Source organism: Anoplophora glabripennis, unplaced genomic scaffold (assembly GCF_000390285.2).
Source record: "Anoplophora glabripennis isolate ALB-LARVAE unplaced genomic scaffold, Agla_2.0 scaffold6, whole genome shotgun sequence".
Taxonomy (NCBI): Eukaryota; Metazoa; Arthropoda; class Insecta; order Coleoptera; family Cerambycidae; genus Anoplophora; species Anoplophora glabripennis.
This window is the reverse complement of record NW_019416749.1, coordinates 3,117,295-3,261,473: the sequence shown is the minus strand read 5'-3', so window position 1 is coordinate 3,261,473 and position 144,179 is coordinate 3,117,295. Positions and strand designations below refer to the sequence as shown.

At 34.2% G+C, this 144,179-nt stretch overlaps 11 protein-coding genes across 11 annotated transcripts; 6 read left to right on the top strand and 5 right to left on the bottom strand.

The window, feature by feature from the left end:
* The first annotated feature begins 30,841 nt into the window (after positions 1-30,841).
* On the top strand, positions 30,842-50,551 carry LOC108911070 (E3 ubiquitin-protein ligase TRIM9). Its single transcript, XM_018715907.1, has 7 exons — positions 30,842-31,012; positions 32,380-32,613; positions 33,451-33,604; positions 39,043-39,182; positions 47,188-47,326; positions 49,547-49,771; positions 49,849-50,551. Exons 1-7 carry the CDS (start codon positions 30,842-30,844, stop codon positions 50,139-50,141), a joined length of 1,356 nt encoding a protein of 451 aa, XP_018571423.1. The 3' UTR covers positions 50,142-50,551.
* A 1,787-nt stretch (positions 50,552-52,338) lies between these two features.
* On the bottom strand, positions 52,339-54,549 carry LOC108912114 (something about silencing protein 10). The gene is made up of 9 exons (XM_018717282.1): positions 54,447-54,549; positions 54,276-54,396; positions 53,920-54,216; positions 53,726-53,858; positions 53,558-53,675; positions 53,334-53,502; positions 53,024-53,273; positions 52,831-52,967; positions 52,339-52,778 (listed from the first exon to the last, which is right to left on the bottom strand). Exons 1-9 carry the CDS (start codon positions 54,461-54,463, stop codon positions 52,686-52,688), a joined length of 1,335 nt encoding a protein of 444 aa, XP_018572798.1. The 5' UTR covers positions 54,464-54,549; the 3' UTR covers positions 52,339-52,685.
* A 2,291-nt stretch (positions 54,550-56,840) lies between these two features.
* On the top strand, positions 56,841-60,877 carry LOC108911268 (CLK4-associating serine/arginine rich protein). Its single transcript, XM_018716164.1, has 10 exons — positions 56,841-57,009; positions 57,066-57,456; positions 57,515-57,788; positions 58,254-58,423; positions 58,480-58,783; positions 59,140-59,454; positions 59,511-59,565; positions 59,726-59,798; positions 60,233-60,338; positions 60,392-60,877. The coding sequence occupies exons 1-10, from the start codon at positions 56,911-56,913 to the stop codon at positions 60,774-60,776; spliced, it is 2,172 nt and encodes a 723-aa protein (XP_018571680.1). The 5' UTR covers positions 56,841-56,910; the 3' UTR covers positions 60,777-60,877.
* Positions 60,878-63,248: 2,371 nt separating this feature from the next.
* LOC108911657 (triosephosphate isomerase) lies at positions 63,249-66,232 on the bottom strand. Its single transcript, XM_018716646.1, has 4 exons — positions 66,107-66,232; positions 64,905-65,199; positions 63,780-64,023; positions 63,249-63,715 (listed from the first exon to the last, which is right to left on the bottom strand). The coding sequence occupies exons 2-4, from the start codon at positions 65,125-65,127 to the stop codon at positions 63,439-63,441; spliced, it is 744 nt and encodes a 247-aa protein (XP_018572162.1). The 5' UTR covers positions 65,128-65,199; positions 66,107-66,232; the 3' UTR covers positions 63,249-63,438.
* Positions 66,233-68,429: 2,197 nt separating this feature from the next.
* On the bottom strand, positions 68,430-83,043 carry LOC108912055 (striatin-3). Its single transcript, XM_018717218.1, has 8 exons — positions 82,602-83,043; positions 79,863-80,289; positions 74,418-74,621; positions 73,681-73,821; positions 72,808-73,149; positions 72,118-72,371; positions 71,697-72,057; positions 68,430-70,388 (listed from the first exon to the last, which is right to left on the bottom strand). The coding sequence occupies exons 1-8, from the start codon at positions 82,830-82,832 to the stop codon at positions 70,216-70,218; spliced, it is 2,133 nt and encodes a 710-aa protein (XP_018572734.1). The 5' UTR covers positions 82,833-83,043; the 3' UTR covers positions 68,430-70,215.
* A 761-nt stretch (positions 83,044-83,804) lies between these two features.
* LOC108911614 (barrier-to-autointegration factor) lies at positions 83,805-84,600 on the bottom strand. The gene is made up of 2 exons (XM_018716594.1): positions 84,342-84,600; positions 83,805-84,163 (listed from the first exon to the last, which is right to left on the bottom strand). The coding sequence occupies exons 1-2, from the start codon at positions 84,465-84,467 to the stop codon at positions 84,017-84,019; spliced, it is 273 nt and encodes a 90-aa protein (XP_018572110.1). The 5' UTR covers positions 84,468-84,600; the 3' UTR covers positions 83,805-84,016.
* A 378-nt stretch (positions 84,601-84,978) lies between these two features.
* Positions 84,979-87,148, top strand: LOC108911293 (KIF1-binding protein homolog). The gene is made up of 2 exons (XM_018716200.2): positions 84,979-85,400; positions 85,498-87,148. The coding sequence occupies exons 1-2, from the start codon at positions 85,190-85,192 to the stop codon at positions 87,072-87,074; spliced, it is 1,788 nt and encodes a 595-aa protein (XP_018571716.1). The 5' UTR covers positions 84,979-85,189; the 3' UTR covers positions 87,075-87,148.
* Positions 87,149-87,625: 477 nt separating this feature from the next.
* On the top strand, positions 87,626-93,723 carry LOC108911994 (putative ATP-dependent RNA helicase me31b). Its single transcript, XM_018717093.1, has 7 exons — positions 87,626-87,790; positions 88,085-88,270; positions 88,350-88,431; positions 90,463-90,631; positions 91,726-92,282; positions 92,941-93,136; positions 93,393-93,723. Exons 2-7 carry the CDS (start codon positions 88,215-88,217, stop codon positions 93,656-93,658), a joined length of 1,326 nt encoding a protein of 441 aa, XP_018572609.1. The 5' UTR covers positions 87,626-87,790; positions 88,085-88,214; the 3' UTR covers positions 93,659-93,723.
* A 20,183-nt stretch (positions 93,724-113,906) lies between these two features.
* Positions 113,907-116,225, bottom strand: LOC108912106 (maltase 2). Its single transcript, XM_018717273.1, has 7 exons — positions 116,016-116,225; positions 115,614-115,954; positions 115,426-115,551; positions 115,131-115,372; positions 114,865-115,069; positions 114,225-114,811; positions 113,907-114,156 (listed from the first exon to the last, which is right to left on the bottom strand). Exons 1-7 carry the CDS (start codon positions 116,206-116,208, stop codon positions 114,009-114,011), a joined length of 1,842 nt encoding a protein of 613 aa, XP_018572789.1. The 5' UTR covers positions 116,209-116,225; the 3' UTR covers positions 113,907-114,008.
* Positions 116,226-123,842: 7,617 nt separating this feature from the next.
* Positions 123,843-128,072, top strand: LOC111691276 (maltase A1-like). The gene is made up of 7 exons (XM_023455407.1): positions 123,843-124,077; positions 124,760-125,094; positions 125,402-125,527; positions 125,605-125,843; positions 126,786-126,990; positions 127,115-127,698; positions 127,866-128,072. The coding sequence occupies exons 1-7, from the start codon at positions 123,882-123,884 to the stop codon at positions 127,924-127,926; spliced, it is 1,746 nt and encodes a 581-aa protein (XP_023311175.1). The 5' UTR covers positions 123,843-123,881; the 3' UTR covers positions 127,927-128,072.
* Positions 128,073-130,212: 2,140 nt separating this feature from the next.
* Positions 130,213-132,650, top strand: LOC108911778 (maltase 2). Its single transcript, XM_018716802.1, has 7 exons — positions 130,213-130,431; positions 130,501-130,835; positions 130,914-131,039; positions 131,092-131,330; positions 131,477-131,681; positions 131,742-132,325; positions 132,472-132,650. The coding sequence occupies exons 1-7, from the start codon at positions 130,236-130,238 to the stop codon at positions 132,530-132,532; spliced, it is 1,746 nt and encodes a 581-aa protein (XP_018572318.1). The 5' UTR covers positions 130,213-130,235; the 3' UTR covers positions 132,533-132,650.
* Positions 132,651-144,179: the final 11,529 nt, after the last annotated feature.

Sequence of the window (144,179 nt, the reverse complement as noted above, 5' to 3'; positions counted from 1 at the left end):
GATCAGTATAATTGTATATGGGTTTCAAGTGGTTGTTTCAAAGGATTGATTGAAAGTCAAAATAATTATTATATCCACAAAAAACTGTAATTTTTTTCGCTAAATTCTCAATTTTGGGAAAAAAATAAAATAGGTTGTCGAGTTAAAATGACTAACAGACAAAGAAGTTATAAGTTTAAAGTGGTTGTTTTATTTCTTGTCAATTTAAAGTAAGTTTTGTATATAAATCTCAGTTTCAAATTGTTATTTTTTAAAACTGTTGGTTTGAAATGACGATCTTAGATAAATACCGGTTTGAAAAATCAAGTTCAAATGACTATTATGAACACAAAATTGTCACTCTAAAGTACTTATTTTACTAGCTCGTCAATTTGAGATCAATTCTAAATAAAATTGTGAGCTTGAAAAGATTATTTTGCAGAATATCAGTTTAAATCGACTGTGAAAAAATTTATCATTAATAATACTTTTTGCTTGTTTATAAGCTATCATTCATTACGAGTACAGTTACTGGGATTATACAGGGTGTTCCTAAATAAGTGTCGCAACGGAAAACTGTAAATTCCTCTTGAAAAAAGAAACATTATTTTCCTCTTCCATTTTTCTTTCCGAGCTTTCGTTTTCGAGATACACGGTGTCGAAACTTTAATTTTTTTTTTAGTTTTTCGCCAATATCTTAGGAATCGTTTGAACTACAGGACTGAGCTTTTGTACACACATTACCACTATTAACAGCTACTTTTTCGCACCCTTCTCGAATTCATTGGACGTGCCAATGGTGAGATTTTAAGGTGGTATCGTAAGGGTTTTCCCCCCTCTAAATTTTACGCCACTGGAAAAATTGACTTTTGACAGCAAATTCTAAAGCGCCAATGAATTTTACACAATAAGAGTTCTCTTGGTTCATTGCTCTAAAGTCAACCGTTTTCAAGAAAAATGACTTTTTATGAACAAAAGCAAACATTTTGCTAACGTTTCGAAAATCTTTTGTAATTCAAAAAATAGGTAGTAATAATTAACAATTTTAACGAAATTTAACAACAGATAGGATTTTAACTTTTTTTTATCAATTTGGCGAGTAAAATTTACAGAAACTGTTCAAAATTACGTCCGTTGGCTTGAATGCACGCATTACATCTTCTAATCATGTTTCTTTCTGCCGCTGCGGCTTCACCTCTATCGGTCAACTTTTCGATAGTATTGACATGGAACGTTAGCAAAAATGTTTGCTTTTGTTCATAAAAAGTCATTTTTCTTGAAAACGGTTGACTTTAGAGCAATGAACCAAGAGAACTCTTATTGTGTAAAATTCATTGGCGCTTTAGAATTTGCTGTCAAAAGTCAATTTTTCCAGTGGCGTAAAATTTAGGGGGGGAAAAACCCTTACGATACCTTAAAATCTCCACCACTGGCACGTCCAATGAATTCGAGAAGGGTGCGAAAAAGTAGCTATTAATAGTGGTAATGTGTGTACAAAAGCTCAGTCCTGTAGTTCAAACGATTCCTAAGATATTGGCGAAAAACTAAAAAAAAATTAAAGTTTTGACACCGTGTATCTCGAAAACGAAAGCCCGGAGAGAAAAATGGAAGAGGAAAAAAATGTTTCTATTTTCAAGAGGAATTTACAGTTTTCCGTTGCGACACTTATTTAGGAACACCCTGCATAATGTTTAGCTTCTATATTATCTTATTTAGTTATCCTTTTCTTATTTCCTTTTTAAATTGGGTTGGTTTCGATGTGATCGATAAATCTCTCCAAGTGATCTACTTCATGAAGGTCTTTCTTAGTCGGTGTTTTTGTTTCCGCGATAAACCGTATCTCCGAAATACTTGAAGCTTCACTTGGAAAGTTTTCTAAACTTAAATTGCTCGTTTTCTTTAAAACAAGTAAATTGGAAGGCGAGTTACTAAGGATGGTCAGCATCCTCCACTAATTTTGAGAAATATGTAGAGCGAAAACTGAAATTTGTATTATCATCCAGTCTACATTACAAAATCACTTCAAATACTTCCCTTTAGTCTCTCCTTCAATGCCTAAGGCAGAGAATCTTTTATCATTTAACTGTCATTCAGCGCCGTTCCTAGTCAAGATGATTGATAGCAGGCCGGCGTCTTTCCTGACTTCCTAGAGCCTTATGCCGATGGAAGCGCAAATACTTTGGAAGATTTCCAAATTCTATGGAATCTGGCAGTCGTGTTTAGCTTTCTGTAAAATCTTGCGTACTAGGTAATTAAATTATGGATTTGTAAGGTACCTTGCTCAAATATAGGCACTTTCCTATACTGGGTGTAATTAAATGCTGCTGGATAATCTTTGAGCCAAAATATGATTGGGTCAGATACATCCTAATTCAAATTTGCTTCATTTATAAGTTACATTGCGTATAAGTTCTTAAAACCATCACTAATACTTACAAATTTATTCAAAATAGACCCTCTGATTCCTCGTAGTGACATCTGGACTTTTTCCAAACGTTCTGAACAGTTTAATTCTGAAATCAGTCTGAAAAATGAAATATACGAGCGTGCGAGAAATAACTCTGCTTTCTAACAATGTATTTGATCGTTTCTAACCGATAGCGAAGGCTTTGGGCACTAGATTAACCTACATAGAACTAATTACTCGGCAGGGTGTGCACACGTGTATTGTTCAATGGTGGTGTTTGACGATTGCCAATTGTTCGATAACGGAGAACAATAAAATCGACCTCGTTGTGTCATCTGGCTGGGGTTCGGCTTGTCCGAGATTACGAGGCTATAACCCTGTGGCGCACGAGGGGATAACTCTACTAAATATGAGATAATTGGTTTATACAAACATACAAAATAGTATTTTTTAAAAAGAATACGAAAGCTATACGCAACCTAGAATTAAAGTAACTATTTTAATATCAATTTTAAAACGCTTTGGATGAATTGACAAATTTAAAATGTCTACTTTTTCTATTTCATTTAAAAATAGCTTGTTAAGAGCACAAATTTACTGGTACGACGCGATTATAATTGATTACAAGCCACCCAACCACGTGAGATTTCGTTCATGTTGACAAAAAAATATTGTAATACCTTGTTAGACAAAATGGAGTTTCAATTCCAAACCTTAAAGATATCTGTTTCAGTTTCATATACCTGACGATAAAGCATGGCCTGTCTGTGAAAAACTACACTCCTCACACTCCACATATTTGTTTTATTTTTGTAGAAGCTTAGTGAATTACGTAAACTTTCAGCGCCGCCTTGCTGCGATAATTTTGAACCTGTCCGGGGTAATTGATTATGACGGATGGGGGCTCAAACCCTAGCAGAATTTCCTTGATAAAAATTGCGATCAGTTGATTAAAATGGACTTTTGAAACATTAGACTCTTCATTAAAACGTCACGAATTATGAAACGCTTCATCCGGATATAACGAAATTAGTTAATTGAGTCACAGCCATTAATGTAATTCTTTTAAATGCAGTTATTTCGCTTACTAAATAGACAATAGCCATCAAATGTGAGTAGCGCACACTATTTTGTCTACCACCAGTCATAACAATGAAAATTCACACATTCAACACATAATGAAATCAATAGTTAAAAAAATATTAAAGGAAACTTTATCGCAAACATGATATGGGAATGTCAGAAAATCATACAAAATCTAACAGAAAAAGGAAATTTTAGAATTACTCTTAGCGATATTTGTTAAATTCTGTGTGATACAGTTATTAAAATGGAACTGATGTTACCATCTGTATCAACGAATATTATAGTAGATCCACAGCATATGTATATAACCGTTGTTGGCACTTTGATCTCATTTAGAATTTTTCGGTGTCCTTGGATTGAGAAACGCTGATCAAGGTCGTAATAAAAACTTAGCTACAATCTCCTTATAATCGGACTTTTATCCACACATGTGAACCGTCTAAAGTGATTCTTTATCCACTAGTGGAATAACTTGTAACATTGTTGCCATCATTTGCGGAACGCGTAACATCTGCCGAAGTTTGTGAAGAATTTCCATAAGTTACTGATGGTTTTCCTTCCAAGTAACAGCTATATTTTCCTTGGATTTTCCTTGCAATATCAAGTTTGTTATATAGAGACTCCTCAACGTAACTTTCTGCTATTGGATAATAAAGTTATTGAAGTGCGCCTCATACAATGGCCAGAATATGCTTCTGGATTTGCGATATTCAGGAATGAAGCAACTATTACCTTCGCCAATTTGTTGATTCCAACAGGCTGGAGAAGTACATTTTTGATTGATGTATCTTAAAAAGAATATGTCTTGTGTTAGGCGAATTGGGCGCAGAGAAATATATTTTCTGCATATTTCAACAGCATTCACGCAAAATCATTCTTCTATAATTGTATAATTTTCTTGAAATGCCCGTCTTGGTGTCAGGTATTAAAACAAGTAGGTAACTGCTAACGTCCTGTACGTCACTAATTTTCAAGTTTGTCATTTCGCAGCATCAACAGGCACAGAACCCCCCATTATTAGTGCAACCTAAAATAATTCAAAGTTCACTATATACCTATCAGCATGTAAAAGGTAAAGAGATACTACTTTAATCATTAAATATTCTTTATCGGAAGCTCCAGTCAAAAATTCTTCAATATCTGCTCTTTACAATACTGCAGCTTTTTTTGCTTTGTATCGTCTCGTTATATTTTCCAAAATCTATATTTTTGTAGACCTTTATAGTAGCCTTCAACATCGAATACTTCGACCACATAGATGAAATTGCATATTTTATCTTCAAATTTAAAAAATACGATAGCATGACTTCTTCAATTAGGTATTGTCATTACTCTCCGTTTTTTCCTCCATTCGTTAAATTCGGCTAACACTTTTTCGTAATGTTTTCTGGATTTCGCTGGCAATAAATGGAAAATTACTTATTGAGCTTCTTCATAAACAGCCACAGGAACACGATTACTATCTTGCATTTTTATCAATTTCAGATAGAACTGTTTATTAAATAATTGATAATAAACAACATACCATAGCAACCAGTGGTTTTACCAACTTCCCGGTTTTCTTTGGTTTTTGTTAGGAATTTTCAGTTGTTCGGATTTTTTTTTTTTTTCCTTTCCGTTATTTTTGCTTCCCCAATTTTGTTGTGATGTGATTGTGGATAGAACGTTATATTGCATTCGTGTTTTAATTGCCTTTTTTCCACAAGAATATTAAAGGCTCGAACTACGTTCTCGCGTTTAAATATTCTTGAGTGGATAAATTGTTACTTAAAGCATTTATACAATTAGTAACTATTTCCTTGTGTACATTAAAATACATAATAATCCTGATAAACACATAATTTAAAACTATGAATTTGAAGAACTGATTATAGTTTCATTATTACGTTTTCTTAGTACAAGTAAGGTTGCAAATTGTCTAATAATAAATAAATGAATTATGGAAATAGAAAAAAGTTTTTTCAAGGCTTTTTTTGAAAAATTATTTATTGTTATACCTGCAAATGCCAGTTAAAAAAATCTCTCTTTCAGTGGTACCTACCTTGTATCCATTTTTAAATAAGTTTCTGGTTTTTTTTTTCACCTTTAAAATCTGAGTTTCATGCCCAACACGGCAAAATGACAGCAACACAATACACATCTGCGTCTTCGATGATTAACAGTACAAAGATTTCATTGTCACATTTCGACAATAAGCCCTTCTTTCGCGACTAACCTTACATTGTATCTTAAATACTGCAACTTCCTTAGATTGTACAGATTGCCTTTTATTTCTCAATTTACCGTAATTGGGTAACAATAGCAATTAAGAAACAGGGATCCAGACAGTGGAATGAAAAGACTAATTAATCTTGTTCTCTGGAACAAGCCAGCATCTCGTAGGAGGCAGGATTTCCAAGTAAAACACAAACATGATTCAATTAAGACATGTACCGGCGAGGTTGCCAGGTGTACAGACACGTGAAGACATAGGAGAAGTGCAACTGAAAGCAGTCTGATATATAAAATTATTTTTTTGAGGCAGGAAGGCATTAAAAAAAAGCTTCTCAGGAATGTCTCTCTAAGATGACTTGTTTCAACAGTACGTCTACTGCCCGCTTTAAAGTTAGTTGTTTCTTAACTGTCACTGATGTGCTTACTTTCTTCTCTTTTTCTTTTATTTATGTACCTGCTTATACAGAGCGTCAGAAAATAGTGTTGTTGCTTTCGAGAGTTGAAATAAAAAGTTATAAAGACATTCCTTAAAATTGTTTCTTAAGGATCTTTTCAAAGAGAGGAAAAAAGAATAGCTTTTATTTATTTTTAGGAATATTGATAGATGATCTTATCTGATGCCGATGGTGGCATTAGATAAAATTGTATCCGATCAGAAGGGAGAGTTTTTGTAAAAGTAAGGAGCTGTGTTTCAGAATATGTTTTTATTTAAGTGGGGACGGCATTTTTAATATCAAATATGAATAAGTTTGGCATTTTTACGTAAGTAAATAACAATTTCAATACTATTATTTTATTCAAAATGCTATGCTATTACGTTATCATTCTACAGTCTACAAATTTGGCTTGAAATATTTTTGTCGGGTTATTGAGAGAGAAAGACGGTGTTCAATTTAATATTTTCAAATTGACCTTGGTTTGTCCTTGAAACTTAATGTCAAGGTCAACCGGAGGTCACCAGTTATTGGTTTCTTGATGTCCCCAATCCTGAATAGCTATCGGAGAGTTCAAATCTTTTTAGGACACGATGTATGCCACGTGCAAGTATGCCTTTTGAAGTAAACGAACAAAATTGTTTTGGAGGGATGTAAACGTGAGACGAACAACTGAACAAGCAAAGGTAACCTCACTCCTACCACACAGGGTATTATTTACTTGCCAACCACAGAATCGGTTCTATATCGTTATTCCTGGAGTAAATCTTTGCCAGGATTAATAATAATAATCCACCTTAGGCTCACGCGTCAACGGATATCCTTTGATGTTCCTAACACAAGCTATTTTATTCTCTTTGTACTCTGCAGTTGCCAGAGCTGTTCATTTGAGAATATTTGTCAAGGATAAATTGCCAAAACCGGGTTTGAAAGGAGACAAGGTATGAGGTACGCACACTGGTGCAGAGAAATCTGATTTGAAACTGCCTGCGTTTAAAATATACACCGTGTCCACCTAGTGCGCGTAAGTCCAATATCTAGGTTAATAAAAGATATAACTTATTTTTTTTTCTACAGAGTTGCCTACTTTCCCGAGCTGCACAAAATGAAAACATATTTGCATATACAGGGTGTTCAGTTTTTCCTGGGCAGGTAACTTAATTTTTTTAAATGAAAACCTATATTTTTATGACATTATCGAATTCTAAGTGAAAAATTAACGGGACTTTATGTTATGATCCCTATTAAAATATTGATAGTTTTCGAGATAATCGACTTTTCATTTTTTTTTTCTTATGTTTCGTCACTTCTAGTAGTTGACATAATTATGATTGTATGACAGCTAGAAATTATTTTTGTTTCAGGAACTGTAGAGTGAAGATGGCTCTTTCAAAAAACGTATCAAAAGTTGACCTGCGATATACAGGGGGCAAAACAAATCGTGCCAAACCTGATAATTTAAAATTTGAAAAATCTCGACCTTTTCAAATACACCCTGTGTTTTATGATTTCATTAGATGTCTTTCTGTAGACCCTACAATTTTTTAATAGCTTTCCCTATACCTAAGTTGCGTAGTTTTTGCAAAACAAAACATTTTTACGTAAAATACCGGATTTGTGCCCGTTCCTTTGTCGGGAAAAATATTGTAAGGGTATTTATTTTAAGTTAACTTGCGACTATGAGTATTCGTTTTTCAAAATTCTAACTTTCCTAACTACAGTAACAGTGCTTGATTTTCAATATGATATGGATGAAACTTCTTCAATATTTTATTTGTCAAGCTTTTGAAAACTCCAAGGTTACTACTAATTTCCTGGCACTAATATTTGGATTTTCAACAGCAGACGCCATAACTTTAAACTAAATATTATCGTTGTTACTTTCATGTGCCCTGATAGTTTTCTCATAATTCGCATTTGCTATTCATTCAAACCTTTCCTTCACATTTTCAAAACAGTGGGAATCTCTGTAAATTTGGATTATTTGCTTTGTAAATATGTGCTGCTAGCAAACATTTCCCATATTTTGCTAATATTTAATCACTTGTAGCGATTTTAGGGTTTTTTTATTGTATTTACAAATAAATGGTAACTTTCCATAAAGACTTATTTATTAAACTCAAATATCTAAATTTTTCAGTTATTAATTTTTATTTTAAATAGTGTAGCTAAACAATTAATAAATTTAATAAAAATAAATACCCNATTTTTTATGGCATTATCGAATTCTACGTGAAAAATTAACGGGACTTTGTGTTATGATCCCTATTAAAATATTGATAGTTTTCGAGATAATCGACTTTTCATTTTTTTTTTCTTATGTTTCGTCACTTCTAGTAGTTGACATAATTATGATTGTATGAGTTGGAGTTTTCAAAAGCTTGACAAATAAAATATTGAAGAAGTTTCATCCATATCATATTGAAAATCAAGCACTGTTACCGTAGTTAGGAAAGTTAGAATTTTGAAAAAAGAATACTCATAGTCGCAAGTTAACTTAAAATAAATACCCTTACAATATTTTTCCCGACAAAGGAACAGGCACAAATCCGGTATTTTACGTAAAAATGTTTTATTTTGCAAAAACTACGCAACTTAGGTATAAGGAAAGCTATTAAAAAATTGTAGGGTCTACAGAAAGGCATCTAATGAAATCATAAAACACGGGGTGTCCTATTTGAAAAAGTCGAGATTTTTAAAATTTTAAATTATCAGGTTTGGCGCGATTTTTTTTGCCCCCTGTATATCGCAGGTGAACTTTTGACACGTTTTTTGAAAGAGCCATCTTCACTCTACAGTTTCTGAAAAAAAATAAATTATATCAACTACTAGAAGTGACGAAACAAGAAAAAAAAATGAAAAGTCGATTATCTCGAAAACTATCAATACTAGGTGGATACATACACCGTATGTACTTCAAGATGGAAAAATGAATGAAAGTATAAAAACGATAAATGAATCGATTTACAGGATTTACATACATATGTATAAATTATTGGCTCGTTAAAGATGTAGCTACTACATTTTATTTTTACTTTTTTACCTTTGTCTTTTGTTCAATATTGTGTAAATATTAGTACTTTTTTCCACTGTTTCCGTACTTCTATAATAGAATCTGTACTAAATAAATCAAATGAAAAGATTTAAAGCCCCAATCACAGTTAACAATTTCTCCAACAACTCCTTTAGATCTCTTAAGCTGGGGGGATTTTAAAATATTTCTAGAGTCCCTCGGATTAATCAAATAAATTCGAAGCGACCGATTACGATTCAGTTACAAATTTGGGATATACAATGAAATCGGAAACAAAGGGTAGTTAAAGGAAAGAATGTTTCCAAAAGGCTTATTCGGAACTGGGGGACCCAATTACTTTATAAAACTAATTTAGGTAATAGAATTTGACTATAAATCAAACTTAATTCCGCTGTGACGAATACATTTATATTATAGTCGGGGGGCATTTTAAGTGAAGAATTTGTCATACTTAAAGTATTCTAACTGTATACACTTTTTATAAATACAGCACCCTTAGAATATTGTGATATTAACACAGGATGATTTTACGAAATAGAAATTATATTTAAAACAATTTATTTGATATCCACGACTTACGTTTTTGTTAATTTACATAGCATATCATTAGAGATCGAAAATATATTGGTATAATACGTAATAATAACTACCTACCAGCAAAAGTTAACAAATTACTTTCTTAGTCATAAGGAAAGCGACTATAGAAAATCATTAACAGTTGTCCTAAGTATTCCGCGGTTAATCGTCTCCGGCGATCGATAAATACTCTATTCAAAAACGAAAATGACTGTTCAATATTCAATGGTCGAAGTTTTTAATAGATGTTATTTTTACTAACGGTGACGAGGTGGCAAACCATCAACTACTTCACATTTTAGTAATCCCACTATCCGTCATTGTACAGTAACAAGTAACAGCTTCGCATCGATCAGTTTATTCGATACGTATCTAGCGGCGCCCTAATGCCTGTCCTGTCGGCCTGACGTGGGTGAACAACTGTTTGTTTATTTGATTGTTGCCACAAAGTTTCCGATGTCTACATATCATCGTCGTTAAGAAGAAAAGACGTATCCCATTTTTTTTAACTTTACCTTTTACCTGTACCTTTGAAGTACAGCAGTTTTAAAAAACGGTTAACGTTCCTCTGCCAACAAAGTTAACAACGGGTAGAATGTAAGAACCTTAGTATTTCTTCCAAATTTTAGGTAGGTACTATTTTTTTTTATTCTGAGATATGTCCTTTTGTTGTTACATCAATAATAAAATGCTGTTATGTTCCATTAGCNATGTAAGAACCTTAGTATTTCTTCCAAATTTTAGGTAGGTACTATTTTTTTATTCTGAGATACGTCCTTTTGTTGTTACATCAATAATAAAATGCTGTTATGTTCCATTAGCCTCTGAATTTTTTCAAAATACTCTGTATGATAAAAAATTTTAAAACAAAACATATTGTAATCATTTTGATTGTTCCGTCAAAACCATCAAATAGTTTTATTTAGAAAAGTTACACCCAATATTGAGTGAAAAGGTACTCAATAATTTCACTCAATGGATTTTATTGCTTTCACTCATACCGATTTTTTACAGTGTACATATTTTTGTTGTCAATTTAAAAATTTGGTCTATAACACCGGTGTTAACTTCTATATTATGTTAACTCTGAAAGATCTACATTGAACATTTTTTAACCATGTTTAGGCATTCTTAAAAGGGTAATATTGGTTGCCTACAATTAAAAGAAATTAAATATACATATCTCTATACCGATATCAGTAAATAGGTAAAAAAGGCAGTCTCGAATCGAAACGCACACGCGATACCTAGATTGTCTAGTTTGAAGTAATTTAGTTTATTGTTATCGTTTATTATTAAGAACTCATCCCATTTTCCCTCCCCTATCCTATTGAGTTCCACAGTGATAGACCAAAAACTAGTTTTGCTCAAAGTTGAGTCCATTAATAATAATTTTTGTTTGTTAGTTCATTTTTTTATACAGTCCGCTATTCGCCGAAACAAACCGTATTTACTGAAACCTCAAGGTTTTTTTTATTTGAACAATTTTTTCTGCTGGTCCACAAAGTTCTATATTTTTAAAATTGGCATTGTATCGAGACCTCGCCATATGCTCCCGGACTACACCATGATTAGCCCCTTTTCCTTCTTGTATGACAGCACAGGCCGATGCATTCCCCCAACCCTTATTCGGTAGCATAAAAGGGCCATTTACTTTATAGAATTTGATAATGTAATAATAAAGCTCGTGCCCCGGCACAGAACTATGCCACTTATGCAGCAACGCATTCATTTCATAACTCTATTACGTAGCAAAATAAATTTTAATAAAAGAAGGCCCCGCGTGGCATCCCTTTCCAGATATTCCGGAGCCTGAGGTTTTGGATTCGCAGTAGCTGTATGAGATTCCGGAATGTCAGCCTTCAAATAACACGCGGAAAACAAAGAAATAACTCCTCGATATCGAAAGATATTTCAATAAAATTTTAAGCCTCCTGCTATACAGGATGTTTTATGTTTAGGGAACTGACACTGAGTGAGGGAATGTGGACAACACAATAATAATAATAATTGAAATAGTTATTTTTTATTATAGTTCTGTATGAAACTATTCAGTTTCATAAATTTGTCAACCACGAACGCCATTAGACGTAATCGCCCAATAGATCCGATTTTATCGAGTTTTCATTCCCTGAAATGGCGGTGACAGAATTTTTGGTATAGTCTGTTTGGAAATGAAAGAGAGTAATAAAACCCCGAGATAAGAACCGACCATGGGCGTGGTAATATTTCGTTTCAGGTAATTATCGGGTAACACTAATGCTAACAAAAATGACAGGGATTGGAAAATCGACTNGCATTGTATCGAGGCCTCGCCATATGCTCCCGGACTACACCATGATTAGCCCCTTTTCCTTCTTGTATGACAGCACAGGCCGATGCATTCCCCCAACCCTTATTCGGTAGCATAAAAGGGCCATTTACTTTATAGAATTTGATAATGTAATAATAAAGCTCGTGCCCCGGCACAGAAATATGCCACTTATGCAGCAACGCATTCATTTCATAACTCTATTACGTAGCAAAATAAATTTTAATAAAAGAAGGCCCCGCGTGGCATCCCTTTCCAGATATTCCGGAGCCTGAGGTTTTGGATTCGCAGTAGCTGTATGAGATTCCGGAATGTCAGCCTTCAAATAACACGCGGAAAACAAAGAAATAACTCCTCGATATCGAAAGATATTTCAATAAAATTTTAAGCCTCCTGCTATACAGGATGTTTTATGTTTAGGGAACTGACACTGAGTGAGGGAATGTGGACAACACAATAATAATAATAATTGAAATAGTTATTTTTTATTATAGTTCTGTATGAAACTATTCAGTTTCATAAATTTGTCAACCACGAACGCCATTAGACGTAATCGCCCAATAGATCCGATTTTATCGAGTTTTCATTCCCTGAAATGGCGGTGACAGAATTTTTGGTATAGTCTGTTTGGAAATGAAAGAGAGTAATAAAACCCCGAGATAAGAACCGACCATGGGCGTGGTAATATTTCGTTTCAGGTAATTATCGGGTAACACTAATGCTAACAAAAATGACAGGGATTGGAAAATCGACTATCTACAGACTTTTAAAGGAAACTAAAAATGAACAAGATACTGTAAATCCCCCAAAATCATCTACAGGGAGGTCAAAAGTCGTTATAGATGATTTCTTCAAAAATGTCATTCGCAGAAAAGTACACTCATTTTATTTTAAAAAAGAAATACCAACGCTAAACAAAATTTTAAGTGAACTTTCAGAGGACAACGATTTGCCAAAAATCAGTAGAAGCAAATTATGGGCCGTCTTACGAGAGTTGAATTTTTGCTGGGAAAAGCAGAACAGGAAGTCAGTTCTTATCGATAAAGATGAAATTATTTGTTGGCGAAGATCCTACTTAAGATCAATTAGAAAATTCCGTGACGAAGGGAGGAATATTTATTATCTAGACGAAACTTGGGTCAACGAGGGATATACTGTAACAAAAGTATGGCAAGATAAAAATGTAAAAAGTTTTCGACAAGCATTTTTGGATGGACTTTCAACAGGGTTCAAGGCACCTTCAGGTAAAGGGCGAAGATTAATAGTGACACATATAGGTAGTGCCAGTGGTTTTGTAGATGGCGGTTTACTTTTATTTGAATCTAAAAATACAGGTGACTATCACGAAGACATGAACGCAGATGTTTTCGAAGAGTATTTTACACAGATGTTGGATCTTATTCCTCCGGGGTCTGTAATTGTCATGGATAATGCCAGTTACCATTCACGGCAGACCGAGCGGACGCCTACGACTGCTTGGAGGAAAGCCGATATAATTCAATGGTTATCCGGAAAAAACATTTCTTTTGAAACAAATATGGTGAAAAAGGAACTTTTGACACTTGTCAATCTTAATAAAGATCAGAAAAAATATGTTATCGATGAAATGGCAACAAATCGCCAAATAACGGTACTACGGTTACCACCTTATCACTGTGAACTTAACCCAATCGAATTAGTCTGGGCGCAGGTAAAAGGAGATGTAGCGCGAAATAATACGACGTTTAAATTAAGTGACGTGAAAATTTTGTTAAAAAATTCCTTGGAACGAGTAACTGCAGATAACTGGCAAAGATGTATACATCATGTACAAAAAGAAGAGGAGAAAATGTGGGAACTCGATAATTTAATTGACGTTACTGTGGAACCTATCGTTATCAATCTAGGAGACGAAGATAATTCATCAGAATATTCAGAGGATGAATTTTAATATACCTACTTTTTTATTTTCTTTATTGTACATTTATACAACACTACATTTACTCACCATAATTTGAATTTTCAAAATACATATATTTTTGTGTGGAATAAAAGTCTATTCATTAAATTTAAATAAATATTTTGATAATAATATTGAATAATTTTATTTGAATTACTAAAAACCCTCTTAACCCGGTTATGATGCTTAAAGTAGCCTCATGTTTTGAAATGCTGTTTTTATATTGTTTACTTATAAGAGAAATGGACCGAGAAATTGAAGCGGTATAGACAAAGACGGATTGTCGGGGATTAAATTTTAGCTACCTGCTACAATTTAGTACAACCCGGTCACACAAAGTTTTTTTAAAAGTACACCTCATCTATAATACGGATAATACATAATATAAAAATATTGAATATAAGCACCAGTACTACATTTATTTACGATTTTCATACATAATAAGCTTTTATTACTCTCTATCATTTCTAAACAGACTATAATAATGTTGTTTTAAATTGCCCTGTCAAATTATGGTTGATGCATCTACATTGTAAAAAATCGCTGTGAGTGAAAGTAGTGAATCCATTGAGTGAAATGGTTGAGTACATTTTCCCTCAATATTGATCAATTTGATAATTTTACTCATTTGTGATAATATTTGAACTGAAACTCAGTACTTTCACTCAAATATATACGGTGTCCTGTTCATGTTTCAAAAAAACTTGTGAACTTGTGTGCAAGTTCCTCATGGAAAAATAATAGGGGTAGTTTATGTAAAATTTTTTTCTTAGACGCCCTGTTTTCGAGATACAGTGTGTTGAAGTTATACCTTTCCTTTGGTTTTCCTTAATTATCTTTAAATCGGCTAAAGATAAAAATGTCAAAATTTGTACATGAGTAAACATATGCGTTAAGAATAATGTGCAAATGGTTTCTTTCTGAAAAGCAGTGTCGCCGATACAGGTAATTGGAGGGGTACAATCGAAAAAAAATGCGTTAAAAGAAAGAAACCATTTGCACATTATTCTTAACGCACAGTTGATGTTAACTTCATGTACAAATTTTGACATCTTTATCTTTAGCCGATTTAAAGATAATTAAGCAAAATTATTTAGAAAGTAACAACTTCAATATACTCTATCTCGAAAGAAAAGATCTCATCTAAGAAAAAAATGTCATATGAACTACCCCTGTTATTTTTCCATGAGGAACATGCACACAAGTTTTTTTGAAACAAGAACGGGACACCCTGTAGATACCTGTTAAATAAATTCTGCAGGTAAGGTCGTATTTTGTTCATTTGTAGCTAAATCGGAGTAACTAAACGTACTCATTATTGACCCCACCCCATTCTATGGTTGTCGTGCCTTGTCTTTGTCTATTCCCATCGTCCCCATTAGGTCATCTCATGGTGTGTTGTGCTGGACAAGTGTCCGTCCATCCCGTTATTTTGGTGAAAGTTATGCTTAAACAATAATATATTAAGTGTCGATTAACATTTGGTTAAATAAACGGATAGTTAAATTGTTACCTTTACTTACTTACGTATCTGTAACGTACAATATAGATTATGGCAATCTATTCGCCCGATCAGTTATTCCTTGAATCGAGACCTAAAATACTGTCTCTAAAACAGATCTGAGTAGGAACCACTGTGGCAGCTTAGTAGTTTATGACTTTAATAATATAATATTTAAGTTAAAATTTAAAGAGAATATAAAGTGATGCAAAACTACTCCAGATATTAATGAAATGGAAGCGGTGGCGGCTGGTACGAGGGGCTCTGGGGCGTCGCGTCGCCCTCCTTGTAAATTTTCATAGTACAAAATTACTCAATAATAATTAAATTTAAATCATATTATAGTCAACTCTTAATTGGTTTTACATACTCAGAATAGAGTCAAGTCACTCACTTGATAGTTAGCAGAAACTCAGATTTGAGTAAAATTCACTCACTTCTGTAGCAATAGTATCACTCATAAAATTTTAGTTATACCTACTTATATTAGTAGAATGAAAATTTCACTCAATCAGGTGTGGACTGAAATTGATACATTATTGAGCAAATTGAGTGAATTTAAGTGAAACTTTTTTGCAGTGTATCTTAATTACGAAGTTTCATGAGGTATATCAGTCAACCACGAACCCCATTAAATACATTTTTATTGAGTTTGCGCCCCCTGAAATGGCGGTTGTGGTCCATAAAAAGAGTTGTCTTATTTTTTGATATTTCATCGGTTTCTACATTTTACTACATTAGTCTGAAACACTTTGTATCACTCTGACAGATTCTGAAGATTCAATCGCGCCTGATTAATATTTAAAAGAGGAGGATCCCTCACGCCCTTGACCGTCAAAGGTTTTAGCAATCTCGAACTCCAGCACGCGTTATCCTCAGTCTAGTCAAACTTTAATATCCCCTAGGTGCGTGGGTGTCCCGAGCCGATCCTCCCCCTCCTCTGTGGCGCCAACAAAGCCTGATTTCCATGCAGACGAGGTCCTGTCAGGTGCACATCACAAGAATCTACGTTAGCCAAGGGGAGGGCCACCGGGTACCCCCAAGTGGCACGGTGCTTGCATGCCGAACGCAATTACAGTCGATTCCGTGTGTTGTAGAATGGGGGGTCACGGCAAACGGGATACAGGGTGAATAAAATACAGTGTCTATTAAATATGTCCACAAGTACCACTTTTCTTTGTTTTGTCGCAGCATATGTAAACCAGCAGTTTAAAGGTTTGTAGGTATACAGTGTGACCCATTTGTTTTTAAGCCACCCTATAAGTAAAATCTTTATTTATTGTGCGATTTTAACCGGAAGGTGTAGAGCTTGATGAAGCATGTTTTGTGAAGGAAAATGAGCGTGATCCTACAAAATCCAAGGCATACTACGTCCGTTTTTAGGAATAAAATTCTAATATATGAAATATTAGGGATTTTTTGAGAAAAAATATATTTACGCCACTGGATTCACGACACCCCAAAACGGCCTAAAACCAAATTTTTTCAAAAAATTTTTAATAACAGCGATTTTGGAGACAAATGAAAAATTCATAAATTAATTTATTGTTGATATCAAGTTGTCCATGAAACAAAAGAAAAGCAAAAAAATTAAATTAATTGAATATAATAATTATTATTAATAGTCTTAGTTTTGATAAATATAAAAATGATATGATGAAACTGAAACCAACAAAACTTAATAAATTAAATAATTATATTCATGTCACTTCTATCAAACCACCATTTACTTCTATGCATGCACTTCTCAATTCTTTTACGTACGTTCGTAATTACTTTTTTTATTTGATTTGGAGTAATTTCTGCACAGGCTTGCAATATCCTAGCACGTAGTTCGTGTACAGTTTGTGGCCTTGATTTATAAACTTTTTGTTTCAATAAACCCCAAAGAAAAAAATCTAATGGCGTCAAGTCCGGAGATCTCACAGGCTACTCAATTAAAGGACTATTCCGTCCTATCCAACAATTCTCAAAATGTTCGTTTAATCATTCTCTCATCGCAGCAGCGTTATGAATAGAGCTACCATCTAAGCGTTTCGAAATTCATTATTAAGAACATTTTAAAAATATATTCGCATTCAAATTCCAATCAAAAAAAAAATTATTCTGTTATTTAGTATTCCACACCAAACGTTAACTTTGTGCGAATACTGCCTCTTTACGTTTATAATTTCTGGATTCTCAGCTGACCAATGACGACAATTTTGTGACGAAACTACCCCATTTGTAATAAATGTGCCTCATCACTAAATAAAATTTCCCTTAAAAATTTAGGATTATTTAAATATTCTCGTTGTAGCCAAGAACAAAACTCCAAACGTCTTTGTTCATCTCCTAATTCCAAAGTATGACAAACTTTGGTTTAAAAGCTTTTATTTTGTGCCAGGCACCTTTTGATACTTTCTCTAGGGATATTAGATTTAACTAGCCACTCTAGCCACTAGCCCGGGGATTATTATTAAAATATTGGTAAAATTTGGTTATTATTTCTCAAAATTCTACGACATCCATTATGTCTAGTTTTAAGTAAATTTTTTTAAACACAGCCTGTTTTATTGAAGACATAGTACATATTAAATTCTATTTAAGTATTTCTTGCCGAACCTATATTATCGCCAACAAGTCGTACAATTTCTATTTATTCTCTTAATGGTTATTAACACGAGATAAACTTTTGCTACACACTAATTTGTCATTTTTGAACAAGTTCATGAACAACTTGATGTCAAAAATAAATTAATGAAAAAAAAAGTAGAGACTTTTTGAATTTTTGATTTGGCCACAAAATCGTTATTATTTAAAATTTTTTGGTAAAATTTGGTATTGAGCCGTTTTCGGGGGTCACAAATCCAGTGGCGTAAATATATTATATTTCAAAAAATCCCTAATATGAAATATTAGAATTTTACTCCTAAAAATGGACGTAGTACGCCTTGGATTTTGTGGAAACACGCTCATTTTCCTTCACAAAGTACAGTTCATCAAGCTCTAGTGATTTTGCAAGGTCTTCTTGACGCTGTTACATAGCTACATTTTCGAACTTTATAGAAAATAACCTGATTTTTCTGGAAAACTATTAAAGATAAGTGTCGACAACCTTATATCAGTCAATAGGGCATTCAATTTTGCATTCACCCATGACAATTAATATGGGTCATTCCATCTGAAAGAAAAAGTTTTTCAACTCGTAAGATTATTAATTGTAGATCTCAGTATTTTCGAGTCTGAATACCTAACTTACACGTTTTGAGATGAGAAGATAGAGTAATTTATGCCAAAACGAACTGTGAAAACTGCAGGTTTCTAGCTCTTAGCTTCTAGATCTGAAATTGTAATTTTTTTCAAAAAAAAAACTGATTATCTCGAAAACGGTAAGTTTTAAACACCATGTACATTTAATAAACTCTACCTAATATTAACCAAAGAATTAAAACACGCAATAATATACAGGGTGTTTCATTTGAAATAACAAAGTGTGTAGCGCCCACCCGAAATGGAACACCCTGTACAGCTAAAAATATTTTCATTACATGGCCTACATAATTCCCGACAACTTTTATTAAAACCATTTTTTTTTATAAATTTTACAGCTGTAGAGTTACAGAAGAATCCCTCTTAGATGGAACACCCTGTATATGTATTCCTTGCAAGTTTTTTTTTTAATACCTTGGTACCTAAATCACGATGGCACTAACTTCGTTCAATATTTTCTCCTTTAGGTCTACCTCCTTTCTGTCTTAGCATAGTTACTGACAAATAAACGTTTAATTTTTAAAAAATTGTTAAAATTAGATAAATCGTCTGAAATTTGTGGTAATTTTTTAATCAAATATGCCATTTACACTGATAAGCACTATACCACTTAAAATAATTAGCAGGATAATCTTTCAAAACATTTACTATCCCCTCTGGATCAGCCTCTGATGTGACTAAAATGCCAAAACACCTCGAATTAAGAACTTGCCAAACTCCAACGCGCATTAATGAAGAATCCTTCTCTATCTACCTGAGCCAGTCACTCCACTATTCCTCTAACCGGAGGGTGAGTTGATTTGACAGATAATTATCCCTCTCTCCCCTTATAGGAGCCGTTATTTCGGATAAGAGGATTACAAATGCGAAATATTAATACTGCCGCACAGCCCTTCGTCCTGTTCTACGGGCCCACCGGTAATTACGGCCCTTTTGTCTCGATGCAACCGAGCCGAATGGTCGCCATTTGGCAGCGGGTGGACCAGTCTGCTTGGACTGGTGCCTAATTCCATAAATCCGCAAATTAAATTCATTCTGTAATTAGTAATAATAGAGGAGATCGAGGAGTGAAAAGGTCTACACTGTAAGAAAATCGGTGTGAGTGAAAGCAACAAAAGTTCGGAGTGAAATTGTTGGGTACATTTTCACTCAATATTGGGCATTTTGATCATTTTACTCATTATGTTTAAACTAAAACTGAGTACTTTCTCTCAAATAATAATAATAATAACGTCTTTATTGCAATTTCCAAGTGAAATTTTATTTAAGTCTAGCTAACTTAACCCTTCCTAAAACTTAAAACTAACCTTATATCTAATAATTATAATCCTAAAATAAAACAAACATTACATTATAATACATAATCATAAAATATAATTAACAAACTAACAAATATTGACTTTTTTAAAACTAACAAATATTATATATTTGTTTTTTGCAAATGTAGCAAATATCGTTTTAAATGTATTTTGAACGATCCCTCAGACATGATGCCCTTGATGGTGTACTATCCAAAGAATTGTATAGTTTAACTGAGTTATAAGCAAATGAACGCTGAAACATGGCAGTCTTATGATGAGGCATAGTTAATGATGTTTGGTTCCATAAATTTAATGTGAACTGCGTTGCGACATGTTAATTTATTTTTTAAATACTCATGAGATGAAGAGTTTAGTATACGATACACAAACGAAAGGAAATTGTATTTGAATGTGTTATTAATTTTCAACCAATTTAAGTTTAAAAAAGCAGCAGATATATGGTCATACTTTCTCAGGTTATTAATTAATTTACAGCAAGTGTTTTGAATTTTTTGTAATCTATTACTTGTTACTTTGTCTAAACATGGATAAAAAACTATATTACAGTAACATATTTTAGACAATACTAAACTCTCACACAGTCATTTTTTCATCTTATACGTCAACAAATATAGGTACTTTTTAAATAAATTCACTTAAACTCGTAGTAACCGTGGCGTAGTGGATGGCAGTATGTCGTATGGTGTGCTTTGGAGTTGGACAAGTATCGGTTTATCTGGTTATTCTAGTGAAAATTGTATTTAAATGCAGTGATTTGACTTTGGTTAAATAAAGGTATAGTTAAATTGTTATCTATAATTATGTATTTGTAAAGTACAATATAGGTTATGGCAATTTATTTATTCGATCACTACTGTAATTTTAATTTTTTTTTCTCTTAGATGTGCTCAATTTTGTTATTAAATATTGTGTATCCTGGGTGAGACCCGCCAGCTGAGACACGCCGCCACCGGCTAATGCCTGTTCTCCTGGCGATCATGCATCTAACGGGCCCCTATTAGCTGTGGTTGGGATTACAGAAGCAATATATAAGTGGTGCCATCTTCACGGCGCCATTCAAATTTCTCGAAATTAATATACATTTAAACTCACTCATTAATGAGAACATTTCCTCATAATTAGGTACAACTGCACCAAATACCAGTTTACGTGAAAAATTTAATTAAGGAGTACCTATACAGGGTGATTCACAACTTATCCAAAAACATTTGGGAATAGATGCTGCATGAGAAATGGAGTCAATATTGTAAAAAAAATTTTTGTAAAATCCTTATAGTTTCTGAGAAAAAAATTATTGAAGTTATAGTACATTCAACCACTACATACCTGAACAACTGTAGTCTCTAGCGTTATTCGCAATACGCCTGGAGAACCACGTGGCCTCAGCGACTCCGAATACCGAAATCCGATTTTGCAATCGTGTTTACCTGATATCTGTAGTGTTTATAATAGTTTTTTAGGAGTTACTGTCAAAAATGGTTTGCGTGTATAGCAAATCGGAGTTGATGGATATCGTTTTAATTTATTGTGAAGCAAGACAACATTTGTATTATGGAATAATTTTCATTTTCTCATTTTACATTTTAATTGCAAGTAACTTTTTACATATATCTCAGACCGAAACAACTCCCGCAATGGAGCTTCAGCCGTAACGTCTGGAAAGAATTTATACACGCGCAAATCCACCCCGGATTGGTTCCCTTCGGGTGCAACGGCTCTGCGGTTAAACTGACAATAGGAAATGCAAGAACGACCAGAAACGTGAAGTCACCTCGCGTCGCCTTCGAGTGTTTTGTCGTCATAGAAACCCCCCTCAGGGCACCTTCCGGAAGTAGACAAATTTATGGGCCGGCAAAAAGTTTCATTTAAAATTTGCTGCATCATTTGTAGGGGCACCGCGGCCTGTATTTGCTGGCCTCGATTTAAAGGTAGTCGGAGACGTTTTACCTGGTGGATAAGAGCTTTAGGGGCGATTTAAATAATGAATTCCTGGTTTCGAGAATAACTTTGGAAGAATGTAAGTACGTTGCCAGTTTGGGATAAAATATGGTAATCAAGCAATACTTCTAACAGTTTATATCCTATAGGATAGGTTGCCCAAATATTTTTTGTACAATCTCACAAAAAAGTACTGACATTGTTACTGTTTCGCTAGCGCCAGTATCAGTAGTTCCACTTGTGCCACTACCAGTACTGAAATTATTTCTATATTTCTGTAAAAAATCCCTTTTTTCAACGTGTTCTTGTATTGTGAGACTGTGAGCCACAAACACTCATATTGAAATGACTTTAGTTTCATAAAAGTTCTAAAATCCATACTTAACTTTGAGTGCTATGTTTTAGACCTTAAATAGTATGTTAGTGAGATGTTTCAGAAACTAATTAATGAACAATTCTCTGTGGGAACATTCAAATAAATCACATTGTATAAAAAAGTGTCCTAAGATATCGTTCAATATTAGACATATTTTAGTTGTTGTAAAGTAATTTTTAAAAGGTTTATAATGTTTTTGATTTATATAACACGTAATTAAAATACGCAAAATAAAACTTCTTTTCGGTTCATTAATGCCATTTTCAATTTTTGTTTGGGAGATGTTAAGAATTAGATTGGCAGTGAAAAATATACCAAGCTTGTATTTTTTTTTCTATACGACCTGTAAACCGCTTGACCTTACCATCAATTCTCTAGCTCTAAAAAATTGGAAAACTTTCCTCGAAGTCCATCACTCTGAAAGGTATTCGATATTTTCCCCTGTCTGCTATGACTGACGTTACCTTTTTCATTTTTCTTTAACACTGCCACACATCATAAATTTACTCGTTAAAAAAATCTAACGTGAACTGAACTGAATTGAGAACATTCTTACAGACGTGCTTTGTCTGAAAGCAACTGAAATCTGAAAGGTTTCGATGATTTATAGGGCTCAGTGGACTAAAATACAAACTAGTTTAATCCTTACAAATTTTCACCCACCTTGGTACAGTATCCAGTTGGTTATGTGAAAAAAATAACACGTCTTTCCTACTTGTACGCTTATGACACAAACTGATCCGCCTAAACTGGAAACTGAAACAGGATGGGATTAAATTGTGGTTTGATTTGTTTATGACTCTACTGCCTAATAAAGATAATATTATTTCAGATAATCGATTCTACATCTTAACTTTTTTATCACGAACGATAATTATAAAAATCTGTCAAAAATTCTAGTAATCTAACGTCGGCCAGTACTCACAAATGAAATCAAGTCAAAGCTTGACAAATCGCGTTACCGGATCCATCCGATCCTCTCCCGAAAATTATTTGACGCGATTCTTCCGTCTCACTAAGCCCGTCTCCAGCGAGGCCCAATTTCCATTTCGACGACGGTTCCGGAATAAATACCGCACCGGTCTCTCCAAGACAAATGGTGAAGACGAGGAGGCCTCCTTAAGGGCGTAATTTAGGGTTGGATCCTGCCGTTAACATCTTTTGGCGGATAGGGGATTCTGAATTATGTACAACGTGTAGCTCAGGAGTAGCCCGAATAGTCTTTATGGGGAGGTTCCACGGTATATAGTTCATTTTATGGCTTCTTACGTGTGCAGTAAAGTAGCGAACAGATTCCTTCAAATAGTTTCCAGGTCATCAGCATCAAAATGATTGCTAATCACAAACTTCTATAGAAAAGTTCCAAAAGAAATTTAACTAGTTATTTACGTTCATTACAAAGATCAAAACAACGGTCTTAAAAGCAAAATAATCATTTGAAGCCAAAGCCGTTGCATGACCTTTCCCTAAACGTGTCACGCATGGACAAACGTTGCATTTTCCATAACTTACTACGAATTACAAAGAAAACGTACCTCAACGACCGCAGGACAAATAAAAAACCATTATTGGCCACGGAAACTCGCCGCCGTGGCGTCTCGGCAGCAATTCCCGTTTATAAAACGTGAAGGATGGACAGCTGCTGGCGGTGGTAACAGCTTGACAGGCCGTAGTGGCCGGTGCTGACCCAGAAAGAAACCAAGCAAAGTGATGTGGAATGTAGTGAAGGGCCAGAGAGGACAGAAGAATTAACTGCGTTGCCAATAGCGGTTACCTCAGACACTTGAGCGTCAAGTAAAAATAAACGCTGTAGTTGCATCATTGAATTCAACAAACGCAGAATTGGAGTACTTAAAAAGTATTTTTAAGGAGACCAAAATGATGAAGTGTCAACTTAGTTGGTAGTAGTTCCACCAGAAGGTGGAAACAATACAGAACAAAGACGGGCACCTATTTAATGCAGATAGTGACTACAACTTTATGATGGTTAATTTCGCCATCTTTTGGTTGCAGTCAATTTTCAACAGCGCCATCTATTATCTGCAGTATTTTTTTTGGTGGTAGTCAAATTTTACACGAATTAATTAATTTTATACGGAAAGGATTAACGTATACCAAAGGGTTTTATATCCATCGTAAGATTCTAATGACTAGAATTTGATATTTCTGTATAAAGTCAATAATGTCACTAAGAAATTTAAAAATAATTTAGCTGCTAAATACATTTGTCAATGTCTTATTTTGTTGCAAGAGAAAGTAATGGTCTTTTTCAAATGCGTACGTTTATCAATAAAAAGTAGAACGTAGTAATAGAAGTAGAACTCTTGCTCTTGAATAAATAACATTGTTAAAATAATTGGCTCTATCTTCACAAGAGAAAAAAAAGAAAGAAACAAGTTCGAAACTGGTATATGTCTGGAGGTCTACAGACGGATGATCTTTGCTGCTTAGTAAATATTGCGAGTGTATCTAATTGTAGTTGATAGATCTCTTCCTAAATAATATTCTTTATAATGTTATACGGGGCGTCTGGTAAAAGCACGTAGTACGATATATGCCACTAATTATTATTTGATTAAAAAAAAACAAAAGACTGGCGTTTATAGTTTTTAAACTTCTATAATTAGATAGAAACTGTCTTCTTTTTTCAACGCTTGCCTTAATAACAAACGATAGTCATTTTTTTAATGCAGAAATAAACAATTTTATAGAGATTATACCGGGTGATTCAGTTTGATATTCGCGGCCTCGTGTCTCTTTTATTTTAACAAATAGCTATAATAAACCCTGTATATATATTAAATCGCCGCTCAAACTCTATCAAATGGCATTATAAGATCGTCTCCATGGTAACATATGTCAAAATTGGTATAGTCAACTGTTTTTATTCAAATGGCATACTCTATATTTTTTTATCAATTCTGTAAGATATCTTTTTCTGCGTTTAGCTATATGTATAAGGAAGTTTATAGTTTCATTAGAAATATTGCTAGAAAAGCAGCAAAAAAGATGAACCCTACTTTCAGTAGCTTTATTCTGAAAAATGATAGCCAGTTGCGGAAACAACTGAATTTTGACGTTTCTAAATAACGGTTTGTCAAAATAATTGACATTTTGTACCTATCTATTCTATCTATAACTAATTATAACATGAATACTTACAGTAATCAAGAAAAACTAGATTTTAATTTATGGAGAGGGCCCAAAGAACGCTAAAGCTGCCAGGTATTTATACCAACATCGTTTTCCGCAGAGACAACTTTCATCAGATAAAATTTTCGGAAGGTTAGCCAGGAATTTGGCAGCAGATGGAAGTTTTCAAAAGAAAAGAAGGGTTTTTAAACCCAGAAGGGCAAGAGATGAAGAACATTCGCTAAAGATGTTAAATGGCCTGCTAGACCTCCAGATCTCACTCCTATAGATTTCTTTCTTTGGCCTTACCTAAATGATATTGACGACCTTAAAAAGAGAATAAGAGTAGAATGTCGGAGATTAAATGAAGAAACACTAGAATGTGTTTGTAAAGAGGGAGTGATAAACAGAGCTATTCTGTGTTTGGAAGCAAATGGAGGTCATTTGGAACATTTGAAATAAGTATTGTTTTAAATTGTTGTATTATTGTCGTATTAAATATACAATATGTTACTTTAAAAAACATCGCAGCTTGTTTCAGCAGCTGGCTATTATTTTTCAGAATAAAGCTACGAAAAGGAGGGTTCATCTTTTTTGCTGCTTTTCTAGCAATATTTCTAATGAAATTATAGACTTCCTTAGCAGAAAAATCTTCTAAAATTGATAAAAAATATATACCTAGTGTGCCATTTGAACAAAAACAGTTGACTATAGCAATTTTGACATATGTTACCATGGAGACGATCTAATAATGTCTTTTGACAGATGTTGAGCGGCGATTTAAAAATATATAGGGTTTGTTATAGCTATTTGTTAAAATAAAAGAGATACACCAAACTGAATCACCCGGTATTTCTGAATCGTACTATGTGTCACAATTTGGATTTCGTAAAACACTTGACGAAAAAATAGAAACCGCAATATTTTTAAGATCGAATTAAAAAAAATATGTTGTATCCTTTTTTTTTTAACTGAGAACTGAAAGATTGGACGATTGCAAGTGTTTGGTGAAACCTGACCGTTTTTCGTAACCTTTCGACCAGGAACGAGGCGTTGGCGGATTATCTGGAGTCCTTACTATTCCTCGCGTTACTACTGGTATTACTGATAAGTCTGCGTCTTAAACAAGCGAACGTGATCGCGATAGCGAAGCGCCTCCTTCGTGATTTGATTTCGTTGCATTCGAAACGATTGCGATGCAGACGGCAAACCGCTCACGCACCAACGCCTGCTGCGACATCGCGATCGAACACCCAGTCCCGACCGTCTCTTGTCGAAATACACTCTTCGACACGGAAACTGAGGTTTTTATTCTATATAGGGTGTCTCGTAGTTACTACAATTTCGATTATTTCGTGAATTACGCTGATTTAAAAGAAAAACAAGGATATGTATATGTTTCGTTTAAATTCGTTTTTAAACCGGTAGAAAGTTGCTAACTTTCAGTAGACAACTCCGTGTACCTATTTGAGTTTTTTTTATAGTAAACTGTAATCTGATCTCTATTAAATACCTCGATACATTAATCGGAAAGTTAGTTATAGTTTAGACATTTACTGTAAACGGTTTGCAGTCTGCTAGTTCTCTTATCACCAGCCCGCCTCAACTTACTATCAAAATCTCCGCGTTTCCAAACTCTGTTCCTCTATTCTCTCATCTCAGCTGCAGCAGAGAAACAATGGATTGGTTGATGTTCCTCTGAAACTTGACTCGAAGCAAGTTATCGGGACAACTCGGCTGTTCTGGAGATTTGAGAGAAACGTAACCCCAAGATATTGCCCATATAAGATAAGATTCACGAGACTTGAATATAAAATGTGGCTTATTCATCCCATAAAGGCTGATTTAGTTGCTCCAGCTTGCCATTGTTTTATATAAAATTCATTTCATGACGCCCCAGAATGCGGTCTGAATGTGGTTTTGCGGCTGTTATTGTTATTATTATTATTACTTCCGCTTATAATAAACCATATACAGAGTGATCTTTTACATCTGTCATTTTTTTAGAAAAGAGCCTTACTCAAAGGGAAGACAAATCAACATTTTGAAAGTGTTGGATGAGATTTTTATTAAAATACATTGCATTTACATAAACCAATCAGGATTTCTTCTGCAAATATGTCAGCAAAACTTTGACCTTATTATTAATATACTTGTTTTCTGGTTTATCAGCCTTTAATTTGATTTTTCATATATTTTTAAGTTTTTTCCATGGAAAAGTATAAGTAGCTCACCATCCCCCGAACAATAAACGCCATTTACACTTTCTCTAAGACGTTAAACGATTTTAAATTAAAATAATTGAGGTTTGTTGTTTTCGCCGATAATTTTTGGATACAAACAAATTTCGACAAAGAACCATAATTACTGATCTTTCAAATTCTTGACCTAGCCCGCCCCTGACCTCTACACCCCACTGCACGTCCCTCGGCTGCATTTACCGGAATAACAATTGAAGCGGGAATGACGCCCTTGTATGCCAACACTTGTAGAAGGAAATGCTGCGCGTATCCGACAAAAAGTGTTTGCATTGAATAATGTGGAATCCTGTTCGAGTGTTCGAGGTATTTCGGGAGACACAAAAACCTCTATTTGTCCCGATGCTTCCTGTCATAATGGGACTTTATTTGGTGCGATAAAACGGACATTAACGGGGTGCTGAGAAGGTCGAAATGATCAACGGTCGTGGAAAAGAGGTCGAGCGGGGTTGACGGCCCTGTGTAGGCATAAAAAATTCTTTTATTCGCTTCGATGTGGGCGTTTAGAGGGTTTTGTTAGATGGAGGATGAAAATTACACCCGAAAAAATGTAGAACAGGCATTGAAGGAAATTTTGGTGATGTGAAACTGACACAAAAGTGCTTGGAAGCCTTGTAATGAATAGCAACTTTCTCAAGAAATTTGTATATAGCGGCAACAATACTATAAGTATTTGTCTCAAATCCTTAATTTATCTTAGAGAGTTTAATCCTGTATTTATACACGTTTGTAATAATCAGGCGGTCAAATCCTTTGTTCTGTTTGAATAAAATTCCGTGACCTTAATACTTTTGACAGTACCCAAGGCGGAAAACTTGAAATGGAAGGTAGACTACCCGAGAAAATTGTAATATACAGGGTGTCCGCGTTTTTTGTAGCAGGACTTTCACAACTTGTACTAAAAGTCCTTTAAAAAAAAGTTCATGTAAACATATATGTATAGATGCGTCGTTTTCGATTTACAGTGTTCAAGTTTAAAATGAGAATTGATTTTTTATTCGTAAAACGAAAACCCCTTTTTAGACTTTGTTGAAACTTGGCAACTTTGTAATAATAATACTCATTTTCTCACATAATTTAATTTGTCCTATTTTCTCCAGTGGCGTCACAACAAGATACCAGCTTGATAAAAATAGAACAAAATATGGTACGCCATTGCTTTTTGGTAAGTTTGAAATTTTTCTCAGATTTAGCTATCAAAAATACAACTTTTTTGTTACTTACTTTTTTTCCTATCTCGTTTTGTTTAGTAAGAAATAAAACATTTTCATGATTAGGTTCGAGATTTGCTTAATTTATTTATTTACTTGTTACAAAGTGTGCCGTGAATATGTCTGTTTTTGATTTGCCAAGGTATTGTAGCAATGGTTTGACGTTTGTTGACGTTCTTTAATTAAGTTTTTTCGATTGACGGTTTTCGTTATACGTTTACATACCTAAACTTTTTTTTTAAAGGAACTTTTAGTAAAAGTTGTGAGAGTCCTGCTACAAAAAACGCGGACACCCTGTATTTCCGAAACAAGAAAATAAAATGTATGAACTATATTTTTCGTGACTTCAAACTTACTTTTACGTACCTTCAAGATTCTTAAGAAAAGGAATATTGGACATAAGGTGAAAAAAATCAAGAATCTTTACCAGACAACACGTGTACAAGTTTTTAAATAATTTTTCTGATCATTTTTTTCATTTATCAATAATTTTTACCCTTTTCTTAGTAAACTTCTACAACAATTTTTTAAACTATGTAGTTATTGCCATATTGGAGTATATCAATATCAAACGTTTATAATACAATTTATGGACTACAATTTTATTATCAACATTTGTCCCTTCGAAATATTTTTCGCCTACGCCCGTAGCGAAATCATGTTTATTTTCACATGGTGGCACTTAGGCATAAATAAGCGCAAATAAAACTCTAAACACGCCAGCAGAACCTCAAAGTATGAAGTGCTTGTATAAATTTATAACGTTTACGGTCGATTGTTCGGGAGCCCCAGACTCTTTACGAGGCCTTCACCATAAGGCCTTTCGGGGTGCGCGTAAACACCGATGGCGTTTATGGCGACGCGCCCCATTGCGGTCTGGCGGTCGCTATTCGAAACTACAGCGCAATTTCCCGTGAAATTGCATCCATTGCGGTTCTGTAAATAATTCCTGAATTTCATATCGCATGCGGGCGATATACGGTAGCTGCAGGTGCTGACAATCATCGCAAAAGGATCTTTTATTCTTTTTATTAATTATATTTTTTCGGTTATAATCATTTGATTTTTTAAGGGATTTTGAACGTATTTGCACGTACGTTTTTTACCGAAATTGATCACCCCGACAACTTTTATTTTTAATTTAATAAAAAAAGTTTCCCATAAAAGTTGTATGGCATTTTGAAGACTCCAAAAGTCCATTTTTGGAAAAACGACTTGAATACCGTGTATTTTTTTATAGTTATGAAACCTGTAAAAAAAAATTTATTTTCAAAAATCGCACAGCCTCGCACAAAAATCGACTTTCGGGCCCAGAGGTCAAACTATGTTTTTGGGTCGCTGAATCCGAATCCGAGGTCCATTTAACCCCGTCACCTCAGGATTCTTCATAACCTCAAAAAAAAAACGATATTCTGAACAATTAAACCATATAATCTTAAGACTCAAGCTTCCAACGCTAAATCCAATTAACAAAATTTCATAAACATTTAACCCAATGATACCCCAACCTAATAAGCCCATGAACCCAAACACCAATAATCCTATAACCCCATAACCCCATAACCAAGGGAATAAATCATAAACAATCTGTATTATTGCAAAACATCACAGCTGCCGACTCCTTGAAAATCCGAGTAAGTACTCAATTTTAGAATACAGTCAATACTTAGTGGAAAAATACACAAATACTCATAGAAGAAGAAGACAAGACAATTACGTCACAATCTATGCACCGATATTCTACAATCTACCTAATCATACCATGGAACATAAAACAGTATCATCTCGCATGATACGTCTTATCATACACTCTGACAAAGCTATTATGTTTTATAACATTCATAAGCCTCTGTATATGACGTCAACTCAAAATGACTACATATATGTTTGCAGAATTTACTCTTTTGTTTACCTGTTTGTTTAACCCCGCCCCTTTTATGTTGCAGACGGAGCTGTCCCACAACCTGCAACAGTTGTCCGAGCGGGCCCGATCCACAACGGAGTTCATCCAGCGCCTCAAAGGGATGAGCGATAAAGTTAACGTAAGTAACTGTAACTGTTTGCGAGTTCGACCCACTGCTTTTTATCTTCCTACTTTGCCGTGTGTTTGTGGCAGGTGTTCTCCTCGTAGTAACCCCAGGTGTCGTTCAAAAAGCTGATTCCGCGGTGAGCCGAATGTAACTTACATACATATTTGTGTAGCGGGAGTTTGTGAGGAATTTGTATGATAACGATGCTACTCTATGAACTTAAGTCCAATTGACAAGAGTAATTCTAATTGGATAATAACAATTTTTTATAGTCCTTTTTGTTGTGAATATACTGGTATATTACAATTTTTTATAGTCCTTTTTGTTGTGAATGTACTGGTATATTGTAATTAATTTGTATATGTATTTGAAATAATTTTCATCCGTCTTCACAAGAACAGTTTTTTATACAATAAACGTTACAGAATTTCAGAAAGAAAGAACAAATTACAAGGCTATTAACTAGGTTCCAGTCTCTTAAGAATCCATTTCAAAGATGGTATTCATATCTCCAAAACTACGATGCGAATTTGTTGGGATGACATTTGGACTGTGAAATGCACCAGCAATATTTCCAAAACTACCCAATAGCCTTTCAGATGATCTTAGATAAGAGAAAGTCTACTTTGATCATCTACTGATATTTTAGTAGATCTTTAGAAGACGGTTTGGAAGTATTGAAAATCATACTTTTTAAGAAACCCGATTTAGAAGTTAAAAGTTGATATTGATTCATAATAAACCAATTTCTTATTCATACAAGTGCTATCTAACTAGATATCTTGAGTTGTACATCTTTTCACTCTTATCTATTATCTACCTCTGTTTTTCCGATATAAATGAAAACAATACTGATCTCAGAACGAACCCTAATAACACTTTTTATGGTTTGTTCTTAAAATTGTTTCATTTCCGTGTGACATGTGAAAAATAAAGTATTTACGTTTTCCTCATCGCGTTTTTCCGATTCGGTCAAATAACGAGCCCAACGAGACGCGATGAATCCGGACAAGCAGAAAAAGGTCGTCATTCAGAACCAAAACGATCGTCCGGCGGACGCTCCCCGCATGCCAAAGTGGCATATTACTTCCGGAACGTTGGTACTTGTTGGAAAACTTCATCCACCCTCGATCAATAGTATCTTTAATTAAATATGACTGTTCCGGTGTGCACCGCTCCGACCAGACAATTAGGACACACAATGTTGCCGAATATACTTTTAGTTTGGATGGTTAGGAGAAATTTAGGTCAACAGGAAACGCCAGTGGTGTGCAACTGTTGTTTTTGGCTCTTTTTTCGATGTTTCCTCGTAGCAACAGTACTTGTTATTCTCTGCATTTTTATGCACTTATCCTTAGAAATAATTGATGGTTTTTCAGGAAAACTGTGAGGAATTCGAACAAGTGGTAACAGCACAATGCGAAGCCCTTATACAGGCCATCCACAACAGAAGGGCCCAACTTCTAGAGTGCATCAGACAGGACAAAGAGATGCGTGTCAGGGCCTTAAAGGAACAGGTCGTAACCTGCACTCAAAGATTGCAGCAGACCACCGCCTTGCTGCAGTTCTGCATCGAGGCCTTGAAGGAGACTGACAGCTCTGCGTTTTTGCAGGTGAGCTTGCTGTTAATACCTCCATAAAAATAATGCACATCCGATATTTTTTCCGCAAAATTTCTTAAGAAAAAGTTGGAGAAAAGCTTAATGTAGGACAACAGAGTGTTCAAGTTTACTTTAATGTTTTCTGAACAAACATTTTACTTTTCCAAAATATTTTTAAGCTTCCATGTAATCGTGCTGAAAGACTTATGACAATCTACGGATGACTGTGAACATATTCCATCAATTTTTGTTCACTCAGATGCTGCCGTAATCATTACCATAATCTCGAAACATCTTACATACCGATACAGCTTCTAATTCTGTATATTGCAGAAGTGTTCCCCGACTGCACTTCCTTTAGAACAAGCAATTCGCAGCTGAATTATTAATAATGCCAATTTGTGCTTTGCCGCATGGAACGTCGAGTACTCTTATTGGTTTGTTTTGTATAAGAGAACGGGCTCGTAAGTCGAGACGGCTCACCTAAATCGGAATTTTTAATATCTCGCATATCTCGTGCTGTTTTCAATCGGAAACAGAATAACATCAAAAGCATGAAGCTGTCTATGATTTTAGTGTCTAATGCATTTCGTTATGTATATTCAACGAGGTCTTCTGTAAAATATGCTTTTTTGATTTATTTGTGTCAAGAAATTCAACTAGTTTCTACTATAAAATGCTTTTTAATCATTTGAAAATAACGTAAAAGTATAGTATATTGAATGAGGATCTTCTTCTATCATTAATTTTGTAAATTATTTAATATTGTTTTTATTTTATTTTATTATATATTGGTGGAACCTGTGAGCCGGTAATATATCTCTATATTTAGCAAAACTTTTTTTACAGATTGGCTCTATGCTCATCAACAGGGTTGCCAACACAGACCATTCCTGGCACAAAGAGTGGACAGCTCCTCGAGTCTCTCCACACTTCGACCTCACTTTGGACGACAAGTCAGTTCTAAGGGCTATCGACCAGCTCAACTTCATCCAGATGAAACGTAAGCGTTTAGAAAAGTCTATATTGTGATAAATAAATGAAAATCTTTTTGTTTTTGGGAGAAATTCGTATGTGGAATATACTTAGATCTTGTTATAAAAGTGGCAAGTTCTTTGAAAATTCTATAAATTTACTGCTAATGGAGATATAGAATTGGGAAAAAATTAAATGATGTATATATGTGTATATGTAATATATTTGTATGTGTATGAAATATGTGTATATGCATAGATATAACTTTATTCGGAAAATATTTTATTTAAAAAAAAATTTCTTTCGGATATTTTCCAGACGTACAAAGATCATCGCTGAAAATTTGTAATATTTACACTAAAAATGCATTTTTCAAATGTATTTTCATCTTTCTACTTTTACCAGTGTCGTAGAAAATGGGGGTGATGGGTTACCTTTATTAAAAAGCAAGCCACTGGCCCTTTAGAGTCCTCGTATGTCTGACCGTTTCCGAGCAAATCGAATTCATTAAAAACTACATGAAAATCCAAAAATATAACAAAATATGTCGATAATCCTTTTAAATTTTTTGATATCTTACGTTTCTAACAGATCATCGTACTGTCACAATAATACGAATAAACAGTTTTGGAACCACTGACACCATCGATAGCTCGGCTGACTCGGTTTATTAGGACACAAATCATTGTACATAAAGATGTACAATTAACTCGCAGCACCATTCTATTACCACCTTGTCCATTAATCCATTTTGGTGGTATTAGTTAGGTCATTGTAGTATGTTTATTCGCACTTATTAACACGGATATGCACAACCCAGACAAACTGTCTCTTCACAAAAATAAAACACATTAAAAATCAATATCCAGAAAAAAAGTGATTGCCTAAACATTTGTTCATCAATAATTTCGTTTGAAACATAAACAATAAAAGACACGTGTCCAAATGAAAACTGGAAGTAGAAAAGAACAAAAAGTGTAGGACGTGCTATCTACGGTCACAACTGTTCATCTCTTTTCCAGAGGTCCTCAATAAGTTTTAGCAACTTTCATTATCATTAATTTTAGGATCCGTGTTGCAATTTCAATGGTCTAGATTATCGAAAATGCCTATTATTATTGCATTCTTTTTACTGTTTTAAAAATTCTCTCCAAGCTTGTAAACGCCGTGTATATTTTCTTGTTTCAGTGGCTTTTAAAATAGGAAACTCATTTTCGAAACGGCCCATGTAAATCATTTGTAAAACGATTCCAGATCCTCTCATAAATTAACTTGTACAAGTTTTATCCCTCGATTCGCGAGAAAAAATGAATTAAACAGAAATCCATAACACCTGCACCTTGTCATTTTTTTGCTGGCAATTAGCCCGTCCTAATTCCACTTCCTTAGCTTCCTGTTGGAACAATCGCGCCGAAATTCGAAATTAATCGCGTTAAATATTCAAAGAGAAGGCCGGGGGACCGGATACGTTCCCCGCCTCCCCTCCCCCTTCCAAATTACCATTTTTAGTTCCGATTTAATTGGGGCAGCTTTTCAAAGGCGTCCCGTAAAAATGAACACGGTATCACTAATAAAGACGGCCGTGAGCGTCGCTCTTTTGTTAATTATATTTTAAACGCGGCGCCATCCGAATTGCAGATTTCCCTTGAATAAATGAATAGGATATCGCGATTGTGTGTTTTAACGGGCGTAGGGGAGGGATGTCAGCACGCTCTTCTTTCTCAAGCAAAAAAATTGACAAGAAATGTCGAATCGTTTCAATATACGAAGTGTAACACTGACGTTGTGACGAATTTTCCAGTCAATTGTCGAAACATTATTACAAAACCGTAACCTTCTGTCAAACTAACATAAATTTAATAAAATGGAGCTACAACATAGTCGATCGTTCTCGTTCGTCGAATTAACGTTGGCTGTTTGTTTTTTCCCGTTTAGCGCCCTGTTGTCATATCACATCAGGTGGATTGATATTTTGTAGTTCACTTAAACTAAGTCAATGTCAGAAGTCGTTGACAATGAGATTCACAAACTAAACGCAGTGCTTTGAGAAAATAATAAGGAATATTTTTTATTTGACTTTAAAATAAAATGTCGCTACATTGTACAATTGCGATATGAATTAATAATAAACATAATAAACACACCACAGAAATGAGACAACCCCCAAATCCAAAGCCAAAGGCTTGTGCGGAAGGGGGCTACACTGCTTGTGCGGAAGGGGGCTACACTTGAAAAAACGCGGACAAACACCCATTATCCATCGACATTGCCAATGCCGATACCGGGGATCGAACCCGGACCAGAGTAGGAAGCCTAGCCGAGAAATGCTTGCCACCACACTCTCGACCGACTGCGCTACCATGGCGAATTATTATGACTAGAGTAGAAACCGCACTTCATTCGCACATGACGTCATTATCAGGGGCGGACTCAGGACGCTAAGTTAAACTCTGTGGAAACTGAGGTGCAAACACCATATAAAAAGTAAAAATCAAAGTCTCACCTTGTACTGACGATTTATAATATCCACTATGATTCATATTAAGTTTATTAGTTTACAAAACACTCTACACTGAGCTCTACACCTATTCACTTGCAGTGCTGAAGTAAAACCGAATAACCAGCAACTGCTGTAAATGTTCAGGCGTTAGGTTGTGGCGTTTATCGTTAAAAAATCCATTTTGGTTTCGAAAACGTACGTTCAACGTCCACAGATGTTACTGGGGCATATTTAAAGTATATATAATTTTTAACTACTATCTACTATGCGACATACAGTTAGAAATCACGGATTGTTATGCAAAACGGTATCAATTTTGTTTCTTCACACGTTCAGTACTATGTCCTGACACCTGGGAAATAAACTGTTGCATGTCTAAAACATTATTTACTGTGTTATTTACTGAATATTCTGATGATGCCACAGTTACTTCAAGACGGCGTATAGCTGACGGTATTCGTAAATAATTAAAATGTATGTATGCTAAATCTTCACGAAGTGTAGGATCGTTAAATATCCTTTGAGCGCATTATAATTCCACGATATAACGCATTCACAAATTTTGCATCCTAGTTCTGCTCCGTCGAATTCTAAATCGGGGTAATCTTTTATCCAGTTTTCGACCGTAGAGCGAGCGGGAAGCCGACGCGACATTTTTACAGAGACAANTTTAACGGGCGTAGGGGAGGGATGTCAGCACGCGCTTCTTTCTCAAGCAAAAAAATTGACAAGAAATGTCGAATCGTTTCAATATACGAAGTGTAACACTGACGTTGTGACGAATTTTCCAGTCAATTGTCGAAACATTATTACAAAACCGTAACCTTCTCTCAAAGTAACATAAATTTAATAAAAATGGAGCTACAACATAGTCGATCGTTCTCGTTCGTCGAATTAACGTTCGCCGTTTGTTTTTTCCCGTTTAGAGCCCTATTGTCATATCACGTCAGGTGGATTGATATTATGTAGTTCACTTAAACTAAGTCAATGTCAGAAGTCATTGATAATGAGATTCACAAACTAAACGCAGTGCTTTAAGAAAATAATAAGGAATATTTTTTATTTGACTTTAAAATAAAATGTCGCAACATTGTACATTGCGATATGTTCTTAGAAAATTATTATGACATTTCCATATTTTTTAGTTTTCTGGAATGTTCTTTTTATTCACTCTAACCGCGGACACACTCTATGAAGATGATCTTCTTTTGCTGATTTTATACATTTAATACAGCTATCTTTATGGCGGAAATAGATGAAAAATAAATATCAACAAGTCTCATATTACCAATATTCGAAACAAACGAAAGCGACATAAACAACACACTTGTTTTTAATCATACCTTCATCGTTTTATTTTAACACTGATATTTTATAAACGAAGCTTTTGTATTGTGTCACGAAATTATTTTTCCCGAATGGAGACTGTCCATTTACATATTTGTTTCTGTTCGATGGGCAGCGTACGTAGATGGAGAGGAACGGGTGCCTGCAGGTAAACTGGCATGAAAGAGCATGTTTATTACATTTTTTCGTTTGCTGTACGAACCAGATGTCAACATTTTTCCCTTAATTGACAAACAGAATTTTTTATTAGTTTCTATGTCTCTTGGATTTGACGTGGAAAATGGAACTGCTTTTATGTATACGTTTATGATTCAGTAACAGTACTCGATTTTTGCTTGCCTTTGTGTATGCGAAAAATATTCGTTGCGTTTTTTTTTTTTTGAGTTTGCATGGTTGAGCATCTTGGAAAATTTTGTCGCCTAGGGTACTTTCAGTAAAAACTAAAGAATGTTTCATTACCAAGCCAAATTTCAAAATGTTGAAAAACTTGAAATTTTTCAAATTATTTTTTGACGTTCCTACCTACCTGTTGCTCTGTGTCCTGTTCTTAATGGGACATCCAGTATATATACCACAATTACGCGAGTTTTCATGGCAAACCTTTTTCCATGTAATTCATCAAGTTTGCTAAATTTTTATTTGATAATTTCGGGTTTTAATATTTTCTTTTTTAATTTTTTAAGTAAAAATGTCTTCATATCCCTTGTATATCAAACCCAAACCCTAGTAGCTACCTTTCATTTGTCCAAATAAATTCTTTAGTTTCCGAAAATAATCTTTACAGTTTAGAGTATTATTTCTACGAATAGTAATAACAGTCATTCCTATAAAGCAAAACATAAAAATAAAAGAGGTTATACATACAGGGTGTTCCACCTAAGAGGGATTCTTCTTTAATAAAAGTTGCCTGGAATCATGTCGGCCATGTAAAGAAATCATTCCTTGGTTAATATTAGGTAGAGTTTATTAAATGTTGTTTTTGAAAAAATTGACGATATCAGCTCTCTAAATGAGGTTAGATAGAATATAAACGGTAAGAATTAGAAACCTGCAATTTTCACAGTTCGTCTTGGCATAAATTACTCTATTTTGTCATCAGTGAGCAAAACGTGTACCATATTCAGACTCGGAAATACTGAGACCTACATTTAATAATCTTACGAGTTGAAAAACTTTTTTTTCAAATGGAATGACCCATATTAATTGTCATAGGTAAATGCAAAATTGAATGCCCTTTCAATTGGTTCAACTTTTATTAAAACCATTTTTTTTATAAATTTGACAGTTACAGAGTTACAGAAAAATCCCTCTTAGGTGGAACACCCTGTATATTAATATATATTTATAAAAAAATACTTTTCAGGACGAGATATATAAAATTTTGTATCAAGAAATGGGCTGTTTTTAACGTGTGCGTTTCTAATGTTATAATCTCTTCTCACTTTCACAGAAAAAAAATTTTTGAGAGGAAGTCGCACTCCACTTCCCCTTCATTCCCAGTTATTGTGCGAATAGCTCCCAAAGTGAGAATAGAACTCTTCGAGACGCATACTAACCGCCTGTTTTCAATGTTCTTTCTAATCGAACGCGTTCTAATTCCCACCCTAACTGTTGCTCAGCTCCCGCAGCTCCCACTATCATCCCCGAGGAGTGCAGTGCCGAGAACAACTCCGTCACCGTGGCCTGGCAGCCGCCGCCCCACAGCCACGTCGAGGGGTACGTCCTGGAGCTGGACGATGGCAACGGAGGAGACTTCAGGGTAAGTGCAACTTAAAATTTATTTAAAATTAAAAAATTCAGTGTGAGGATAGTACAAGCCTTTGTACTATCCTCACACTGGCATGAGGTCCTACCCGCGTACTATGCGACGCGTACATTAACCGCGAACTGAGGCTACAACACAAATACAAGCAGCTTTGAGCCGGCCTCAGTTTCCTCCTAAATCACGTTATTTTAACCGCCTCACATGGAGGGGGAACTGTAGCATATTGTAGGCAAGTGTGACGCGCCTACAAACAAAGAATTTCTGGCCTCACTCTGGTGGGGATTAGTGGGGAGTAACAGTGTCCAATGCCGCCCCGATGGAAACGACGAGCGGCGAGATATCCAATATTCAAACAATTATTTTGTACTGTTATTTTGATTTTTGATAAACGTGATAAGTAATTGGAAATTAGTTTACCTAAATGTTTATTTAGGTTAATAGTAGAATAGTAGTTATTAATATGTGATAGCCAAACTTTACAGTGAGGCCCGGCCTCAGTTGCTTCATGCGACAAGCCGCCACTGGTGTAAACGCTGTTAAAACAACAATTCAACAACTTTCCTTGTATATTGGCCTTTAACCCACTAAACTGTCAATCTCTTGTCGCGTGAATACGACGGTGGCAGAGCGGATCCAATAGAGGGTCGTGTCGAATCAAACTTTGCTAAGTGCCACCGAAATAAATTTTCACTTATTACTTTTCAGTTCAGATTAACTGCCGCCGACTGATACCGAGTTAAAATGAAAGTTCTCCTCAAAAGCCTTTCGCGAGAGTAAAGAGACGGTCGGTTTTGAATTTTATCGTTTGCAAACTCTTCGCTGGAGTAATAAATTCTCTAATTTCGGTCACGAAATCGGAATTTCGGTGGTTAAGGGGGGAAGTGGGCGACCTATTGATAAGGATCCTCGATTCGGAAATGTCATAAAGTTTTTATGAGTTAATTTGAAAATCGAATCGTTTTAATAGTCAGAAGGTACGACACTATATCCCATTTTATCATAATGACCAATTTTTTTTACTAGACTCACAGCGCCACCGTTGAACCAGTTTTATTACTAGACTTACGGTATCATCGTTAGGTATCAGTTCTTATATCTCACTGACACTGTTAGTTCTGTGCGAATATGAGACCCGCAAATGCATAAATTGGAACTCATCATTTGGTGGCGTCTGTGCCTTGAGCTACTAGTAATGTAAATCATTATTTTATTACAGTTTAATATATTTAACATCAATAAAGGCCCCCGTAATGGCTATTTCATTATTAATATGATTCGAAATGGCCAGCGGCCAGTTAATTTATGGTCGGTCGGGAGGGTTAATTAGTTTTTGCTTTCGCTTCGGAAAATGGGAAATGTTTTAATTTTAATTTTAATAATGGAATGGAGTGATACTTCAATGATTTTGATTTATTTATTATGGAGTGCGTTGATGATATAACAGCAGCCTCCGGTTACAGGGGTCATGCCACGACATAACGTGCAAAAACATGGACAAAACTACATCGTTGTATTGTGATATGCCTCTCAGAATCACTTGGACAGTACTTTATTGTATTAGCTTTTCGCGGAAACTGCTGCTTAGATTATTATTTACATTTCTACTTGAAGAAACCTTTCGCTTTTCATCTTCACCATTTTCAGGAAAATTTCTATGAAGGCCATTTTTATATAAATTCACTTGCCAAAACGGACTTTTTGAACACTCAGTCTAGGTACACGTGTTTCTGATGTTGCATTAAATCTGATTTCAAAACTATTACCACATCACTATCGAAATAATGAGCTGTCGGAATCAAAGATGGAATATATTAACTCCATATTTGGTAGAAATAAATGCATATCTGAGATATCGATCTTCTCGGTGTTCCTTTGTAACGGATAATATTGATACAAAATGATTTCATTGTCTAATACCTTTGATGTTTCATTAGGGACCTTTTGGGAGACAGGCGTATCTTCGTGAAGTAAAATTACAGTTGCAACATCAGTTGTATGCGGTGTAAAATAGAAGAATTGAAACATATGAGAATGTCTCTGCTAGTGAATTTAGATATTTCTTTTTAATGATTTAGGTATTTTAGCAGAACCGATTCTAAAAGTAGAAACTGTTATTATTATTATTTTTAATCCCGATTGTTAAATTTTAATAATCGGAGAGTTCTTGTGGTTTTAATATCGTTAAAATATACTATATACATTTTAATATTCATTCTGTACACTATTATAGACAATTCCCTTTTAACTAATTCTTATTTTCTTACTTACTATTAACCCTAAAAACCTACTCTCACTTAAAGTTGCACCCTGTTATAAGAAGAAGCAAGTATGTACATAAATGTAATAAAGAATTATACAAATAAGGGAAATATGAATGATAAGATACAGGGTGTTTTTAAATGAAGTAACAAAAATGGTACCAGTGAATGTAGAGCCAAAAATAAGAGTAAAAATACCTTATATGAAAGTTGCACCCCTGAGGCGATATACCCTCTTAAAGGAGGGGATTGAAATTCACATTTTATTTTTTTTCTTTAACTTTAACTTTTTTACCTCTTTCGATAAAACCTATAGTTTTCTAGTAAAAAAATTAGATGCGTCATCGTTCACTAAAGGGGTAATTGCGAAAATTTGTAAAAATAAAGTAGGCAGATGACATAACAAATAAATTATTATTTATCATATTAATAAATTGACACTTTCTGTCGATAAGCTGGTAATTTAATAATAACATAATAATAGCATAATTTGCTATTAATTAATGAAAAATGATAACTTATGACTATGAGATATGTATTAGGTAAAGTTATTTATCTGAAATAAAATTTAATACAAACGAAAAACATGAAACGCAAAATGAAATTTAAAGAATATTCTCGAAATAATTTCCATTTTGCTGCAAGCATAACCTAATACGTCTGTTGAAGTTGTAACGCACTCGCACAAACAGTTCTTGGTTACTGCGAAGGTCATCTGCTGCCTGAAATATTCTTAAGAGTAGTTCTTCTAAGGCAACAGAAGTGGCATAAACAATACTTTCTGTGTCTTCACAAAAAGAAATCCATATGTGTTAGGTCAGGTGAACGTTCAGACCAACAAACAGGGGCATCACGACCACAACTAATCCAGCGATTCGGGTAATTTATATTTAACCATTTTCTAACGGCAAGTGTACTATGTGCCGGCGCCACATCGTGCATATACCGCATCACCTAACGTGTAGCGAGGGGTACATCCTTAAGTAATGTTGGAAGATTTTCGTTCAAAAATCTAAGATACTCGGCCGCTTCAAGCCTGTATGGAAGAATAAAAGGACCTATTAGTAGAATATTTCCTACAATTCCCATCCAAACGTTTAAACTGAAATTATGTTGACATCTTGAAACTAATATTTCATGAGTATTTTCTTCCGACCATGAATGAACATTATGAAGGTTTACTGCACCTACTCTAGGAAAATTTGCTTCATCGGTGAAAAGTATATTCATTAGAAAATTTAAGTCATACCATTGATAAAAATCCACGCGGTTAGGTAAATCAGGTTCATTCAATTCTTGCACGGGTTGATGGAGAAAAGGGTATAAAAGATTTTCATTAGCTGCATTCCACACAAGACTGTGAGAAACTTGCAGTTGCCTGGACACCTGTCTTGTGCTTGTACCACAGTATTGTTCTAGATGTTCCAGTATAGCTTCCTCAGTTTTGGACATTACGCCTTCTTCCGGGACCCTCACGATTGGGCTGTATTTTAACAGTTTCGCGAAACATTCTTTCCACCGAGGCCAATGTTTGTCTATGAGGAATCGGTTGCTTTGGATATCTTTGGTGGTATAATAAAACACTTGGAGCATGTCGACATATTCATCATTGGTATAAATATTATTTGTCATAATTATTCTGATAATAAATTAATCAATTGGTACTAATTATGGATTGACAGAAAGTGTCAATTTATTAATGTGGTAAATAACAATTTATTTTTTATGACATCCGCCTACTTTATTTTTACAAATTTTCGCAATTATCTACCCCTTTAGTGAACGATGACGCATCTAATTTTTTTACTAGAAAAATATCGGTTTTATCGAAAAATTTTTCCGTTTCACTCTTTTATAAAATACGCTAATGATCGAAGAAATATTGAAAAGTTGACTCTTTATTAGTAGGATGCTCATACCAAGTTTCGTGTCTCTAGCATTCCTCATGTTAAAGAAAAAAATTAAAATGTGAATTCCAATCCCCTCCTTTAAGAGGGTATATCGCCTCAGGGGTACAACTTCCATCATATGAGGTATTTTTACTTCAATCCTCTTATTTTTGGCTCTACATTCACTGGTACCATTTTTGCTACTTCGTTTAAAAACACCCTGTATATGATTACAATAGAAAGAAAAATGAACAATGCACATTGAAATTAAAAATGACGTCATACGGACCGATGTAACTTTATCTCTTCCAACTTGACCCTATCAGACCGATGTGCTCTTTGTAAAAGTAATAGCAAATTGTCGGAAAAGATTAATAGTCTATTCAGCCTGTATTATGATTCACTGGGGCAGAACTAGACTAGAACCCCTGTCTGAAATGAGAATAGCCACAGTCTCATTTGTAATACGTCTAAATGTGCGACAGAAGGCAATTGTGGACCACATAGGTTTTTCAGATATTTTACACACAGTAGGTGACTTGTTTAAAACACGAGAAATGTGTAATTCAAACAAATTATAGTTGAAAAAAAAAAGAATAGAATCAGATCAGTTTTGTTGTTATTATTGTAACTCTTACTGTAGTCTGAAACCTTCTTTATGTCAAGTGAGGTACATTAGGACAAATTAAAAAAATGGAAAGTATTTTTTATCAGCATCATTTAAAGAAACCTTTTTTTTCATTGAGTTATGTATCCTGAAATCCAAAACTCTAGAATTTCAATTATCTTTCGCGCCCTAATCCTACCCTAACGCAAATTGGTAATTACAAACTTCGTAAAAACGTATTTAACTCGTTTTTTATTCTCAACTTAATTATTCAAAACAATTTTTTAATGCCAGTTTAAATTTGGGGTAATTAATTTTTTAAATAACGGCCCCCTTTTGAATTAAACATTTTCTCTGCTAAACAAACGGCAGCAAGGTAGTGCCGCTTTGTTTAGCAGATAATTTAACAGAAAACCGCAAAAAAATAAGATGAGAAATTACAGGGTGGGAACCAAATGTATATTTTTTTTCAATAAAGTACATAGTGCTATTCGCAGGTTTCTTTCAGATATACAAAAAACTATACCTCTAATTACGCTTTTTTTAAAAAAAAAATTTAACTAGTTTATACGTTTCCGACGGTTTTTGACGCTCTAAATCCGAATCCGATTTCAGAATTCCTCCACTACGTTAGGTTTTCCAGATATACCTAATAACTGTGCGAAAAATACGGTTTTCTAATATATGTACTATACAGGGTGTCCCGGTACTTGATATAAAAAAGTCGAGTAAAATAGATGAGGTCAAAATAATATCAGTTCTTCATATAATTTTTTTTCATACGAGCCTTCGTTAATAAGTTACGGGCCCTCAAAGATGAAAATTAAAAAGTTATTTTTATTTACAGTCTCTAAACTATTAACTTCATCATGACGCAAATTTGGTGATCGATAACACATGCGTTCAGCTTGTTTTTGATGTAAGAGAAACGTCATTATGCCCAGAACGTCAGGGACGGACTATGCCCAATGGTTATCAACCCAGAATTTTTGCATAGATGACGATCGCAATTTGCCTGTATCAAAAATAACTTCCGTGAAGATAAAACCCTCTTGGTTTAACTCGGTAAAATTAACAGTTTTGGAAATATTTGTGATTTTTTGTCACAATGCACATCGAGCGGCGCCTCCACCATTTTTTGTTTTTTATTTTCAATTGGACATAATTGCTATGTTCGAAGCGTACATATTTTTAAAATAAGAGTCTAGAAAATCTTACTGTCTGCTAATGTAATATTCACTTATAAAATTTGACAAACACACTTTACACATAACATGAAATAGAAAAACAAGAATAAGTTAAAGTTAAATAATTTAAAAGAAAGAAAACTATCAAAATACATTTTCAATATGGGCATCTCCACACTTCCTAAGTCTACGAATGTTATTTGTTTGTACATTAAAAAGCATTTCGGTGGAAATTAACTTCTGAAAATTTTGGGCTTAGTTTGAATGCTCTTCATAAGTACAATTCCTGTATTATAAACAGATTGTACGACTATCTAAATAATTACTCTTTGAAGACAGTAATTTTAATAAACCGGATGCAAAAAAATATGTGGATTAGGAGAGAAAAGAGGCATGCAGTGGCGCCACTGTCGCCGAAAGTAAACAACTGCACAATTCCGCTTTGCTAGACTAGGTTTACACAGCCGCCCTTGTAGTTGCAGCTGGTATTATGAACTGATATCTAATCACGTATGCTAACGACAGCCAGAAACAAATGACGGCAACAGAGCACCTCACCTCTCTGTTGACTTTAACGTAACAAACAAGCTCCGTACCGCTTACTTGTTGATAAAATTGATGCGAACGATCGTTATGAATAACCAAGAGGACGTGTAAATGTATATAAAGGCTGCGGTCACGTGCGAGGGGGCCTTATCTGCCCTTTCGGCACACGACAGGCACTCTGCGATCGGTTTACGAGCCCATTTGGGCTATCGCCCCTCGATCTGGCACGATGCAGTTCTGGTGGGTAGGGTAACTAGATGCACCGTAAACAGAAGGCGATGCAGTTGTTTCCACTGGAAAACCGTAGATTTAATGAGTAGAGGGTAATAGTGCCCCTTCTGCGTTGGCTTCTTGTACTGTGATGAGGTCCGTACCAAATTTTAATTTGGAGTCCAATGGATACAGGGGTAGTTATTTCGAAATCAGTTCTTCGATTTGTATAAAAATGGATGAACTACGTAGATGTAGATGAAATTGCCATCGACGTAGCTAGGATTTTTTCTTGGAGTGGACCCGTGCTAGAGCAAGCTGTATGGATCAGCGACATATAAAAAGACCTAAAGACACGTTCTGATTTGATTCTAAAAAAAGTCACGCAGTCAGCTGCTTAGATAATATTATTGGATCTTTTTTTTTTCTTTCTGGGGTGGGGAACGCCCATGGAAATAGCTCGAATTTTTTTTATTACTTTTCAGAAACTGTACTTTTGCGGATTTCTGTTGAAAATGGGCAGTATAGGTAGATTTATTTTAATGCTAGAAAGACATAAATTCACACTTTTTTCGCTCGAAATCTCTCGATAATACTCACACTAATTTTAAATCACTAGACCCTACCAGTTAAATTAAAACTCGACAGTCCATGAACCCTGAAGCGTTGATAACTTTTTCTGTGTCAAAACGTCAAATTGGATTTCAGTAGTTTTTCAATATTTTGTGTTTTATGGAAAGTTTTGTAACAAACAAATGCGCTTTATGAAAGTAGAATAGCGCAATGAGTTAAAATTTTTGACAAGGGAACATAATAGTATGATATACGACTCTTTACAATGGAATAGCTTTGATAAAAACAAATTTCACTCTAAAACGTGGCTAGTAGATTTATTATAAATAAAGTAATAATGCCTCAAACAAATACCATGAGGTAAAAAAACTATTTGCAGATATGTATGTCTGCTTGTGTAAACAAGAAAGGGCGTAAACGCTAATATCGTACGTGATGAACGCGTATTACTTGCCCTAACATATTGAATCTATGTGCCAGGGGCAACTTTTAGCATATATTAGGTAGATTATTGTTTACTCCCCCATCCCCTAGAAAACTTCAAAGCCCTCTCGTCTATTGAAGGTCGAGATTAGAAAGAAAGTAAAATATGGAGCGTTGGGTTTATCTCTCGAGGGGTAAGAGTGGTTATTACTTGTTAAAATCGACATTTTCGATCGCCGTAGTATAAGCAAGTGAATCCGGGGTACATAAAGATTACTTATTTACTTTTTTTAATGTGTTTTTCAGGAAGTGTATTGCGGGGTGGAAACTATTTGCACTGTCGATGGGTTGCATTTCCACTGCATGTACAACGCGAGGGTAAAAGCCTTCAACAGCTCAGGTGAAGGAGAGTATAGTGAATTAATAGGATTACAGACAGCTGAAGGTAAGACTCTTTGTTTTTTTTGTGGGTGTCTGTTAAGTAGGCTACTTAGTACTTAGCCTTTTTTTCTTAATTGTCGTTCCCAGCTGTTGGACAGGATAGAGCAACCAACAATGAAGACACACCGTCATTATGCTCTGAAATAAATAATTTGAATGAAGAATTGCATATTCGGTCAGTCTCGTTTCGCTTAATTATCGTTGACCATTTGTTTTTGGCCCGCTTAGCGCCCTGTTGTTATATCACATCAGGTGGATTGATATGATGTAGTTCACCTAAACTGCGTCATTGTCAGAAATCATTGACACTGAGATTCACAAACTAAACACCGTGCTTTAAAAAGTTTTAAGTGCTGTTTAAAAACTCGACTATTCATTGATTTAAAAAATAATAATTTCAGATTACTATTCTGTGCAATACGTACTATTACCCGTAGAAAACTGACTCTCACTTAAAGTTACGCCTTGTATATATTAAAAATCAAATATGTTATAATCGCATCTGTATGAAACTCAGTTATGGATTGATTATTTGTTATCTCTACAGATTGAATGCAATTGGTATTTGTAAATATCGGTTTACTACTATTTATATTTTATACCGTTAGCTAACAAATATACATACTTATTTGCATGCAGCCGTAACAAGCGTACCATTTCAGCTGCAACTACCAATTTTCCAAAACTTTTCTCTTTGATACAGCGAAAGCGACTCGATTTTAAATGGATGCCCATAATTTATATCGGAATTTGCATGCCATGTTTAAAATAAGTACTTGGTACAAAGTCAGGGACTCTCTTTTTATAAACTTACGTAAGTTAGATGATATTAAACTTTAAGCATAAGTTCTTTATGGCAAACTTTCTCAATTTCGAATTTATTTTGGTAAAGCCACGCTCTAGCATCGAGGATACGTCAGGCTAAAAGTTGCCTTTTAAAACACAACTTTAATATCGTTTAAATAAGGCACTTTAAAATATTAATTTCTATAAATTTTTGCTATATAAACTTGAATAGTATCTGTACAATATCAAAATTTCTGTCATCAATCTAAGTAATGATTATATTAAAATGAAATTTATTTTTAGAAATATCTAATTACAGAGAATCTAGATGAATACCTATCATGATTATTATGTATATTTTTTATATTTGCCACAATTTTTGTTCCTTAAAATATCTAAAATCTAAAAATTTTGTAACAAAAAAATAAATTTTCAAAGGTATTTAGAATTTAGAACAAATAACTCCATATTTTTTTTAAACATGTTTTGACTTGTGGCGATGACTCAGCTACTTAAAAGAAGTTTATGACAACCAATGTACTTGTATATCTTTTATTTTAATGTAATTCAATTAGCATCTAAATGTTCATTGGCGACATAGTATGTACTCAAGGCTGACGCACATTTCTCTGTTAGACAGCATGTAAATTTTATTTTTAACTTCTACATACCAATGCATTACACTGGAAAAAAATCGCCAATAATGTAAAATATATTTATTAAAATGTTGAAGTCTAAACGTCAATTCTGACACTCGCCGTTAAATGACGACATAGTCACTGAATTGTCATTGAGTCGAGACCGTGCTGCCCTCTAAATGTCGATGACCTAAACTCACTTACACCTCCCGAAATCTATAAAACAGGTAGCGATAATATTGGGTCATTTTTGCACATACAACATACAATACACCTTCTTGTTCATACATTTCAGCAGTGTGGAAAGAAATATGATTATTCTTCACTCTTGCAATTCAAAAACTTTTATAAACTGTTGGCATCTAGAGAGTACCTGCTACAATCAATACTGTTGGATTTAATGAAAAATGTAATTGTTATGATTGTTACTCTTATTTTTTACTTTACATTTTAGGCTTTGTTCTTTTACTGTAGCAACGGAGCTAATATACTGTTTCTGCTTATAGCAAACATACTTAGTCTTAGTATTGACTATTATGCCAACGGTCTAAGTAACCACTCTGTATTTAAATATATTTAAGTAGGTAGTAAGAATAATGAAATATTTTCACAGTGCAGATGTACTAAAAAATTATTTCTATAAAAATAAAATAAATAAATAAATACAATCACATAATTCCAACTGATTGAGTTTAATGACTATTCACATATTCAAGTACTGATATAACTGATGTTTCTGTATACACAACCTAAAATGCTGTTTTCAAAGGAACCCAATCCATTTTTTTTTGTAATTGCAGTGGCTTGGTTCACATTCGACCCCATATTATCGGGACCCGGCTTGCAGTACTCCGAGGACAGTACAAAAGTGACAGGAGAAGGATGGGAACATCGAGTTGCCCTAGGAAGTGTTGGCTTCAGCCGAGGGATACACTACTGGGAGTTCACAATAGACAAATATGATGCAGACACCGATCCTGCCTTTGGAATAGCTAGGATCGATGTAACAAGAGACAAAATGCTAGGTGCGAGCTAGTTTTCTACATATTTTTCTCTGAAATTTGTTTTTATTGCATTTTTAACTTATAACTTCACGTTCTAGGCAAAGATGACAAGGGTTGGGCTATGTATATCGACAGACAGCGTTCTTGGTTCCAACACGCCGGCGCTCATGAACAAAGAGTAGAGGGTGGTATCCACATGGGTTCCACCATCGGCGTGCTGCTAGACCTAGACCAACACACCCTGTCCTATTTTGTAAATGAAGAACCCCAAGGGTCCGTCGCTTTCCGAGACCTCTACGGAGTGTTTTATCCCGCCGTCAGCCTCAACAGAGGAGTTAGTGTTACAGTACATACTGCCTTGGATCCTCCTTCTGATTCTGATGAGACTTAGTCGTTGTGTGGTGCTGTAAAGCCTACTTATGATGTGGATGAGAGTTAGACAATTCCACACTTTTCGAAGAATTCGTGGTGTGCTGACACAGATCCCACTTCTGATGTGGGTAATCCCGCTTCTGATGTGGATTATCGCTTTTCTGAAGTGGATAATCTTCTAATCCCACTTCTGATGTGGATGAGTCTTTGCCAGCTTTGGTTATTTAACAGACTTAATAACGATGAAGATAGTGAGTGATAATAGAATGTGACGTAACGTGATGTGACGTTTTTTCAACCGTCAACAAAGATATTGAGGGAAGTGCACCTGAACTTTTAAGGGTTTTTTTGATGACAAAATGTGTAAAACAGTGAATTGAGAAATGAAACAATGCTGGGAAAATTTGTACTCATTTTTAAAATATAATATTGGAACTATATATATAGAGATGAAATTTTTGGATATTTTTTTGAGAAGTCTTCAAAAAATTCTTATTTGAACTTTTCAGAATTTCTAACTATAACTAAACCAAGTGGTCTATAATTATGTATTTATATGATAATTAAAAAAGTATATAAATACATTGCAACAATTTAGAAAAAATATTCTTGTAATACTGGGTGTTTCCTAAGTGCAGAAAATTTAGAGATATGTTCTGTAACTTGGTATAATAAACTTGTGAGCTGCTAGTATGAACACACTGTATATTTTTCAAAAAATTGTTGATCCTAAATAATTTATTGTAATTTTTTTCTTCTAAGAGGATGTCCATTAATTACAAAAGCTCTAAATTTTTTTTATTCCTATCGACATCAAATTTGTTAAAATATCTGAAGCGATTTGAAAATTGCATTAAATTGATTTTTTTTTTATTTTGAAAATGCTGTAACTCGAAAACCATGAACTATGAACCCTATGCTTATTTAACCAAATTGTATTAATTTTAGCCATAGAATACGTTTCTGGATTTTCTTTCTTCTGGATTTAGGAAACATCTTGTTTCCAACAACAAACTCTTAAGAATGAGGCGGTGTCTTTCCTCAGTGAAAACTTGCACAACTGTACTTTTTAATTAAAAATATCGCTTCTTGGATGTACTTAATCAAATCGACACTTATTTACATTACATATCATTATATTTTATTCGTGGTTTCATAAGTTCAGGAAAATATTATTTGATGTCTCAATATAATAGTGGAACGTCAAGTAATTTACTTTCTTTGCTTTAAATGACTTTGTAAATAGTCCGAATTATAAACTTGATATTTGAATATACTTGTAACGGAACAAAACCAGCCCTTAATTGTATTTCCTGAAAGACTGATATAGTTCGACCTATACAAGGACCCCGTAGTTAAAGAAATTGTTATAGTGGGTGTTCTGTATAATCCCATGAGTTGTAAGGTGCTCAAAACTTATTGAAAGAGTCATATCTCATAATTCACATGCAGTATTACGTTTATTGTCCCGAAATTTTATTTGGCCCAAAATGTGTATTATGTATTCAACGCCTCTCAATTATTTTTTGTAATGTCCGTGGATTGGAATGTATCACCTACTTTTAAGCACAGATCGAAAATATTAGCAAACTCTTAAAATTTTTTATTGTACCATTAATGTGGCAGATTTTCCTACGGCTGTACTATATGCTTGGTATTCAGTCAATTTTGATCACCTTTTCCTTTATTTGCCAAGTACTACATGATTGTAACCTGAGTGGCTACGTAAACATTTGTATTATTTGAATTTTTTATTAAATCATTCTTAAACAGAGCGTCAATTTTGTATCCCCTTAATGTTTAACAGGCTTTATATTATGTGTCAGTTTTGGAGCTGTATCATGGGGATTACGGTTATCTTAAGAGGTACTTGTTTTGAAGGTCATGAAAAATTTTAAATTTTTATTTTTGTTTTCAGTTTCTCAACTAAAAGGTTTAACACCTGTTGTTTTTCTTGTCTATTTTTTACTTTTATTTTCAGAAAAATACTTAACTATCCACTTCACTTTAAATTTCAATACCTAAAAAAAAAAAATTAAAAACAAATTTTTTTGTTTTTCATCAACTTCAAAACATAAAAAATGGCAAAATTTCTCTTCCATATTATGTTATTTATCACTAAATTTACCAATTTTGCTTTGATTCGACAAACTTTGTATCTTTTAAGATAATCAATATCCCCACGGTGTAACTCCAAAAACATTAAAAAAAAGTTGAAAAGTACTCATGAAACAAAAACCAATTGATTGTTTTTTTCTTCCATATATTTATTAGTTATACTTTCTAGTCTCTAATTAGTATTACTTCTTATTTTTACCTTAGATGCTATTTATTTCCTCTTTTGCCATATCAATGTTTATTTTTTTATATTAAAGCCATACTTGGTAGCTATATTGTAATTATTATAATGTTATAGTGATTTTTTATATATAGTTGATATTTACTATCATTTATAGCGGTAATATATCAAATTTTATTATATATGTGACCACACTTGTATATAAAGATTTATACAATAAACTTATGAAAAAATGTTTTTTTTTTAATTACACCAAAACTTAATTCATGTCTTGATTTTGATGCTTTTTGAAACCGTAGATTTGATGCCAGATATTTCGCCACTGTACCTTGAAAGCTCCTTCCTAGGCTCCCGCACCTGAAAATTCAATTATTAATATACTGCCATCAGCCCATATGTTTCTACTTACAGCGCCCTTTCGGCGAATTAGCGCTTTCCTGTACTTAAGTTTGTGCTTGACACGTGGATTTCTCTGCTCTTTTTTCCTGTGGGGGGTAAGGCCTTTATTTTTGGACATTTTGTATGTGATGGCACGTTTCTCAACATCTGCAACAAGAGAAAATATATATCTGATATCGCCATATAAAAAAACTATCGACTACCTTCTTCGTTTTGTTGTTCTGTTTCGTTTTCTTCTTTTTCTTCGTCTCCTGAAGAATTCGCCTGATCTTCATCGATCAGCATTTTTTCTTCAGTGGTGCCATCTACAGTTTTAATTTTTTTATTCGGTTGCTTTTCTTCATCAAACACAGCACGCTTTTTCTTACTTTCTTCCTTTTTACTTAAGTTCGCCAAAAATTTTAATGTTTTCTTCCTCTCAGTCTCCCTCTCAATACTGTCTTCTTCAGCTTGCTGTAAGGTAAGTATTATCACAAAAACTTGTACAATTAACTAAAAAAAAAATATTCTTACCATTTCCTTTAGCATTATTTCTATCTGTGGCTTTATGATTTCCTCAAAAACTGGTTCAAGTTGAGAAAGAAGCTGCCGATATTGATACAACCGTTTTATAATAGGATGCTTTTGCACATTCATCTTTGATGCTTTTAAAAGTAGGTACATGTAAATATTTACACAGTAACTACAAAGAAAATAGGTTTAAAAAATTCCAAGAATTTATGTAATGATATACATACTTTAAGATTAATTCATATTGAGTTTGAACAAAATCAACAGCTTTGCAGTTTGGAATTTGTTTTGATTTATGTTTCCTTAACAATGGACTTAGATAATCCTTGACTACCAGCAATTTTCCTGCAAAATAATGAATAGTTGATGAGTAATAAAGCAAATTGTATTCTTACCTTTGAAGTCTTCAACAAGTCCAAAAAATTCTGGAGATTCTTTCTGCAGAATCTGTAACTTCTGCCTTTTTGATAATTTTGAAATATCTGTTTTAATAACTTCTTCCACTTGCACATTATCTTCTATAGTTTTCTACAAATTTTACTCACGTTTACTGTATTCATCGTACAAGATACAACCATATTATTATTACCTCAGTGAAAACTTCCAAAGAAAAATCGTCATCATCGAGTTGCTGGGCTAACTGTTTTTGCAAATTTCTTGCTTCCTCCTCCTCCAATTCTGCTAAATACGCATCCTTTCCTTGAAAACCTCCATAATCTGGATCCACATAATCAGTAGAATAATATTTCCTTTTTTCTTTACCCCAAGCTCGTACATCTGGCAACCCTTCATCACTGTCTTGGCCTTCAATATCGCTCACTGCCAAATCACTTTTCTCATCATCTTCATCATCGTCGTCATCTGGCCCAACATTAAATACTTCATCCTTAAAACCAAGTAAAATAATTACAGTTTATTATCGAAGAACTACAAGTTACAACTCACCTCACTATCAGAGTGTTCCTCTTTTCGGTTCCTAACTTTCTTCAAGAGTGCCTTCTCTGTCTCGTCGTAATCATCTTCAGAGTCTGAAGGATTGTAGTCGTTCAAATCATCATCTTCAGATCTACAAATTGCCATGTTATCTTTATGTACATATATAGTTGTTTATCTTACCCTGTTTGTGCCGGCATATTTAAAAAATATCAAATTACAAATACACGTTACGTTTTGACTTGACAAGAGTTTAATAAAGTGAGGTTAGAAAGTAGAAAGTATAAAAATTAATCTTCTCCTTCGTCTTGAAGAATTCCTTTGACACAAATGAAATTAGTTACAGTTGTTGACACTGACAAACGTGATATTAATAAAAGTAACTAGATTATAGTTGCTTTCGATTTGAATCAATGTCCCTGTTTTATTTACTTGAGATGCCAGATCAGTTATTCTGAATGTTGATTGGTTAATTAGGTGATATTAACTGCCGAGATCACAGGTAAATGAAACACAGTTAATACCTTAGAGCATATACAACTGGAGCATATACATAGTTCTATAATATAGAAGAGAATTATAGAAGTATGCCTGGATTACGTACCTGACGTGACAGACCACAATAACAGACACAAACAGACGACCTAGAAAAACTCAGCGGCGACCATGACATACCCTACCCCGCACCGACCAGCGAGTCACTGACTCAAAAGTAGTGATGGGAGATTTCGAGTGAAAAATCGAGTGGTACTCGATTATTGAGATCACTCGAGATATCTCGAGATGTTTACTCCCACCACTCGAGTGATTATTACGCTACGGTTGCACCCCAAAATGTTAGTGCATACTGCAAATAGTCACTGATTGCGTAACCTTTTTTTTTAGAATAAAACGAAAAAGTGGTTAGGTTTAGAAGTGCGTGAGCTTTTTTTTTTTAGCTACGCTTATAAGTAATATATGACTAATACAAACATATTTGTGCGCCGCTGGGATGAAAACGACCAATATCTCGTATCTCGAGTGATCACTCGATTATTGGAAGTACTCGATTACCGATAACTCGATTATCAAAATTGGTCGATTATGCCCATCACTACAAAAGCAAAAGCCGCGTGCATTCCCTAGCTACAAGCTATTCCCAGAAACCCACTCCACACGATGACTACCCCCTAGTGGGCTAGATAAGCCGACAAAGAAGGAAAAAATCATGACACGAAGAGCGCCCTGCCGGCGGGAAGGGGAAGTCCCCAGAGCGCCTACACCAGCCATGCTTGTGGTCGGGGTAGACGATGGACGGAACCCACCTTCACGAGGTTGCCCAGGCCTACAGAGATAAGGCAGGACAAAGAGGGATAGTCCCTCTCGGCCCCAAATTATCGAGGCCACGTTTAATGCCAAAATAGCGGCACGTGACAAAGTTTGTGATCCTCTTAGGTTGTCCGTGAATTCGAGGTCGCAGGTTGTATGCAGTTGTCGGAGTCTAAATTTTTTACATTTTTATGCCATAACGGAACCAAAATCATTAGAAATGTGACTATGGACAACACTGATTAAACCATATATATAATACTACTATATGGAGTGTATGTAATCTTTACCATGTTTCACTTGTGAAGCCAAATTAGAGTGAACTAGAACTATATCTATTATCTCTTTCACGGACAAAATGCCAAATACGCATGCGCAGAATACCGCGGGAATTTTGTCCCAAACCAAATACAATAAATTTAAGGCTTTTTATATTCTTTTTGNTTCTATATATTTTTTTTTTCAAAAACCCAAACAATGGATCTCTTTAGGCGACGACTACTCATTTTAAACACATGCTGATGAACCACTCAACTGACAACGAAAAAATGCCGCAATACGCGGAAGTAATTAATTTCGTTTTTTTTCACATATAATTTGGGATAGGTCGGAAATTTTCGAAGTGGACTTTCGATTATATATCATTCGAATGATCATTCGATTATAAAATTAATTCGAAAGGTAACCTCTCGATTATTTAATTCATTCGATTATTTCCATCACTACTCAAAAGCAAAAGCCGCGTGCATTCCCTAGCTACAAGCTATTCCCAGAAACCCACTCCTCACGATGACTACCCCCCAGTGGGCTAGATAAGCCGACAAAGAAGGAAAAAATCATGACACGAAGAGCGCCCTGCCGGCGGGAAGGGGAAGTCCCGCAAAGCGCCTACACCAGCCATGCTTGTGGTCGGGGTAGACGATGGACGGAACCCACCTTCACGAGGCTGCCCAGGCCTACAGAGATAAGGCAGGACAAAGAGGGATAGTCCCTCTCGGCCCCAAATTATCGAGGCCACGTTTAATGCCAAAATAGCGGCACGTGACAAAGTTTGTGATCCTCTTAGGTTGTCCGTGAATTCGAGGTCGCAGGTTGTATGCAGTTGTCGGAGTCTAAATTTTTTACATTTTTATGCCATAACGGAACCAAAATCATTAGAAATGTGACTCTATGGACAACACTGATTAAACCAAATAAAGTAAACTAATAAATTATTGCGCGCGCAGTAAGTGTCAAATGAAAAATGTCATTTTAGCGTTTTATAAAATAAAAGTGAAAGTATTACATTTCTAGAAATTATTAATTTTCTGGTATATGCATATATTGTAAATTAATAAATATGTGGCACGAAGCAAGACGTCAAGAAAGAAAGATCCGCGGTATGCTCGTCGATTACAGAAGAAGAGCCGAACGACGCCGTGATTTTTATGAAAAAATTGTGCGTTTTTAACCGAAGATATCTAAAATCGTCATAATTATAATTTTGCTTTTTAGAAAGCAGACCCTACTCAATTCCTGCAAGTACACGGGCGACAATGCAAGATCCATCTAGACCCAAACATTGCAGCAGCAGCGGACAGCGCTGTGATGATGCCCTGGCAGGGCCAGGCTGATAACTTAATAGATAGGTTTGACGTGAGAGCCCACCTAGATTACATTCCACCATTGAAGAAAGAACAAGAAATAGAACTGTCTCAAGAAGAACGTCAACTGAATTATGAACGGTACAGAATCATTGCACAAAATTCATTTCTGGGAATATCCGAGGAGAAATTTCTGAAGCAACTCCATCTTGAGGAACAATTCGGTTACACTGAAATGAAGGGAAAAAAGGAACAGAGGACTGGGGGTGCTGCAATTGGTTTTAACTATGAAGATGGGACAGGTATGGCATATGTTCATTTAAATTAGAAAGTTTAACTATTTGCTGTTTCTAATCGAAGGTATCAGTCAAACTCCTATCCAGGATGACGAAGAATCTGATGACAATAACTCGGACAGTGATTTGGATGTTGATTTAGCAATAAATGTGTCAAAAATGGATTCTGCACAAGCTCATGACATGAATAAGCATGGGAGGAACTTTGGAATGAGTTCTAATGATTTCTATTCGTTTCTTACCAATGATTTGGAAGAAGCTGAAACTTTCAGGTTGGCGAAAGAAGAGGAGCACGAAAAAGCGTTGTTTTCAGGCAGAAAATCGAGGAGAGAAAGAAGGTAAATGACATCTTTTTTATTTAATCTATTTAAAAACTTAACCATAAGTACTAGTATTTATTTGTATTGAAATATATTTACAAGTAAATAACTTTTTTTGTTACATTTAACTAAGTTTAAGTGTTTTTATTATAATTGGATAATTTTTTGCTTTAACCCAAGTTTGGTTATGAATTTTTCTAAATTGGACACAGAGATATACTCATAGTTTTGACGTTTAAAAAACCTTTTTGTAGAAATTCTGCAAATGCTGTAAAATTTATCAATTGAATTTATTTTGAAAACTGCATAAAACTTTATTTTAAGGATAAAGACAATATTGAAAGCCTTCATAAAATAATCATCTATGTTATCCACACAGGCTGTAACTAAAATTGTCCTGGGAACTTTAACGGCATCTACGTCATAAATTAACAAAAAAGTTCATGGTGAATTATAGATTAAAAAAACTACGATACCTTTCAGAGCACACAGGGAAAAGCGACTAGCTAACCGAGTTATAAGCCCACCGAGTTACGCAGCGCAGGCGTCACCTACCCTACCTCTTTTCCGTGATGAAAGCAGATCTAAATCAAGATCTAGGTCAGCTTCACCAGATAACACTGGAAAAATCACGTACATCACTTCATTCGGAGGTAATACTAAGAATTTTTAACTGATTGTGACGTAAAATGTGCCAAAATTATTTTAGACGACGAGGAAACACCCTCTAGCAGCAAACCCACATATGCGGACAAGGTGAAGTATGGTAAATCTAAAAATAAGAAAGAAACCAGCAGTGAGAGGATTGTCTATTATGGTAGAAGGGGGAGTCGTTCTCGAAGTAGGGAGAGAAATTCAGGGAAGAGAAGGAGAAAATCGAGGAGTAGATCTAGAAGGAGTAGGAGCAGAAATACCAGGAGTTGGTCGAAATCTCGGAGAACCAAGAGCAGGTCTAAGTCCAGGAGGAGGAGCAGGTCGAAGTCTAGGCGCAGCAGAAGTAAATCTAAGGACAGGTAAGAACATAAGTTTTAAATGTGAATAAAATTGTTTTTTAGCCACTCAAGTAAGAAACTAATAGGTTCTAAAGTTATCTGAATGGATCTTTCCAGTGACTTTAAAAAGAAACATCAGTTTTGAGTACTCATAAGTATACCTAGAATATTTTTTAAAACAGAATGAAGAAAGCTTTTGTCCAAAGGGCATATTAAATTTTTCTATAAACCTTAATATGTCATTTGATATTCAATATCTTTAATATAGCGTCACTTTTTACGTCATTATTTACATCCGTAAATACTTCACAGAAAAATTGTCCATATTATGTTACGCGAATTTATTTGAAGTAAACTGTAAAACCATAATATTTTAGACGCACAAGATCGCATTCCAAATCAAACGCTGCGGCCAGATCATACAGAAACCGTCGTTCAACCTCGAATTCCTCGTCCTCGACAGCGTCTAGCAGAAGAAGCAAGTCACGCCAAAAATCCCTGTCCCCGGCAAAGAAAAAGTCACCTTCAATCGTCAAATCCCCTCAATGTAAAAGCAGAAGCCCCTCGACAGCGAAAGAGTCACCTCCTAAGGTTTTACCGAGATATTACGGTCGAAGAAAGAGCGATCACAGTTCCTCCGATCTCAGCGATTCTGATCAGGACGACGTCGACATGAAGCCGGTTAACAATCCGTAAGTATCAACGTAGAAAAGATTAGGAGAAGCTTATGTTTCAAATTGTTTTTTAGGGTTGCCAGTGACACAAAGTCGGGACATGGTAATAATTCAGGCACAGCAATCAAAGTCAGTAAGAACCAATTAATACCGTTATCAGTTATGAATTATGTAGTTTTATGCTTTTGTTGTAACATTTTATTTGTTATTGTAATCCGAGGTAAAGCGTACAACTTTTTTTATTCACCGACATCTCTGATCGGGTACGTTTTACATTGTTCATTTTCAGAAAACCACTTCTTCGAGTCTGACCATCATCGAACGGCTTAAGAGGAAGCGCCAGGCATTGCTCAACAGGCAGTGTAAGTACTGTTTTACAAATTATAAACTTTATATACAGTGTGTCACATTACATAAGAAATTACAGCAATAGCTAAAATTGTTTACTTAAAAGTGTAATAATAATAATTTATTTCTCCCGACATCGTCTTATTTTATGAATAAATATGAAATAAGATATAATGTGTGTGCTGTTTAATTATATGTACCCCTGCAATCAATTAGCATAGCCTCGTCTATTATTTTATCGACATGAACGAGTTTTGATTGTGACTCATTTCCTGTTGTTTTTGTTGTTTCTCTAACTGCGCTCTCTCTACAAATTAACCACAATCTCGACAATAAATTGTTTTTACCAATTTTCAATGGTCAGTTTACCGGACATAAATATCACAATGTTGATATAAAAAATCTAATTATTATATTTTATATTATAGAACGCTATTTATGATTGCAGTTAAGGCCGATAAAATAGCAGAGCAATTGAAAACAGAACGAGAGAAGCAAGAGCAACAGACAAGAGAAGACGAGCTGCGCGAAATGGCTATCAAACTAAGAAGAAGGTACTCTTCCTTCAAAATTTTCTAGAAAAAAAACTTCACATCATTTTTTTCAGGCAAAGGGAGAAGCGGCACGCTTACGACAGCAACCGAAGTTCCAGTTCTTCAGACTCAGACTCCAGCGGTAAAAGCAAAGAATCGGTGGCAGAAAAGAGCGGTTCGTCCAGAGAGCACAGTCGCGAGAGAGAGAAAGAAGCAAAACCGTTAAAAAGACATGAATCTCGCTATGATAACCGAGAGAGAGAAAGTAGGGATCGCCGAGGGCACAGTAGGGAAAGGCGAGAGGGGGATCGAGATAACAGACGAGATAAGGATAGGAGGTCGTCATCTTTGTCACGACGTGTCGTTTACAGAGAAGGTGACAGAGACAGGAGGGAAAGGTGGAGAGATGACAGGGATAGGAAGGATTCTAGAAGTAGTAGGGCGCTGGTCGACTATTGATTGCGTTAATCATCGTTAATTTATAAAGAAATCCGCTAAGGTAATTGAATTAATTTATCGTAATTTGTAAAGCACTGTCAATAAATGAAATTGTTTATGTATTTGGTCATTTTATTCATTACGAAAGTTGTTGGTATAACCATTGTATAAGTAAATATAGTATTATATTCCTTATGGCCGAATAGTTGATCAAATTTTAGTTCTCGAATTCGTTACAAGGAGGAGCCATATGTATGTAAACTTGATATTTAATCGTTCACGTTCAATTTTACACTTTCGATACTGCGCCATCTTATGTTCAATAGTTAAATGATCCATTTGAAAATACAGTTTTCTTGAGATGAAATGACGGGATAACGGAATAAATTCATATCACATGACATGGATATTAGTAAAATACCAGCTACTGGCAGATACGACAAAAAAGCTTCAGTTAATGCGGTTTGAGTTTTTATCTAGGGTTTGGGAAATTATTTAAATAAGATAATATTAGTTACATCAATATGTGTGTAATTTAAGCAAGATATTTATTTTAAATTCATTAATTTCAGTATAGCAATAACAGGGCCGGGTGCAAAATAAATTGGGCAGCCGCTTCATAAATACATAAAAAACAATTATGAACGCATATGATATCATGGAGTTATATAAAAAAACAATTGAATGTTGCGTGTTAAAGATATAAACAAAATTAAATTCCTCTACTTTTTCTGGTTACAGAAATATATACATAAGAATATGTCATATGTTTGCTTAGACACATTGCATAATATTTTGTTATTGAAAAGTAAGAAAAATTTTTTAAAATTTTAATTTTAATNATAGAAAGGATAATAAATTAGAAAACATCAAAGAATTTTAGAATAGCTGGGTATACATCAAAACAGAGAGAATATGGGGAAAAAATTAGTTTAAATGTACAGGGTGTAAGTTGTCCTTTTAAAATAAGCGAAAAGTACATTTTTCTTATTTGATATGACACGAAGTTGATTATAAATAAAATTGCTTTTTTTACATTCAAATCAATAAGTACATAGTTAACTTTGTTCACAATTTTCTTTTTATTGGAATTTCATAATTTTTTTCCAAAATATGTCTAATTGGCTAAGATTGGTAATTCCACATAGGAAACTACAAGAAAGCTACAACTCGCCTTTTCGCCGTTAATTTTTTCTGAAAAATTGAACGTGGATCATATGAACTACTCTATTTCCTAGAGAAATATGAAAATTACAAAAACTTCATTCTATTTTTTTGGAGAGTGAACTAATAGAAATGTGTACTTTTATTGAAATTTGAATCCTTTTACATTTCTCTTGAATTACCTAAATTATAAAAAACTTCAATTCTATTTTTTTGAAAATCGATAGAAAGAATAAATTAGAAAACGTCAAAGAATTTTAGAATAGCTGGGTATACATTAAAACAGAAAATATGGGGAAAAAATGTGTTTAAATTTATAGGGTGAGTCTTCCTTTTAAAAATTAATCGAAAAGTACATTTTTTTATTTAATAAAAAACACGAAATTGATTATAAATAAAATTGCTTTTTTTGTAACTTTCAAATCAATAAGTCTTTAATCCGACCTCACCTTAATCGAATATCCACTAATTCGATCCGACGAATGCCCGTTTTGATGGTCCGAACAAAACTCTTTAATTCGAACAAAATTCGGTTTAACGTATATAGTTCGGATTATAAAGTCAGACTACATAATAAAAAGTAACTGCTAAAAACGTAATTCCCCGGCAGTCTCGGGGAAACCCTTTTATGCAAGTCGAAACCTTTCTCGATTAGATCTTTTTAGTTGAAATATTATTGCCGTGCAAACATGTCGATATTTATACGACATATTTTACTATGTTTAGTTTTATTATTTTTTGCCTTCTCAGTAACACAAAATCTAATTCATAATATCAGTGACTATATTGTTATAGACACTGATATTGTAAACATGAACATTTACATATTATGTACTTATTTACTATCCAGTAATCCGAAAATATCGTTAATTCGAACTTATCTCTTCAAGCCCGTGTTTCAATTAGTTCGGATTAAAGTCTATATTGTACATAGTTAATTTTGTCTCTTCACAATTTTCTGTTTATTGGAATTTAATTTTTTTCCAAAATTTATCTTTTTTTAATTGGCCAAGATTGGTAATTACTAATTCTACATAGGAAACTATAAAAAAAGCTACAACTCGCCTTTTGGTCATTTAAATTGAACGTGGGTCATATGAACTACTCTGTTTATTTCCTAGGGAAATGTGAAAATCGCAAAAACTTCATTCTATTTTTTTGAAGTGGTGCATATGAACTACTTTTTGTTTATCTCATCATGTACTAATAGAAATGTGTACTTTTATTGAAATTTCATTCCTTTTACATTTATCTTGAATTACCTATAAAGTTGCAGTTGGAAAATGTAAAAATAAAAAAATTTGGAAAATAAAAAATGAGTAAACCAAATATTTTTTAAGTTCTTTAATAAATAAAAAAACTCGAAGAAATCGATTACAAGATAAATTGCTTTCCTATAGTAAATTCCAAATCAATATTAACAATTAAATTTAAATCATAATAAAGACATTGCCATTACACGTGCATATTCTTAACGCAATTTTGCCGATGGCCTACTCCTGACTTGCCGCCCAGTACTTCACTGTTTCGCGTTCACAATACTAACAAACTCTGGTTTCAAAGAAGCTCCCCCGACTAGGAAACCGTCGATATCGGGCTGTGAGCCCAATTCCTTGCAGTTCGCTCCAGTGACAGAACCACCGTACTGGATCCTGATACTACTCGCGACGTCTGCACTTATTGAGGTGGAAATATAATCCCTCAAGGCTTTGTGAACTTCCTGGGCCTGCTCGGGGGTGGCGGTTTTACCCGTCCCGATAGCCCAGACTGGTTCGTAGGCAATGACTACGTTCGACCTGTAAAATTGGGATAATAAAAGCAGAAAATCAAGAATTTGTCCGTTTGTGAGGATGAACTTACCAATCTTTGACTTTGTCAGCGATGGCTTTTGTTTGTCTGAAAACAACTTCTTCAGTCTTACCAGCCTCGCGTTCATCCAAAGTTTCACCAATGCAAGCGATCACTTTGAGACCGTTTTCTAAAGCAAACGCTACCTTGTCAGCAATCAGTTCATCGGATTCACCGAAGATCTGACGGCGTTCGGAGTGGCCCAGGATGACCCAGTTCACACCAATGTCTTTAAGCATAAGTGGAGAAATTTCCCCTAAAAATAAGGTCTCATAAACTGTTCCAATTTTCTCAAATACAAAACAAATTTTTACTCTATTGTAAGCGTGTTAAGCTAATTTAAACAAATTAAAAAATTTTCACCAGAATTTTTCAAAAATATCTTGTTTTTAAATTTTATAATAATTATACCACATAGGAAAGGATTTATGCCTATTTATCCTTGTTGTGCTTTATCAAGTCATTCAAAATTATTTTATTATTTATAAAATTATTTTCTATTGCAGTTTTACTCTCTGCCACTTGGTTACCTTTAAAAAGGTAACAAAGAGCACCGCTGATGAGCATTCATACAACACATGAACAACCAAATTCGGGTGTTGCCCAGTAATGGTGTAGACAAGAGTTTAAGTTCAGCTTAAAATATGAATTATTATAACTCAATTATTTATTTGACTGGAGAAGACATAGCATAATTTCCAAAAATCTGACCCCTAGATAAAACCGGGTCAAAAACTGAAAACTTAATAAATATGTCTATCTTACTGCACCATTACTGAGGAATAAACCTAGAATTAAAAAAAAGATCATAAAAATTAAATTCACACTGGAGAAAATAAATTACGAAATTGGGGCCCATTTTTAATACTGCATTAATTTTTATGCAAAATGTATATTTTCAAAGAGAGTTCAACAACCACCAAGAAACAAATAACAGTTACATAACATCTAATTTTAGATATTTTTTATCAAGAAAACCTTCAACTAAATTTAAATCCTGTTCCTAGGTATCTCCTTTTGAAAGCGCCAGTAGTAATCAAATATATTTTTTCACCACATAAAATATTATTTCAATATATTTTTTCATAATGGTTAGATTAGGAAAAAAATCATGTCAAATAAAATTGATTCGCTTACCTGTGAAAGCGCCTTTGTCAGCCTTGTAACAATTTTGAGCTGCGACTTCGACGTTTCCAGGAGCATTATTCTTAACGAACTCTAAATAGATAGCGGGCACCCCAACAACCACTTCCGTGTCGGCATTTAAGGGCCCATCTTTCAAAAAGTTGAGTATCTGCCCAATCTGATCCTTATTTCCATTCATCTTCCAATTGCCACCAACAACGAATTTGCGTCCCATTTCTGCGGCTTTCTTTACAGCACCTGTGGAAGCAGATTGACCCTCGGGCTTGCCGTTGAGGATAGTAGCACACTGAAAGAAAAAATATCATTGACAATATAGGTTTAAAAATATTTTAGAATAACAGGAGTACAGTATCTTACTGACTTTTGATGAAAAGCTCCTCAGTACTAATCGACTAGCCACGTTTAATGGTAAAAACCTTAATCTGGTGTACACTGACATTGTCTAATTATTTCTCTATAAATATCGCTACTAATTACCGGAGCGGTACATGGTGGTTCTTTTTTAGCTTCTACTTCTTCAGGCTTAGCTGATTCTGCAGGTGTAACTTCTCCAGCTGTGGCTTCTTCAGGCTTAACTGATTCTGCAGGTGTAGCTTCTCCAGCTGTGGCTTCTTCAGGCTTAGCTGACTCTGCAGGTGTAGCTTCTCCAGCTGTGGCTTCTTCAGGCTTAGCTGATTCTGCAGGTTCTTCAGGTTTAACTTCTTCAGGTGTAGCTTCTTTAGGTGCAACTTCTTCGACTTCCGCTTCTGCAGTTTTGACTTCAGTTTCCTCAGTTTCAGCCATCTTAATTTTCACTTGTCGAAAAACTGACAAGTGATTTAACAGCAGCCTGCTGGGTTTTTTTGTATCTCCAAGGAAATTCATTTTATACGATGAGCATGAATACAAGTGGAATTACATTTATTTTTTATCAGGCTAGGTTTTATCATTAAGCATATTTTAGACTTCATGTTATTGTAATATAGCTGTAAATAAGTACCAAAGGTTATCAATAAAAGAAATTAAAACAATTGCCTCCACGAACTAGGCCGCATTGATTAAAATATTTTGTGGAAAATCTAGGACCCGTTTGTACATTAAAATAAATAGTTACATTATTCTTCAAATGTAGTGCTATTTTCTGTACTTGCTTAAAACTTATGTAACTGATACAAGAAATTTATAATAAAGTATATGCTTTGAATCTTACTTACCCTAGTTTATTAACGGATTTAGAGAAAATTAGTTTTGTTGTAGTTTTGCCGGTATTTTATGAACTTGTGACCAATAACCACTCTATCTTGAGACTGGGGAGACAATGTGACCTCTAATCGTTAAAAGGTCAAATAACCACTCCCTCTTACGTGTCTGAAATCTCATTTGAAATCAAATTTGAAATATTTTTTTTATTTTAATTATTATTTTACTATCATTATTATTATTATTATTATTGATATATAAAACACTAATTTTAATTTAATTTATATATACTGTTTTATAATAGCCTTGTTGAATCTTATCCACTTATAATTTGCAGTCAATATATTCTAACTCGAAGAGTAATTAAATATGAAAATATATAAATATTAAATTATATCTTTCTCTGATATCTAATTTTTCTCTCAAATTAAAAATAAATCATTTACCTATATTTAAATTAGAAGTCCACAAGTTCAAGAAAAATATTTGTATTTGGCGGGTCTTCTAACAGTGACACCACAACACGAAATTGTATGACATCATTTACTTGTACCGTAGTCTACAGGGTGTTATAGTCTAATTAAATGGGCCTTTAAATCGGAAAAAATCTATTTCTCTGAAAAGATACCTAGCTTACATTTTTTAGATTAGATTGAAAAAAAAACTATACAATTCTTGTTGATTTTTTAAATTTCTGAAATTATCCCTTAACTTCTTGTCTCCCTAACTTTATTAACTTTAATAGTAATAGTACAAGAAAAACTCAATTAACCATTTTTATGTAGAATTTTATGCTCTACAACTTTTATAGGAAAATTTTTTTTCTAGCTCGTACCCCTTTTGAGTTAGCTTGAAAAACCCCTTTATTTTCTTTTTTCACCCCTGACCGGGGGTTGAAAAAAAAAATTACTGTCACTTATTGTTATTATACCTCAGGTACCTCAAACTAATTTATACCAAAAATTCAGGCAAGTTGACCAAAATTGCGATTTAAAGGCCCTTTTAATTGGACTATCAGAAGTTTGACTGCCTCAATTTTAACAGACGATAGAATACTTACATTAAAATAAATAAAAAACCTTAAATGACATGGGTCGTAAACTCAACCATTTCCGAGAAAAAAATTATTAAAATCTCCAACTTGATGTACAATATTCCATTAATTACGGAATATTGACAACTGCATGCATAGAACACCATAAAATACATTGTTTATCACTTTTTTGAACTTCTTTTATGCTTAATTCTAAAAAATAATTAGCGTTGTAACAAATTTAAAATTCGATAAAATTCATATGACAACGGTGCGGCGGTTTATTAATACGAGGTACTCCAGCAACCGCCAATACGCAATTCAGTTGGTATCTGGATTTGACCGTGTCGGAGTGTTTTTTGCATACTACTATTTCGTTTTCTTGAGGTATTTTCCAGGAAGTGCGCGAAAATTGGATTCGAAGCTGTCGTGCGTGCATCGAAAATAGTGGTGGACATTTTGAGCATATGTTTTGTACTTGTGCGTTTAAAAATGACTGAATTTTGCTGTTGGGTAAGTACCTAAATTATTTTTAATATGTATGATTATTTGGACGACGTGAATCTTTGGATAATTTAATTACATATTTTTCAAATACGCAATTTGATTAAAAGTTCATAATTACCAAAATTCCAGCTAAAATTTAAGCACAACACTATCTTTGTACTACAAAATCGATACATTTTATTTATTTAAAAACTAAAACAATTGTCTTGTTTATTAAATGTTTCACAATAAGTTGTTTACATTTTTTCCATAGGACAAGTCTGCCACGTGCATATGTGGTGTGCATCAGCATCAGCAGATTAAGCACTGTTGTCACGTGACATGACAATATGCATAATCGCTGTATTTTGAAAACTGTTAATCTTACACCCCTGTAATACACAACTTTTTTGTTCATTTATGATCATTCTATTTCATGCTGAAGTAATGGCAGTTAAACTTTTTACACCCTGTATAAAACAATTAAGCAACCATATATATTTTTTACTTTTTAGTCGTTATTTTTCACAAAAGCGCTATCACTCCCAAATTTCTTTTATTACTCATTCAGTATTCCGTTGTCAGTAGATTTTACGTTACTTACCACGAGCAGGTAATTTTTGAAGGTGGCATCACGTAATAAAATAACCTGTATCCTGGTCTTTTCCCACCAAAGATTTTGTTTTGTTTAAATAAGGAATACGGAATAAGTAAAGGAAAATTGTAGGTTTAGATTTCTCAGGTATCATACTGTACAGTGACCAAAGGAATGACTGCAGAGAAAATTCAAAATTATGAAAAGAACTATAATTTTTCACTAATAGGTATATTATAATTTAATACATTTTTTTACACTCACAATTATTATCACTTACTACTGTCTAAATATGATTTCAGCTATTACTTTTAAAATAACTACAACTAGAAAATACACTGCGTAAACAATATACTTTTTAACAAAATTATTTATTACTTATACATAAAAATATAAAAGACTCCTCATTTTAATATCATTAATGAATAATATTACAGATCGACACACAGTTTTTTTGCCATTTTCACGGTACACACTATTGACTCATTGAAAACTTTTCTGTATAAATAAACGGAACTACAAACACTTCATAAAAAAAGAAATAAAAAAATAAGGTGACTAAATTCAATTTCAACCCATATTCACATAAAAACTATCACAAGTGTTGAATTGTTTGATGAAATCGCAGCAATCGAGTAGAAGCCTGATCGACAGTGTACAAAGTATGGTCAGAATTCAGTTTTCAACCAAAAAACTGCATTTTCAGTAAAAAAAAAATGTACTTAGATCTTGTACACTTAATATTTCACAAGGTTCTTTAAAGGTTTTTCATATTTACCGAAAAGATAGACAGTAGCATGTATTTTTAAAAGGGATGTGGTGTGTATAGGGTGGATCAATTTCGATACTTCTAGGTATATTATTATTTGCATCATTTTTTATTTTTCTATGAGTTTTTAAGTCGTAACATTCTAAACACTTTTTAAAGGTATATCTGGAACCCAAAATTTTTTTTTGTTATTCAATTAAGTGAGCTATGCATTTTTTTCCTCGTATTAGTCAGGCGCTATATGATAACTTTTAGGAGTATAATCAGTTGAATTACCAAGAAATAAAAAAATTACTAAATCAAGATTTTGAGATGTGGCTTTAATTCTCAATTTAAAAAAATCAATCATGGGATATTTGAACTACTTTTTATGTACTGGAGAAAAAAAAATTTATAAAAGTCAAAACTTCACAAGTCATACTCTCGTACCCCTTAAATGAATCAAGACAGACGCAGTTTTTATAAATCGAGCATAGGACATTTGAACTACTTTTTGTCTATCTCCTCGGAGAATACTTAAAAGTGTTGAATTTGATCCTCTCTGTGACAAAATAACATACAAGCAGTTTCAGGGCAGATTTTTCTCTCATTGGAATGTTTAAATATCTTGTTTTCAAGTATTTTATGTAAAAATTTAAGTTGAAGCTGAAATATTCTGTTACTTTCATTTTTGCATACCGTCAAACAGGAATCCACCGGGCTAGACAACTTGGCTGTAGCATAATCAAACGATAAAAAGAATGGTGATGCACAGTTTTTGTTTTAAATTTACGCCCTTAAAATTACTAGTTAAATCTAAGGTCTAACGGTCCAGTAACCTGCTGTATCTTTTTGAGATAATTACAATTATTTATTAAGGTAATCAATAACTTTATACATCGATTTCCTATTACTAGGGCCCCAAAGGCCATGTGGTAGGACAAATGTACATAATAAATAGTGATGGAGTGACAAAGAACGCTTCGCCTTGTCCTTGAATATTTATTTACACCTCTTAAACGTTAAGATTAGATCCTCCTAACTCCAATATGACATAGACAATTAAAGAACTAGCGCGAGAAAATAAATAAACTTATTTACAAAAGGATTTAATTAATTAAAATTAACACGTAAGAGTTGAGAATATATGTACAAATGATTAAAATTCTATTGTATATGTACACCTAACCTACAGTTATATCAATATATAAGCAAATTTGCAAGTAATCACTTCATGTTCATGAGTGCGGTGGGTATACCTTTACACAAACACTTTGGCCAAACCGTCGGCCCCAGCGCTGGCTATGTATGGCCTTGACGGGTGGAACGCCACATCCAGGATGCTCTCGTCGAACTTCTTACGGTGGGCCGTTATCTCTTGGTTGCACGTCTTGTTGTCCAAGTGCCACAATCTGATGGAGCAATCATGCGAACCTACGAGTGCAAAATGTCCCGTCAGCGACCTGATTTATCAAAAGATTGGAGCGCCAAATTTCGAATTCGCAAAGTTTAAAAAAAGAGTTACATATACTTAATATATTTTTAATAGATTCAAGAAATTCCAATCAGAAGCGGGATAATAATTATATTTTGTATAATTAACAACGTTTTTGTTAATTAATCACTATTACTGTATGGTGTGTCTGGAACTGGACAGACCCTAGTTCGAGGACAGTTTTCTTTTCCAATTTTAACACAATTTTGAAAAACAAATTATTGAATTTTTTTAAATAATTCCATTAGTTTTAAGATATTTCAATAAAATTTGGAGGTATGGACCTAACCTAACCTATCGTGAACGAGCCACTACTAACTCCTTAGGCCTTCAAACAGTGAAACTGTCAGAGAGCGACCTGCTATTTCGCAGGAACTGTGAAAACAAAACTTACTAGGCAATTTTTTTTTATTGATAGGAATTTTGAGAAAATGCAACTGTTTTATGTTTTGCTAAAATATTTAGTTTCAGGAAAATATTTAAAATATATCGCTAAATTGATATTTTCATGATTTAGCAAGAATTACTTTTTAAATTAATGAATGTATTAAAACGTTTTTGTTATGCTGCAGTTCCTAGATCTAAAAAATTCACGAAATAAATAGGCTCTTGCAGAAGTTGTACTGGGTATTTTTATTATTATTACTTCCAATTTTAATGTTCAGTGTGTGTAATATTCCAATGTATGAGACCGATAACTTATCGATTGTTTCTTATCGGCGATAAGAAACAATCTGAATTATTTTGGTGAAATATATATCATTACTCTCACACAATCGATTGGGGAGGGGGAAAGAGAGAAAGAGAGGAGAGGGAGAGGGGGAAAAGGGAGAGGGGGAAAAAGAGAGTGAGGAGGGGAAATAGGGGGGGAAAGATAGAGATGGGAACAGAGAGGAGGAAAGAGAAGGGAAGAGAAGGGAAAAGACAGAGGGGAAGAGAGAGGGGGAGGAAAATAGAGAGGGGAGGGAGGGGAAAAAGAGAGAGAAGAGAGGGGGAAGAGATAGGGGAAAGAGAGGGGGGAAGAGATAGGGGAAAGAGAGGGGGGAAGAGAGAGACACACATCTTTCACTTTCTCATATCTAGCAACCTCTAGTGTTAAATAAATACCAAACGTATTACCCCAAAAACATCCCTTGTATCAAATTTCTCAGAAGTATTTTAAAACGCAACCATTGTTATAAAAAAAAAACTACTAAAAAATAAACTGTAACACATTCCAGCAATGAAGCGAATAAGTATCTACTCACCCGACAGCAAATACAATCCATTGGGGTCCACAGCCAGACTGGTGACGGCGTCTAAGTGCGCCACCATCAGGTGCACCATTTTGCCCGTGTGGTTGTCCCAGAACCTGATGTGCCGGTCCTCGTGTGCAGTGATGGTGAGTGGCAGCGTGGGGTGACACACTATCTTGTTGATCTGCCTGGTGTTGATGCCCTCGACGGCCGATGGCTCAAAGTTTATTACCGGCTTACCAGTCTCTATGTCGAAAATGACACAGTGCGCGCTGGAATAGGACGCCACAATGCGGTTCGGATCGTCCCTCACGAAATCCACGCTGGAGGGTATCCCATTCTGCTCCGAGGTGAAGGTTGACAGGAGTTGTTGCTGAAATTAGAAAAAACGTGAAGTAAACATTTCTGAATTTTCGTTTCCTTCAAAATTTACCTTAGAATGTGGTGACCATAGCTTGACGGTGCCGTCCGCGGAACATGACAGCAATTGTTGCTTGGAATTTAAAACGGACAGGCCCCACACGGCATCCGAGTGGCCGTGCAGGGTGCAGTTGAGGATTTCAGGGTCATAGAGGTCGTAGGGGTCGATGTTGGAGTTGGGCACTGCCCAACAATTAATAAAGCCGTCCAAACCGCCAGAATAGCAGTGCTCACCTGTGCCTGAGATGGCCAGACAGAGAACTGGACCTGAAGAGAACGTCACACGACAGATCAGATTTTAATTTTACTTCAGTTTTTTATATTAATGGTCACAACATCTTATTATAATAAGGGTACAACAAAAATATACTTAAAGTCAAGATCAAGGTCACCAGAATATTGATTTCTTAATAACCTATGACTTTCTTTCTGGAACTCTTTTTTTCTAGCCCTCAATCCTGAAAAGTTATCTTTCTTTTGGCAACGCCCTGTATAATTTAATTGTGTGTTTAATTCAAGATGTCAGAGAATTCAGAAAAAGTTATAACGTTTATAGCTTCTTGATAATGTAAATCTATTGAAACGCCTTAAAATTACTAAGAATCCGATCGTACACATAAACGTACCCCAATAAAACTGCAGCCTCTCCATACAAACACTTATTCTTGTTGATAAAAAAGTTACCCGTCAATCTACAACTTACCAGTGTGGCTTCTGAAGGTGTACAATGGCTCTACGTCGAGCGACGCGCTCTTCTTAGCCGGCACGGTCTTCTGCAGGTTCCACAGCTTCAACGTGTGGTCCTCGCTAGCAGTTATGAGGACGTGCTCGGTGGGGTGGAACGCCAGCGCCCTGACACCGTCGAAATGGCTGCGCAGGGTGTATCGCGCGTTCCATGTTTTCCTGAAGGCCTCCTTGCTGCTGGCGATATCGTACGTGTTCTCGGCGTCATTGTTGACAGTCAGCTGAGCCAGCTCCCCCAGGCCCAGGGTGGAATCCACGTTCTCCTCGTCGTTGATGCCCATGGGTCTCTTCGGGAGCGCAGCTGGAAACGCGGTTATTAGTTATTCTCTAACATTCTTGTAAAAACATTGATTCTAAAAATTTTTCGAAGATTCTCTTTATTTTTCAATATTTGAACCCGAAATTCTACTCTTACGGCTGCTGTACTGGGTATTTTTATTGCATTGCCCAATTTATGTGTTTGGTATGCATAATATTGTGGCTAATAATGAATAAAATGGATTACTTTTGTAGATATTGGTTATATTATCATATGCATTGTGTAAAATAAACCAAGAGAATATACATGGAAAAAATTGTGAATACCTTGTAGACAAAAAGAGTTATTATCCTAATTAATCGCGTTAAATTAGAATAGTTCTAATGAAAAATGTTCATTTGACCACAAATTTCCTGTCTTTATCAACTGGTCGTATAACTGTGAATCATATATTATTTTACAACACACGATAAAAACTTTAAACAAAAATTTACATATTAACATTTACCATGATATAAAAATGAAATATGAAATAAAATTTGAAAAAATGTATGATGAAAAAGATCAACTTACATTTATTTTTATTCCAATCTGATTGCTCTGTCTTAATGTCCTGCTTCTTCTCGGTATCGGATATCCGATTCAGTTCGTTGAACACCTCTAAAGCTATCGCATCTACATCATCGCCTAATCCTAGATTATTATCGAGTTTATCTACAAAAATATCAGCTGTAAGCAATTAAGCCTCAATTAAAATAAACTCCAGATGTGCAAAATGTACTTCAATTCAATTAGAAAGCCATCCCAGAATAAATATGAAATTAATTTGTTTTTAAATCAAGTAGTGTCGTTTTATTTTTTTTTTTTTACTGTGCTTTGTCTTGTCTACGCCATTCCTGGGCAGCGCCCGTATGTGTGTATCAATATCCCTGGTTGCCTTTTTAGACAAACTGTGTAAGACTGTATGAAGTTTTGCAATAGAATTTAACAAAAACAAACATGTGATAAGTGTTCCTGAAGGTTAAAAGTAGGCCCCATATAAATATGATCCCCAATCAAAGTTACACCCCATATAAAGCGTCATGAGTGTCGAGAGTTGAACGAAAGCAAATAAGTTTTGCATTGCACTGCATTTTTTTATTATTTGGAATCTTTTTTTAAAGTAATTTTTCGCAAAACCAAATTGTTTTTGTTCCACCCCCACATTCCGAACATTTGTTAAACTCCGAATGTATTTATCAGAAAACAAAATGATACTAAAAAATTGTAACACATGGAATATATAACACATGATTTATACCCAAACTCACCTTTCTGTTTACCAACTTTTACGTCGTCCTCGATGTCATCAGACTGTTCGATATCGACATCATCATTCATGTCGTCATCGTCGTCCATGTCGACGTCCGTGTTAGATAAGAAGTCTAAGTTGGCCATTACCGCCGCTTCCGTATCCAACATTATTGCTTCTGCTAGAGAGCTCGGTTGCGATTTCTTCGCTGGTGTTCTTCTTCCTGAATAATAATAATAATAATAATTAAGAAAAAATAGGAAACTATACGCAAACTCATATAAGGAAAGAATGATATCAAAAACGGAGAAAGATGAATAATAGACTTAAAACATACACCAAACAGATATTCTTACTTCTATAATAGAGTATACCCATATCATTACAATACAACACTCGTTGAATAAACATCTCGTGTAAATCAATATAGACCACAATACTCAAACTTTTCCACAAAAATCAGTCATTCATGATACATGTGATATAATATGATCTTTTTTAAGTCAAAAATGGTCTCATGGACTTGGATTTTTCCGGAAGCATATAGGTACAAGAATTGTAAAAAAAAGATCCAAGGGTAATTAGTTACAATGCGTTAATAAAAGTGAGTCATACAATTTTTTTAAATGTTTTCGTTAAACTGTTTTTGAGATAAACGCAGTCAAAATAGGGTTTCACTCATCAATTAAAAAAAAAATGAATAAAACCAGTTATGATACGAATTGATGTTAGTGGATTAAAAATAACACTGGCTCCAGTACACTTCCTTGAAGTATTCCATACTCGTTGGTTGTGATTTAATATTATTTATATTCATTATTTGCTTTCTCTTGGATAAATAATCTTTTAACCAAAATGGAACTGTTCCTTAGAAACCACAGTTCTCTAATTTTTTTAGTAAAATGTGGCAGTTAATTATTTCAAAAGCTCGTTTTAGGTCTAAAAATGGCGAATACATATTCATATTATGATTATATGAATGATTACGTATTATGAGGTTATTTTTGGTATTCTGATAGTTGTTCATTACACAAGTTTTAAAACTTTTGTAATAGTGTGTTTATAGAAAATTTATCAGTGTTAAATTTTTTTGGATAAGTATTAACGGTACCAGTTTTAATTGGTAGTTGGGAATATTTACAAAATGTATTTAAATGTGCCCAATTAGGTTGCTGTAACAAATTAATTTCTCATTTATAATATCACTTAAATAAAATTTGTTATCTAATTTATTTATAATTTTGCTCAATTCCTTTAAATTAATTCAAATTGTTAAATTATTAGTTGCTTAAAAATCAGAATCAGTGTAGCAATGTATATAATTTTACTTTATTTTTAAATAAATTCAAAAATGTTTATAAAAATCTCACCAAACAAAATAAATTTAATTTATTTTATCTTTAAAATAAATTTAAATTCAAACAAATTCTAATTCTAATCAAACTAATTCAAACCATGTTCTGCGATACTAGAAATATGGGTATGAAAAGATATCTAGCCCCACAGACAACTGCTGATATTGCGGAGACAACTGCAATATGGATAAGATGCAACGGCTAGCACTGAATTGCATCAATAATATCTAGTAGACAGCTAGTAGTAAATAATTATGCAAAATGGAAACTAAAAGATGTATCTAAGTGTAATTAATACAAGAACACTTACCTGATATCTTCAAATTGTTAAAACATGCAATCGTTCAAAGAAACATTTTGTATTCTTGCTGTCCTATTGTCATCCGTGACAAAGACTGATCACATGAAAAATAGCTACTAAAAACAGCTTGAAGTCATCACATACAAGTGAGAATTTGTTACAAGATTGTCACAAATATCATTAATGAACATATTGAATATCAGCGGGTCTAGAATTGAACCATGAGGTACTCCCGAAGCACCAACAATTTCAGTCGATAAAAAACGTCGACATTGAACTTTCGACATGCCAAAATTTGATGAAAGTGGTTTTAATAAAATTTTTATCACCTTTCTTAAATATAGGGCAAATCTTAGCTTTAATCTAAATACATATTATAATAGTCCAAGCATTATAGAGAAGTGTTTACAGTTATTACGTGGAAAAAAAATATGACCGTATAGGAAATTAAATTTTAAATTGAGTTTCATGCTCTTTAAACTCGATCTAAAATGTTGAACATGATCAAAAAGGTTCTCAAAGTTGTAAAAAACGGTTTTTGTAAAATAACTAAAAAAATATAGCTCCTATCGAAATATTTTAACTGAGAAAGTTGTTGGTTTTCAAAAGATTTATCGAAGTATCGATTGTTTTGTTACATTTCGAAATATATCGAAAAAACCGATAAAAATCTTATCTTTTGTCTTCTTCAGAAGGTCATAGAAAAACATTTTTTTTTTATTCGTGAAAAAATGTCAACAATTTCTTTCTATAAAAGTTGTTGTCATAAAGTAAAAATTCAAATAGTTACCTATTTGAAAAATTACATACCCAAAAAAGGTGCAATTTTTTATCCTTAAAATTAATAAAAATTTTTAATAGCGTGGTATTACAACTCTTTACAAAGAAAATAAATTAAATATCGTTACTCTAAAGCCATCCGCTGAGAACATTTAGCCAATTTGTGAGAACCCCTTTTTTAAAAAAATCGATATATTTCCAAAAATAATTAATATTTTTAAATTTTTCAAAAATTGACTTTTTTGGCTTGCCACAGGCTATGCTTACAGCAAAATAATGCGTATGGAAACGTAAAAATTGATGTCTGATGTGTCATATTAAAAATAATTGCCAAGGAACATAATGATGTATAGTACTAGTACTAATTTTCGATGCAATCAGTTATTTACTTAAAATTTTTTTTTCGGTGTAATAGAATTACCCAATTATATAAGAACAGCAATTCGTTATTTNTTTTTCCCAACTCCCATAAGAGCCTGTGTAAAAGAGCATAATTTTTAAATTCATTTTTCAAAAAAACTACGTTGTCAATCGATCTGATATTTTTACACAAGTCAGTTTGCATATTTATTAACAGATTTCAATTGCTTTGAAAACATTCTTACCATTTTTCTTTTGGTATCGAACCTCCTTAAGTTAATAATTAATTAATTATAGCTGTTTGAAATTATCAAAATGTAACAGCAAAAATGAAACACCTAGTATTAAATGTGTTAATTTGATGGTATACCATAATTTAGCGTTATCTATGACCTTTATAGGTACCAAAAATTTGCTTGATATCATGCTCCTGAAAGGAATTACTAGCATCTCCGCGGACCCTTGCACCTGTCAAATTTTTTCTTATCTATAACTCCTAGGTATAGGGAATATTTAATAGAGTGACCCTCAAATTTCATGTAGAATATGAAAATGCACTATATAGGGTATCCCATTTAAATTAACGAAGTTGGTGTCAACTTCCGGTATAACCAGAAGTGCTTGAAAGTTCTAGATTTTAGTTGTGTTCCTAGTTGTGTGACATTGCTATGTTGTCAAATTTTCAAATTTTTCGGAGCAGTACTTTCCTAGATATCAATCGACACAATTCCCGGTGGAACACCCTGTATATCTACTTTAGTATAATATTGTGCTTTGTTTATTTTTCACAACTTTATGATTTCATTTATAATATTTTTACAATGCTGCCAATCAACTTCATTTCTACTATTAATCTAAGTTCAATAAGTTAAACCTCTATTCTTAGATTTACTTTGTATCTCTCAATCATACAGAGGAAATCTGTTGATTTAATTGTATATTATTTAATAGGGGCATATATACATTTTGNAAATCTAAATTAAAAACCAAATAAATAAATAATATTTTCATTTCATTATCAATTTCAAACTGAACACCATTCTGAAAGTTACTTTCATTATGTTTGGTGTTAATTAGTTTTAAATTTTTCCCACAGTTTCTATACAGGGTGTCGATCGATATCTAGGAAAGTATTTCTCCTTTCTGGAAAATGTGACAAAGTAATTTCAAGACCAAGAACATGTAGAGAATCTGCTGTTTTTTTCCATAAATAACAAACAAATTAAAATAATTCTCATAAGTATGACTTAAACGACCCCCAGGCATTTTTATTTAAATTTCCGGCAAACATTATTCAGACACAACAATAATTTGACAACTAACTTGACAAATGTCAAGTTATATTAATTGTTTTGGAGTGTTTCTGGTCATGGCCAATTTGAGAACAGGTCTGATAGGAGAAAGTGTCCAAAAAATAGAAAATTTCAAATATCTCTAAAAGTAATAACGGCAATCCTAACAATGCTTATATGGCTTGAAACGAAACTTCAATTTGCATATGACAGAGTAAAAAAGTGCAGGGTGTTTCACTTAAGTTAATAATTAATTAACTATAGCTGTTTGAAGTTATCAAAATGTAACAGCAAAAATGAAACACAGTATTAAATGTGTTAATTTGATGGTATACCATAATTTAGCGTTATCTATGACCTTTATAGGTACCAAAAATTTGCTTGATCATGCTCCTGAAAGGAATTACTAGCATCTCCGCGGACCCTTGCACTTGTCAAATTTTTTCTTTAAAAATTAATATCTCAAAATTTATAACTCCTAGGTATGGGGAATATTTAATAAAGTGACCCTCAAATTTCATGTAGAATATGAAAATGCAATATATAGGGTGTCCCATTTAAATTAACGAAGTTGGTGTCGACTTCCGGTATAACCAGAAGTGCTGGAAAGTTCTAGATTTTAGTTGTGTTCCTAGGGACATTGCTATGTTGCCAAATTTTCAAATTTTTCGGAGCAGTACTTTCCTAGATATCGATCGACACAATTCCCGGTGGGACACCCTGTATATCTACTTTACTATAATATTGTGCTTTGTTTATTTTTCACAACTTTATGATTTCATTTCTAATATTTTTACAATGCTGCCAATCAACTTCATTTCTACTATTAATCTAAATTCAATAAGTTAAATCTCTATTCTTAGATTTACTTTGTATCTCTCAATCATACAGAGGAAATCTGTTGATTTAATTGTATATTATTTAATAGGGGCATACATACATTTTGTAACAAGATCTGTACAAAATAAATTACATTTGTGCAGATTAATAAAATATCATGAAAAAATAAAACAACTCTATGGACATTTAAAATTTTTGTTTCATCAGAAAACTTCAATTCAACTGGTACATATATCTGTTATTAGTCACATCCCAGTAAATTATAATTTACTTATATTCGGTTTCTAGCAAAGAATATTGGAAATCAAACATGTTTTTTATGTTTTATTAGATAAGTAACTGAATATTACGGCAGAAAATGTCACTTTTAAAAAGTACATTAGGATATCCTAATTGTTTTTTTTTTGTAATTGGTCATTTATATTCACAATGTTCCTTAATTAATTTTTAACTTCTTTAAACCTGTCCTTTTGTTTGACGAGCGGCAGCACAAGCGCCACATTTACCAAACAACGTTGCAATAGCAAAAATCTTACCTTGAGTTTCACTGGCCCGCTTGTTGGACTCGTTCCCATTCACCGAACCGCCATTGTGGTTCTCCTCCTGTTCAGCGTTGTTGTTGTTCAACCCGAGCAGCGCCCTGACCCTCGTAGACCGCACATCTATGATCCTATCGGTGTACCCAATCTCCTGAAGGTACTGCCGCAGCAACTGCCTGCCCTGCTTCCAGGTGGAGTTGGATACTGACACATAGGACTGATCTGCATCCAGCTGTGATTCCCCAGACTCGTCTATGACGGGCGGCTTCATGTCGCCCTGTTGAAGGTCGGTGCCGTACTTGAGCTTGTGGAACTTGGCCCTCTCCTGCTTCAGGGCAAATTCCAACATCTTGATGCGGCGCACGAGGTCATTCTTCAGGTTCTCCTGGCCTTTCCGCTCGCCCTGGAGGAACGCTATACGAGCCTGCGGAACGAGAGCAAGTACTGCAGTAGGTTGTGGAATAATGAAAGTACTTAAGCAGTGAAAACTGTGTAAAGGTGGCTCAAGCATGAAAGAGGTTTGTTGATTAAAAAAACATTTATTCTGGTTTTATATGTGTATACTGCCCGATATTAGTGGATTTATGGCTCTCTTTCTTTCTTAATTAGCTGATTAAACTGTTTTCCTAAACGGCTTTTCTTGCCCGTTTTGCTTTCTCATAGATTTAAATTATAGTTTATAAAACCTCTTTCTCATTTATCAATCATTGATCCAATAAAATGTACAGGAAATTGACCAAGTTATATAGGTAGGTGCATGTAATACATTTTCCTAGATTCAAAGATTTGGCTAAGAAATTGGAGGCAATAGGACTGATTCTAATTTAATAGCCACATAACCCTGAAAGTATAACTGGTGGTTCTGCTGACAAATGGTGTTAACTGTGTACTAGATATTGGTAGTGTAATTTAATGCTAGTTGGGACATATAGCCCATAAAGTAATTATTGTTTCCCGCAATATCAGCAGCTGGAAATCTTGTCTGTGGTCTTTCACATACGTAAATTTCTTGCTAGAGTATCAATTTCTTAAATAATTTATTGAGTCAATATAGTTAAATGAGAAATGCAGTGAGCAAGTTTAAAAAGATTGTCTTCTTTTAAATTTACTACAGTCGTTAGTAGACATTTGATGGACTTATTTTCACTTTAATGTAAACTTTCAACTTTTATAAGTACTTTTAGGTGATGACAGTGTATTTTTCCATATAGGTATGTGAAATTATTAAAAATAAAAAATTACTTGTTTCGTAAATATCAATATTGTATATTTTTGAAAATAATCGTTTTTATTGAAGGTTTTGACCAATTATAAGTAGGTAGTTTTTATATGCTTTATCCGTTATTTTTTCCATTGCAGATGCTTGTGTGATATTAGTTAGGCTAAGTATAGTTAATTTTAAGGATCTTTTTATTTTTTCTTCAACCACCTCCAATTTTTTTGTGTTATACTGCTTATTTAATAAGATACTATAATTTTTCATTTAAAAAATTTGTTATTTCTGATTGCCTTGAAATGTTAAAGCCCTGTTACAAATTGAAAAAAAATATTAAAAACCATAATTCATTAAAATAAAGGCTGACAATAATCGCATAAGTGCCCCCCAATCAATTTACTTAGTAAAGCAATTGGAGCAAGTTTAGATATGATGAACTAGATTAATAATTATTTAAAAAGAAAACTAATATACCTAATTTGACTGTACTATATACTATATCCAATAAATTAAAAAATGACTATTAACTGCATGTTGAATGCAAATTATAGGAAATATTTAATTATTGATTCTTTATGTAAATAAGAAATTGTTACAATTGCTGTCAAGGTCATAAGACATTTAATAGGCATCTGCATTAATTGCAGTTAATGGATTGTTTTTATAAGCTGTTACAAAGTAAACAAATGCAATGGACTGGTATAACTTTTTTTACTGGCTTTATAGACGCAGCATGTACACATGATATCTATTTCGGGATAAGATAACATTAAATTTTTTAAGGTTTTACGTTTATTTAAATATGACCAACTAACTGCTAACATTACTCAAAATATGAACAAATTACGATTGTGTGGCATTAAAATTTTATCTCTTGAGATATCGGAGAATTCATTTTAATAAATTACTGTAATATTAATGAGATAAATTGTATTTTGAAACACTATCAAATTATTTTTATTTTAGTTTGTTCCATACTCAGACTGAGCCAGTCATATTAATAGGTAATTTTTAACAAATAAAATTCATTTGGATGAATAAATTGAATTTGAAAAAAAATTCTATTCACTTCCTGTACAACTTACCCTGCTATAGATGATAATGTTATTTAAATAAATTGCAAGTTATTTATGACACTTAAAAAAATATGAAGTGACAACTAACTATTCAAATTTACAGTTTGATGAATCACATTACATTAAAATTAGATATTTAATATTCTTAATACATAGGTATTTGCATTGCAAAAGGAAGCTACATTGATAGAAACTTTATTTTATATTGGATGAATGTTTAATTAATACTAAATAGTTGGTAAATACATAATTAATATTTAAGTAGTTTCCTGAAAGCATGCAAATCCTTTTATATGCAGAATGAATTGTGATAAAAGATGTAAATTTTTGTTTATTGAGGCATTGTTGTATTCAAGAAAATTGACATTTTCCGCATAGTTATGTTATGGATTTTGGCAAGATAAGGTGTTGCCCCGATTGTATTTTTTGGGTAATTAGACTTACTTGCAATTCGGCTCTATCGACTTCCCATTGAGATCTTTCTAATTCGAACCTAGCCCATTCGTGTTGGATAAAATGTAAAATCCCGGGTATCGAATAATGGGATTTTGGATTTACTTCTTCATTCTGTTTGTTATTCGCGATGGAGCCACCCTGAGGACCCATTTGTCCGCCGTTCTGGTGATTGAGCGAGTTGTCTTCCATTGTGACGGATCCAAATGTAGAGAATTTCATATGTCCACCATTGCTCTCAGATCGCCATTTTAACTTTATCAACTATTCACTATTTTCACTCCAACGATTAACACGGCAATACGCTCATTCGCACATTAATAATTTACTTTAAACTTAGATTATTGTTCTGTCCGGTTTACCATACAAAAAACATAAATTTTCGAGGAAAATTTTACACTCCAACTTCCAACCAACCTAACATCTGGTGAAAATCGCCTCTCCTTTTCTCTCACACCCACTGCATAGCGCCATCTCTCTCTGCATGTCAGCCACCCGAATCCATCCCTGCCTATTTCCGTTTTGGTTACGTATTTACACGAAAATAATTCGATTTCAAACAGCCTGAAATTTAAATTATTTTTAATTGTGATTAATTTGTTCGCCTCAAAGTTACGACTTCGTTGTAATGGTTAATGGTTTTGCTATTGTCATCCCAAGCAATGAAATTAAACACAAACATATTTAAAACAAAAAAGAATATAATGATTTGTAAGATAATTATCTCAATATGTAGTTCTATTATTGCCGAATATCTTCGACATTTTTATAGAGATTGAGATTTTATAAGTAGAAGAGATGTCTTATAATCAGCTTTCTAATTAAATGCCCCTTTAAAGAACAGTTCTATATACAAAAGCATAATAGTAGTAGTAATATTGTCTGTAATTAAATCAAAATTAATTTATTTTTGTAAAAAAACGATCTGTCCAATTAGATGTAATAAGTTTCCTATAATATTCTAATTAATGTTTTACAATCACCTCAAAGATGGCAGGATCACTGTCAATAATAAAGTCCCTAAATATCAATCTGGGGAGTTTAATACAAAGAACAGGTGTTCTGTGGTTTAATACATTACAATTTTACTACTTTTCATCTATGCTACTTTACTCTTTACACCGTCTAGGTAAAAAAAGTACTAAGTAAAATAAATAATAAATAAATACTTCTGGGACACAAGAAACGAAGATATGTACTTAAAAATTAAAAGTTTATTATTAATATTTCAGAACAATTAAAATATATTTACACTATCACATTGCAACATTGATAGTAATTATTACAGTTTAGTGCTCTATATATTTACATTTTGTGAATTTAAGGGTTATTTTATATAAAAATATTAAAAGTAATTCTACAATTTGAATAACGAGGAATATAAAATTAATTCGTTTCGTAATTAATTACAAAAATTCCTCACACCAATCGTTTAAGCATTGCCAGCAATCGGAAGACTGTTTAGAATTTGCTGAACATGTGTCTTTCATCCATTCCTTAAATAGTTCTTGGTTCTTCTTTAGCACCAAAAATTGACCTAACACCACATATGCCTAAAAATAAAGGAATTCTTAACCTGCTGACTTTAAAAATAAAACTAGTAGGGAGATAAGTATATGTTATTTTTTTGTAATAGTATTATCCATATTATTTACACTGTGAAACTTAAATGTAATAAAAACTACACGTCTACTGAAAAAATGGCAAGAAGCCTCAATTTTCTAAACTAACCTTATCGAAGCCTGCAGCTACTAATCTTTCTCCTAAAACTCCACCAACTCCGGCTAGATCCGTTACCGGCTTATCGCCCATGGGTTCTGCTACAAAATTACGGTGCTTTTGTGAGGTACTCGACATTTTTAATTATTTTTATTTTTGGTTATTACTTCTTAACACTTTTAGAACGATATACATATACAAGATTGAGGAACAAAATTAGTAAGCGTCAAAAGCTGACGAATGTGATGAACTGATGAAAAACAAAGGATAGCGTCTATTTTTTAAATTGGTTATTTATTGTGATTTGCCAACATTAAGCAAATATAAGTTCGTTTCTAGGCCAATTTTCAGGAACACACATATAACCAACAGTTTGTTTAGTAGATTAGCGGTCAAATCAGGTCCAAAAATAAAGGAACTAGCAGGTCATTTTTTATGAAGAAAATAATTAAAAAAGTAATTATTATTTACATGAATTTGGCAGCAAATATATGAAAGATTTTTCGATAAAGAATTCAATTTTTTTTTGTTCTAAATTAAACCAGTTAAAGCTTTTTATCATCACATATCGATTTTTATGGACGACATTCGATGTGTTGTGTTTATTTATATTTCTGATGTTTTTCTGTCATTCTGGCACTTTACCAGTTTTGCCCTGTGCAGTGTGCAGTGTTGTAATTGTAAACATTTTTATGCGCATGATGAAGATGAAGAAACCGTAAAAAAATAGAAACACTTCTCATGAGTCCTGGAAGACGAATTAACAACGTAAAGGAAAAGATTAATAAACCAAAACAAACCTTTTAAAAAGGTAACCTCAAACTTATTTCGGAAGATTCTCTTAACCACAAGAATTTAAAATGACTATAACTAAAGAGGCATTCGTGGATTTACAAGAAAAATATACTAAGGTAATGAAATTGCTGGAGGAGGACAGCAAGTTGGATCCAGAAACTGAACCGTTTTTATCAAAGTATTCAGCTCGACAAATACTCATCGGAATGAAAGCTAACATTGAGAATTTAATCAGAAATCAATCTACAGATGGACAGGATAACGTCAAAATAACTGGTAAGTTTTGTGTAACAAGAGCACTTATATAATTAGTAATAAAAGGAATAATCTGTAGGACTTTCCCCTATATTTCTAATGATTTCATAATTTTCAGCGATGTTGGGTGTAATATACTTGTATTTGGGAATGGTTGCTATAGACACAGAGGAAATTTCCACTGGAGAGAGACATTTAGAAAAGTGTAAAGAAACTATAGAAAAACACCAAGAAAAACCTGAAATGATACTGTTAACTCTAAACATGTACAATCAGTTTGGAATATTATGGTCCCAACGGGAACCTGAGAAGTCAAAAGTTTATTTAGAAAAAGCAGAGCAATTGTATCTAAAATACAAGGAGGGATGTGAAACTCCCGTGGATATTAGCGACTTATTTCAAGTAAATATTGAAACTTACGACACCGAGATCGCTTTGAAGAACTTGGAAAAGATTCATACCCTTACATTGTATTATTTGGCACAAATTTATGGCGCTATGAAAGAGGCTTTGAAGAGTTCAATATATTGCCATATTACCCTGCAACGTCAGCTACAAATGAGCGATTACGACCCTATAGACTGGGCTTTAAATGCTGCGACACTTTCTCAATTTTTTATGGAAAAAAATGGATTTAAGCAGGCGAGACACCACTTAGCAGCTAGTTCTTACATTCTCGGGGAATATGAGAAGGAATTGAACACTATAATGGAAAGAAACGAAGCGTTTGATGCCAAAATGGAAACGTTCAAACATAGAAGCGCTGACGTGGCAAGATGTTGGGCAAAATACGGGCTTTTATTGCTGGCGAAGTCTAAAGAACGTCTTCTAAACCACACGGAAGATATCGATATTAATTGTTCCATGTCGTCGGATCTTTCAAAGTTAGAAATAACGCCGGACTCAACTATATCGAGCGAAGACTTAAAACATTTAAATTTTGAAGGAATCGATGTAGCTATGTATGAGAGCCAAGTGACTGATCAGTTTATTTTAACATTGGAAGATGCTCGAAAATTGTTTTTAAATGCTCAACAGTGGGCCAGTAAAGCACATGAATATTACACATTAGATAGTTTGGCTTCGGATTTTATCGAGATTGTTCTTGACCAGACGCAACTTTATTTGAACTTGTTATTTTTTGAGGACAATCCCGAAAACCAAGCAAAATTGCATAAAAGACGAGTGAATTTATTGGAAAATATTCTCGACAAAGTAAATTCGCAGTATTATCTGCAGTATTGCCGTCAGGTTTGGTTCGAGTTGGCTCGCACTTACGCGGACATACTCGACATTAAAGCAGATAAGTTACGTGAGACTAACAGCCGTCCGACGCCTCAAGCACTGTCCAAAATGAATAGTTTAGTTGAGAAAAGCATTTTGCAATACAACAACTTCATTGACTCGTTCAAAGACAAGGTAACGGGGAAGCTGCCTGATAAATTGCCTGAGGATGTCGAGAAACCCTTTCTACAGGCTTACTTCCATATAGCCGCCTTATATGGGCGTTACGTGACGTTGGATAAGCAGGTGCAACTGAGGAATACCGAAGCGAGTCTGGAGTATTACAAATTTGTTTCCGAGTACTGCGAAAAGCACGTCAAAGCTAAAGATTTAGTGTCGATGGAACACGGGATTTGTAAAGAAATGGTCACTCTGCTGCCTATTAAAATTATTAAGCTTAAAGTGTCATAGAGTTGTTTTTTTCTTTGCCAATAGCTTTCTTTGTGATATTATTTAACAATAATATATTTAAAAGTTAACATAGACTCATATAAAGTACCCTATACATTTTTTAAAGCATCTTAAATACTATCATTGTGCTTATACTTATATCTATAATGTTTATAATTTATTTTCCTCTTAATACATTTTTTATTTACATGCACATTACTTTGTAATATTCTGTAAAAAATCTACACATTACATGAAATAAAAATTCTGGCTAGGATCCAAAATTTAAACTAATCTAGTTATTCACTCTATTTTTAATAGGTACAAATATTTGTCCAAAAATATATTGTTTTTCCAGAAAAGAGTGCGAGATATGTAAACTTACTGTTTGTTTTCTTAAACTCTGTCGTCTTAATCGAATGCCATCGATAACTACTTAACAAATTTTTAATGTATGCCCAAAATTTTTTGTAACTTTTGTTACTTTAAATTTCCCGCTTTAAAGGATTTTAAATAATTCCACTAGAGTACACTAGTATATTATTTTACAGTTAGCGCAGCCATTGCTAAAATAAAAATCATTTACTTTGCGGAGAGTAAAGCGTTCATATCAAAGGTATTTATACAAACTATAAGAAATATCTCAAAAAGCTCGATTCAGATATATTTTGGATGAGAAATGTGCGAGTATTTAAAGGAACTAGAAACCGTATATCCTAGAGAGTGTTTAGAAACAGGTAATTTCCTCCTACATTTTTTGTAAATAAGTAGGTATGTGCCTTGACTAAACGACGTAGAAGCGGCCATTTTACTTAACCATTTTTAATCTAGTTTATCCGTCTACATCTCATATTCGTTATACTAATTTATTATATAATTTTAACGTTCGAAGCTTTAATTAAATTGGATAGTATATATCGATACTGATCGACTAAATACGTATTTTTAATTCTGCAATGTTTTTTTTGACGATCTTAAATGAACGTCATTTAAGTAGGTTGTAGACCCCTAAGAGTAGTTGTCTGTTTTAGAATACTAAATCCATTTCCTAAGGGGATTGTGCGTTATAACAAACTTGTCCTACACATTGTAGAAGTTTAGATATTTGGGTTTCATAAACCCTATTTTTGTTACACTCGACTTGTACGGAACAGTGTAATTATGATGACGGATACACTCAGCTCGAATAACCATGTTATGGTCTTACCTAACAAGCTGTAAGTATAAGTAAATCTGCATTTTTCCTCAGTTATTTGTCACTATTTCATTACTTATGAGAGTGGACTTCTTTTTTAGAGACATGGACAACAAAATGGATGACTTGGGATGGAAGTCCAAATTGAAAATTCCCCCGAAAGACAAAAGGATTCAAACAAGCGTAAGTAAATCATTTGTTATTATTTCCCAGGTATTATTGCCACTAACATTCTTGACATATATGGCTTCCTAGTTAGTAACATATATTTTCATGTATTCGTAGATGAAGCATGTGATCTCTTGAAATTAAGTTAATATTTTTATCCAAATTGGGATTATTTTAAATTATAAGCTGTAATTAATTTATGTTGTAAAAAATTGTCAGGAGGGTACTGAAATTGTCAGTTGTGAAGCATCGAAATTATTTGTTTAATAGATATGAAGCGTCATCGAAAGTTAAGCATGGGAGTGTATTCAAAACATAAATAGCAACACATTTACCAAGATAACTGCAATAAAATTGTCATATTTTTATCTTATCTCCATATGAAAACTGCTGAGAATATGAAATATAGAGAAATGGCCTTGAATTCCTTCTTATTCAAACTATTTTTTTATTTATTAAATAAAGGAAAATATAAAAATAAACAATTGCTTTAGTTGTAACATTTAATTATAAATATTATTGGATTTGTTTTTTTTTCAATGAGGGATTTTTGTTTATGTAAAAATAATAGCCTTGAATTGACTCTATGGGGCAAGAATTGTTTTAATTAATTTAGTATTAAAAATTTTGTGAGGCTTTAGAAACATGTTTGATTACCAGAGAGCGGACAATTTGTGTCTTTAACCTGGAACATAGATATGTCATTCATAAACCTAGATACATTATCCATGACGCAGTGGCGTGTCGGATATGCATCGGAAATTTACGTGATAATTCACGAAAATTCCACGGTACATACATTTTTAGGCGTTACAAAATATTTAGAAAATCAGAAATTGTTTACTACATATTTATTAAATGAAGTTCGGTTAAAAATAGTGTCATTCTGTTAATTGGAAATTAGGAGTCAATGTAACGAATATCCTCAGGCGACGCACATGATAGAATAGTCCAACTCACGCTCCATTCATAACAGGGCTGCAGTTTCAATTCTGACCAATAGGAATTCGATAAACGCAACCGATGTCGACAGATAGACTAGAGATGGGCGCGAGTGTCATTTCATTTCTTTAGAACTAAATTAACTTAATTATTTTCTCATTATTTAACCTGTTCACATGATTTATGGATTTTAAATAAAGGGTACAAATCTTAGCGAGGATAATACGATATATTTGCTATACATAATAATTATATTTTGCATAGTTTATACACAATACATTTTTGAACGTGTACACATCTCTACCAAAATTTGACCTATTTGGGTTAAAGACACACATTGTCCGCTCTCTATTGATTACTCAAATTTCATTGTGAAAAGTTAGTTTATTTTAAATCTTTTTTGTCTTGTAATTTTCATACCTAGTCGTTGGATAGACTAGTGATTGGTAATTATGGCATGACGTATTGTTGTGTAGTCATCTTGATTCATATACATAATTTTTCATATTGCACAGAAATTTAACAATGAAGACACACAAATAACTTAAGGTAATACAATTACACTATACAAGTTATTTGGCCATTTATTTTTTGTCGGCCAAGCTCTCTGTTGTCATATCTCATCAGGTGGATTGATTGTTGAGATCTTCAAGGCTGCCATACCACAGAATGTTGAATGTTGTAGATTATAGACTACAAATTTGTGCAGTTCTAAAAGAAAATTTTCTTGCAAATTGCGTATTAAACTTAACATATATAGTGACCTCCAGGAGCAAAATCAAATTTAAAGGTGTAGTTTTAAAAACTTGTTACATTACAAAGGAAAAATAAATTTTAAATTTCATTGACTTATACCCACCGTTATGTTTCGTATCTTTGAATCACCCTGTAAAATCTGGAAACTCGCTAATTTTTGCATGAACATCACCCTTCGGAGGCTTTGGTCTATTTAACAACGGTAGTGGGTTTTTCCATGATGATTTCTTAGGATTCCCCTTCATTTAACACATAAATGAGAGAAAACCAATCTGACTCTTTGTGAAAGCTTTTGTACCGTTAAATTCGACCAACGATTCATTCTTAAAACAAGCGGATTTTATCTAGGATGTAACAGACACCAGAGGAAATGAATTCGAAGAATTCTGTTTGAAACGAGAACTGTTGATGGGAATCTTTGAAAAGGGCTGGGAGAAACCATCACCCATTCAAGAAGCCGCTATTCCCATCGCTCTATCCGGGAAAGACGTACTTGCCAGAGCAAAAAATGGAACAGGTATTTATTTTTTTAATGATATTTTTTTGAACTCCTTTAAATTCTGTATTCGATATTTTCGCATATTAGTAGACTTGACCCAAGGCTCAGTGTTGGGTTGGGGGGACAAATATGCAAAACAAGTAACTTGTGTGTTTAAAACTTGCTGCATTTCTTAAATAAATGCAACTCTAAACACTCACATACATTGTTTTAATTTTTTTATAATATTTTATGCCATTAATTATGTTCGTGGTAATTAAACAAATTAGTTTTAATTATGCTCAGTTAATTGCTAATTTAGAATTCAAATTTCTTGAGCCCTTAAAAATCGGATTGTACTCATGCTTAATTTATGTGTTTGGAAATGGATGGGCCATACTTCAAGGGTAGGTTATTTGAGTTGGAGAATAACTGGTTATCATCCTGGTAGCTTAGTACAATGTTGTTTCCCAAAAAATCAAATATTATAGTGGCATTAACTTCCTTTAGATATTTCAATGAAAAGGATTAGATTTCTGTTATTTACAGTCCAATTGAAGAAAATTCTTCAGCCTTTAAATATTGCGTAATTTGTTTGATATGACAATTAAAATTATTTCTTTTCAAATGAAATCCAACATGACATCTATAGAACATTTATTTTCTGCAAAGTTTTGTTTAAAAGGAACTACTCCGGTAAAAAGAACAGAAAATTACATTAAAATGGTTCAAAAGTTTTTTCACTTTAAAATTAACGTTTTTATTTTTTTTTAATAAATTTGAAATGAATAAGTAGGTAATTTTATTTTTGTGTACAATATTGCTAACCGTTAAATTCTGCACTACTTCGTGCAAACAAACTATTCACTATCTCTAATAGTTTCTGAGATACTTGTGATTACCATTAAAACTAGTTCACCCTGTATATATACAAGTATGACTGCTTAAAAGTTGAGACACCAAGTGGAAAAATTTTTATGAAAATTTTGTTTTCTAAAAATAATGAGTGTCACACTTCGCTATAAAAATATGTTGAATTTTGCGAGTCATCACTGTAACGCCAATTCGTTTTCAAATGAAGTAATTCATACTAAAATTATTTCAATGTGAGTGTATAAAACCTTTGCTAACAGGTAAGACTGGAGCTTATTCAATCCCTGTACTGGAACAGATCGACCCGAAAAAAGACTGCATACAGGCGCTGATAATAGTGCCAACGAGAGAGCTGGCCCTGCAAACGTCGCAGATATGCATCGAGTTGGCCAAGCACCTGGAGGTGCGCGTGATGGTGACCACCGGCGGTACGAACCTAAGAGACGACATAATGCGTATATACCAGAAGGTCCAGGTGATAATAGCCACCCCGGGCCGTATACTCGACCTTATGGAGAAGGGTGTGGCCGTGATGGACCAGTGTAAGATCCTTGTCCTGGACGAGGCCGACAAGCTGCTGTCGCAGGACTTCAAGGGCATGCTGGATACAGTCATTAAGAATTTACCTCAGGAGAGGCAGATACTTCTATTCTCAGCCACATTCCCATTGACCGTTGAGCAGTTCATGAGAAAGCACCTGCGCGACCCCTACGAGATCAACCTCATGGAGGAACTAACGTTGAAGGGCGTCACACAATATTACGCGTTCGTCCAGGAGAGACAGAAAGTACATTGTTTAAATACTCTATTTTCAAAGGTAAGTTAGAGAAAATATTTTTTCATTTGCAGATTGTTGTTCGTGGAGAATGGAGCAATTTCGAGCATATTTACAGTTTTTTTTTCTCTTCTCTAAAAAGTAGATCAATCGTCTGAACTTAGTTTTTATTGTACGGTATCTATATGTCGTATGAGTGTAAACCGATTTGGACTTTTACACAAGTCAAACAAAAAGTAGCCTAAACATCTCGACCTCGATATTTCAATATTTTGCTCCAATGTATACAGGATGATTTTCAAAATATGTGATTTTTGTAGTGTTAAATACATTTATTTGAAAATTTGTAATTTTTGTAAAGCGTTTCTCAAATTTTTGCGTAGAATCCTGTAGAACTTCTGAAATATAGATAAAAGTAGTTCCAAGCTTCTTGTGCTCGATTTTCGAGAAAAATTTAATTTCCATATTTCACTACGAGATTACAGGACATTTTTTTATAATTGTTGCAAGCCGATTTTGTCATTTTTGAGATATTTTTATAAGACATAGTCAAAAAGTAGTTCAAACGTCTCGGGCTCAATATTTGAGAAAAATTGAACAGGGAAAACTGCATTTCAATTTGATGTTGATTAATTTAAAAGTAATGAAATGTTTCGTTTACCTAAATAAAAAAATAATTAACTATTTTCTAACCTTCCAGTTACAAATCAACCAAAGTATTATTTTCTGCAATTCGACACAAAGGGTGGAGTTGTTGGCCAAAAAGATCACTGAGCTCGGCTATTGCTGTTACTATATCCATGCAAAGATGGCACAGGCCCATCGCAACAGAGTTTTCCATGACTTCAGGGCCGGCCTGTGTAGGAATCTAGTCTGTTCAGATTTATTCACAAGAGGTAAGTGGAGTTTTGCTTGTTAAATTTTGAAAAATATGATTCTAGACAGTAATTTTTTCAGAGATTTGAGATATCCTATTTCTGATTGAAAATCAGAAGTGGGATAATTACAATTTGTTAATTGATTGGATGTTTTAGTTGTTAAATACCACAGTTAATCAAATTCCATGCCAAAGTTCAAATTTAAAGAACTTCTCAAAATTTTCAGTTTTATCACTGAAGAAGTAGGTAGAACTGAGCTGTTATCTTTTATCAGGTATTGACGTGCAAGCAGTGAACGTCGTGATCAACTTCGACTTCCCCAAAATGGCAGAGACGTACCTCCATCGCATCGGCAGGTCCGGAAGGTTCGGTCACTTGGGTATCGCCATCAACTTGATCACGTATGATGATAGGTTCACCCTGCACCGCATCGAGCAGGAGTTGGGCACGGAGATCAAACCAATCCCAAAGGTCATCGACCCTAAACTGTACGTTTCCAAGAGCGGTGACGAAGAGGAATTGGAGGAAGTAGCAAAGTAACGTGCGCAAGCTTAACACAAAGCAAAAGACTCGTGTATATAGATTTAAAAAAAAGATGAACTTAACGTATTTTTATTTGATTATTGAAGAAGATATTTTCCGTTTATAACTTTTTATACACAAAAAATATGAAACTTGGGATTTATCGTCGTGCCGTCTCGCGGAATTCAAACGATGAATGAAATGGCTCAGTTCGCGCCAGGCGGTACAGTTTTTATCCGCCGTTGGCCCTCCGCCGGTGTCATCACAAATTTCGTATGAATGCGGTGCGACTTTGTTTCCATCCAAGGGCTCGATCTCATGAGCAGTTTTCCCGTATAATCCTTGTTTGCCGATGCCTCGTCTGTGATAAAAATTCAAAAGATTCCCGGTTAAACGCCCGAGAGCGGTTAGCTTGGAAACAATTGGTAGTCATTCTGATTAAATAAAGCATCCTGTTGAAGGAAAACATCCCATCGGATCTTTTAAATTCGCATCCATTGTTACCCGTGCGATTTTAAACCTCAGGATCGGAATCCGTCTTGCCGCATTCATTTTTCTCTTCTGCGATCGTCGTCCATCGAAAAGTAATACCTGAATCTCCGTTCGATGGACGACGATTGTAGGCGGTCGCTACATAGGAGGGTCGGAAGCGGATCTCAAACAGTGAACTTTTTTTAACGCGAACTTTAGTGTTAACGGAGGAAATGGACTCCTGGAAGTGCTATGGTGAAAGTGACTCGAGGTTTCTGGGTGACGAGATGAGCACTAAGTGCGTACTCGTTTTCTCGAGGAGATTCTTTGTCGCAGCTGATTCGTTAGAGCTACCTCGCTGACGACTTTGTAGTGTCCGTCGCATATTGAAAGGCAATCATAATTTTTTTATGTAATTTAGTAAAACGGGCGCGACGGACTCGTTTCTTGTTGCGATTTTCAGGGGATGTTCAAAATTCGTATGCAGAGCAACAAGTTTTGATTTTTTGCGAAATTTTTAACATTTCACAAGAATTGTAAGATTTTTCATTTTTGTACTAGGGGGGCTCATTATTTATATCGATCAGAGATTTATATCGCCGGTTGTATGTTAAAATCGCTCTTTCATTTGTCATTATTATTTATTTTTGGTGGGTAACAAATTTTCACATACATCCGACGAGATTATTTTGTTATAAAAAAAATAAAAAAAAACGTGGAGGGCTTTTCTATTGTTTGCAAAACTTTTTCGGTTGAGTTACGTAGAACGTGCAATAAACAGGCTGTAAACCAGATATACTTATTAGTTTTTTTTTTAATATTTAATATTAATTGTGAACGATTATCAATTTAATGTAATTTAAGAGTTTATTGAAATTTCTTTAAAAAATAAATCCACCTCTCCACAACAAATGTTTTATTTTATTATTATACGGGGTAATTTATGTATTTCGTGAAATATAGACAAAAAGTAGTTCTAATGTCTCGTTTTGGAAATCCCAGAAAAATTGCATGTAGATACTTGCATTCAATATATACTGGACCGTTTTTGTTTTTGTAATGTTGAATAGCTTTTATTTGAAAATTTGTAATTTTTGTAGAACTTTTCCAATTTTTTTTTTAAGCCAGACATATTTTTCTATAACTAGTTCTTCAGTGTTCTTGTAGAATTGTAAGAACGATGAATCAGTAGATTGATAAACTTTTGGAATGTTCTTATAACAGTTTTTAAAAAGTATGTTAAGTATGTATATCATTATACAGGTCTGGTCATATTTTTATTTCCGATACGAATTTACTAACGATACGATTTACTAACTAGTAAATTATATAACTATTTCACCGGTCCCCCCTAATAATTCTGACTCCGCCCCCATATCATTTGTATAACTATGCCATCGATATGAGGGAATAAAAAAGCACCATAAGAAGTGTGCAAAGCTTGCGGTTCTAAGCTCTCCTTAACTATCAGTTTATTGTGTCTTGCATTAGGAATTTGGGAACAACGTACGTCTAAGATACGTACATACGGAAGATAGAATACTGGACAATAATTACGTTTTTGATTTATTGCGATGGCATAAAGAGTATAAGCCACGGCCTGGAATTGACAGCAATGTTGCCATACGCACAGTAATTACCCTATTTGTACGATATTTTTTTACAAGAGGGATAAGAGGTTTTGAAACCATACCAAAGTATTCCAACTTTATTACAAATTATTTATAACCTTTAGTAAAAACTAAAACGGTATTCTAAAATAAAATGAGTGGTAATTCTTAAGCAAAATAATGAATTATTTTCAAATGCCTATTAAATAAAGCTTATTATTAATTAATAAGGTGTTCAAACAAACCACCTGCTTGAGCTTCATAATACCCTAATCTGTCGTAATATTCTCGATGAACATTTTGACAAAATTTCAGGAGTAACTGATCTTAAATAGCATTAAATGACCCCATAAAAAGAAGTCGCAGGGTGTCAGATCTGGAGATCGAGGAGGCCAAGGTATTATACCTCTTGTGGAAATACGCTTTTCAGGAAAAGTTTGTTCTAAATAATCTTCAACTGGCCTTGTGTCGTGTGCAGGACATCTCCATCTTACTGAAACCAAATTTCCTCAAATTTTACATCCAAGTTTCGTACAGCTGGTACAACACTATTTTCTAATAAATGTAAATATCTCGGCGTATTTAAGTTACCATCAATAAAAAATGGGTCCCACATAAGGTTACCAGATCTATTCGAGTCAAATAGTCAAATTGTTTTCGAAGAAATCGAGGACCCAATTACGAAATATATACTTTGTGACCCGGGGAAATGGATCTAAAAAAAAAAATAGTCAAAAAAAAACAAAAATGATGTTGAAAAAAATCACGATTTTCTCATAACAAACAAAACCCGGAGAAATGACCCGGAGCCCGAAGATGTACCATCAAAACCCGAAAACTCCGGAGATCTGGCAAGCCTAGTCCTACAATATTATCGCCTAAAATTTTTACGGACCATGAACAAAAACGACATGCTTCCCCTCCACTATTTCGGGATATGTGGGTGTGGGACACTAGCGCCCTCTAATTTGCTAAGATATTGGTTTACATGGAGTTCGGATCCTTATGTAGTTTGTATGATGGAATCCTCGAATTTAGAATGAGAACTTCAGTATTAGTTGTCGCTCTGTTTACAAATTTGGATCCCGTTTTATGACGCAAATTAAAGTTTTGAGAGTCTAGTAATGAAGTTGCGCTTATAACAAATTTCTCGCGCGTTTTTTTTATACGCTACTTACATCAGCGCTACCTTTACGTGACCCAAGAATTGTCTCACTTTTTAACATAGAGTTCACTCTTTGTATGTACTCCATAGATGTCGCCATGGATAAGAATTTAAGAAACTCAAAATTACAGTTGGTTATGCTACTGACTGAAAGGCAATCTGTAAATAATTTTTTGGTCTCCCTGTCATCTATTAACCAATTTCCTAAATATTATAACGCGTCTAGTTGTAAAAGTATAGAAATTAATATTTATTTTCTACAACCTATAGCTTAGAATACCGTCGAATAGATAGCAGAAAATTAGAAATTCGAAATATGGAACTTTTGCAATTTCTTTACTTTTATCGAGAAAATGAGAAAATATATTTGAATTTTTGCCTAAAAATCTTAAGAAAAGTATTCAAAATTTTGGTATATGGTAATTTTTTTAAATTTGTAGTTTAAAGGAAACATTCTATTTTAGCGATGAAAATGATTTACATAAGAGTTAGATATAATATTTGAATAATTACATATAACTATTTTAAAAAAGTAAATACATTGAATATGAGGTTTCAATTACAATGTGTCCATTCTTTATGAAACTTGCGCAAACATTTCTTCCAGCATGTGATCTTTTACTATTATTTTACTTTTACCTACCTAGTGGTTATACACCTAGACCTAGAACCATACTCAACTAACTGTTAAATTTCAACGAAATTTTCCATTTTGCACTTCTGCAGTAAAGTGGACGGTAAAACGGCGGTGATATTGCCGTGTAGCGGAGAGAGGCCCTCTTTAAACGTGGACAGTGGTGTGTGCTGCAAATATTTCAGAGAAAGATAGTAAATATGTGTCAATTAGATCGTTTTCCATATTATGTATTTTAATTTGCATTTTCAAAAGATTTAATTAAAATATGTAACCACACAATTTGTTATTTTTTGTTTTTGATCATTTTTTAACCACCATGTCTGCCTATCAGTGCGTCGTCTTCTATTTCGAGGAATTCTAATAAACCATGAAAAACAAAACTAAATAATGGACGACCCTATTTAAAAAATAATATTAATTGTTGATACTAAGTACCTAATATTTTCTAAAAACTCCACTTGAGATACACGCAGCCAATCAAGGTAGATAAAAAAAAAACATTTCGTACACATACAGGTTCGGAAAGTCCCCATGGTACATCCGACAAGGACGGTTGCATTGAAGACGTTTCAGATTACGAAACGTCGTCACTATAGCCATCCTTGTCTATCGCACGGATTTCTTTACTTTACTTTGTCGCTCTCATGTAAAGGCAGATGGACCATGTGGATTTTCCAGCCCTGTATATGAGAAAATGCCATTTTCTCTCTACTAAACGAAAATTAAAGTATGAATTTTATGATTTTCTTAATTAATATGCTAAACTGATTACATTTGCATGAATTTCGGCAATATTTAACAAAAGCTAAATCAAATATATTTTTAAAAATGTCTACAAACAATTAATAAAAACACAAATATGTGGAAATGTGAGTGTTATAGTCATAGATTTAGTAGTACACTATATTAGATTTATGGTTATAGTAAATATATAAACACAGGTCCATTTGATATATGATTAGATTTGTAACAACTTTTCTATAAACACAGCGATCTTCCACAATAAAGTATATTTTTATAAGCAATTTTCTTTCTATGTTGCTCACAAAATATGAAACCATATACACAGGGAGTAATTAAAGTGTTTGGAGAATGGGGTACTTTCCAACTTTTTAACAGCATCACAAAATGAAAATAAAAATAAATAAATAAAAAAATGTCTTAAAAAAATAAAATATACGTTGTGATGTCATTAAGCCGGAATTTCAAATACAGTATTTTTATGAATTATTCCTCGAGAGTTGCCAGATTCATCCTAACTAAAATTACGGACATAAACAAGGATAATAACTAGGATATGTTATAACAAGATAAGTCATCACACGAATAAAGCGCCATAATCACTGAGCTTCAAGTAGACGACATTAAATTAGTTCTAGAAAAAGAATGATATAGTCTTGTCCACCTAAAAAGGAACATTTGCTATTTTGTGATAAGTTAGTTACGTTATTTTGGAAAGAGTAGCGAAATCTGTTCCAAAACCGTTATTGGCACTATTTAACTACGAAAAAAATATTCCTTACATTTGTGAATAAAAAGTAATAATTTATTTTATTCTCGCTTTGATTACTTGGGAGGGTTTATTAAAGTTGCGAAAAACAATAATTATTAAGTAAATAAAGAAGAATATTTTATTGAACTAATATACAGGATGATTCAGAACTTATCCAAAAAAAATCAAAAAGGGCAGTTCGAAAATGATTTAAAAAACTTCTGTACGGCACTGGAAACTGGTCCACTGTAAAACCTGACCTCGCACAATGCGACCGGCATGGCGGTGTGATAAAAACGGACAAAAACTTTCGCAAGGAAAGAAATATGTAAATAGAATTTTATCGCACTTATTTTATATCGGCAAAAAAAAAATTATCCACCAACGTGTAAACACATTTGGGTCCGTCTCTCAGTTTCTACGACCTAACACAAATGTTGTCTTGCTTCACCATATCACAAATGCTTCACTATAAATTAAAACGATATCCATGAACTCCGAGTTGCTATACACGCAAACCATTTTTGACACTAACTACCCATTTTTGACACTAACTACTAAAAAAACTATTAAACAAATAACAGGTAAATACTATTGCAACGACGATTGCAAAATCCGATTTCAGTATTCGGAGTCGCTGAGACCACGTGGCTCTCCACGCGCATTGCGAATGACTCTAGAGACTACAGTTATCCAGCTATGTAGTCGTTGAATGTACTATAACTTCAATAATTTTTTTCTCGGAAACTATAAGGATTTTACAAAATTTTTTTTTACGATATTGACTCCATTTCTCATGCCGTATCTATTCCCAAATATTTTTGGATAAGTTCTGAATCACCCTGTATACATAATGTGATTATTGAAATTAATATTTAAAATCCGAACTCGGTTACTTTGAATTTTATGAAATTCATAGTTCCCGGCGACGCGGCGAGGCACGCCTCTGGACGGGCGGTAGGTGGGGAGATCGGGAAGAATGTAATTTTGCCAGGACGAGTCCCTTAAGGTTTGCGGTCTTCCCTTTTTGCAAACAGTCCAGTAGCGGCCACATCCTCAGAATGTGAATGATATTGCTGGAGGAATTCTAATCTCCTACCTCGTCGCTTGCAGTTAAAATCGAATTCCTTCCTGGAGGTATGCTTTGGAAAAGGAACAAATGGCGTAGTTGTGTTTACGGCGGGACTAGCGCGTTGTTTTATGAGATTAGAAGGTTGGTCTTCGGTGAGCGTCAGAATACGCTGTTATGAAATGAACATGGGTCGCATCACTCTAATTATTATAACCAAGAACTTGATGTTACACGTTTTGAAATTGTCTTAGTTGCTGGGTACGGAATGTATTTACTTATTTTAAACGGTTTTTATTTCTAACGATAAAACGTCACTTTCATATACCTACAAGCATAAACTTATACAATACCTACTTAAATATATTAACTAACTAAACTGCAAATAAAAAAAAAAATGGCTTTTGTAAATAAACAAATAATTTATATGAAACTAGTTTTGAATATATTCAGTAGGTAAGTTCAAAATCTGTGTTCATAAGTAACCTGTTTAGATTTTAGATTAATTTTAAACATTTATGTCTATGCCACACAATACTTATGCGATCTTGTCTAATTTTTCCTACATCCCCTCAAATGATTCTGAATACCGTTTTTCTCACCTTTTCCCAATTGACTCGGTTTTAAGTTTATTTTTCCCATAAGGGGGAAATTTCCCAAGATTTGGTATTACTCATTGCTAGCTACATAAAAATGTAAAATATTAGATTTCTAAAAAAAGGAAAATATATAGAAAAAAACAGTGTGAATATAAATATCTAAAAAATAAATGTGAATGCTAGATTTTCATTAAAAAAAACTTGTATTTTGTTTTTGTAAAGTAAGCAATTGAATTATGTAAATATCATAACTGATTATTATTATTAATTAATTAAAAATAATTGACTATTTTAATAATTTAATCATGCGTTGTATTCGTTAAAATGTCACACGAAAATTGCGAATAAAATTAAAAATAAAAAGTGACATTTTGAAGTCGCTTCATTGAAATCAAAATGTAAAAAACACATGCCATCAATGCCGATTTGTTATTGCTGTGACGTTAACGTAATTCATTTAGATATTATTATTTTTCTGTTAATATGTATTCTTTCTCACCAGAAACAATCATGAAACAATCTCAAATAAAATGTGGAAATAAAAATATTACTTTGTAGCTGCTGTTTTTTTACGTGATAAGTCTTTGTCAAGGGTGATAATAGAATAGCAAGAATACAGGATGTTTCTCTGAATGATTACATTACTTACAATTTCAATATACAAGGTACCTATATGTTTTGTATTAATTATTACGCTTAGACATATCATTTTTTGTTTTGGATAATTACACAGGCACTAAAAAAAAATACAAACTCAAGAGACCTACATATCATTTACGAGGGAATTCGATGCGTTGAATACGATCCTGTAGTCGAAATTTATGACTTACCGATGAATTTCGGAGAAAAGTGAAATTTTTGGGTGAAAATTGGTCCAAATATAGGTCAATTTTTTTTTCCAAATTTTGTCCAAATAAATCATTTTCGTAGTATTTTGAGACACTGAACAAGATGCCATTAGTAAAATTTACCCATGACCTCGATATTTCTCAGAAAATTCTCTATTTGAGTGAAAACCAGCCCAAATATGGGACAAAACTGATTTTTTTCTGAATTTTGTCCAAATATATCATTTATGTTGTATTTTGAGGTGGTGAGTTTGGACTTTCTTTCGCGTGCTTGTACTTATTATTTATTGCCGGCTTTTTGCTAGGTATTGCTGATATAATTCAATGCTAGTTGGGACATGTAACCCCCCATAGAGCAGTTGCTGTGGGGTTGGATATCTTTTGTATACCTGGATTTCTATATTTCATTATTTATATTAATTAGTAATTGTTTTATTTTGCGCAGTGGAAATATTTGATTGAAAATATATACTTTTTTTGGTTCTTTTAAAATGCCATTAATGAGGCACTGTTGTTTTCTAAAATTGTTGTTGGTTTGTCCTTTAACTACCGCAGGACACGCTGCATCAATTAACTTACTCAATAGTTGCACGAATACTTTGCGTAGCAAATACTAGTGATCTGATCTGGAAACTATGTGTCTGATAACACTGGTCTAGAAATATAGTATACTCGAGTTGGCGGCCACTACAGAAGGGCGGGAGATCAGATTTTTGGGACAACAACTATCCCAGGATGCCTTAGCTCCGATATCCTCCGCCCGATATTAGAGAAAATGCCCATTAAGCTGAAATATTCATGGCGGCGGTCCTTCCGCTGGCAATTCCGGCCACCAGACACGTTCATCCCGTTCCATAAATGTCTTGGCGCAGTTGGGTTGTCAGTGGCCATTTACAAGGGTCGGATTTCTTGTCAGGCCGGGGAAGGGACGGCCGCCGCACCGCCGGAGGGCCAGAACTTAGGACAGCGGGCAGACTGGACATGAATTATGCATGCCGCAGATGTGGAATACGTGTAAGCCCGGGCCCGAACCTCCGCCCGCCGCCCCTCGCCCGCCCCCGGCTATGTCCGGAACGTGGTACACCCGGAAAAGTACCTTGACGTACAGGGCGTCCCGCTTTATTTGGCGTTAGCAGGCGCCCTTTTCCAAAATCAAAAATACACGTCGTTCCGTCAAAAAATGTTATTGTCAAGTTGGCTATGCTTAATTTGCATTTACAGGGTGTCCAATACTCCGTGTAAATGGAATTTCTTGAGTTCAAAATAAGCAGATTTGACTAAACTTACTTCTATCCTAATTGTCTTCGTTTAGTCGCTATAAAGGTCATCAAATTTTACAAAACAAAAAAATCCTGAGATCGCGGTGGCCAAGCAATGGAACCATCGATTTCGATACTTTCATTGAGGAAATTAGTGACACCTCTTCCATAATGGGACGGAGCAGCATCATGTAAAAAGAACATCGTCCTTCTGATTTGAAAAGAAGTGTCCTAAAATAGTAGAGGTAGATTGTTATCCAAAAAAGTCCGGTACATCTACATTATTAATTATTCCAACTCAAACGTTTATGAAGAATCTTCTCTGAAAATGGGTTTCTCGAATAGCACGAGGGCTTTTGATTGCCCACACATGATCGTTGTGAAAATGATTGATTCCGTCTCTTGTCAATGTAGCTTTGTCATAGAAAAGATTTCTTGAAAGAGTATCCACCATTCATAGAGACGAATTCTTTGGGGAAGATCCGTGGGGAGAAGTTCTTGTACCGGTTGGTATTGGTAGGTGTGCAGACCGTTTTCTGGCAAACTGTCTTGTACAGCCGTCCCATTTTGGCCAGTAAGTACAGAAATTCTTCTTGTATAGGATCATTTTCAACAAGCCCAAGCATTTCTGCAGCATTGTTGCTCCGCATAACTTCTCTTTCATAAGTCGGTTTCGGGAATGCACCTGTTAATCGAAGAGTTGTGAAGGTTCTATTGAACGTTTGGTTGTCTGGAAAACGGCGGTTTTGATGTCGTCGTTGGTATTCCCTAACTAAGGCCATAATTAGTATGTTTACGCAGATGAAAATCTCCATGTGAATTTAGTATAAACATGTGGATTGGTTTTATCAGCAACTTTCTTTCTTAAATTACCAAATCGTCTCGATGGCAACAGTTATTTAGATTTTCTGCAAAATATTCTGCCGAAATTGACCAATCGCATGTATTTTATGTGTGATGGAGCACCACCGCACTTCAGTCGCAATGTAAGAGAACACAGACCACCTAGACTGGCTTATAGAGAGACTTTGGTGAAAACACTTTGGAGCCTGATTTGGAGCCCAGCGCTCAGTGGTGTTCTAGCATTTGACGTGTACGCATCGCTGTGATTTCGATAATTAGACGTTTTATCATAGGCAAGTGTATTGTAGAACATTGTATAAATACAAGTGACCGAGTTGGTGAAGAGAAGCGAAAAGTTTCCTTCTTTAGGTAATTAAAAAAAAGGAATATATAAAAGGTAAATATGTACGCCATTTTTCGGTTGACATCACAAGTTTATAGGGTTAGCTTTATAATTTTGTTCGCTCACATAGTGTAGTGATTAACGTGATACTGTTATTATAAAATAATGAATGAATTACTGTAAAATATTTTTAGTAATTATTTATTTTATGCGAGTCTTAAATTTTTATGAAATTTTACCAATTCCCGTCATTTTGAGATAGCTGAAAATTAATGAAATATTTTTTTCAATTAAAAAAATCGCAAACAAAACTAATTTCAGATTCAGTATTCGTACAGTCAATTAATTTTTATTAAAGATGTTTAAAGATGATTAAAGTGGTTGTTTGACGTATCCATCTCGAGATGTCGTAGTAATATGCTAAGAAACAGAAAAATTAATAAAATTTTTAAATAATGATGAAAGCAGAACACCTAGGCTACAGAAAAATAAAATTGTTTATCATGTATTAAAAAACTTTCTGAATGTGAACATATTTGAAAATTTGCATGAACATCAATTTGATAATTTGCCTAACAATTGTAATAATTTAATAGAACTTGTAAGGGCTGAATGTGAAAAGTATATCGATGTACGAATAAATCATGAAGTCAAATTATTTAATTCGGTAAAATCTACGAAAAGGCAAATATTAAATAAATTAATATTATTTAGAGGATAATAAATATATTTAAATTATTTTATAGTTTTAGTTAATATGACACTAAAATATACTATTTTCTGAATAATTACAAACTTAAAATTGAATATTTGTCATAAGATGCAATATAATGTTTAATATGTAATAAAAATATTACTTAATCCGGATCTGCTTAAAGATGCGCGCGATCAGATTGCCTTCCACACTCCACTTCCCCGGATTTTCCATTCACTGGTACCCGTGCATTGGAATTAGATACGGCCAGTCTAGGTGGTCTGTGTAAGAGAACTTTTAAATGATCCAGGCAGATGGATATGCCTATCCATGATGCAACACTTCAAAAATCGTGGTGTGGGAATAAATCCCCATAGAAAAAATCCTCTAACAATTTTTTTATGTAACGACCTACGTACGTACTTTCTTCGGAAATACAACACAATAATCATGGCTGTAACATCCCATCCGACAGCGTCACATTCTAAGGAGCGCGGCGTATGCGGAAAGGAAAGGTGTATGTTTGCGAATGGGGCTGTCAAGAAGGCCATACGAGCCCCAGGGGAGCGCCCGAGGTCTTGCTCGGGGCTCACCGCCGTGGGGGACTAAAAACCCGTCTGCATTTCTTACCGGCCCGCGCTAGTCGCACCTGATGCCGGCCGTTTGTATAAATAATTTCAAAACTTTAACACTTTGGTTCCGCGTCGCCTTCGCCGGCTCATTATTTCTTTACTTCTTCGGTCCGTGCGGATCCTGGAGGATTCCCACCGCGTTGGATGGGTAAGGGATGGCGCCGAGCCGGACGCGTACAGCTGTGGATAGTAAAAAGCGTCCAATCTATGAACCATAACTTATACAGTGTAATTCTAAAGTATGTAGCCAAACCATATGGTAGTTAGAGGTTAAAATAGATTGTTTGAACCTAAATTACATAGAAAAAAATTGCATCCTTAACGAGTTACTGCCCACTAATGTTGAAATAGAAAAAGTAAAAGTGCAAAATTCTCTTGAACAGCTTTCACTCTGTATTTTTTATGCTCCATATTTTAGTGGCTTGTGCAATATCAGTGAATAGATTATTTGAAGGAAGATTTTTGTCTCTTGAAATTTTTTTTATACGATTAGTATTAAACGAGAAAATTGGAGAGGATTCATGACACTGTGTTTAATATTGTTAAGTATTTTGAAAGTAAGATATTTGAAACAAGCTTGTTAAAACTATTGAAATGCCATACTGATAGTACTGTCAATAAATTAATGAGTATATAGAGTATACTTATTTGCGGTTAGACAGTACATGAAAAAATTTTCAAATCGTCGTGTGCTACACAAACTTTTACGAATATCAAAAGTCGATTCCGGAAAAATAAATAAATGTCTCAATACTCTACCCTTTGATTTTACGCTAGTGGTTGCACCAAAATTTTCCCGGACGATTGATGGATGTGGTCAAAATTCACAAATTACTTGGCCACCGTATTCTACTGACGTTAATCCTTGAAATTTTTATTTTGAAAGTCACCTTAATGGCCTAGTTTACTGTACTCTAGTAAACAACTTAGAAAACCTTGAAGTTCGTATACACAATTCGGGGGTAAAATCTGTTGCACTGGTTACACTGGCCGGCGCCTTAAGATGCGATGTACGGTACGAGATGAGGTTCCTACTTTCTGTGCGAGTCGTCGAGTACTAATTGTGGGGTCTTCGTCAAGATTTTTCAACATTTCAACTTCAACATTAAGGTTCACTTGCTGACCACGTACGTCCTTCTCCTCGAGGAATAACACTTCCCGTATCTCGCAGCCGCTGAACGCACTGTAGGATTGTATTTGAAAATGGGGGTGACGCTGTGGCCATCGTTCCCGGTGCAACCTAGTTGCCGGGAGCGCATTTTCTAAGGCTGCACCATACACTAACACCATATCGACACATTCGGAAATAGTAACTGCATTGTTTTCTCGGTTCATTGTAAAACTAGTTTGTGCACAAATTAAAAAATTAAGGAAAGTATAAGAAATAAGAATCTTGTTTTTAATGTAATCGGCACGCTATTCTTCTTTTTTACTTCTTTATAAAAATTACACTGTCACTATCGTGGAATTACAAAATAAAAACTTTTGTCTGGAATCTTTCACATTTTTACACTGATAGGTCGATGGACGATGCTTAATATTTAATAATTAAGTAAATAATGAATTCAATACAAATACAAAATCAGTTTACTTTACAATTTTTTTACAATATAACCTAACCTTTTTTTAGTATTACTAGTGTTAGATTATACCGACTTAAATTATAAGGTTGCATCTCGGGTCGCATAAAAACATTTCCAAAGTTTTTAATAAATAACAAAGGATCGACCTTCATTTTCGTTGAATAGATGAACTTTAATTTACAAAAAAGAACGAGAAGATAGAATTTTTTCGTATAAGAGTTTTCTAACACAAATATTATAATGAAGCTGTAGTTTAATTTTTATAGATTATACACGCCACACCCTGTATAAGTTATTAATAGTTTTTTTAAATTTTAAATGTATGTATCTTCTACCTACAAAAATTTTTGATGAAGTTATCAATAGGTATATACACATTAATAGTACCATATTTGCTCATTTTTTTACATTAAAATAATGAATATAATGCAATTTTCTTGTTTAATATTAATCAGAAAGTGTTTTTCTTTTCATCTTGTACTGAAATTATAAACATTTTTTAAATGATTTTTAAATTAAAACTACTGTTTGTTTAAATGAGAAAATATTAAATTATTTTGGATACAGGCTTTAGGTCAGTGTCGATAATGTGTCACATCAATTGATTGTACACAATTATGTTCTGATTATTGTCAGTAAAGTTTTATTATATCCATTTGTCTTTTTTTTTTAATAAATAGAGGAAAAAGTAATTTATTGTAAACCTTAATACTTTTCACTTAAGTCACTTTGTAAATATTTGACATTTTCGAAAATGGCATTTTAATTCTGTTGGTAATCATGGACAAATTCTGAAGAAACATATTCAATAGGTAATGTTACTGTAATCACAATACTGTAGGTGTTATAGGTGTTAGATAAGTACATCTAAGCGACAGGTTTAAAAAAATTCAATTTCTAGAAATTTAGAGGATTATAGTAATTAAACATGATAAATTGAGTTGACTCACACATTCTATGTGTCCTTAGTTGATTGATGTCATTTTAGTATACTTACAAAGTTAACCCCAAATCGTTTTCTAATAATAAAGTGAATCATTTCGGTACCTGCCCACATTTTAAGGCAATTATAAATTTAATCCAATTTATATGGGAGGTTCTAGCTCCGAAACTGAAACATAACTCATAAGTTCAAAACTCTTGCTGATGCAGTCTATAAAATCAGTACAGAAATCAGAACCTTGTTACCACAAGAAATCAATACAATAACATTTTTTGTAATTCCATTATTATTTTGTTCAAATAATTCATTCAAAAGTTCCTGTAACTTATGTAAAATTAAAGCTAATATTAGGCAACATTAATTTTCTGGCTTATTTTTAAATTAGATGCCAGAAAATGAGAAAATTGCAATATCAAAACTGTAAATAATCCTTTAAAGGTAAAATGGGCAGGACCCATACAATTGCCACTGTCCTTCGTATAGGACACTGTAATTCCTACTGTAATTCACAAACTGCAATTTTGTTTAAAATGTTTGGATGAGACAAAATTTTTAGGGAATATTTTATATTTAAAGTGGTCTGTACTACACTGAATGCTAGCAGGAATTGTTTGTGATAGTTTTTAATATAGTATATTACGTAATAAGTGTTGTAAAAAGCATTTTACGCACGAATGGAAAAGTTACGCACGACACCGCCTAGCGGCGAGTGCGTAATTCTATGAGTGCGTAATTGCATTACACCACGTATTACATACTATACTTTACCTACGACCACTACTTTAAATACTTTAAACACACCGTCTGCGATCAATGCAAAATTCCTATTACGTCGTACGGTAAAAAAATCGCACAGCTTGGTAAAAAAATCGTAGTTTTCCTAGCAACCGCCTAGCAACGGTCAATACAAACAGTATTATATTGACCGTTGCTAGGCGGTTGCTAGGAAAACTGTGCGATTTTTTTACCGTACGTAATAGGAATCTTACATTGATCGCAGACGGTGTGTTTTTAAGTATTTACAATAGTGGTCGTAGGTAAAAACTTTTATTGAAGAAAATTATGTGAATCAATTAATTAATTTATAATATAATTTACTTTTGATAGTTCATTTCTTGAATGAATCGGTTATCGTAATTTTGTGCTTTTGTTAAAATTTTTTTTGGTAACATTAAGTGTTTTTTTCTACTGCATGTTTATTAAGTGTTGTGGATAAAAGTAGTAGTAGTAGGTATATTTGTGGTCTTTTAATCTGTTTTCTACATTTTAAGTAGTCATACCAATGCACAGGATGATTTTCCAACTGATTAGATAATTTTAACCGTATTCTACTCATTGAAGTAGACAACCTTTTCATATAACTTCTTTGTAAATTCCCAAAAATAATTGAGAAAAGAAAGATAAAATTTAAAAATAATTACAATAATTCGTATTTTCGTTTTTATGAGAATAATGAATTTAGTAGATATGCTACCTATTTACGGGGAGTATAGCCAAAACGCTGCTGTTGCTTCTCGCTTATACGAAGAACGCTTTCCCCATCGAGTTCACCCAAATATTAGAAATTTTATGTTCAAAGTGTTAGTGAAGCTGATGATTTATGTGAGCATCGTGGAGAGCATACAGGAAGACCAAGTACAAATGTCGTGAATGATGAGGAAATTTTAAATCTCGTCGAGGAACATCCCATAATAAGTACTCGGAAATGTCAGAAGAACGTAACCCATATGAAAAGACATTGCATATATAAAATCAGTTGTATTAGTTTCACGTAAAATGTATCCAAACCTTACAACTTGAAGACCACCCCCGTAGGTTTCAGCTCTGTTAATGGCTCTTGTAGCATTAGACAGCACGAAGAAAATTGTGTCTACGGACGAGGCAACGTTTATCCAAAATGGAAATGTCCATGTTTGGGCTGAGGAAAATTCTTATGGAACGGGAATTATGGATGGGATGGTTATTGAACACACCGGTGCATTTAACACATGCTTTATTGTTTTGGTCATTTTTACAAATCTATCTCCCTACGCTATTAGACGAGGTACCGCTTCATATCCAGCAGGACATGTGGCTTTAAGATGAGGCACTTGCTCATTTTAGCTGGGAAGTGCGTGAGTTTTTGGACAACAGTTTTTGCGGATAAGTTCCATGGCCATCGAAGTCACCTGACTGTAAGCCTTGTGATTTTTTGAAAATGAGGAGTTTAGTATTTCAAACGCAACTAAATACACGAGAGGAATTGATTGGCTGGATAAAACAGGCTGCGGAAATAATACAGGGATAAACCGCTTCCATTGTTGGACGGCGTTAAAGAGCAGTGGTTAGCTGAAGCTATCACAGTTAAAATATATAGCCAACTTAAAAATCATCCTGTATTGACTATTGCATCTAATTGATTTAATATAATTAAATACACGAACAGAAAAAGTCGGGTTTTGATTACAGTTTCCGTACTACTTCTCCCATTTATAGAAGAAATTTGATCATGGTATAATATGTACATCTCAAAATAGATACGTTGTCAAAAACTAGACAGTTAATTGATCCGGACGAGTATGAGGAAGCGAACGCCGTCACAGATATTTAACTAATAACAGCGGGCCTCGCCAGGATAAATTAAATAACAATGCCTTAATATTCAATGTCATTGAATATTTATGAGCCGGGCTGAATATTACAAGGGAATCCACAGTTGTCGCGCCTCCTCGCGCAATCTGCTGGTCATGTGACGGTGGTCCCATGCAAATTTTGCTAATTTAGGAAATCTGTCGGGGCAGACATGGGCCGGTTGCCCGTCAGGGCAAAGTTAACCCTACTACCTTCAGAAAGGGCGAACTGATATTAAGAAGTTACGTTTGTGTAGAGGACATTGCAAGGAACTCCAGTATAAATATTACACTCTTCCCGTCTTTAGGGTGTTTAACGGCTTGTCCAGTGTGGCATTAAAAGTGGAAGAGATATCAAAATATAATATTTGTTAGTTTTTTTTTGTTTAGATTGAACAATCCGAATATCATTCAAATTTGAAATGGCGTTTTAAACAGTGCAAATTATCGATAAAGAGGATAAAGGTTTTTTTACATTCGGTAAAAACCGTATCATTTATTTCCCACATGTTATGTTAAAATTTCGTATACCTATCAAAACCTACCTTTCAAAATATTGCAAAAAAACAAATTACGATCCTGGAATGTACGCCAATTTTGATATGCATGTCAGAAACAGAAACACATAATTGAATATCACATTGGTGCAGTCAACTGATTTTGTATTTGTATTGAATTCATTATTCACTTAATTATTAAATATTAAGCATCGTCCATCGACCCATGAGTGTTAAAAAGTGAAAGATTCCAGACAAAAGTTTTTATTTTGTAATTCCACGATCATGACAGTGTAATTTTTATAAAGAAATAAAAAATAAGAATAGCGTGCCGATTACATTAAAAACGAGATTCTTATTTCTTACTTTGCTCAATTTTTTAGTTTGTGCACAAACTAGTTTTACAATGAACCGAGAAAACAATGCATTTACTATTTCTGAACGTGTCGATATGGTGTTAGTGTATGGTGCAGCCGGAGAAAATGCGCTCGCGGCGACTAGGTTGTACCGGGAACCATGGCCACAACGTCACCTCCCCATGTGCAAATACAATTCTACAGTGCGTTCACCTGCTGCGAGATACGGGAAGTGTTATTCCTCGAGGAGAAGGACGTGGTCAGCAAGTGGACCTTAATGTTGAAGATGCAGTGTTGGAAAATCTTGACGAAGACCCCACAATTAGTACTCGACGACTCGGACAGCAAGTAGGAATCTCATCTCGTACCGTACATCGCATCTTAAGGTGCCAGCTGTTACACCTCTATCATCTGCAACCAGTTCACCCCCATTTTACCCCCGGATTGTGATCATCGAATGCGTTTTTGCAGATGGTTTTTACGGCAATATTCCAATCAGATAGACTTTCCTGCTTATGTTTGTGTAACAGATGAGGCGTCATTTACCCGTGATGAAGTGAATTTCCATAATATGTACATATGGACACGTATTTTCAACATTGGTTCTCGGTAAATGTTGTCTTTAAAGGACGACTAAATGGACCAATATATGCTGACTTTTTGGATAACCGGTTGCCTGAATTATTGGATGATGTGGCATTACAAGTTTGGGTACGCATGTTTTATCTTCAAGATGGGGCTCCTCCACATAATACTCAAGAAGTAACGACACTTTTGAATGAAATGTTTCCTCAGCGATGGATTGGACGCTTTGGCCCTGTGCCGTGGTCACCTCGGTCACCCGATCTAACTCCAATGGACTTTTATCTTTGGAGTCACTTGAAGTCATTGGTTTACAATACTCCAATTGCTACGGTGGAAGAATTGCGAAACCGTATACCTATTTGAAGCTGCTGACACAATTAGGGGATTACTTGGAATTTGGGAAAATATTCACCAAAATTGAATGCGTAGGTGCCATGCCTGTATCGGCACTAATGGGGATCAGAAAGAAAAGAAATGGTAAGTTTTATTTCATTTTGTTCAATATTTTAATGGAGTTTGTTTAGTGCACGCAGTTGGCAACTACAGATGCTTAAGGATGTGGTTTTGTTTGCGTACTCTTGCAGTAACAACAATGCATTTAAGATAGTAATTACTATTAATTATTATAATAAGAAAATATCAGTTTTTTTTTAAATATCTATTTTTCTTAGTTTGTACTTTTGCATTGAAAAATTCCCCAAAAATTGAGAAGTATCTTTCTATTTTTCAACGAGGATTGTTTGCACGACTGGTCTACAGCTCGTACAGCATACGGACAGGACCGCTCCAGAGAAAATATTTTGATTCATAATAATTGAACTTTAATTTACGAGAAAAAAACGCAAAAATAGAACTCTTTCGTACAAGACGTTTCTATTACAAATATCGTTAGGAACTGTAGTTTAATTTTTATAGATTATACACGCCATACCCTGTATAATAAAATATTTGTTATTTTTTTTTTGTTTAGATGGAACAATCTGAATATCATTCGATAAAGACGTGTTAATTTTTCCCACATATGTTAAAATTTCGTTTATATAAAGAATTAATTATTTTCAAAATATTGTAAAAAACAAAATACGGTCCTGGAATGTACGACTCTTTTGATACGCATATCAGAAACACTTAATTGAATATCACATTTCGTGAGTTTGTGGTTTGTTGAAATTTGCTTTAATATTTCACATTCTAAAAATATAAGAGTATATAAATTAAAAGTATAGAATAGAGCGTATTGGAGCCTACTGAAAACGTTGGCGAAATCAGTTTTTCTCTGTTCTATAATCTGCAGAAAATTTTAAAATTGTCTAGAAAGCAGAGCTTCTTCGCAATAGTTACAAAGATGTTTTAAAAGTAAATAATATATATCTTGGAAATATACAGTTAAAATTTGATATTTAATTTTTAATAGATTGAAATAAGTAAGATACTTCTTTTAAATGAAAATTGAAACTTGTTTCTTTTAATGTCTTGTAAAAATTAAATACAACTTTTCAATTTTCTAAGGATATTTGTTAAAGTAAGTAAGCATAAACACGTAGATAATAAGCTTTTTAAATGATTGGTAAATTGTAACAATTTTTATGAAACTTTCAGGTGAATCATTTTTTTTATTATTTACTGAAACTGACATGCATCCACATAATCTTACGCATTACTTAACTTTGACATTTCCACTAATTCATTAATCCGATTGTTATTTATTTTGTTTGTTGCAAGCAGAAACTGATCTATTTAAGTCGCTTTATAGATAAAGATTTATAGATAATCCTTTAATGTTACTCTTAGCATCGTAATTTCAAGAAAAAAATACCGATAACACCAGATCTATGTTTTGTTATACTTATAGTAAATGTTAGGAATGTGAAAATATATCTAATTAGATTTTAGATACTGAAACTGCTGTTTAAGATGAGATTCGGGTGACAAATAAAATTTAATTATGAACCAATTTCAATTTGTTGTAAGCTGGGTATTATATTAATCCTTAAAGCAGGGATAAATGATAAAAATTTGCTTTCTTAAAAAAATGTTTAATAAATAATTTATTCACTGTAATTTTTACAACTAAAACAATTTTATTTTTACTCTTTTTTTAGTTTAATAACATAAGTTTCCAATACGTAGCGTTTAAAATAAACTCATTGTGACCCCTGAACATAACAGAACTAAATAAGAAAGAACTTGAATTGCACTTGGTCCTCCGGACACCACTGTGTTGTGAATTACGATACTCTCATAAGGATTTAAAAACAAAGTACCATTCTCAATAAAGTCCCTGAAAAAAAAATAAATAAACATAATTATATTACTACTTCTTCAAAAAATTCATTGTAATATACATACCCGGAACTATAAGAGCTATCAATAGTTGTAATCGCCACCACATAATCCCCCTCCCAGTGATTAAACTCGACAGCTTCTTCATCCTCTCCAACATTAAACACCAAACTGACGTGGAAAGCTTTGTTCTGCCTGATAATCTGAATAACATTGTCGGATAGGGACACCATAGTCACCTCATCAAGATCCTCCATTCTGCTCAGAGTACTCCTAAACTGTAGTAGTTCCTTGTAAACATTATAATGGCTCGACAACGCCCTCACGTCCTGATCGGCCAAATTCACGTCTAGATACTTCTCTGACACCGGTAACCAAGGCGTAGCCCCGTCGTTGAATCCTGCATTGGTAGTATTGTCCCAGTGGAAAGGAGTACGTGCGAAGTCTCTGCTGGTTTCATTGAACGTGGAACAGTCGTTGATGGCCCGAGGATCGTGGCCTTGTTCACAAGTGACCTCTCCGTTCTCCATGCCTATTTCCTCTCCGTTGTAAGTCACCATAACCCCAGGAAGGAAGGCAGTTAGCATGTTGAATGCGTCGATGTATTCTGTTCCGAATCTGGTGGCAACTCTGTTAACGTCATGGTTCCCAAGCTAAAAGTACTACAGTGAGAAAATGCTTCGTAGATGAATCTTTATAAACTTACCACCCAATTGCTTGTGTAGATGCTTGGTAAGTTATCTAACCACTCTGATATGCAAGCTGTAAGGTCTTCGACATTAAAACCCTTTGCTATCTTTGTGATAAAGTTGAAGTTGAATGCGAAATGGGCACCCTTTCTTGTACCATTACTAAGACCATAGTACAGCAACGTGTTTTCTATGCTGGTGTAAGTCTCTGTCATCATCACCCTACAAATTTACGTATGATAGATGAGGACTGACTCGATTATATTATTTAAATTATACACACTTTGTGTCAGATTGGTTCGTCTCTGTAAATGAATCCAAGAGTTCCCTCCACTGGTATATCATATCGTATGTTTGTGGTTGATCCGCGGTATAAATGTGATCAAGGTAGTCGTGTTCATCTTCTCCTACATCAGGAATGTTTGACAAAGGCTCATCTCTAAACTCCGGATCCTCGAATAAGTAACCAACAGCGTCACAACGGAATCCATCTATGCCGAATTCCAACCAATAAGTGAGCACGAGCTGTCAAGTTTATTTAGTTGTTTATAATATTTAACATCAATACGAGTAGTTACCTCAATGGCAGTCACAACATCGGGGTTGTTGAAGTTCAGGTCAGGCTGAGCAGCTGCAAACTGATGTAAATAACACTGGTCCCTCTCCTCATTGTACTCCCAAGCCGAACCTCCAAAGTGACTTAGCTAGAATACAAGAATTAAATCAGATTTATTTCAGGGAAAGCATGTTAAAATCTTTTTTTTACCCAGTTATTTGGTGGAGTGACTATACCATCCTCGTCTTTCTCGCAGTCCCTCCAAACGTAATAATCGCCAAATTCCCCAGTAGCATTATTCACGGATTCTTGGAACCACTCGTGTTGGTCACTGGTGTGGTTAGGAACGAAATCCAAGACGATTTTGATATCCAATTCATGGGCCTTATCTACCAACTCTCTAAGATCATCTAGAGTTCCATAGTCTGGATCTATGCTGTAGTAGTCGCTGATGTCGTAGCCTTGGTCGACTTGGGGGGACGTGAAAATTGGGGATAGCCACACAGCAGTCACCTTCATGTCGTACAGATGAGGAAGTTTATCGATAATTCCTAAGAAAAAAAATTGTTGAAAGTTACTGATTGATCTTGTTTTATGTTTATTCTAGTTTACCTCTTATATCGCCTATCCCATCGTTGTCGCTGTCTTTGAAGGATCTGGGATAAATTTGATAGAACACTGCAGTCTGCCACCAATCTGGTTCGGCGTCATTTCTCGCTAGAAGGTACTCGTTTTTCGGTTTTTCGATTTCTAAACCACTAACTACAGCAATCGCGGAAAAAACAAATACGAATACGATCTTCATGTCGTTTTGTACGTAGCGTTTCTGCTGCCGTTCTGATTGGTCTCATATTTATATACAAACTTTTAGATTAAAATCAGTCATACGTATCGCCATTTGTTATCAGTGGCTTATTGATTTTAGCCCGAGATTTGTATGTCATAAATATTTTGCTAGGGAATAAGATTCACGGAAAGAAATGTTTTTATTTAGTTGCAAAGCCGATAACGGCATGTAGAGAAAATCTAACTTTACGTATAGATAAAATAAAAGCATAAGCAGAAAGTAGGTACACAAAGTAGTTTGATGATGTCCAAAAAAAGCAGTATTTTTTGTTAACAGTTTCCCTAACGGACGGAGCGCGGGAAAACTCACGGAAGTCATGCTGTGACGTCATACCACTTGTTAGCGGCCAGCCCACATACTTAGCTGAGTCTCATACAAAAACAAACAAATTTACACCAATAAACCTAATTCTAAAAGTAGCGTCATTATAAAATTTTTCACTATACATTTAGAGGGTTAAGTTATGACGGTGTAAATGTATGTAAAAACAAGTTATAAGTTAAATATTACTGAATTGATCCCTATTTGTGATAATTTTGGGCAAGACAAAACCTGCACGGCTTTGGCAATCGAATTGAGAAATACTCTGTATATGTTAGTGCTAATGGGAATTCTTTTTGATAGACCTAACCCCAACAATCGGGTCTCAGTTGCTGACAACAGTTTTAGATTTTAAATGTGAAGTAGTTTTCTCAAATCCAAAAGGGTTAAGAAAGCACCTGTCAAATGTCACCGGCCCTTACACAGCGTACAATAGGCTGTATAGGACTCGTCGATGTAATTCGATGCTTTTACTAAACGTTGTTCCTTTTCTCCGCCAAACAAACTGCCCCCATAATAGACGTCTGCTTTTATATGCTAGAAGGTACCGTCATTTCCGTTAGAAGGAGTAGTCGTCATTGTATGACGGCTAAAAACTTCGAAGGACAATAAAATACCGCATGATTTCTGCGTCTGAATTTTTGAAATAAAGTGAGTTGTTCTTACTTTATTGTAAAGTTATTAAACTAATTTAAACAATTTTTTTTTAATCTTATCAAATGAAGTTAAACAATGTTCTTCGATACCACAAATCTAAGTATGGTTTAGTATTAAAAACTTTTATATAAGAGAAATATGTGTACTGGGTATATGGGTGTGGCTTGTATCTCTGGTGTCTGTCGATTTAGGACATATACAGGGTGATTCAAAAAACCGCTGACAGACTTCTAGGGTAAGTAATACATGAAAAATTAAGACGAAAAGTCTTAATAAACATAGGGTCGCAAATGCCTTCTTCACGAGATACAGGGCGTCAAAGTTTCCGTAAAATTAAAGCGTAAAATGACAAAAAGAAGCTTATAATCTAGTTTACTTAACTCACTTGTACACATTGACATTAGTGACAGGCGATGTTTAATTTTATTTTGAATAGCACAAGTCTACTATGCGAAACTAAAATGAATGAAAATAAAATTGGATTTACAAATTTTCTACAAAGGTGTTTCTCTTAAAAATGGTTGCTTTAATCCAAATTTTGCAAGAGACCAATTCGATAGACAATTGAACACTTTACACGAAAATAGTGCCCTTTTGACAAAATTAGCAGTGGCGCAGAAAATATTTTTAAAAAAGGGTCACGTTGACCCCGTCTCTACGACACTGCTGCTCATAAAATTTTGAGCAGTACATCAAACATTGGTCTTAAGGTGCTAACTACGCATAGCAAATTTGAAATAGAAATGTTCAGGCATTTTGGAATTATTGCAGACAATGTTTAATTTTACAGAAACTTTGACGCCCTGTATCTTGCTAAGGAGACATTTGCGACCCTATGTTTATTAAAACTTTTCGTCTTAATTTTTTATGTATTTCTACCCTAGAAGTCTGTCAGCGGTTTTTTGAATCACCCTGTATAAGTTGTGGGTTTATGGATTTACGTTTAAGATTAAGGGATATGATATATGGTGAGAGAGTTAATGGGTTTTTGTTTTATGGTTTAAGGAAATATGTGCAAAAGTATAGAGCCATTTGTGAAAGCTCTACTCTAAAAGTTTATCCAATATGGGTTCATGGATTTAGGGTTTATGGATTAATGGGTTTTTCTTTATAGGTTAAGGACAAATGGGCAAAGATTTGGGGTTCACGGGTTAAAAGGCTATGGGTTAAGGGTTATGGCCCAGGGTTTATGAATCGTCGGGTTTTGAGTTAACGTCTCTTAATTTTAGAGTTCGTGGGTTTAAAGGTTGCTGCAGAGATCTGCAAAGGTACAGTTTCTGAAATATATTTAGAAATAATACTTCACATACGGGCTATGTAGCGAATTTTGACGCGAAAAATGTCGACTTGCTTCGTTATGTGGCTTTAGTAAAATTAATAAAAAAAAACAATGTTACAATTATATTTATAATTGCACCAAACTGATAAATGTTCAGAATTCAGTAAATATAAGAATAATTTTGCAGATATTGTCCCTGCTTGTGAAGCTACCGTACAACATGACGGAAAGGCGTATTTGTTTATACCTCGCCTCATAAGATCATTAAGTGCGTTATATTTTGATTGGACAAAACTAGCGAATGCGCTGAGATCATACTTTTTGTTGTACTTAGTTGGTTAACCAATATTCACTTTAAATAAAAACATTGTTAACGTCATTGTGAAACAATGGCAAAAATCTCTGGATTATTAATTACATCAATCAATAATGATGAATAGGACATACAAACTGATAAACAACGGATTATATGACAATTTATTGAAGTCGATTTTGAAATAGAATAGGGGAATCTTAGCCTCATTTAATAGTCGAGGAAATAAAGCAATGAACCTCCGAAATTTTTCGATCAAGTCGTAGCAAGACGGGTTTTTTTGCATTCGGTTTCTAAAATTATGTGAAAAAAATGTATCAACTTTGTATTATGTTTTTCGGCCAAATTGCATTTGTGTAGTGCAAAATTCATCTAGAAAAATGCATTTTTAAAGTCACTTAGAAAAAATTTATAACTCGGTTAATAATGCCTGGAATGGACTCAAATCAGGGTCCTGGGGGTTTTCGAGATCGCTGATCCCGAATTCAAATTGGTCCATCGCCTCTTTTTGTGCTTTTTTCCTCGACTATACCTAAGCAGAGAGCCGTCATTTACACTAAATGTACTGGGACATCCGGGCTAATTTTTCGAAAAATACCTTTGGTATTCCGAGTACTTACCAGGTCTAAGATTACAATACTTTTCTTCATTGGCAACCTACTTTAAAACGTGTTTGAAGTTATTTATGAAAGCGAGAAATTCAATAAAATCGTACGGGTGGTGTTGGTGGGGGAAGCAGAAAGCGCGGCCGCTTCGGGCTGCTCGAAATTGAATCGGCTATAACTACGTAACTAATTGATTAATCGATCTGTTTTTTTTTTAAAGAAGCATCTTTCCAAGAACTTTTAAAACCTGCTTTAAAAAATTTGATTTGATTGATTATTTACAAAGTTATTCAATTGTTTATAAGTACAAAAATTCGACCAATGTTTAAACAAGCGCCAGAGCTCTCCTAATTGACGGATTCGAATTTTTCAAATAAAGTTTGAAAGCTTGAGAGCCCTTCTATATGTGATTAAATTTTCAAGTATCTAAGGGCCTTGGTTTTTGCTATGCAAAAATTAGAAAATTTGCAATTTTTTTCAAAATCTGGATTGCAAAATTATTATGCAAAATCTATCGAACCGATTTTGATGAAATTTGGTGTGATAATTGTACATAACATGAAGTTTTTTTGAGCCAAGTATAAAGGTCCTATACCCAATTTAGATACCCCAAAAAATTCCCTAAAAAGTATTGTTTTTTAACCCCATTTTTGCGATTTTTTCGATTTTTGCCATAATAAACATGATTCATTGGATTTGTAACTAGACATGTTTTGTAAAAAATTTAATTGCAAACATTTTTTTCCTTTTCCATTTTCGCCTAAAATCAACTCTTGAAAAGATACATAATTAAATAGGAAGAATGAAGAATATGACATTTTTCGAATTTTTTTAACATATTGTGCTGCCAAAAGTTAAGCCCACGTTTTTTTTTATGCGCATAGAAAAATTCTCATTTCTAGTGATATTTGAAAGCCAAAAAGCCAAAAATCTCCGTGGATATACGATTCACACAAATATGGCTTTTTGAAACAGATACCTTCTGGACTATATTTAGTTGTTGACACTTTGACATTTAATTTGTTGTAGGTTATACTAGCGTGCATCTCGACGTGACGATTTAATAAGTTTGGCCGTAGGTAATGTGGAAGATAATAATAATATGCTAATAATAAAGAGCCCTAATACAAAAACGAATACAAACAGAACATTTGTCGTTGACAAATTTAATTTAGAATTACATAGAGAATATTTAGTTCTACTTCCAGGAAACATCACACATCCAGATTATTAATATTATTTATAAACAATAAATGTACAACTCAACCTATTGCAGTCCATTCAATAGGAAATAATCCTTGCGCAATAATTACAGATCTAAAATTACCCAATAGAATTGACCGGTTATTGTTACCATAAGAATAAAGAAATATTTAAATTGTTTTTTCAATTAAAATAAGTCATTGTATGATTATGTTCCTAATCACAAAACCTTTTTGCAAATATTACTTGGAATCTACCTGAAAACCTTACCGTAATCATGATCCTCTTATGAAAGATTCAGGGAATTAGGGTTAATAAGAAAACATTTAAGGAATAATATTAATTCTTCTTAATAACCCGTAATTGACCAGGTAACCATTAATCCCCTTTGGGACACATAAATTCTGACGAAGACAGATACTTATTATATTAATTGTGTCCTGCAATCAGTGCACATCTCTCTTCTTACTAAATAATCGATCAAATTGTATTAACCATGTATCCTGTGGTAAAAGAAGAAACATTTCAAAGGACTTCCACGCCGTTGCCGCAAAGCCAAAATCAAGGCAGTTCTCTGAACAATTCATACATCTCCTGCATGGAGAACCTGCAGATGTATCCAAAGAGGTTCGTAGTTCACGGAACGAAAAACGTTCTGCCTGGAATTCTGTGCGGAATGCTGGTTATGAAGAGTATAGTCGATGAAACGAGCAAAGAAACCCAAGAGAAAATGAAACAAAAGTGTACTTTAGAATTTTACAAAGTGAGGTCGTCAAGGAGGGTCCATGATTGTATAAATGGTTTCCACAATTGCAGGTGTAAGTTAAGTTAAGGACTATTATTTTTAATTTTCTCAATTGTATATATTGATTGATATTTGTATATTTTTGTAGAAAAAAAATCTAAGAAAACTATATAATATGTGTGTACATGTTGCTGATAAATATATGATTTTTTGCAAGAGATCTTTTTTTAATCTGTTTATATAGATTTACTTAAAGAACTGTTCAATCTTCAGTCTGTAAAGAAGTTACCTCGGAACCGTTACCTGGGAACCGTCACTTGGGAACCGTTACTTTTGATGTTTTGATGCTAATATTTTTAAGTCTCTAAGTGATTTAAAGATTACCATTGAAATCCAAGTGGATGGTTCCGTCCCTAGAGGTTTTTTCGTTTTATAAAAAAAATATGTTCCTCCAAAATTAATTCAAAATCTGTATCAATTTAATAATATTGCAACTAACTGTATCTATATATTTCATAAGTAATATTCCGAATTTCAATATTGTTAAAAATCATCTACAATTTGTTTTTCTCGTTAACATTTTTTTGGTGGACTTCTAGGTGTTTTTCTTCTGTTATACTTATTTTCAACATGATTTACTGTTGAAACATTTACATGTAAAACCTCTGCAACTCTGAAATAAAGAATATCAACTAAACATTCGCAATCTTATCAGACATAACCTAACACTTTTAACATTTTAAATATTGTTAATAATACAGTTCATAATTGGTGTAACAACTACAACTTACGTCTCTTACAGCGATAAGTGCAAGAAGTGGCTCCCCATTTTGGTACTCCTGTTCAAAATAGTCTATTGAGAACTCCGCCATTTCTTGAGCAGGCTCAATAAAAGTTTTGGTATGATAATACTTTACATCAAATGCCTGTCCATCGTGATACGGAACAGGAATTTAGGGTTATTCTATCAGCTGCACTTAATTACTAAATGTAATGTAAATAGACTCAAAGTATCTGAAAAGTGAGGTTAGAAACGCTCGACCTTGAAAGTTACGGCTTGGCATGCAGTCGCATCGCCTCGCACTTCCTTATTTGCCCGAAAAATAGGAAACGCTCGAAATTCGAGGAGTGCAAACAAGACACGGCGGCGGCTTCCGTGTGCATCGATTGCCCCTGAAAGGAATAAATAGTGGCGGTCCCACCGTCCCATCGCAATATGCCGGTTGCGCCAGTGCGGCCCATTCAATTATCGCGCTGTCGTCGCCGATCGCGCCGAATTTGTTGCCGATATGCTTTATTGTTTGCCTCCCGCCGTATGCAAATTTGCCCCCGAGATGTCGGGCGAAAAATGCACACCGTGAATTATGGCGAACGGATCAAGTGAGCTGGAGCTTTTTGTTTAAGCCCGCAAGTATTCCTGGTTGCCTATTTTCTATTAAAAACGGTATAAAACGGACTTATTTTTATTTAAGTAGAAACAAAATATAGTACTAATATATGATTAAAATAGTAGTCCAATTTAGGTATATTGAAATAGTAGTCTAATTTATACTACAGAGTATTTTGTGTATCTACACGAATATTTTGGTACTTTGCTGGAAAAAATGAGTTTCTGTTTCTAATCTTTAGATAAATATTATCTTATATCCCCCCATCTTGTTGAGACTGGAATAATTAGTGGCAGATCTCTTCATTTTGTTGCTTCATACAATCATTCAACCAACTAATTTAAACTATAATATTATATAAAAATACATTGAAATAGTAAGTAACTTTTAATAAACAAATATTGTTGATATGATAAAAACTGTGTCTACAGAATGACAATAATTTATAGGTAACTAAAACTATTTGATTTTGAACAAGAGTATCCAGTAAAAGAAAACCAAACTTCATACGAGTTTCACCTAAACATAACAAATATTTATTTTCATTGGTTTCTCTATGATGTAATTCTATATACATGAAAATATTTTATTTGCCTATTACAATCAGGCTTAAGCGATGGATAGATAACAATAATTATCCATTAATTCTGTCCCAAGTCGGCTATAAACAGCAAACAACGATTTCGCTAATTAGACAGATAACGCTTATCTACAAGAGCAAAACAAAAAGGTATCATTGTACGGAGTGAAAAAAAAAACATCGCGTAAATCTCTAACCCCCATTGATGTAAATAAATTGTATCAATCACATCAAGATTTTCGATATATTAACGTACACAATATTTTTTTAATATTATGCTAGAACATCCCGTTTCTTCACAAGAATATCGGGAATAAATATCGCTCTTAAAAACAACGAAGGACAGACAAAACCACTGTTTTTAAAATTATAAATAATGTTCTAGACATTGCACAAAAGATTGCATGACAATTTTTAATGATTTAAGATCTGTAGTTATTTCTGATATCATAAACTGTTATCTATAAATTATCTCTAGAGCTCAAGTTGTAAATCCTGGAGCAAAATATCAGGTGGTTTAAATATGCGGAGATCATTATTATGAAAAGTTACATATTCATTATATTTGCGTTCATTTTAGCAGTTACATCGATTAGTGCCGTTAAAAACGGTGCAAAATGTATTTTAAGGGATGAAGATTCTCCAAATACTAACTGGTGGAAGACAGCTGCATTCTATCAAATCTATCCTAGGCCTTTCATGGACAGTGATGGAGATGGAATAGGAGATTTGCAAGGTATTTTTTTACAATCAACTGTAGTTATTATTACCAAGAACAATCACAAGGTGAAAACATTTGCAGTACTTCCTATGAACATGATTATTTTCAAGGTATTATCCAAAAACTACCCCACCTACAAGATGCAGGAGTTACAGTGACTTAACTGCCTCCAATACTTAAGTCCCCTCAAGTGTGTCAAGTGTGCGACATTAGAATTGAGTGTTTTTTTTGCAAATCATGTCAGAATTTCCTTGTTTCCTTGTTTCAGGAATAAATACTGTTTTTGAAAACAATGAAAGACAAATTCTAACTACCATTGCGTTTAAAATTATTATAACTAATGCCTACAAAAGGGATTTAATATTTTCTTAATAATTTAACACCTACAAACTACTTCTGATATCATTCAACTGTCTGCAAAGTATTTCTAGAGCTCTTGTCATAAATACTTGAACAAAATCAAGTGACTTAAGTAGGTGGTGATCATTACTATGAAAAGTTACATTTTCGTTACTATTGCTTTCATTTTAGTCGGTACAGTGACTAGTGCCGTTAAAAACGATGCGAAATGTATTTTAAAGGATCAAGATTCTCCAGATACTAACTGGTGGAAAACAGCTGTATTCTAGATTTACAAGGTGTTTTTAATAATCAGTTGTAGTGCCGAATACTTCCTAAGGACATAATTTTTTTTAAGGCATTATCCAAAAACTACCCCACCTTCAAGACGCAGGGGTTACAGCGACTTGGCTGTCTCCAATATTCAAGTCTCCCCAAGTGGATCAAGGATACGATATCAGCGATTACAGAGATATAGACCCAGATTATGGTACCCTGGATGACCTGAAGGAATTGTTAAAAATGGCGAAGGAGTTCGGTATCAGAATTATCTTGGATTTCGTACCTAATCACACGAGTGACCAGCACGGGTGGTTCCAAAAATCTGTCGCTAAAGAGGAGGGATACGAAGATTTTTATGTTTGGCACGATGGGAAGGTTGTTGATGGTACTAGGGTACCACCAAATAATTGGGTAAGTAAGAAGTGTTTAATAGTAACAGAAAACGACCAGTATATACAGCAAGTAAAGACACCGAAGTAAATCTATGGTTGCAGAGTGTCTTCTGACGAAGAAAGCATATGCTGAAGTCTAAAGGTGTCACGTGGCAACCAACAGGGAAATTATTCAATCATTGCTTCCTATTCCTTCTGCTAGCGTCTTCTTTTACATTCTCAAGTCTCGCTGAAACTATATGTAGCAATATTATATATGTATAAATTAGAAACAATCATAAAATTTCATTCCCACCAAAAATGTTTTAAACTTTTCATACTTTTAGGTATCCAAATTCAGAGAATCTGCTTGGACATTTAATAAAAAGAGACAGCAATATTACTACCACCAATACGCCATCCAACAACCTGATTTGAACTATTCCAATCCAAAAGTGGTGGAAGCCATGAAGGTATTTACATAATCAACATTCAGAACGTATTAACAAAGTAGTAAAACTCTACTTAGTGATCCTGAATATGTTTGTAGGACGTTATGAGGTACTGGCTAGACTTTGGGGTAGACGGCTTCAGAGTTGATGCTGTGCCTTATCTCTCAGAAGATCCAGAGTTCAAAGACGAACCTCTTATCGATGGATGTATCGTCACTTCTAGGAGGAACTGTTTGAACCACGTATATACCAAAGATCTTCCACCTACTTATGATATAATATACGAATTCAGAAAGGTTGTAGATGATTTCACTGAGACTAACAAAGTTGATACAAGGTACATATATATGATTACCACTTGTTATATGCTTCGTATTGGAGCAATCTATCCAGGTGAATGACTTTCATTTTTGTTCTGGGTCTTCTTAGACCCTGTTGACTGTCGTTGATTATTTTGATTACCGTATAAAGGCCTTCCCAGGAGGTCTGGAACTTAGATCATTTTCCTTCCATCCTTATTGGGCTGCATAGCCATACTAGATCCCTTGCCCGGAACCCACTTGTGTTGGCTCTGACAATGTACCGTGTTTTCCGCTTATTGCTTTCAAACTTTGTCGGAATTTCTCAGGGATAGAATCAGTTCTATTTGCTAACTCAAAAGTGTCTGCTCTCCTGGGTGGTGATGTCAAGGGTTAGACCCAATTCTCTACCAAGAAAAAAAGGTAAGTGTCGGTTCTAATTGGTTTGATCTTCGCTGACTATTTATAGGTGATCCTTCAGGGTCGGGTTAAATCTCATCACCATGCCGCCAGATTCTGGATACAGAGGTATTGTTCTGGTATTTTTGATAGACATCAACTGGCAAACTCTTTGGAATATACCCTTTGCTCTTGATCCGAATGTAGTTCTCTTGGAATAGAGCAATAGAACTTCTGCTGTCGCCACTGTCTCTTGATTTGGGATGGGATTCTGGAGACGGTGTCCTACTGTTTCTAATATTTATAAACTATATCACTTTGACTCTAAAGTATAAAGTTCTTCTCTATGCTATGCTGATATTAAGTTGTATCGATCTGTGACACATTTAAGTAACTATATTTTGCTTCATAAGATTCATTCATTCATACATTTTAAAACTCTTTACATGTTCGGAAGATAAAATAAAATAAAATAAACATCATATTTATTTCTAAACATGTAAAACATTTGAGAACTGATAGGATTTCTACAATTTAACTTTATATTTTTTAAGTTTAACTTATGACAATGTTTTTTGTAGAGTAATGATGACAGAAGCGTACACTGCAATCGAAAAACAAAAGCTATACTACGGCAGTGCTGATGGAACTGTAAAGGGAGCGCACTTTACATTTAATTTCCAATTCATATCTTCTTTATCTAAGGGTTTTACCGTAGACGATATAGTTAACGTTACCAGAAAGTGGCTCAATAATATCCCTGAGCAGTATACGAGCAACTGGGTGGTAAGTACGAAACATGTCGCGTAACCCTATGTAATAGATATACGAATCTTTGAAGAAAATTAGAAACGAACGTGGAATTATTATAGAAGATTCAAACATAATTATTGAATTTAAAATTTTTCAGCTAGGTAGCCACGACAATCACAGAGTGGCCACCAGGTTAGGAAGAGAAAACGTGGACGGCTTCAATATGCTGACTGCCATCCTCCCAGGAGTCATGGTGACATACAACGGAGAAGAAATTGGTATGGAAAATGGCGAAGTCACCTGTGAAGAAGGTCACGACCCCCGGGCCATTAAAGACTGTTCCACATTCGCTCGAAACAGCAGAGATTTCGAACGTACTCCTTTCCACTGGGATGGTACCATCCACGCTGGTTTTACAACGGGAACACCTTGGTTACCAGTGTCCGCTAAGGCCAAGGACACCAACCTGGCTGATCAGAATGTAAAGGGAGTTTCTAGTCACTACAATGTGTACAAGCAGTTGATGGAATTCAGGAAGAACTTCCAGAAATCTTTCACGTTGGATACGGTCTCTACTATAAAGTTAACTGATAATGTGGTGCAGGTCGAAAGATACGTGGATAAGGACGAATTCATTCTGGTATTCAATGTAGGAGATTTGGAGGAAACTGTTGATTTCCACAGAATTAAAGACAGTTACAAGGTTTTGGTTACTAGCGTCAACAGTTTGTATAAGCCTGGGTAAGTGAGAATTTTTAGTGAAAAAATTCTTTATTTTCTTGACCAAATTGCACTTTACGCCTTATTAAGTTCTGAATTCTTATGTTATGTTCCAAAATACATTTTGAAGACGTGTTGTTCCATTTTTTCTGTTTTGAATATTTTTATGAAACGATCTTTCTTTATAGGGGTTTAATCGATGAACTGACTCTAAAGGCTCATGAGAGTGTCATTTTACAAGGATTGTAATAATGAACGAAATGAGGAGCAATATTATGAAAAAAGAAGTCGGCGAAAGGAATTTGGATTTTCAACTATATGACATTGTTTTTTAAATAATAAAAAAAAGTTTGTGAAGTTTTAATACCACCACCATCAATATAACTCTCAACTCATTTTTTATCCATAATATTCTTCCATTACTTGCGAAAGACAGATTTATAAAAATAGTTCGAACATTTTCTTCCCTTCCTGCGTGCCCACAGCGTATTTCGTTGTCGAATTTTTCACTTTTTTGTAGCTAATATTCCATTTTAAGAAGTTGTAAAGGTAAAGACACAAGAAAAAGTACAAAACGACAGAAATAAAAAACTACTTCGCTGAATATGTGGACGGAAAGCCGACAGGTGGATTATTACTGATACCTCGTAGCGTTACTTGTACTACTACTTTGTCGTTCCTAGTTGATAACTGTTATTTTGTAACTGCTACTTTGGAATCTCTATATGTACCGGTTACTTTTCCACTGTTACTGTAACGATTTCTAGTAACGGTTACTTTGTGACAGTTACAAGTTTGTTATGGCACGGTTATAACAACGGTTACATTGCAACAGTTATTTATTTTTTATAAACAGCTTTATAACGGTTACCTACTTTAGTAACCGTTGCAACTTTGTAATCGTTACAAAGTAACCATTACTTCGGAATTATTTGACAAACATGGCAAATTTTATGCAAATTTGGTTTTGGTATACACATTTTATACGGTGTAAGGCACAGTATTCATGTAAGTATGTAGAAATAGTTTATTACTAGGAAAAGGGGTAAATAAATATTTTTATAGATTTTTATAAAATGTCTCAAAGCACTCTCGTTGTATCGCCGAAATAAGGATTATTTATTTAATTTTTGATAAATTTTGAGGTCTTGAAAGCGCTGAATGGTTTTTATTTGTTTTTCGAAAATTAAATATTAATCTTAAGAGATGATTACAAAAGTTTTACAAAAAGGTCAACTTAGGACTAAGTTAGGGCCAGACATTTTTATCAAACTCTGTTTAAGTTTAAAATTCGAAGCAAAAATTACAAATAATATTACTCATATACAGGGTGATACACAAATGGTGAATTTTAAGGGGAGTCTTTCCTATAAAAGATACAGGGCGATATTTTTAATTTTTTTAAATAATTTAAAAACTGGTAAATAAGTGAAATAATTTGAAATTGAGCACATGTATTTATGTAAACATTGTCCAAAATCTGAGAACATTTCCTAAAATTTACATGCTTCAGTGGCGAAGATACAGGGTGGAAGATCGGTGGAATATTTTTCTAAATAAAATAGTACGCCACTGCTCTACGGTAACGACCATGATGTTTTCGAGTGTTTTAAATTTTACTCGGAAATCAGGCTCTTTTCGAAAAATATAAAACAGTAGTAATTTGTAGAAAATTGAAAGACGAATCCGAAAATATTATGGTTGTTACCGTAAAGCAGTGGTGTACTATTTTATTTAGAAAAATATACCACCGATACCCTGTATCTGCTCCACTGGAGCATCTAAATTTTTGAAAAAGGCCTTAGATTTTGGACAATATTTACATAAATACATGTGTCCAATTTCAAAATATTTCACTTACTAGTTTTGAAATTATTTAAAAAAAATTAAAATATTTTTTTAAGTTTAACAACCTGTATCACTTAAGGAATCGTCCTAGATAAAAACTTTATAGGAAAGACTCCCCTTAAAATTCACCAAAGAATACGAGGATTTTTGGTTACCATTTGTGAATTATCCTGTATTGGGTATTGGCAAATATAAAAGGGATTTTAGAGTGAAGAAAATAAACGTATACGTGTTTACATCAAATTGGTCACCAATTCAGTATTATCCAGTAATATTTTTCAATGGAATTCTTGTCTCTGTTATTGATTTTTGATACATAAGTACCTACAAATGACTCTAATCTAATCAGCCAGCTGTTATGCCAATCACATCAAGACAACTCCGATGTACTAAAATGTACTAAAATTCACTTCAAAATGTTACACTTATTAGATTTGAGGATTTTTTTGTAAATCATGTCAGAACTTCCTGTTTATGCACAAATGTTTTAGGAATAAATATGGCCCTTGAAAACAATGAAAGACAAATTTTAACCTTTGTGATTAAAATTATAACTAACGCCTAAAAAAGGAATTTAATATTTTCATAATATCTTAAAAGCGACAAATAACTTCTGATATCATTAAATTATCTATAAATTATTTCTAGAGCTCATGTTATAAATACTTGAGCAAAATATCGAGTGGCTTAAGTAGGTAGTGATCATCACTATGAAAAGTTACATTTTTGTTACTCTTGCTTTTATTTTAGCCGCTACAGCGGCTAGTGTCGTTAAAAACGATGCAAAATATATTATAAAAGATGATGATTCTCCAGACACCGATTGGTGGAAGACAGCTGTATTCTATCAAATCTACCCAAGGTCTTTCATGGACAGTGATGGAGATGGAATAGGAGATTTGCAAGGTATATTTTACAATCAATTGTAGTTGCATTTGCTTCGCTATTTGTTACGAACATTATCTTTTATTTAAGGCATTATTCAAAAGCTACACCACCTTCAAGACGCAGGAGTTACAGCGACATGGCTATCTCCAATATTCAAGTCTCCCCAAGTGGATCAAGGATACGATATCAGCGATTACAGAGATATAGACCCAGATTATGGTACCCTGGATGACCTGAAGGAATTGTTAGAATTGGCTAAGGCACTCGGTATCAAAATTATTTTGGATTTCGTACCTAATCATACGAGTGACCAGCACGAGTGGTTCCAAAAATCTGTCGCTAAAGAGAAGGGGTACGAAGATTTTTATGTTTGGCATGATGGGAAGGTTGTCGATGGTACAAGGGTACCACCAAATAATTGGGTAAGTCTCTGTGGTATTCTGTGCTAGAATCACAAAACTTTATCTGCATTACAGAAATACTTTACTTTATATTTTTAGCTATCGGAATTCAAAGGATCTGCTTGGGAATTCAATGAGGAGAGACAGCAATATTATTACCACGAATTTGCCATCCAACAACCAGATTTGAACTATTCCAATCCAAAAGTGGTTGAAGCTATGAAGGTATTTATTTAAGCAACTATTATAATATAGTGGCCTCTTAATATTTTTGTAGGATGTTTTAAGATACTGGCTAGACTTTGGCGTAGATGGCTTTAGAGTTGACGCTGTGCCTTATCTCTTTGAAGATCCAGAGTTCAAAGACGAACCTCTTATCGATGGATGTACTGATGTTACTAATAAGAACTGTTTGGATCATATCTATACCAAAGACCTTCCACCCACCTATGATATGATATACGAATTCAGGGAAGTTCTCGATAACTTCACTGAAACTAACAAAGTTGATACAAGGTATATGAGTTATATATTTTCTTTAACATGTGTCTAATATGTGTAGTAAAAAAAGAGGAACCTTTAAAATGTAAAAATATCTATGAAGTTTAGTAATTGTGATACAATATTTGAGGTAGATTTATTTATATGTACAATTTTTGTAGAGTAATGATGACAGAAGCGTATGCTGCAATCGAAAAACAAATGCTATACTATGGCAATGCCGATGGGACTGTAAAAGGAGCTCACTTTACCTTTAACTTCGGGTTCATATCTTCTTTATCTAAGGATTTTACTGTAGACGATATTGTTAACGCTATTAGAACGTGGATCAAGAATATTCCTGACCAATATACGAGCAACTGGGTTGTAAGTACCATACCTACAAGTATTAAAAAAATGTTATATGATTGAATTACAAATTTTCAGCTAGGTAACCACGACAACCGTAGGGTGGCCACCAGGTTAGGAAGAGAAAACGTAGACGGCTTCAATATGCTGACTGCCATCCTCCCAGGAGTTATGGTGACCTACAACGGAGAAGAAATTGGTATGGAAGACGGCGAAGTCACCTGTGAAGAAGGCTACGACCCCCAGGCAATTAAAGACTGTTCGACATTCGATCAAACCAGCAGAGATTTCGAACGTACTCCTTTCCACTGGGATAATACCCCCAACGCTGGTTTTACAACGGGAACCCCTTGGTTACCAGTGTCCGCTAAGGCCAAGGACACCAACTTGGCTGACCAGAATGTAGAGGGAGTTTCTAGTCACTACAACGTGTACAAGCAGTTGATGGAATTCAGGAAGAACTTCCAGAAAACTTTTGCGCTGGATACGACCTCTGCTATAAAGTTAACAGATCATGTGGTACAGGTTGGAAGATACGTGGACAAGGATGAATTCATTTTGGTATTTAATGTAGGAGATTTTGAGGAAATTGTTGATTTCTACAGAACTAAACAAAGTTACAAAGTTGTGGTTACGAGTGTCAATAGTTTGTATAAGCCTGGGTAAGTTGTATGTCTTTAGTGGAAGAATTCTTTATTTTCTTGACAAATTGCACTTTATGAAAAGTTGTAGTTGTTATGTTGCGCACAAAAATACATATTAAAGAATTACAATTTGAATATTGTAGTGGAACGTTCTTTCTTTTTAGGGATTCAGTCGACGAACTGACGCTACTGCCTCACGAGAGTGTTATTTTGCAAGGGTTCTAATAATGAACGAAATGGGGACCTATTTTCAGAAAAAACGAAATGAACGGAAGGCTACAACTATATGACATTATTGTGATTTAAATAAATAAAAATCAGTCATTTTCATCTTCAAAAGTAACCTTTTTTCTTCATACTGATCCTCTACTGCTTGCTAAAAAAATTGTGTTTTTTAACAGCTTTGCAAGGTATAACTTTTAGCATTTTGAGTTTTTCAATGTCACATTGCCATTAGAGGTGGTGGAAATATAACCAATTTACCTTTCTTATTATAAAATTTGCGTAACTGCTACTTTTTAAACTCTACTACTGGTTACTTTGTAATATTTTCTTTGTAATCATTACTATAACGGTTGCTTTGTGACGATTTCAGGTGCAATAGTCTCAAGTAGCGGTTATTATGTAACCGTTACTGTTACTGTGCAACCGTTACAAAATAACTGTTACTTTGCAACTGTTACACAGAACTGTTGCTTGGTATTGTTATTTAGGTACAACTATTATTTGGAACCGTTACTTTGGAACCATGTAGTATCACTGCATTACGACGCAGTAATTTTTTTTTGTGGAGCTGTGTCATTAAAGATGTAAGCAGTGATAACAATAAAACCATTTAATTAGAGGAAGCGTTCTAACAACCCATTAAAGAAAAGTAAATGAAATAAAAATAGAGATCGATAGTTTGTTAACAAGCGAAATATAATCGTTTCTGATCTCCCTGACGGTGGCTAGACAAGCCGAAACATCGGGGAGTCAAGCAGCTTACTTATTTAGTCGGGGAGAAGCCAATAAAAGCGTAATTTATATATTTGCCATAAAAGTGAGTTAACGACGGACGTAACCATTCTGGGTTCGAGAAAGGACCCCATATAAATGGAGATTCGACGTAGAGAAGACCGTATTTATACATTTTCCTAACGTTCCGTTCGGCCATCAAAGCGTCTCGAGAAAATAACGAAAGATGGCCGAATGGCCCATATTGGGTGGTTTTATGTCGGTAACTTCTGTAACATCGAGCGTATACACTCAGAGAAGTGTTTGTTTGGGAGCTACGCTATATTTATACCAGTATTTTGTGTTTTTTACAGTTCTAACATATTTCTAAAGGTAGGAAGACACATTTACTACATAAATTCGTTACATATGGGTTTATCTAAATGTAAAAGAAAATAAGATGCATTAATATTAAACGATATAATTTTTTGCACAAATGGAAATATACATACAAGTGGAAGTTTGTTTAAAAAAAATCTTCGTAGAAATCTTCTGGAAGTAAATTTTGTACAGGTGTAAAGTGATAACCATAACACTTTTAGAACGGGATGTTTGCTCTCTCCTCTGTCTGAAAGAGTGAGCCGAGTACCACTTTGTTATAGCCTTTCCGATATCAATTGAAAAACCAAGAGGATTACAGTATGTACCAGGTTTGATCGCTGACACAGCAGCTCAGTATTGAAACATTTGAAAAAGTTGTTCCAATATTTATTTAGCCATACCTATATACAGGTCTGGTTGAACTAAACGTGGAGGTGGTAGAAATGTATACGCTCAGTTGAAGAATGCGAGCGCGGGCAAACGAAATACAAACACAGCTGCATTGGGTCACTGGGCAATAATTCTCAGTTGTTGACAAGTGGTTGACAAATTGCCCAGCAGTGCAGTGCAACAATGCGGAATTTGGTATGATTAAGGTAATTTTATTAGTATTTTTATTAGAGACACCTTCTATTAATCATTAATATTACAATTGCGATAGGGAGAAATAATTATTATTACATGACATTTTGGAGACCTTTTGAAACGGAACAAAACGAAATTTACCATCAATATAATAAAATTGTTTGAGCAAAAACCTTTTTTCTCCCACAATTCAATATTCTTGAGTAATTTATAGAAAAGCAAATTTAACCTCCAAACGACCCGCAAAAACGTTCTAGAAAAAAAATTCTGACCCTATATTGGGACGCAGAATTTGGCGCTTTGTAGATTGTTGGCATAAAAAATATATAGTACCTCACTTAATATTTTCAAGTTGACCTTGAAACTTAAGGTCAAGGTCAAGTCCAAGATCATCAGCATATTGGCTTCTTGATATCCTGCATTTTATCCGAAACTATAGGAGGGTTCGCTTTTGTTTGTTGAAAGCTCTTTATGTACACATTTAAGATTCACTTTCGATAATTGTTAGATCAAGAAAACATACCGATTCCTTAAAATGGTATTTTAGATATAACACTTTTCTGAGTATGATTTCCAGAGCGTAGCCAATACGGGGACCTCGGCGCACCGGAACTCGGACGGGCTAACTCCCAACCCCCTCCCCTCGCCACCCAACTTTGGAAGTTCTTGCATTTGTTATGTCAGTGGACCTTACAGAGCGCTTGATTTATATGTCGAATGTATACTACCCGATAAAACTTTGAAAGTTCCATTTCGGAGTTGGCGATGTATGTTTTTAAATGAGTTCGATTATTTCCACTTTGATTTTCTGTTTCCTTTCCACGGGCGATTTATAATGGAAACTAGATAAAAGGAAAACGTCTGTTCGGCGAGTCCAACTGGAAAATTTTGTTCTGAAACATGAAAAGTGTATATTATTATTTATGAAAGTTTGGGTTAGGTACTTTTTTAACAAAATTGATACAATACTGGTGCAGCTGACGAAATAATTACAGAAAAGGAAGACATAAGACGAAGTATACTATACTCAATACAGGGTGATTTAGAACTTACCCAAAAAAAATTCTGGATGTACAGGGGACCTATAAAAATACAATTTTGTAAAGAAAAAATCAAAAAGGGCAGTTCGAAAATGATTTAAAAATACACTTCTGCACGGCACTGGAAACTGGTCCACTGTAAAACCTGACCTCGCACAATGCGACCGGCATGGCGGTGTGATAAAAACAGACAAAAACTTTCGCAAGAAAAGAAATAAATAGAATTGTATAGCACCTATTTTATATCGACAAATTCAACTTCTCTTGTCTTTATTAATTAATAAAATTAATTTGTGTTTTTAAATGATAAAATCATTTGACATTGTCAAAATTTCATCCACCAACGTGTAAACATATTTGGGACCGTCTTAATCAGTTTCTACGAATTAACACAAATATTGTCTTGCTTCACCATAACACAAATGCTTCACCATAATACAAATGTCTTGCTTTACCATAAATTAAAAAGATATCCATCAACTCCGAGTTGATTTGCAAACCATTTTTGACACTAATTACTAAAAAATTATTGTAAACACCGCAGATAACAGGTAAACATTATCGCAACGACAATTACCAAATCGGATTTCAGTATTCGGAGTCGCTGAGGCCACGTGGCTCTCCACGCGTATTGCGAATGACGCTAGAGACTACAGTTGTCCAGCTATGTAGTGGTTGAATGTACTATAACTTCAATAATTTTTTTCTCGGAAACTATAAGGATTTGACAAAAAATTTTTTTACGATATTGACTCCATTTCTCATGCTGCATCTATTCCCAAATTTTTTTGGATAAGTTGTGAATCACCCTGTATAATAAAAACTATTTAAAATAGGAGATATACCATAACATTTTTAATCGTTTTTCATGTACTGTTAGAAACACAATTTGATGCCTAATAAGGACACAAAATGGTTTATTAGGTGATTCGGTTAAGTATTATTTTTTTTTTGATAAAAAAACGAAATGTTCGCATTTCGCATTTTAGTATGTAGGATCGGCATGCCAACCACGCATTTATTAAGAAACATCATATATTTTATACTGCTTTTAGCTTTTATAGGAATTATGCAACCAGGAATATGGTCGATTTGCGCTCTCAAAGTAATTCGAGTAAATGGTAAAACTAAGCAAATATAATACTGCCAGGGCACGATTTCGGCTTTGCTTTGAAGAATTTAAGGACCAACATATTGTTTTTCTGGCGAAGGCACGACGAGATATTTTTTCCGAGGAAAAAACGGCCTTCTGCTTTTTAACGTCGCTCGGGGAAGATGCCTGCGAGGATAATTCGCGTGGGACGGTAGTTTTGTCTAGTCGGTCTCGCTCCGTTCTTTCGAGTCGCCGTCCCCGGGGCCGGCGTGGTCGGAGGGTCAAAGACGGCCCGTAATGAGTTTTCGATTCCGCCGGGACGAGCCCGAGTCCATATTGTGCCGGGGCGCCGATCTCTCCTTTTCCTTTTTGTATCTCTCTCCCGTTATTCCCTTTTATCGATAATTCTATTTGCAAACATATCGGATTCGACGGCGTGGCGTTTCACTTACGACCTCCACATGCGGAATACGGCCAAAGGGGTGTTTAATTCGGTCTCGGAGACAGAAATTTGAGGAAATTTCAATTTTGAATTGTTTTTATTCATTTAATATAATATGACTGAGTCGAGTTTTTGCACTGTTGATGAATCAAATCTGAAGCTGTAGGTACGGAGGTAAGGTATATTTGTGGTATTGTAGGGGAAGCTACTAGTGAATCTTAATCCAAAGCTAAAAATTGCTGCAGAAAAGCCCCAAAATCGCTCAGGCCCCATCGGTTAAGATTCCAAACTTTCACCGAAGTTTTGAATCCAACCCCCAAAATGGGTTTTTACATCCCCTAAAATAACGGAACAAGTTAATGATTTTTTGGGCACATCATCACTATTTATGCGAACATTTTACTTTAAATTGTATGCGACTGTTATACTTAACCAAATGATATAACAAGAAATACTAACTTAAATGAATCTTTTTCCTCTCCTGCACAATTTATATATTTTAAGCTTATTACGACCACGGTCTACAATGATTGTTAACTGAATCTGATTAAACAAATGCTAAATGTGCCACATAGTTAAAAGCCGTTAATGGTGTGACAGCCCGAAATCCACAAAATCGAGCAATAATCAACGGGCGGTGTCAAGTCAAAAGCAAAAAATACCAGCGAGATTCACGTTGAGAATTGGCGGAACCATCAAGGGGAGTGATCGAACGTCGACCCTAGTTTTCTGCAGTACTCAGGGCGATTTTTAAGGTCAAAGGTTTAAGTACAAAGTACAATTTTTCGCATTTACTTTAAATGCATTGTATGTGTTCTGCTCCAAGTAACAAAACCATTTCTTGCATTTGCTATATACAACAATGCAATACAACACAATTATACAGGGTGTAACGTAAAGGTTGGGAATAAATTAATCGGTGGATTCTTTAGTTTAAAAAATAAATTTTTGTCATATGAAGTTATGCTCTACGGGTTTTCTTTTCCAAGCTACAGGGCGTAAAAAAATATAAAAAAATTTAGTTTTTCACCAATAACTTTCGAACATTAGAAGGTAATGGAATGAAATTTTATCCATAGCTTAATTTGATAATCCCCGAGTAACAGGAAAAAGATTGGCTTTGTAAGTTACTCAGTGGCGTGCGTACGGATTATACCGTAAGGTTTTTCGAAGAAAATTGTGGTAAGCCACTGGTGAAAACATTTTTTTGATATTTTTTTATTATCCACTTTTTATTTTAAACAAAATTACCCTCTTGCGTTTTATTCCTAGCTCTTGTCACTTTTCCGTAAATAAACGTTTTGTAAATACTATTTTTTCCCACTGCTAACATAGGAAAATGAAAATAAAAACATTATGAAGTATGCTTTGACCAAGCCACCAAAATTTGTTTTCAGATGTTTTCAGACAAAACATCATCGTCAGTTATGACATTTAGCTTTCCTTAAACGGTTGTATTTTGGTTTAGATCTGTTAGAAATGGACTACTCATTTCCAGAATTAGCAGATATGCATTTTATTTACGGCCTTGCCAACGGGAATACTGTGTTAGCTGTGCGACTTTAGAAGAAGTTCCAATTGAAACACGCCAGAACATGTGGTTTATGCATGATGGCGCCCCAGCTCACTTTAGGCGAGAAGTTAGAGAATACCTCAATGAAACGTTCCCCAATAAATGGATAGGTCGTGTAAGGCCAAGAGCGTGGCCTGCTCGTTCTCCCGAACTTAATCCGTTAGACTATTATGTGTGGGGGCACTTAAAAACCATAGTTTATTCCGTTCCCATTTCTGATGTACAGATTCTTCGTCAAAGAGTTGAAATGGGCTGTCAGCTAATTCGAGATATGCCTGGAATTTTTGGACGAGTAAGAGAATCCATGAGAAAACGCATTGAAAAATGTACTGAAGTTGGGGGGCAACATTTCCAGCACCTTTTGTAATCTTGTTTGTTGTTTATTATTTCTTATTACCTACTCAATAAATTCTTTAAATTCCTAAGTCACTAGTGTTTTTTTATTATTGTTAAAATAATGTGATACTTTAATATCATTTTCAATACAAATAAGTCTTTTTTTAATGCCTATTTGACCATTTTCGGTGGCTGAGTCAAAGCATACATCATAATGTTTTGTTATTTTCATTTTTCTATGTTAGCAGCGGGGAAAAATGGTATTTACAAAAGTTTTATTTGCGGAAAAATGACAAGAGCTAGGAATAAAACGCAAGAGGGTAATTTTGTTTAAAATAAAATGTGCATCATAAAAAGATATTAAAAACATGTTTTTACCAGTGGCGTACCACAATTTTCTTCGAAAAACCTTACGGTATAAGACGTACGCACGCCACTGAGTAACTTACAAAGCCAATCTTTTTCCTGTTACTAGGGGATTATCAAATTAAGCTATGGATAAAATTTCATTCCATTATCTTCTAATGTTCGAATGTTATTGGAGAAAAACTAAATTTTTTGAAATTTCTTAGCGCCCTGTAGCTTGGAAAAGAAAACCCGTAGAGCATAACTTCATATGACAAAAATTTATTTTTTCAACTAAAAAATCCACCGTTTAATTTATTCCCAACCTTTACGTTACACCCTGTATACAATACAAAATTGTTAGCTCAGGCTAAGACCTAGAACAAAGCGAACCGTCAAATTTTGACATTTATCAATAGTTGTTGAAAAATGAGTCGGTTCGAGCTGTATCATCAAAAGACATATACGTTATTGAATAAAACAGTAACCCTTATAATATAATATATAATAATCAGTGAAAACAATAGTTTTAAAGTTCTTAATAAAGTCATCTCCCAGTGCTTCACAACTGGTTGCAATGCATCAAATCAAAGCTTCATTAATTTACATTGCATATATGAATACCTGGGTTAGGATACATATTACTAGGTCTTTTTTCCTCTTAAAATAATCTAAAATATCGCCTCCTTTTATTAGCGCAGCGTGCGTAAGTACAATCCTGTTTATTACCGCTTTTATCTTTCTACAAATTCGAAACTGCAGCGAAAATACGCCTCCGCAGCCACAGAAGGGCAATAATAAAAATATTTCCAGCAATGCGTGGGGCGAAACACCTACCCCATAAATCAGACGGTGTTTTCATAGAGTTTTTGTTTAGATAATAGAAAGGCTGTGGCCGCGGTGGAGGCAGCGCACCTCGTTCCGCTTAAGTACACAATAAATATCAGGGAATAGGCCGACCCGCACATACATCAGCCGCCGGGGGTGGGCCCCCTCGCCGTCCCCGGCTTATTTCCTTGGGGTCGAAACGTAATGTGCGCCGCTGACCCGGCTTCAACCCGCAGGCCACTCGAATTTCCACCAGGACTTCCACGCAGGGAAGCTCAAGCCACGGCGGGACCTCCTCTTCAGGGCCATGTAGAAGGGGCGGCCAACGGAGCGAACCTTTAAAAAGGTCCTGTTTCACTTGGTGACACTTTTTTTGAGAAAACCTGGCATTACCAGCGTTTTCAGTGTATCCAAATACTTGCTTTGCGTAGTTTTTATATTTTCTTCCGTGATTCTTAGGAAGGCTATTTACTCACAGCAAAAATACCTTTCAGCAAAATAGCAATAGAAATATTAATGTAAATACCAGTTAAATACCTGGAAAATTAGGTATATTTTAAAAGGAGAAAGGAACTATTTTTAGTTTAGAACTTTAAAGCAATAGATATTAATACAGGACTTTAAACTAGCATACACTAGTGTAGTACAGTACAAGATTTTAAACTAGTATACTATAATACAGAACTTTGAACCTGATATTCTATTACAAGAATCATGAATTTCAGTCACCATATATGAATTTGCCGTTCTGGTGTCTCACAAAATTGTACTAATACTGTCAAACCAGTCCCATTTTACCGGTACTACAGTACAAGACTTCGTGTACAAGTAAATCTTTAAATTAATATGTAGATCACAACACTGGAGGAAATTTATAGTAGTAGTACAGTATTTAAAAGGAGTAGGTACTAGTAAAGAACAGTTCGCGATTTAAAACTAGTAGGTAACATATACTGTATATTATAGTGTGAGACTTTAAATAGTAGGTACAAATACAATGTAGAACTTTAAACTAGTATACGTACTATTATAATACATGGCATTAAACTGGTATGTATAACGCAGTTCAAGATTAAACTAGTACGCTAAAGTGCAGGACTTTAAACTAAAATACTGTACTACATGAATTTGAGTTAATACACGTAGGACTTTAAACTAGTAGGATATATTAAACTGTAAATTGGTTAAGTAGTATGCAGTAGTAAAGTATAGTATGGGACTTTATGGTAGCAGATTATAGTACAGTAGACAACGGGACTTTAAATGTGTATATTATCGGAAATGATTTTAATCTGGTCAATACTAGTAGAGTGTAGTTAAATTTTATAAACTAGTATATTATGGTACAGGACATTGGGCATAGTAGCTATCGGTATAGCACAGTATAAGACGTTAAACTAGTAAGTACTAGTACACTTGGGCACTTCTATATTTAGAAAATTTTTTTACATTATTTCCGGTAACAATCCGAAATAAAATTCAAATTTCTCGTACTGGTTTCAACACCAGCAGCAGCAGAAACAACGACAGCAGTAACATTCACAACAGCAGCAGCAGCAGCAACAACAGTAGCAACTAAAGCAGACTTCAGACTGGTATCCTCAGAAGTAATTTTTAGTTGTACAACAGACTTCCATAGTACCTACTATAGTCCATCTTGTCATTTATCTATAAATATAATTTTGTTTGTTTTCTTTTTCAAATGTGTCAGGCAATAACGAATAACGATTTACGTAAGTAAGTAAGCATTCCAAAGTTGCCAAATGGCTATTAGTTTCAGGATTGGTATTGTTAACGTCATTCGATTTTCAGCGAAAGAATACAAATATCGGTATGTTTTTATAGTAGATATAGTTCCAATATAGATGTGCTTCCAGTCCGCATTTGTAAATATAGGGGCGCGGGGATGAAAAACAGAGCTACCCTATGCATAAATATGGAAATCCATTCGACAATCTCGTCCGTAAGCGCGGTATGATTCACATTTGATTGCGGATATTTTTCACGGTAACGAATGCGCGCGATTTTTAAGGATTTGCCGGGAATATATCGAGTCGAATTAGGTAGTTGCGGCCGACAGTGACATATAAAGTTCGGCTGGCGACAAAAACCAAATCCCATTCCCCGGAGTCGGCCCTAGTCCGGGCTTATTTAAATCAGGAGGGCCTCGGAGACGGCTGATAGCTTCTGACGCCACAATGCGATGCTGCGGCGGCGGCTTACGCTGCCCCCTACGTAAATATGCACAAATATGACAGCCGCTCTCTCCCGTCCCACAGATTTACGCCCCATGATACGCCTCAAATGTATAAACTGGCATGGATACGGGGTGATTCTTAGGAAAGCTCCTTACTGTGAAGACCGCAACAAAAAATATCTTTCTTCGACAATAAATCTATCAATAAAACTAAGACATAAATCAGTAGCTATATACTGACGTTTGGAAAATATTGCACGTTCCAGGAAAAGAAAGAACATACACTTCTACTGGACTTTAAATTAGTAAGGTAAACTAATGAGTGCTAGTATAGTACGGAATGTTAAAGTAGTTTAGTATACTACACGACTTTAAAATAGTATATTATAGTCAGTACATGATTTTAAACTAGTTTGATGTAGTACAGGGTTTTAAATATGTACTAGGGTTAGTAGTAGTAGTATAGTACAAATCTTTAAACAAGGTTCAGGACTTTAAAGTAATGTAGTGTGTTCATGACTTCTAGTATGGAATTGTACAGAAATTTAAACTAGTGTACTGAGGTAAGGACCATATATCAGAAGGTGCTAATATTGTACAGTACAATACTTTAAAGTAAAATACATTTACAGAACTTTAAACTAGTATAGGTATGTGTCAGTACGGAATTTTAATATTACTCTGTACTTGAGAACTTTAAACTGGAAGGTAGTAGTAGTAGTAGTAACATAGTGTAGTATAGGATTTTAAGGTAGAATCCTATAGTACATGACTAAAGTATTTATCGTAGTAAGGGTACAGTCATAATAGACAGCTTTAAACTAGAAGGTTCATACAGCATTATAAAATAGTTTTGTACACTACAGGACTTTAATTTAAAAAGGTTAAAGTACATAATTTTAAACTAGTTTATAGAGCTTACGAGACCGTAAACAATAATACTGTAGTACAGGTCAAAGTAGTTAGTTAAATTATTATGTCATTATACAGATATTTAAATTCCTAATAGGACTTAATACTAGCAGATACTAGTATGCTATAGTAGATATACTATAGACTTTAGAACAGTAGGGAAATTCGAAGGCAGTGCAGTAGAGGACTTTATTCTAATATACTATAGTACATAATATTTATCTGTTGCTATGTAGAAGAGAATTATAAATTCGGAGTTACCAGCACAGTACTGTATAAGACTTTAAACTTGTATATTGTAGAAGTCGACTTTAAATTTGAAGATGTTGGTACAGTACAGAACTTTAAACTAGTTCAGCATACTACAGGACTTAAAGATAGTATACTTTAGTGTAAGATTTTAAACTTATTTATTATTTATCTATTACGCTTTAGTAAATAACTTTAAATTCGAAGGTACTAGCATATTATAGGAACTATCTCAATTTATACAAGCTTAAGCTACAATTTAAACTAACATATTGTAGAGGACTTTAAACTAGTAAACTAGTATACAGTAGTATACCATTATAAACTTAAAGCTATTAGTGGGGCACATGACTTTAGACAGAGTACAATAGTATAGGATTTTACAATAGCATTATTATAGTTCACGATTTTAAACTAGTATACTACATTAAAGTACTTGAAATTCGAAAGCATAGTACAGTATATGACTTTTAACTAGTATTCATAATAGAGGACTTGAAACTAGTAGGGTTTAGTAGCATAGCACATGTATTCATAATAGAGGACTTTAAACTAGTAGGGTCTAGTAGTATAGCACATGTATTCATAATAGAGGACTTTAATCTAGTAGGGTTTATAATAATATAGCACATGACTAAACTAAAATACTGCGGTACGAATCTAATTTCAAGAGAGACAGTTCCTATTCGATCACAGTTCACCACCAAGAGACATTTACATTCTGCAGGTCCCTCGTAGTCCGTTCTCAGTTCGGTTTTCCATCAGGCAGCCGTCACAGATATTGCCGGAAAAACTTCCGCCACACGGAACGACGCCTGGCGTCCGGCACGGGAACACATGTCATGTTCCGGCATCCGGTCGGGGGTAGTGGAATCGATGCCCGCCGTCCCCCGGCTAATGGCCGCCGCCCCCGAGGAATGATCGCTCCCCGGCTCGAATGACGAACGGCTCCGGG

Excerpts from the sequence above, each read along its gene's own strand:
- LOC108911070 (XM_018715907.1), top strand. The coding sequence starts at position 30,842 with ATGACTACATATATGTTTGCAGAATTTACTCTTTTGTTTACCTGTTTG. Across the intron at positions 32,614-33,450 it reads ACAGCTCTGCGTTTTTGCAG|ATTGGCTCTATGCTCATCAA; the intron begins GTGAGCTTGCTG and ends CTTTTTTTACAG. Across the intron at positions 49,772-49,848 it reads AACAAGAGACAAAATGCTAG|GCAAAGATGACAAGGGTTGG; the intron begins GTGCGAGCTAGT and ends TTCACGTTCTAG.
- LOC108912114 (XM_018717282.1), bottom strand. Across the intron at positions 54,217-54,275 it reads AGGAACACTCTGATAGTGAG|GATGAAGTATTTAATGTTGG; the intron begins GTGAGTTGTAAC and ends CTTGGTTTTAAG. Across the intron at positions 53,274-53,333 it reads AAATAATGCTAAAGGAAATG|CAAGCTGAAGAAGACAGTAT; the intron begins GTAAGAATATTT and ends CTTACCTTACAG.
- LOC108911268 (XM_018716164.1), top strand. The coding sequence starts at position 56,911 with ATGTGGCACGAAGCAAGACGTCAAGAAAGAAAGATCCGCGGTATGCTC. Across the intron at positions 59,566-59,725 it reads ATTCAGGCACAGCAATCAAA|AAAACCACTTCTTCGAGTCT; the intron begins GTCAGTAAGAAC and ends GTTCATTTTCAG. Across the intron at positions 59,799-60,232 it reads GGCATTGCTCAACAGGCAGT|TTAAGGCCGATAAAATAGCA; the intron begins GTAAGTACTGTT and ends TTATGATTGCAG.
- LOC108911657 (XM_018716646.1), bottom strand. The coding sequence starts at position 65,127 with ATGGGACGCAAATTCGTTGTTGGTGGCAATTGGAAGATGAATGGAAAT. Across the intron at positions 64,024-64,904 it reads TGACAAAGGCGCTTTCACAG|GGGAAATTTCTCCACTTATG; the intron begins GTAAGCGAATCA and ends CCTTATTTTTAG. Across the intron at positions 63,716-63,779 it reads GCTGACAAAGTCAAAGATTG|GTCGAACGTAGTCATTGCCT; the intron begins GTAAGTTCATCC and ends CCAATTTTACAG.
- LOC108912055 (XM_018717218.1), bottom strand. The coding sequence starts at position 82,832 with ATGAAATTCTCTACATTTGGATCCGTCACAATGGAAGACAACTCGCTC. Across the intron at positions 74,622-79,862 it reads GCGGGCCAGTGAAACTCAAG|GAAGAAGAACACCAGCGAAG; the intron begins GTAAGATTTTTG and ends ATTATTATTCAG. Across the intron at positions 72,058-72,117 it reads TATGGTCACCACATTCTAAG|CAACAACTCCTGTCAACCTT; the intron begins GTAAATTTTGAA and ends TTCTAATTTCAG.
- LOC108911614 (XM_018716594.1), bottom strand. The coding sequence starts at position 84,467 with ATGTCGAGTACCTCACAAAAGCACCGTAATTTTGTAGCAGAACCCATG. Across the intron at positions 84,164-84,341 it reads TAGCTGCAGGCTTCGATAAG|GCATATGTGGTGTTAGGTCA; the intron begins GTTAGTTTAGAA and ends CTTTATTTTTAG.
- LOC108911293 (XM_018716200.2), top strand. The coding sequence starts at position 85,190 with ATGACTATAACTAAAGAGGCATTCGTGGATTTACAAGAAAAATATACT. Across the intron at positions 85,401-85,497 it reads GGATAACGTCAAAATAACTG|CGATGTTGGGTGTAATATAC; the intron begins GTAAGTTTTGTG and ends CATAATTTTCAG.
- LOC108911994 (XM_018717093.1), top strand. The coding sequence starts at position 88,215 with ATGATGACGGATACACTCAGCTCGAATAACCATGTTATGGTCTTACCT. Across the intron at positions 88,432-90,462 it reads ACAAAAGGATTCAAACAAGC|GATGTAACAGACACCAGAGG; the intron begins GTAAGTAAATCA and ends GATTTTATCTAG. Across the intron at positions 93,137-93,392 it reads TTCAGATTTATTCACAAGAG|GTATTGACGTGCAAGCAGTG; the intron begins GTAAGTGGAGTT and ends ATCTTTTATCAG.
- LOC108912106 (XM_018717273.1), bottom strand. The coding sequence starts at position 116,208 with ATGAAGATCGTATTCGTATTTGTTTTTTCCGCGATTGCTGTAGTTAGT. Across the intron at positions 115,955-116,015 it reads TGGGATAGGCGATATAAGAG|GAATTATCGATAAACTTCCT; the intron begins GTAAACTAGAAT and ends TTTTTTTCTTAG. Across the intron at positions 114,812-114,864 it reads TCTACACAAGCAATTGGGTG|CTTGGGAACCATGACGTTAA; the intron begins GTAAGTTTATAA and ends TAGTACTTTTAG.
- LOC111691276 (XM_023455407.1), top strand. The coding sequence starts at position 123,882 with ATGAAAAGTTACATATTCATTATATTTGCGTTCATTTTAGCAGTTACA. Across the intron at positions 124,078-124,759 it reads TGGAATAGGAGATTTGCAAG|GCATTATCCAAAAACTACCC; the intron begins GTATTTTTTTAC and ends ATTTTTTTTAAG. Across the intron at positions 125,528-125,604 it reads AAGTGGTGGAAGCCATGAAG|GACGTTATGAGGTACTGGCT; the intron begins GTATTTACATAA and ends ATATGTTTGTAG.
- LOC108911778 (XM_018716802.1), top strand. The coding sequence starts at position 130,236 with ATGAAAAGTTACATTTTTGTTACTCTTGCTTTTATTTTAGCCGCTACA. Across the intron at positions 131,331-131,476 it reads ACTAACAAAGTTGATACAAG|AGTAATGATGACAGAAGCGT; the intron begins GTATATGAGTTA and ends CAATTTTTGTAG. Across the intron at positions 131,682-131,741 it reads AATATACGAGCAACTGGGTT|CTAGGTAACCACGACAACCG; the intron begins GTAAGTACCATA and ends ACAAATTTTCAG.